The sequence below is a fragment of the Teleopsis dalmanni genome, chromosome X (genome assembly GCF_002237135.1).
Source record: "Teleopsis dalmanni isolate 2A chromosome X, ASM223713v2, whole genome shotgun sequence".
Taxonomy (NCBI): domain Eukaryota; kingdom Metazoa; phylum Arthropoda; class Insecta; order Diptera; family Diopsidae; genus Teleopsis; species Teleopsis dalmanni.
The window spans coordinates 29,959,436-30,103,614 of record NC_051848.1 but is presented as its reverse complement, the minus strand read 5'-3'; the positions used below and the strand labels follow the sequence as shown (position 1 = coordinate 30,103,614).

General features: G+C 28.2%; 13 protein-coding genes across 14 annotated transcripts; 7 read left to right on the top strand and 6 right to left on the bottom strand.

Annotated features, from left to right (window-relative positions):
- Positions 1 to 32,799: 32,799 nt before the first annotated feature.
- On the bottom strand, positions 32,800 to 38,259 carry LOC119687648 (syntaxin-5). Its single transcript, XM_038102053.1, has 2 exons — positions 37,041 to 38,259; positions 32,800 to 33,954 (listed from the first exon to the last, which is right to left on the bottom strand). Exons 1-2 carry the CDS (start codon positions 37,822 to 37,824, stop codon positions 33,209 to 33,211), a joined length of 1,530 nt encoding a protein of 509 aa, XP_037957981.1. The 5' UTR covers positions 37,825 to 38,259; the 3' UTR covers positions 32,800 to 33,208.
- A 142-nt stretch (positions 38,260 to 38,401) lies between these two features.
- LOC119687647 (transmembrane protein 147) lies at positions 38,402 to 40,871 on the top strand. Its single transcript, XM_038102052.1, has 4 exons — positions 38,402 to 38,696; positions 38,773 to 38,914; positions 38,979 to 39,200; positions 40,595 to 40,871. The coding sequence occupies exons 1-4, from the start codon at positions 38,620 to 38,622 to the stop codon at positions 40,841 to 40,843; spliced, it is 690 nt and encodes a 229-aa protein (XP_037957980.1). The 5' UTR covers positions 38,402 to 38,619; the 3' UTR covers positions 40,844 to 40,871.
- A 3,898-nt stretch (positions 40,872 to 44,769) lies between these two features.
- On the bottom strand, positions 44,770 to 73,334 carry LOC119687656. The gene is made up of 34 exons (XM_038102062.1): positions 73,160 to 73,334; positions 61,875 to 61,932; positions 61,723 to 61,798; positions 61,554 to 61,602; positions 60,442 to 60,539; positions 58,972 to 59,029; positions 58,829 to 58,886; positions 58,689 to 58,743; positions 58,580 to 58,616; positions 56,931 to 56,967; positions 56,773 to 56,785; positions 55,743 to 55,794; positions 55,603 to 55,636; positions 55,459 to 55,528; positions 55,118 to 55,169; positions 54,808 to 54,841; positions 54,654 to 54,723; positions 54,472 to 54,523; positions 54,113 to 54,146; positions 53,979 to 54,051; positions 53,776 to 53,827; positions 52,491 to 52,524; positions 52,332 to 52,404; positions 51,902 to 51,953; positions 51,212 to 51,245; positions 51,029 to 51,119; positions 49,922 to 49,973; positions 48,581 to 48,656; positions 48,376 to 48,490; positions 48,241 to 48,295; positions 48,035 to 48,171; positions 45,710 to 45,983; positions 45,481 to 45,649; positions 44,770 to 45,411 (listed from the first exon to the last, which is right to left on the bottom strand). The coding sequence occupies exons 3-34, from the start codon at positions 61,758 to 61,760 to the stop codon at positions 45,320 to 45,322; spliced, it is 2,220 nt and encodes a 739-aa protein (XP_037957990.1). The 5' UTR covers positions 61,761 to 61,798; positions 61,875 to 61,932; positions 73,160 to 73,334; the 3' UTR covers positions 44,770 to 45,319.
- On the bottom strand, positions 62,656 to 64,847 carry LOC119687657. Its single transcript, XM_038102063.1, has 6 exons — positions 64,460 to 64,847; positions 64,199 to 64,404; positions 64,071 to 64,140; positions 63,101 to 63,257; positions 62,861 to 63,017; positions 62,656 to 62,782 (listed from the first exon to the last, which is right to left on the bottom strand). Exons 1-6 carry the CDS (start codon positions 64,597 to 64,599, stop codon positions 62,751 to 62,753), a joined length of 762 nt encoding a protein of 253 aa, XP_037957991.1. The 5' UTR covers positions 64,600 to 64,847; the 3' UTR covers positions 62,656 to 62,750.
- On the top strand, positions 66,751 to 70,412 carry LOC119687658 (glia maturation factor beta). The gene is made up of 4 exons (XM_038102064.1): positions 66,751 to 66,867; positions 67,105 to 67,198; positions 69,691 to 69,881; positions 70,123 to 70,412. Exons 1-4 carry the CDS (start codon positions 66,865 to 66,867, stop codon positions 70,249 to 70,251), a joined length of 417 nt encoding a protein of 138 aa, XP_037957992.1. The 5' UTR covers positions 66,751 to 66,864; the 3' UTR covers positions 70,252 to 70,412.
- Positions 73,335 to 75,577: 2,243 nt separating the features above from the next.
- LOC119662273 (zinc finger protein 628) lies at positions 75,578 to 77,548 on the bottom strand. Its single transcript, XM_038071864.1, has 6 exons — positions 77,451 to 77,548; positions 77,174 to 77,328; positions 76,971 to 77,113; positions 76,778 to 76,903; positions 76,433 to 76,685; positions 75,578 to 76,367 (listed from the first exon to the last, which is right to left on the bottom strand). Exons 2-6 carry the CDS (start codon positions 77,294 to 77,296, stop codon positions 75,633 to 75,635), a joined length of 1,380 nt encoding a protein of 459 aa, XP_037927792.1. The 5' UTR covers positions 77,297 to 77,328; positions 77,451 to 77,548; the 3' UTR covers positions 75,578 to 75,632.
- Positions 77,549 to 79,330: 1,782 nt separating this feature from the next.
- LOC119662106 (ubiA prenyltransferase domain-containing protein 1 homolog) lies at positions 79,331 to 84,852 on the top strand. Its single transcript, XM_038071657.1, has 4 exons — positions 79,331 to 79,784; positions 79,845 to 79,930; positions 80,032 to 80,534; positions 84,146 to 84,852. The coding sequence occupies exons 3-4, from the start codon at positions 80,034 to 80,036 to the stop codon at positions 84,782 to 84,784; spliced, it is 1,140 nt and encodes a 379-aa protein (XP_037927585.1). The 5' UTR covers positions 79,331 to 79,784; positions 79,845 to 79,930; positions 80,032 to 80,033; the 3' UTR covers positions 84,785 to 84,852.
- A 12,397-nt stretch (positions 84,853 to 97,249) lies between these two features.
- On the top strand, positions 97,250 to 98,813 carry LOC119688286 (probable cytochrome P450 303a1). Its single transcript, XM_038102966.1, has one exon. It carries the CDS (start codon positions 97,302 to 97,304, stop codon positions 98,811 to 98,813), a length of 1,512 nt encoding a protein of 503 aa, XP_037958894.1. The 5' UTR covers positions 97,250 to 97,301.
- A 5,771-nt stretch (positions 98,814 to 104,584) lies between these two features.
- LOC119688285 (wnt inhibitor of Dorsal protein) lies at positions 104,585 to 105,600 on the top strand. Its single transcript, XM_038102965.1, has 2 exons — positions 104,585 to 104,656; positions 104,737 to 105,600. Exons 1-2 carry the CDS (start codon positions 104,585 to 104,587, stop codon positions 105,598 to 105,600), a joined length of 936 nt encoding a protein of 311 aa, XP_037958893.1.
- A 332-nt stretch (positions 105,601 to 105,932) lies between these two features.
- LOC119688284 lies at positions 105,933 to 112,040 on the top strand. The gene is made up of 3 exons (XM_038102964.1): positions 105,933 to 106,162; positions 111,464 to 111,638; positions 111,681 to 112,040. The coding sequence occupies exons 1-3, from the start codon at positions 105,933 to 105,935 to the stop codon at positions 112,038 to 112,040; spliced, it is 765 nt and encodes a 254-aa protein (XP_037958892.1).
- A 2,753-nt stretch (positions 112,041 to 114,793) lies between these two features.
- Positions 114,794 to 117,923, bottom strand: LOC119689350 (probable GPI-anchored adhesin-like protein PGA55). The gene is made up of 3 exons (XM_038104167.1): positions 117,378 to 117,923; positions 116,359 to 116,489; positions 114,794 to 116,292 (listed from the first exon to the last, which is right to left on the bottom strand). Exons 1-3 carry the CDS (start codon positions 117,760 to 117,762, stop codon positions 115,099 to 115,101), a joined length of 1,710 nt encoding a protein of 569 aa, XP_037960095.1. The 5' UTR covers positions 117,763 to 117,923; the 3' UTR covers positions 114,794 to 115,098.
- Positions 117,924 to 120,254: 2,331 nt separating this feature from the next.
- LOC119662740 (histone H1-like) lies at positions 120,255 to 122,321 on the top strand. Of its 2 annotated transcripts, XM_038072482.1 has the most exons (4): positions 120,255 to 120,616; positions 120,670 to 121,380; positions 121,461 to 121,654; positions 121,730 to 122,321. In XM_038072482.1, the coding sequence occupies exons 2-4, from the start codon at positions 120,915 to 120,917 to the stop codon at positions 122,303 to 122,305; spliced, it is 1,236 nt and encodes a 411-aa protein (XP_037928410.1). In that variant the 5' UTR covers positions 120,255 to 120,616; positions 120,670 to 120,914; the 3' UTR covers positions 122,306 to 122,321. The 2 variants fall into 2 exon arrangements, with proteins under 2 accessions (XP_037928410.1, XP_037928411.1); XM_038072483.1 differs by having other exon boundaries at positions 120,255 to 121,380.
- Positions 122,322 to 129,773: 7,452 nt separating this feature from the next.
- LOC119687832 (A-kinase anchor protein 10, mitochondrial) lies at positions 129,774 to 137,968 on the bottom strand. Its single transcript, XM_038102347.1, has 3 exons — positions 137,935 to 137,968; positions 137,447 to 137,707; positions 129,774 to 131,929 (listed from the first exon to the last, which is right to left on the bottom strand). Exons 1-3 carry the CDS (start codon positions 137,960 to 137,962, stop codon positions 129,990 to 129,992), a joined length of 2,229 nt encoding a protein of 742 aa, XP_037958275.1. The 5' UTR covers positions 137,963 to 137,968; the 3' UTR covers positions 129,774 to 129,989.
- Between the last annotated feature and the right edge of the window lie 6,211 nt (positions 137,969 to 144,179).

The window sequence follows — 144,179 nt, the reverse complement described above, 5'->3', positions numbered from 1 at the left end:
TTCACATTTTTTTTGTTTTTTTTTTTAGTTGTTATATTTTGTTTTGTTCTATTTTGTTTTGTTTTATTATGCTTTGTTTTCTCTTATTTTTTTATTATTAAATTTTTTTATGTATTAAAATTTTACTATGGGTATTGTGTATTGTGTAGATTATTGTTGAGTGGGTACTGCAGCCATTATGGAGATATCATAACAGAAGCTCTGAAGATAAATGTGGTATATATATCCAATAAGCAGTTTTATTGCAATGCCTTCCCACTGGAATGGAAGACTTTAAAATCCACATAAATCTTCTTGTAGTTAATTGCTTAAGGACTTTACATGATTTTATGGTCATAAGTTCTTATGCCTCCTTCGAGTTAAGTGAATTGTCAGTAATTTTGCAGAAGTTATGACAGTAGCATTTTTTATGATAAATTTCGCAAGATGCGGAAAATTTTGCTTAATATTTATTTTAGAGTACAATGAGTTTAATCATCACGAAATAAAGTTCATTTATCATTCTTATATATACTAACAAAATGTGTTTAGATTAGGAAATGAAAACAAATCTCTTTAAATTTTATCTAACAATTTCATTAGTTTTTTATAATTTTATTTAATATTCTTTTCATTAATTTTTAATATAAATCTTCCTAACTACATCGCTTTAATAAAACTTTCACAGCAAACTAACAGAACTCCAGAAAAATGTATGAGCTTCACTTACAGCTTTAGGTCAGTTGGTTAAGGTGCACTTACTCTGAGCTTTAAATTTAGCAGGGCACGAGTACGATTCCTGGTACTTGCAGTTTCAAAAAATTATTTACGAATAATTAAATACAAGAATAATTTCCAAGACCACTGATGATGAGTATTTGGCAATACTCAAAACAGCTGCATGGTCAGACAAAAATTCAATTAATTAAAATAATATAAAAATGAATTTTTGTTGTTATAGTTCACTACTTTTCGAAAAACTTCTTTATTAATTTTTAATTATATTTATATGTTATATGTTACTGTCAATTTAGATTTTAAGTAAAACTCTATTATTTTTGTTGTATGAATTTTTTAATCAATAATAAATAATAATAATAATATACAAACATTTTAAATATAGGATATTTTTTTTAGCTGCATGAGAACTTAAAATGATAATACGAAATATTGTTGGAGCGAAATTTTTTTTTATTATAATCTGGTAGATAATTTCATGCCATTTATTTATTGAATATGATTTCCGGCTACGACTATATCCGCCGCGGCTATGAGTTACATGGTCCTTTCGATCAGTCCAATTTGTAACTATTTTTTGCAAACGTGCTTTGAAACATAATATGATGCTATTATCGATTTAGGTTTTTTTTTAATAAGATAACTAACTAGTATTTATATATAACGACAGCTAGATCCCAATCAGCTATTGAAACAAATTTTCTTAACATTGTTGTAAAACTCCTTTTCATTAAGTTTAATACATCAATACATTATTATATTGCAAACATTTTTTAGAATTTAAATTAAATCTATTTTATCTTATCATATAATATTTACCGCCCAGAGAAGAACAGAAAGTGACCTTTAAACACTATACGAAAAAAGCATAATATGAATTCCCTTGTCTTTACAATACTGAACTTTCTAGTCTTTCTAGTATAATGGCCGATAACCATTTGAATGTGTAGCATGAAGCATCCACAGAACTTCTGTTTATTCAAATCTTTGGTCAAAACGCAATAATCTATGATGCCTATTTCAGTGTCCTCTTCGATGAGATCCACATATACACAGTCGTGAATTAACGTTACTGTGAAGTAGTCAAGTACCTTATATTTGAATACAACCGAGAATTTAAAAAATAAAACAAAAACAATTAATTTAATATACAAAATTTATTTAATCTACATCAAAAGATAATAAAATAACTTTAAAAAAATAAATTAATTGTTATTAAATTATTTTAACAACATTTTTGCCAGTCTTTAAAATACTTTTTATATGTCGACAAATGGTCTTTGGTATCATGTGCCTTTATATGATAGATGTTATTAGACTCTAATCAGTATTTAATTGTCGATAGTATATAACACTTTTTACCGGGACATACTGTCATACGCGAAAACGAATAAGCAAACAAACAAGCCAGGAAAGGAGCAGCCACACCGATAATGAAACCGAAACGTTTCTGTAAATTAGATCACAGTACCCTCCTTTCTCTCATTAAAATGAAGGAGAATCAGAACAGAAAAGATTACTGGGATTATCTACTAGGATTAACACAATCCAAATCACTTATTGGTACCTATAATCAGGAGATACCAGGATTGTATGGACTTATCAAAAGAAAAACTTATAATCATTACTGAAATTTTGATAGGACTCTGTAAACTAAAACTTTTGCTAATATCAGTTTAAATTTTATTAACACTTAAGAAATAATACATTCCTTTTTAAAACAAATAAATTTCATATATTAAACTATAAATAATAAAATATAGCCCTCCAGACTTTATTTCTGTATGAACACGTATAGAAAATACTGCGCTTGAAACCCATGATGTGAAAGAAAGAATTATTTCGGGGACTATAATGCAAATTAAGCGACTTCCAATATATATGAGTGTAGAAGAAAAAATAATTGCTATAACTTCGAAAAACATTCAATTTAAAATTAATGTGATATATATTAACATACATATATATTTCTGATATCATTTGTAATTTTTTAGAGTGAACATATAAAATACCTGGATATGTATTACATAGATTATGATGACATGTGAATATGTTCCAGTTAATGGTACTTACCTAAAAAAATAAAAAAATGTATTATTAGAAAATTAATAATTTTAATAATAATTAATTATATAGTAAAAAAAAGTTCATATATGTTTATGTATATCCATTATACTTCATCGAGTTGTCAGCGGGCAAAATTGTACTATAATTGTTTTTGATTTTTTTTGTTTAGAGTTTACTTATTTTTATTTATTTATCATTTAAAGGCTATTATTGTGTAGACTTTTGAAATAAAAAACTGTTTATATAGTTTTTGTGCATATTTTTATTTATATAGTACTTATCTATATATAAAATTCCCAACCTTTCGATGTTTTTTGACTAGTACTCCATAAACTCATTTGTATTATTATATGTATATTCATATAATTTTTGTTTCTTACCGTTTCCTTCAAAAAGGTTTAAATTAACCATTTCTCATTTTCACCCACCATCCACTATGATCTTGCAGGTAGGTTAGGTTCGGTTATACTGGTAGTCTTAAGGCTTATTGGCCAATTCTATTGCCGTATAAAAAAATCAGAGATTTAAAAACCACCTTAAACTTTGGATAAACCTTAAATGTTTCTAAATGTTCTTATTTATTTTAATGGAAAATATATTCGAAATTTTAAACTCCCAATAAATGAGTTCCCAAGATCTAATCTTGTTATATGACGATAGGCGTAATAACAAGAAGGACGAACCACTATTAACAATAGAAAAAATTTTACTTGGTTCAATCTAAGGCAATAAAAAGGTTCTAATTAAGAAGAAACATATTTTTCTTATTTAATATACATATAATATATTAATACGTTTTTGTATTTATTTTCATGGAAGATATACTGAAAATTCATAAACTCTATTTTTCGAAACAATATATTTTTAATTTAGAAAAACCAAATAAAGATATTATATTTAGCCGTATAATTCAAATTAAGTTCCTTTGGTGTACACAACCCGCGCTACCACTTGTATACGTCATAACTCCAACGCATATATCTTTCTAGTATTAAAGTAGCATCACTAAGTGTGTTAGGGAAGACAATACCGCAGTTATAGAGTAATTGGAAAGTGAGTTTATGAATGCAATCGCATCGTTTGTATACATTTTAGCTTTTATTAGCTAACAAAAGACAGCTTTCCGGGTCCTCTTTGATAAATGAATTATGCATGTAGAAATGCTTCTGTGCTTGCACAAGCATTTGTAGAGATTTCTGTATGTGCATATATGTGTGTAGGTGTGCATTACTACACAAGTAATGGTCATAGCATCTTTTGTCGTAATATTTTTATGTTTTGACCAAAACATACCATACTACGTTCACATCCTACATTCAACAGACACAGACACAGCGACATATACATATACAGACAACAAATGAATACGCCAGAGCGAATTTTTCTTTACAGTCTGCGTTTTTATTTTTTTCTTTTCATTTCTTTGCTGTTTTAACAATATTTTTACTTATTTCCCTTTTTACTTCTCAATTAAGTTCAATTCAGTTTCCCGTTGACCTGTTTTCTGACAGTTTTCTCTGCCCGGCTCAGTACTTTACTCGTAGCTTTACACTACTTCAGCCATTTAGTTTTTATACTTGCTTTTCTTATGCTTCTTCTGCTTTTACTACTTTTTCATAATTTTCTTGTAATATTTCTTTTGTATTTTTTTTTGTGCGCTTTTTTTTTGTATGTTGCTGGCATTGTTGTTGTAATTTTTGTTGCAACTGATTTTATATGTTAAATGTTTTTAATGCTACCATTCAGACTCCCGTTTTTTTTACTTTTATTTTTATTTTAATTTTGTTTTTGTTTTTGTTTTTTATTTTAGTACTCAATTTCTTGTTGTTGTTGCTTTCATTTCCATTGCTTAGTACTTAAAATGGCTGGCGAAGTGTTCGGTTAGTGTTCAGTTAGTGTTCGGGCACTGCTTTTACTCATGACGTGCACAAAATGGTAAAAATGGTAAATTGTGCTTCGCAAATGTTGAATGATGGATGTAGGCAAGTTTAACTTCGTAGATTCAAATGAATGGCAAAATAAGTTTCCTACTTTATTGTGATTAAATTAAAATTTAATTTTCATTTTAATTTAAATAAAAAAAGCAATATTTTTTTTTTTTGCTGCAATGCTCCTTTTCGAATGGGAAAGTGCAGCATAAACATCAAAATTAATATTTAAATTACCAACAAATGGTAATCCCGGTAATGTCGATCCATAAATTAGATTTTACTATTTTCTACTGTAAAATATTAAAAAAAATTTATAATATTGTTCATTCTCCTGATGAAGGCAAAAGCGAACTTGCCGAAATATGTATAGGAATATACAAAAAATATGATAGCAATAAAAGTTGAAATCCTAAAAAACGAAACCGACTTTAAAATATTTTCGACGTAAGAATTAAAAAAAAAAATTTTAAAAAAAAAATAACATTGAAAATGTGTTCAGGTTCAAGTAAATTGAGCCAAATTTATTAAAAAAATTTATGTAATTAAAAAATAATTAATTAATTAATTAGTTTTTAAAATTTTTTAATTATGAAAATTTAACTGCAATATAACAAATTTATTTCTAAACAAATTCGTTACTTTGAAACATTCATATAGGCGCATAAATGCATACATATATTATAAAAGCAATTACAATTTAAGGATCCATACTCATATAGGTTGACACATAACATGGCGAATCACACCCATTTCTTTTTTATCCACAATACCTATTTTATAACAATCTATTGACAAATAATAATTGTGTTTAACAACAATGAATTGATTGAAATAAATATTTAAATAAATACAATATATACATAACAAACGTGTCTTTTTATATATAACGAACAATACTATAAACTATACGTATAAAAATAACATAAGATCCTATATTACATAGCTTTAAGTAGGTATTTTTATTTATGCTAATTAAGTTAATAGAAAGAGAATATTTCAGGCATAAATTTTATTCAATTTGGTAAATAAAGAATTCTTTCATAAAGCAGTTGAAGCCATAACATAAATCTACCTTGTTGACACCTCGTCAGATAGACAGAAATCGGTATATTAGCTGTAGTTACATTATCAGATAGGCAAATTTCAACAATACATGCGATAAATGCTACCACCATTCAATAGATGTACCTGTGTATGGTAAAAGCTAAGATTAGCTTAGGCCTATTGAGTTACCGTATCAGAAACTCAGAAATTCCCTTGTACTTCTGGCGAAACTGAAAATGCTTTACAGGGCATCTTATTAAGAGGACTTTTTTCTTGACAGAACGCGGTCAACTTGTATACAAATGCTTGCATATCATTGACTCTTACCACCTTTTATTAAATTGCTTAGCACAAAAAAAATTCTACAAATGTTTGGATAGTGTCAACGATATGCTTCAATTATTTTGGAACTACCGAATAAATACCTGATGCAGCCAGTCTGGCCAGCTCCCCTACTTACAAAATATATTTATAGTGCGAAATTGTAGTCCTATAAAGAGAATAATGAAAAATCTGGATTTCAGTTTACTACGCAGCTATGAAGTTGGACAAGACCCCTTTCTCGACGGACAAAAGCGAGTATCTAAAGGTCGCTTATTCCAGCTTTGTTTTTGTATGGCGCAAAAGTTTAAACGCTATCAGGGAATCATGAAACAGCACTAGGAGTCTTTAAGTTTATAGACTCTTAAGATCTTTACTTCTGTTCTTTTTAGCAACAACTACGCTTTCAAATTAATCATGGTTTCTCTGTCTTGGTCATATCGTTATAATAGATAACGCATATACGCTTTCTTGATAAGAACTACTGCATGGAACCTAAACTTGATACTGAGTTATTATAGTCAAGCAAGTTAAGCAAGTGATCAAGTCATACTGTATGATATTGAATTTGAAAGCGAATAAAATAATTTATGAAAGTGCTATGATAAAGCACTTTAGTGCTATATTAAAGCAATTTAATTCTAATTTAAAGCCATGAAAGCTATATAAGATCTTATGTAAACTTATATGGTGTTAACTGTTTAATATAATTTATGTAAATATGACGAAAAATGTTTTATTTCCTTTTTCCGAAACTCTTTTGCTTTAACAAGTAGTACACCCTGCACATCTGCACGGTTTCATTACTGATAAACGTGTTAGAATGGTCAGACTTCGTGTCATATATCGTCTACCTTCCTGAAAATGTAATCATCTATATCTTACCAAATTTTTTTTTTTCTTATACAGTTTCACTTATTTCACTACATGACGCGCTACAATCGCTCAATTGAGATTAATAGGACAACAGATCATTGATTAATTAATAATTGATTCTCCAATAGGCAATGTCTACAAGTTTTACTGAAAAGCCAATTGTCTGATTTATAGCTTCAAAGGGGCATCAACCTTCAAAGACGAAAATAAATAAACATTTTACGGAAACATGAAGTGTACTGAAAATAACATTTTTGAAAGGAACATTTTTCTAAATTGATTTCTCGCTATGATCAATTATTTAATGCAAACCAAGAAAAAAGTTAAACTTTTTTTTTGAAGTGGTCATGTATTCTATTTATCTTGCACCGCCGTTGTTGTTAGTTACAACAAGACAGACATCCTTGTTGTTAGTTATGGCGAACAAATGTAGAACTATCTTGGCAATAGATGCTACTACAGCTTCAGTAGACACGTAGACGTAGACTTGCGCTAAGCATTGATGCTATCACAGAATGATAAAGAAGCAGTGGGAGTATTTGAAAAAAAAGCTCTTTGTAAGATCTTTGGTTTTCTATGATTTGGCGACTACTAACACATTATAGTAGACTACGAGTTGTACGAACTTTATCACGACATTGATGTAATTCAGCGAATTAACAGCTAACGACTTCGCTGGCTTGTTAGTGTCGCCAGAATGGAAAACGAGGCTCAAATGAAAAAGGTAGAGCGGCAGTTAGTGAAGGAAGACGTGAAGGTAGACAATGGCTCCGGTGAAGTGATGAAGTTGGGGAAGCACTTACCGTACTTAATGTACGAGACAGGAGATGAAGCGCATGCAACATGAGCACCTGGAAAGACATGCTGCGTGAAGCAGAAGTCCAACATTAAAAAAATTTTTTTTTTTAATGTTTTTGTGGTTTTATTATAAATTTTTATATTAAAGAAAATGATTTGTTTGCAATTAAACATTTTTTTTAATGCAAACCCAATACTAATAGCAAATGCGTATATAGACAAATTTGCGCCGATTTTTGCTGAAACGTATGGAATTGAAACAAATATTCCTAATGTCCTTAAAAATGTAAACAATTCATACGACTATTGGAATAAAAACTTGAATCTCAGGCAATTCTTGCATTTTGCAATATGAAAAGTAGGTGAGAAGTGGAACAGATTTAAATATACAATTTTTTTCAAATATTTTTTTCTGTTAATTAAGAAAATTTGATTTCAAACGAAAAATATTATGTTCAAATAAGTTGCAGCTTAATTGGTTCACACTGCATTCTTTAAACTTAATGTCTTAACATCCAGCAGCTTAGCTGTCTTGGTCATGTCATGGGAATGGATTATGATGCTCCAGTAAAAAAGGTTTTTAAAGTGGAGTTCGGAGGAAGAAGAAATGATAGTTGTGTAAAATATTTGAATTTTTTTAGTATTTTGAAGTATAAATTTAAATAAGAACTTTTATTATATCAAATTTTTTTTTATTATTTTCTTATCTCAAACGTATCTGCAAATCATATCTTAAAATTATTAGCAACATTTTTTAAGGATAATAAATTTTATACTCGTAAATGTAAGGACATTTTTAAAACCAATAAATGTAAAATAGTGACAACATAAATTTTGACGTTATTAGAAAGGAAAATTATGTTTGAAAATAAATATCAAGCCAATTTATAATAATTTAAAAAAAAAACATTTGCAAAAAAACTCCTGTGAATGTTGTTAATAGATGCGCATGCAATACACATGCAAAACAATTTGATACGCTTATGCAAATACACGGACACAAATCCCACTACAAACACTCGAACATAAACGACGGACTCGATTGTAAATGGCAAATATCGCATGAGAAAAAATAAACATGATAAATGGTTTTATAAATTTGCACATATTTTTCGTTGTCCACGATTACACAAATAATACACACAGCTGCACACACACACACACACATACTTATTATCATTCACACAATACAATACAAACACTAACACAACACCGCCATAGCACTCGCTTACTTTACAGTATAAGTACCAAGCGGAAGAATCTAACATAAAAAGGAGGCGCACAAAAAATTCCAATACACACGCAAACGCACTTAAATAAAAATTACCGCAATAAATTTTAGACGTATATTGCCACCACCCCCCGCAACCAAAGAACGAAGTTCAATTAGGGGAGCGTAATAATTCAATATACGAAATATTTTATATCAAAAACTGAAACTGTTTCATTTTACACGGTTCAGCAATTTTTAGCCAATTTAGTTGCGTTTTTTGTGTGCTTTTTGTTTTCACTGCAACGAAGTATGCCATCGGGCGATGGAGGAGTGCGGACCGAACCGTTATCAATATGCTTCCTTTTAGGTTAATTTTATAGCTTCTGTAATAATCTTCAAAATTCGGAGCATGCGGAGAATATGTAGGGACTGCAGGATAACTACTAGGAAAACGTACGTGTAGCACGATTTAGATATTAAACTATGAGTGGCAATCGGATGCAATAAATTTGAGTCTCAAATTTTACGCAAACTACCGGAAAAGAGTAAATACTTCCGCTTGGATCTGCTTAAGGATCCAAGTTTTCTTTACATTTCTTAATCACTTTTGAATTATTTTCTAATGATTTAATTTAAATTTAATTTTTAAATAAAACTCTACGTATTTCGAAATTAAAACACCAATCCTTGAAAAACACAATTTCGCAATCATAAATAATTAATCCATTTGTAGGGCATGAGTTAACTTACATTAACTGCTAATCTGGATTGAGCAATTGCTTTTGTCAGTTTTTCAAACTGATGTACATCAGTCAAAAGTCAATTTCAGTAAAAAACAGTTGTTTTACGCAAACTATCGGAAAAGTGTAAATACTTCCGCTTGGATCTGCTTAAGGATCCAAGTTTTCTTTACATTTCTTAACAGTTTTTGAAGTATTTTCTAATTTCCAATGATTCACGAATACAAGTTGAGAAATGAAAATTTAATTTTTAAATGAAACTTTTCGTATTTTAAAATGATAACACCAATCCTTGAAAAATACAATTTCTAAAAAAAAAAAAAAAAGTGATCCAAAAATATATCCAAAAATAAATATTCATATGGCATGAGTTAACTTACATTAACTGCTAATATGGATTGAGCACTTGCTATTATCTTCACCATTTTTTCAAATCGATGTACATCACATCATCATTACCAAGTTATTCCTATCAAAGTGCACATTTCCTTATTTTTACCTTACTCCTGAACTGTATAAACATAGATTTAAAATTGATCCAAGAAATGTGTTTAACTTTTACCATGTAAAAAAGGCTTAAAAATTAACGTGACATGATTTTACAATTCTTATGATTCTTACAAGAATAAATAGTTCTAAGACCATTATAAATTAAAAAGTTGAAATTTTACAATTTCTGAAAAGCTGGAACGAAATCTTTTCGTTTTTAGAGCGAATCATTATGAGCGAAGAAATTTATAAATATGAAAATATCCAACGCAAATGATCATGATCAAAGATCGGTGATACTCCACAAAAGACAGCAAAGCTTTGACTGATGGCAAACAACTCGAGTGTTTGGTAGAGATGAAAAGGAATTGATATGGCTATATATGGATGTATAGATATAAATATATCTATTGTATAGCCTGGAGCTTGCACGCTACTATTTAATTACTATTTTTTTCAATGTCTGCAAAACTCTCTTAATGCCCCGAAAATTGCCCAGCCAAAAAAAGTCGCTTAAAATCACTTGACTAAGTTTTTCGCCGATGAAATACACAAGTTCAATACAAGATGAATTATTATAAGCTTGGGGTAGCTAAAAGTAAAAGGTAAAAAGATCTTAAATAATAATGGCCAACATAAACTTTACTAAAATCATTTTTAAGAAAGAAAATTTTTATTCAAATATGTGCCAAAAAAAAAAGGCAGATACTTTTTGTATCACCTAATCTTATAAATAGAATTCATTTAAAAATTATCCAAAGTTCAGTTTACTCTTAAAATTCGACTATGAGTATATATCTTTAATTAGTTCTAGATCTTATTAGAATCTTTTGTAAAGAATCAAAAAGATTATATTTTTGGTCATAAAAATTACTTTAATCCTAGCTTAAATAAAGTTATTAAGAAGAATAAAAAAGTGAATGTATGTTAATTAGCTAATCACTTAATAACTTTCTCTATTATCCCTCCAGAGATCAGATTTGGGTAATATTCATAAAATCAGAGAAATCAAAAATTCCATTGATTAACTCTAATTACCTGAAGTACTTTATTGATGTATTCAGCATTTTTAATTTCTTTTCATCAAACTAAAAATAAATATAAAAATAAAAATCGAAGAATTCATAAAATTCTTTATGGGCTCAGCGCATTTTCGCCATTAACTGCGCTCCTTCACTGTAGTGGCCCTTCATAGTAGAAAGTTCCCAGCCACGTAAAACGCGTGTAATAAATTAAATTACAGCGAAGGAATCGTGTGTTCGCGAATATTCGTTAAAGGACATTAAAAATGAATTATCAGAATGAAATCATTATGAAAATGTGCGGTTTTAATGTGATTAAATTAGAAGCGATTTGAGTACCAAAGAGCAGCCCACCAAACAGTAATCACGATAATTAAGTGCATACCTGGCTGAAACGTTTAAAAACGAAATAATTACGAGGGCATTATAAATTGCAAGCCCGCCTCTATCCTTATAATGCACATTAATTAAAATAATAAAATACATGTACTTCATTTTCATAATTTACCCAAACTTACCACTGCTTATATGGGTATCCTTTATCGCAATCGTAATAAATATTTGACTGCTTCCAACTGAACTTTGAATTACTTACAAAATTTCGTTTTAATTATAATTGCAATGAAACTGCTTAAGTGAAACCTTCAAAAAATTTATATGCAAAAAAAAACAGTTTTACGTTTTTTATTAATAATGAGAAACTATATGTTCTAAGGGTACTTCTTTTGAATGTAAATACATACTTCGAAAGACTGTAAGACTACAAATTTGTGCACCTCTGTAACTCGTCTAGTACACTACAAACGAAAGTGTTTGCAGTTGGAAAGTTATATAGGAAACTTATCACATCCACATATTCAAAAATAATATTGCAAGCTATAATTCAGGCTTTGAATTCAGTTATTAAAACCTCGTATTAGTAGGACGAAGCAAAGAGAGCATAGTCAAGCTAAACAAAGGACACAACATTTCTTCAGCTTGAATTACGGGATACCGAAATAAAGACAGCATAACAGTTTTACAGGCTCGTGGTATAATAACCATATATATTTTTTCTTTATATTAAATCCTTTAACTCCTAAGAGGAGCATAGGATTAAACGAGCTTATAATACCAAATATATTCAAATAACCGTAATAAGGTAGTATGGGCTTTATAAGATTGATTTATCAACATTAGTCAGAATCATAGTCTAGACATCTTGATGAGGTTTTATTATCTTTTGTTTATATATATATATATATATATAAGGTTGATTTATCAACATTAGTCAGAACCATAGTCTGGACATCTTAATGAGGTTTTATTATCTTTTGTTTATATATATATATATATGTATATATTATATAATAATATATATATATATATGTATATATATATATTCATACTCAAGTTAAAAGTAATAACAACTACATTATTACAAAATACTGGTTATTACCTAAAATTTTAACATTAAAAATTCTTAACATTATTGACGAAGAAGTTAAAGCTGATATTGAAAATATCCTTATTTCCTATATAATTGACTTATTTACTTATGGATGCCTGTATGATATATATCATATAATATATATAGTTGTTCAATGCCAGTGACAGTATTGGCAGAGAAGGACTTTTTCTCAGCCAAAGTTAATCTTAATAACACATTAAACATAATTTATTTGAAAAGTTTGACATTTCCGCTTTACTCTCTGAGTACAAGGCATGTGATACGGATATATGATCCTCTATTCGGTTTAATGTATATATCTTTTGATTTATAGTATCCGAGTGACGATGGTGACGATTTTACAGATTGAACGGCAATTGAATGGTCAAATTTTAAAATTTTAGTGGACATTTATTTTGTCCGCTGTTTATATTTTATATATTTTTAGATATCTATTAGATATCTATTTATACGTTTTCTGTACTGTGATGTTAGTGAAGCATTTTAGATTCGAATTAGGAATAAAAAAATAGGTAGTCAATATCGCATCTACTTATTTAGTAGTTTTGAATTCAGTAAAAATTCAATTTTTAATGCTTCTTTAATAAAAAATTTCTAATTCTATAAACGGTGTCTGATTTCATAGTGTCAGGAAACTACATTCACTTCAATCATACATACACTCAGTGCTCACCGATCAATGCTGAAAACATAATAGAAAATAAGAAACAATCAAAATGCCAGCAAGCATAACTTAAATAACATAATAATTGAAAACTAAACCAAAACAAAATAAAAAATTTTGCCAGCTAATGGCACTAAGAAAATGAAAAAATAATTATACAAAAAATGTTCGTTACAAACCACTACATAAACATTTTTTATATTAAAATGTGAATAAATATTCAGAAGGCAAAAGAAATTTAACTCTATATTAACACAAGAAACAAATATCTGTCCCGCATACTTCCACAACTTTTGAAATAGTGGCAACACTAGGTATATCCACTTTTTATTCAATAAAACATAATTTTTTTTCAGATTGCTATAAAAAGTATCTATATCTCAGTTTCTGGTAAAAATTTTGTCCATAATTAAGCGGAATAAGTAGCGCTATAAGTAGCTTAATATCTTATCTCAATGTAAAAAAAAACGAAACGGATGTTAAAAAAATGGCTATAAAAATAAACTATAAAAAAACCAAATACATATTAATCTCAACCATAAAATCTACTCCAAATGTCCTAAACATTAACAACCATTTAATTGAAGGTGTCAGTAGCTATAAATGTCTAGGTGTTCTCTTTAGCGAGAACAATCTATCAATGACTACATTAGAAGATAGACTACAAGCTGGGAATAAAGCCTATTATGGATTAAAACGTCTAATTACAAGTAATAATATTTCGCAGAAAACAAAACTGAAAAGTTTTTTGAAAGAAAATGGGATGTATCGCATAAGATACAACAACGAGCAAGAACGGCTAGCTGAAGGTGATAAAGTCAACAAACTTATGAAAAAACAGCGATTAAGATGGGTTGGACATGTTATAAGAATACCGGATATAAGAGTAACTCTTAAGATTTATGAAAACGAAGTAGGAAGCAGCAGAAGAAAAGTGCTACCAAGAAAATGATGGAAAGACAGTGTGCAGCAGGATTTAGAAGAAATAAACTTAACAAATTGGAAAATAAAAGCAAAAAACAGAGAATAATGGAAGGATATTGTTAGACAGGCTTAGGTCCTACATGGACTGCATAGTCACGGATGATGATGAAAATAGCATCAATGTGTTTCATTTTAGAACAACACAAATTACAGGTTTATAAAAACAATATCTAAACTATTTATGATGTTAATCAGTTAATATAGTACTAAATAATAAACTTTTAAGGAAAAAAACTATATTGTATTAAAATGACTTAATTGATATATACATGAAAATATTACTATAGAAAGAAAATAATTCAAAAAAATAAATTATTAAGTAAAAAAAACTATTGAAAACTATTTATTTATAACCCCATCATAAATAAGTATGCAATTTATACAATAAAAGATGATAAACTAATACAATGTTCAAACACATCTTAATTTCGCAAAAATCATAATTTCAACTCCATTTCAGCGAAATTAAGTAGTTTTTCATATACAAATTTCAGTTTTAAGGTTAAAACAAAATTAAGGAAGATAGTCTTAATTTCGTAAGCCAAATTTTAAGCAAAAGATCAAATTGAGATAGCGAAAATATGATATTTTTTTTAAATAAATGTCAGTGATAGTTAACTTTAATAAAGCCGGGAAAATATTTTGAAAATAGTGCAAATTTTAAAATTTGAATATAGAAAAAAAACTGTAATTGTTATTAATTTAAAACAGATTGAAAAATAATAATTCACATAGCTAAAATTCACTAAAGCTAATAAAACTGCTGAATGCCATCATTAATAGTTATGATAATCAAGTTTTAAAATCTGGGATTTGGACCATGTAATTATTATCATTCGATTTATAAACAAAAAACATATGATTTCCTTAATTTGGGGCAGTATGCACACTTTCGAAATTAACTTAATTTAATTTTCACGAAATTAAGGAAATTTGACTGTCTGAACATTGTATAATGTATTGAGCTTTTGTGCACTACATAAATATTTTTAATATTAAAATAAAAATAAAATAAATGTTTTTTGAAAACAGAAAAATAATAGTGCCACTAGAACTGTTAATTTCAATGAAAACTCTTCTTATAAAGCATTTTTAATGTCTATACGCATGTTTATCTTGTATATATTTATGATATTGTCATGAAATCAATTACTTAAATATTAAAAAATGATATTACTGTATCTTATATACTTTTGGTACTGGTAATCGCTATAGAAGTGTTAGAGAAAAAATGAATAATTTGTGAAAAATAATAGTGCCACTAGAACTGTTAATTTCAATGAAAACTCTTCTTATAAAGCATTTTTAATGTCTATAAGCATTTTTATCTTGTATATATTTATGATATTGTCATGAAATCAATTACTTAAATATTAAAAAATGATATTACTGTATCTTATATACTTCTGGTACTGGTAATCGCTATAGAAGTGTTAGAGAAAAAATGAGTAATTTGTGAAATTTTGTGCACACACAAACAATTCCTTTTACTCGTATTTATTGTCTGTGCAAAACAGATAAGAAAATGTTTACGAAATTTATGACTGTGTCTTTCAATAGGTGCCCCATGCCAAAGTTCTGCATACCCATAAAAATAGTTGAAAACATCTGCACTTAACCCAAACTCTTACGCCGAACTGGCATTCCATCTCTGTGCACCCAGAAGTTTTAACTGCTCGTATAGGAATTTATTGGCATAGTTCAAAACTTTAATACTTAATTGATATGTGCAATCAAAAGTCTCATAGCAAACGGATGTTGTTGATAGCAGTTCTGGGGACCGAATTTTTTTGTTGACTGCATAAAAATTTATTTGCTTAAAGAATAATAAACAATTTGCAAAATCTACACTAAAAAATGGTAGTAACTATAGGCATATATTCCAACTGAATTAAATTAAAAATTGCATTTGTTTACTACCAAATATGCAGAAAAAAATTGATGAATGTACTAATTTATTGCTGGAAGATAAACATGGTATATGAAAAAATTCTATTCACATGATTCATAAGTATGTTCGTTAACGAATGGCAATGCTAATGAATCTGCTTTTACAATAATACGTATGATTCATGAATCATAGCATATACTCAGGTGAGCATGAATGACTCGATGACTCGCGTAAGTACTGTATGAAATTTGTGTAAGCGCTGTTGCTTGTTTTGCAAAGAATTTCTGTGTTTAGTTTTATGCTTTTGGTGTATGAACGCATTTCTTTTAAAAAATTATATTTTGTGCTCCAATATAGTCCACTTTTAGCACGATACAACGAGTTCAACAATCTTTCAACATTTGGATACCTTTTAAATAATACGATTTATCAAGTCCGCCAAAATATACCTCAGTTTTTTTATTCTACTTCATCATTTGTTACAAATCTCTTGCCTTGCAGCCATCTTTTCATTTTTGGAAACAGGTAATAGTCAATGGGAGCCAAATCTGGAGAATACGGTGGGTGAGGAAGCAATCCGTATTTCATTTAATTTGGCTATGGTTATCATCAACGTTATCAAATTTGGACTCATATCAAGTTCAGATAAATCTTCGTACATTTCATAATTATCATTAATCAAGCTATAGATCGACAATTCTTCTGTGCCAACCTATATGTGTCGAGAGATCAACCTAAAAAATTGTGAAATTTCTTCCTTCTAGAAGAGCAATATTTAATACTAACTTACAATGTGAGTCAAAATGAATAATACTAAACAAAAAATTCATAAAAGTTCAGTGTCAAAAGAAAGAAGTAATTCAATATTTTGGGTAATAGTGATATTACTGCAGATTCCATTTGTGAAACCTCTGCTATATTAGAATGATCTAATGATCATTATATTAGAATGATCTAATATAGCAGAGATCATATGAGACAAATTCACTTAATAAAACTAAGAAATGGGAACATAAGATATGTAAAAAGAATTTATGGTATTATTCAACAAAAAAGATAATAAAATAATATAACATATTATAAATATCATACAATAATTTATAAAATATAATTTATTGAAATTTACAAAGTTTTTCAGTGTAATCTGAATATTAATTAAAGTGTAGCAAATAAGTTAGTAGCTTTGGGGTGCAAACGGTTCATGTAATTAAATAATTTACCTAATATGTTGGTACTGTTTTTTATGAAAACTTAAAACACAGTTTCAATAACTTAAGATTTGCTTCTTGAAATGGTAACGAACGTTTTAACGAATTAAATAATTTACCTAATATGTTGGTACTGTTTTTTATGAAAACTTAAAACACAGTTTCAATAACTTAAGATTTGCTTCTTGAAATGGTAACGAACGTACAATGAACTTGAACGACTTAATTATTTTAAATCTCTTAAGTTATTCATATCCAAATAGGTCACTCAAAACAACAACAAAAAGATGGACTAGTTTTAAATAGATTAGACATCAAACTAATAATTTGGTTTACTTATTGGATGTGTTCTTGTTACCAACACTAGATAACATAAAAGCAATATCACAGAGAGATCTCAAAACCATATATAAAAAGGCAACTCAAACTGAAAATCAGGTTGTCATAATTGCATAATTTGAAAGACATACTATATTGTAAATTAAATAAGTACTTAATAATAATTTAGTATTTAAACAGACAACAATAAATTATAAGTACCTATTAAAAATATATAAAGTTGTAACTACTTTTTTATCCTATTACCTAGCATTTTATTTAAAGGTTGCTATTATAAACATTATATCTATATTGTAAATCCTATTAAAAAGCACTAATGGTAATATGAAAGATAATATTCCTTCCGAAATTTCTAGTCATTATATTAAAACATATTCAAGCGTATTTTTCCAATTCGAGAACTTAATTAACATATTCGTTTGTAATAGAAGAAACGTATTAATACTATATATACATTTTCCGGAAATTTAATATACATATAATAAAGTAGATACAATATAACATACATATAATTAAAAAAGTTTTAAAGAGTTTAAAATTGAAATAAAATTCTTATGGCACAAGTATTTAAAACATAAAATTTTCTACTTACATGAGATGTATAAATATTTATAGATATATGTATATTTTGTAGCAGTATTAGTTGGTTTATGGTTGTAACTGTTATTGTTGTTGTTGTTGTTGTTACTTTAGATGCTGTTTTTAGTGTTATTATGTAAGTAAATATTTGCAAAATTTAATTCAAAATTAATTTTAATACATTGCACTGGTACTCGTACTTGTATTTACACTGTTTGCAGCAACACCGAAAGCTACGAAAATAACGGTAACGGAAAAATTAATGTGTGATCAGCAAATATTTACAAAAGCTGCCTAAAGATAAAAGATACATTTCATGCGGGTAACTGGCGTATAGCAAAAACAAAATCCACACCAAAATAGGTACTCGTAAATCAGGAACAGAATAAAGCAACCTTTTAATGAAACATAAGCGATTTTAAAATCATTTTCATTTCGATTAAATGGTATGGAGAGAATTTCATGGATACATTTTGATAAGGCGTTAAATTAATGCAGATTTATTTGATTAATATTATGAATAATCATCTATGATAATTCAAGTGCAGTAAAATAATAATAATAATTGCGATTTGATATTTATATTGATAACATTTGATATGAACTTAAGTTCAAAAATAAAAGATTTCAAATGCACCGGTACAACAAAAAAAAAAAACATAGATAGATATATTCTAAACATTACATTATAAAGGACTATGTGTATGCTTTACACATACAATCAAAAAGAACCGTAATTTTTGCTTTCAGAGTAGCATAAAAATACTCACAACTTACCAAAGAAAACATGTGAAACAACAACAATACTCTTAAAATGTTCAGAGTTAGGTTTTAGTTGCAAAAAATTTTAAGTCTTAAGTTTCAGTGCGGCCAAATTTAAAAATCAGTCTATTGTATAATAAATGTTCATTGAAAATATGTTGCAGAATTCATATGATCATTTAACATTTAACATATTTTACAAATAAATACATAAATTAATTAATTAATTTAAATATATAAAATAAGACTGCTTCCCATTGCTCTTCTAATACTCATTTTGTTTTGTTTTTTTATTTAAATTAATTCATTTTCTGTATTAAAAATTTTTATATTTTATATTGTACACAACACAACAAAAAAAATATTTAAAAAAAAGCATTCAACATATTTTAAAAGTGATGTCAATTTTTTTTTAACCCGACTTAATGCTGTCTTTTTTCAACTCTGAAAGAAAAAATTATGACTAATGTGTTGAATCCAATAAATTTTTTTGTTTTGTTACGAAAGGTTGTAAATCTAAAAAGACTATTCTGCATGGCAATCATTAATAGATTTATTGTCTCCTCTATGAAAGGTAAATAATTTAGATTTATTTTATTAAAAAAAAACAGGTAAGCTTATTTTCTTCCTTTCTTGTTAGCTTCTACTTTTTCTTAGTTCCTATTTGTTTAATACTCATAAAAAGTAAAACTACCAAGGAGGCTCTAAAGTTTCTTTAATATAACAATTTCGTTGCAGTTATCATCGATAAATGACCACTCTATTAACACGATATATGTGTACTTCAAACTAACGTCTGGGTTTAAATCTTTGATTTAAAATGCTTTTTGACATCGTCTCCGTAACAGAGCTTCAAGCACTACTTAAATTTGCTGAAATATTTATTACAAAATTTATTCAAAGTTTATTTATATCTGGTATTGTTATGGAACAAGAGGTCCATATGTAGCTTACAGCCATCCATATTAACCCAACATAGCCTAACCTCAGTAACTACTCGTATCGCTTCGAAATACTAAATGAATTTAAAACAACAAATTTTTCTTATACAACCAGATAAGATGAACCCTTTTTCTTAACAGTTTCTAAAATACACGTAACGGCTCAACATCGTAAAAGGTTCATCTCGGTTCATACTAAATGAATTTAAAAGGACATATTTTCCTTATAAAGCTATACTGAGTTAACTCCAATTCTTAACAGATTTTACAATATACATTTCGATTCACGTCGTAAAAGGTACAGAAGCCACAATGGCTCGGAAGTATCACACAACACTGGTAAACTAATAATTCCAACACAAATTATGAAGCTCCGACAGATATAACTAACCACTGTTGCAAAATTTATTTTTTCCTTTAGAATTTCTTTATCCCTTTATAACTATAAGTACAATACCTTTTAAAAAATAAATTAACCTGGGTTCGATATCTAATTACTTAATCTAATATGTTTGTTGCTTATATATAATAATCTTTAATCAAACAGTAACACAGATATAACTGAGCCCAGTTCTGTCCTGGATTTGACTACTAATCATCGACGGTGTTAGAGAGTTTAGTTGGGAACTCTGAACCATAAAACTTTTTATGGTGTTTTTAAATAAATTTATTTTGCCTATTTTAAACATATTTAATGAAAAAGATGTCAATTGCTAAGTAAAATAAATACAGATATTATTGAGAAGACAAGTACCTCATGAATCACTTCATGTCCTGCTCTAGCTCTGCCCTAGATTTACCTTTTTATCATTGACTATTCATTAAAGTAACTAATTGGAAGGAATATGACATTTTAAAACAATTTTTTAAAATAATTGTCTGTAGTAATAATATTTAATGAAATTTTTGGGTTTTTAACATCCTTTATATATATATTGATTGATCATTGATGAATAATATTTCGAATGTCAGTTATTCAAATGTTATTGCATCTATTATATATAATATATACCTATTAATCAATAAAGATAACCTATATAATTTCTCGAGAATTTCTCATCATCACAAATTCCCGTCATTTAACATAATTTACAAATTCAAACAATTTTTGATCTGACTGTGCATTTTTTAATTTAAGAAATTAATACGGTTATATTCTATATATTCACTATCAGATGGATCCAACCGAAATTATATTTCACCATTAATAAAATTTTATTTTTTTTAAACTCTGAAAGAAAAAAAAACTCTGAGCTGAAAAGAAAGAAGAAAGTCCCCAAGGACTTTGGTTGTTTGTCAATAGTTAAAAGTATGAATTTCATATATTCAAATGTTATTGCATCTATCATATATATATTAAACAATAAAGATAATCTATATAATCTCACTAGAAACACAATATATTGACATAACAATTTCAGAAATTCAAGTAACGTAAATTACAAATTGATGATAGTATTCAGTCTAAAGATAAATTTTGAAACTAAAGAACTAAATTAAAATATATCTGCTTAACTATTAATATACCTATTAAATGTCTTTCTTAATGTGCATCCAACCACAATTATACTACACCTTTAAAAATAGTACAATTTTTTTTTGGAAAACCCTTATTCATGATCAAACAAATTTACCTAATTAAAAAATGTATCTATACGACAATATAGCTTGACCAATTCACTTTAAAGAAGTTTTGGTTTTTTGTAGAGAACAATTGAGAATATAACACACTTAGAGTCAGAAAAATCCTCAAAGGATGCAGTGACGTTGTGATATAGTTCCCAACTCTTTTAAAATCTAGGGTAACACTAAAAAAACTAATATATGGCTGTCATCCGTATAAGTAAAAGTCTTCAAATCTTTTCGAATAGTATACTCTTCTCAATACTAACTTCAATTTAAACCTACCTAACATAATACGTGTAGACGTTTGGGTATAATGAGTTTTTATAAAAACTAATGTTTTCGATTTCCAGTCTTTGAATACCTATATTATTAGGTAACAAAGCTTTTTACATGTTCGGGTCTTCCGGTAGTATTTCTAACACTATTTACTTATTCATTGAAAGATGTATTCTATTTAATACTTACAGTATCAACATTTTTTTTTATCAGTTTATTTAATTTAATTTTAAATGTGTATATTAGATGTATATTAACTAGACACATAAGATGACAACTGCTATCCCTTGTTATTTCCCTGCCTACCTTACTATATGTACTCTTCTCTGTTCACATAATATGTTACTAAAGCCGCTACAGATTTAGTGACTTCTTCAAAGCTTTTTAAGCTTTGCTTTAATTAAAATTAATGCTTTGCTTTATTAATTATTTGGCACTCTAACATCATCATCATTCACAACAACAGCAACAACAACAACAATACAACGACGATGACGACGATAGCGATAACAATAATAACAAAAACAACAACAGGCATAAAAGACTAATGAAGCAATGAGACAATGAGACAATCTCAACGTTGATAGTTTAAGCTGACAATGTGCAAAATTTAAAAAAAAGAAAACGTTTTTTTTGTTTTCTTCTTTCGTTAGTGATAATCTTTTTTGTTATTTTGCTTCATTTTTTGTAAAAATGTTGATAACTTTATTTTTAAACAATGGACGAAACGCACTGACACTTCGCGATCGCGCAAAACTGATACATTTGAAAATAGTCAAAATAAAAAAAAATAATAAATTCACACACTTTTTACAAAGCTTATTAAATTTACTACATATTTCTATTATTGTTATAATTATTTTTTGTTTGTTTTAATTTTACTAACAAAAAAAACTTCCCCGCAGTTAATTTTATGCATGCGAAATATTTTCCCGGCAGAAAATTCAAATTTACCAGGAATAAATTTAACTCAAAAATTCACAAAAAAATTATTGCGAAATACAAAAATAAATCAACACAAAAAAAACTTAAAACTTCTACATATAATTTAAATAAAGAAGTGCAATTTTTTTGGTTCTTTAAAAAATCGGTTTTTGTTAAACAACTTCCGTTTAGAATAATAAATTTCATTTATGAGAAAAAGAATTTTCCCACGCGTACAAGAATTTGCAAACAAAACAAATTTTATTTAAAAGAAAAAAATAAAAAAGATAAAAAAAAAATTAAATAAAATTGCGAAAAAAATTTACTAAAAAAATAAATTTATTTAAATCAAACTAAATTATTTCATTAAATAATTCTAATTACTAATTTAGAGGTGAACAATATTTATTATTTAAAAAAAAAAAACAAAAATTTTAAATAATTCTAATTAATAATTTAAAGGTAAATAATATTTATTATTAAAAAAAGAACAAAAATTTTTAGACAAAAAAAAATTATTTAAATAAAACTATATTATTTTTAATAATTAATTTTAATTTAATATTTAATAATGAATAATATTCTTTATTTGATAATATTTATAACACGCACATGAAAGAAAAAACCGTTTTAATAATTTTTTCAAACAAAATATTTCAAATGTAACGGTCGACAGTGTTGCTTACTTCAAACTAAAACAGAAAACTCAGACGCGCTTTTTTAAATAATAAAATTCTTGCTGTTACCGTGCACAGCAACTCCACACCGAACGACACGGAATACAAAATTGTACTAAATTCACAAAAAAAATGAAAATTGTCTTAACAGCAGCAACAGCAGCACCAGCAACAGCACCAGCAACAGCAATAGCAACAACAACAGCAGCCGCAGCAGTAGCAGAAGACTCAACAGCAATAATAGAAACGGAAACAGAAATGCCAACAACACCAACAACACCAACTATTATTGCAATAAACACAACAATAACATTAACAATAACAACAGTAACAGCAGCAGCAAAAACATCAAAACGCAGCTACACAAATAGTAAGAAGCATAACAGCAGCCGCAATAGCAATAGCAACAATACTAGCTAGCACTTTTCAAAAATTTGCACAATACAAAATCAAAATCAAAATCAAAATCAAAAATAAAAATTGAAATAAAATAATAACAAAAAAAAATACAAACAAAAACAAAGAAAACAGATATGAAAAATAAAAAGCGACAATAAATAAATAAAACAGAACTGTAACTATTACTCATTGATAGAACGAATATATAAACAGCAACAAGATTAAGTACAATATAATTTACACATTATACTTAACAAACATATATACATATATATATACATACAAATACAGAAGCTACAGCAAAAACAATAGCGGCAGCAATAACAACAACACAACAAACTGCAAAATATAAATTAATAAAATATAACATGTAAAATAATGCAAATATACATTAAACTGTAGCGCCACACTCAATAGCAGAGAATTAAAGTAGCATGTCAAACACTATAAAGAACAGAGTAACGTCAATAAACTGTTATATTGGCAGCATACTTAACATTTCCAACCTCATCTCATGCACCTCCCACATAGTGATAACAGTATAATGTTAACGATTTTAAAGTTTACTCAAAAATTAACATAACATTTGAGTGTGAAATAATTTAGTGCAATTTGAAAATACAATATGATTGTTTGCTTTGGTGTATTTTTTTTTTATGTCGGCGCATTTTTCACTTAACTCATTTACGTTTTAACTCAACTTACATTTGAGTGCATTTATAGTGCACACTACAAATACAAGACGATAACTTTATTTCAGGAGAGCTCTTATTTTTAGTAGAAGACAATATACTACACTGCGACTAGATAGAATTTATTTTTAAGTTTTTGTTGAATTTAAGCACAGTTTGGAATTTGTTGTTGCAGATTACAGAATTATAAAGTTTGCCCAGTCTGTGGATCTGCCCACACCTAAGTGGTAAAGTCTTTTTACAATAATATTTTAATTTTACAATAATACAATAAACAGAATAGTATTGAAATTTAACAATTAAAAAAATATTTTTTTTAATTTTAAAAACATCCTTTATTCGATATAAGTAGTATAATCTTCACTACTTGGTAATTTATTACTATTGTTGAAGTGTACTTAATAGATATTAAGTAATACGTGTGCGGGTTTATTGAACCAGTGTTTAGCTCCTATAATATTATAATTTTAATTAATCCAATCCAATTATTCTACAGCTTGTTTGTAATTTCGTTCTAATATAAACACAGCAAATTACAAATTAACCAAACTCCAGAAAAATATAAAAGTTAATTGAGGCTTTGGGTCAGTTAACTAATAAATGCTGACTCTGAGCTTTAAATTTGGCAGGGCACGAGTTCAATCCCTGGTACTAGGAGTCTCAAAAAACTATTTACGAATAATTAAATACAAGAAATAATTACAAGACCACTGATGATGGATATTTGACAATATAGGAGTCTCAAAAAACTATTTACGAATAATTAAATACAAGAAATAATTACAAGACCACTGATGATGGGTATTTGACAATACTCGAAATATGTTATCTGTATGGTCAGCCAAAAATTCAATTAATTAAAATAATAAAAAATAAAATAATAAAGAGTTTTTGTTGTTGTAGTTCACAACTTTGTGAAACCTCACTATAATGCAATAAATAAATTTTATAAAATCGAAGGACTTCAATATCAGAAGCACCCAAATGAATTAAGTGAAATTTAAGTACTTTTAAAAAACACACCAATTACTTTTTTTTTTAATATTTACAAAAATGCGTAAAGAATAAACCCTTCTGTTGCATCTGAACTAACTTGGAAACTAACAAAAAAAAAGAAAGAAATAATATTTATGCAATAAATAATAGTTCACAATAGTACATAATTAAGCAAAAAAAAAATTAATTTAATTAAAAATAACAATTTTGAATAAAGAATTTAGAATAGACAATTAAATATGGCAAACAAACACAGATATCAAAGAGAAGCGGCAGAACGAATGATGTCAAGATAATTCATTAATTAGCTGTTTTTCGAAAGCTCTTACTCTACTTATGTTTCTGGTCACACATGAGATGGAAGTGCAATTATTTATAAGATCTCAGATCATTTACAAATAATAATTTTTCATGCTTAACGAAAGCACTTTATTTGATATGCCTTGACGAAAATAAAAAATTGTTTTCCTTGAAGTTGGTCTATGAGAATAAGCCAGATTTCTAAAAACTTATTTTCCTTTCCGATATTGGCCGAAACTTCATTCAAGTGACTTTTTGTTAGTCAACAGAAAGGCTCAAAACTAATTAAGTGAGCATATTTGCCCTCCCCCCTTTTTGTATTTTATACTTTATATTTATTTTAGCATATACTTTATGCATCGTCAAACCGACGAGTCCGAGAAAGATATGAAGTGACAGTGTTCCACAAGATCTGAGAGATATGAATGTCATTAACTGAAAGATATATTATATCCATACTCCATTAGCAACTTAAGGGGTCTATTAAAGTTTTCCACTGGTTTCTATTTTGTGCTATTGCTTTCAACTCGTTAAACGATTTGCCCATCTCCTGCTGAACTCTCTTTCTCCAGGCCGTTGCTGGTCTGCCTCTGCGCCTAGTCCCTTGAAGGTTCCAAGTAAGTGCACCATGCGCAATATCTTCATAAGGCTTACGCAATGTGTGTCCAATACAATCATACTTCTTTCTTCTTCTCTCTTTGTTTACGTTTATTTGGTATATTATTCTTCATAACTCTTTATTTGAAATCGTTCTAAGCCATCATATGACTAATATGTTGCGCAGGCATGTGTTGATAACTGGAAGATAAAAGCCAAACTAGAGAAGAATGGAGAAATGTCGTAAAACACGCTTAGATTCTACATAGACTGTATATCATAACTATGGATGATGATGTATGTATTGCAATATATATACGTATAAATATATATACATAACTTGATATTATATAGGGTATTTATAATGTCGCCCATTCTGACCATTTTAGCTATTGTTTACCATTAAGTGCTCAAAATGCAGGCGTAGTACTCAGAATTAAATGAGTTCACAATTTTTTACTCGATTTGCAAATAGGGAAGTTGAGTTTATTTTCATTCAATACCGGCACGCGGCACAAATCCCCCTGCGTATTTGTACCATATAAATTTTGAGTGTATTTGTATCTCTCAGATAAGCTAGGAGTCTAACGTATAATTTAAATTTAACGGTCTAATTAAAACTTATTAGTTTCTGATATATACGCAAAGAATATTATACATTAAGACTGAAAAGTTTTCGGAAATTCTCATTTAAAATTCGCGCGCTGTATATTTTTCGATATTTTAAGTTTATGTAGTTTGGCAGCACTGTCCTTACTTACTATGCCAAAAATGAGCGCGATCTGTCAGACAGTTCGTTTACGGCAGCTGTTGAAACCAGTTCACCTCAGTAGTGCGTTGCGAAATGTCTTCGACGGTCGTACGACCGTCCTGAAAGGCTTTGTACCACTCATAAACTTGAGTTTTCGATAAAACTGATTCCCCATAAGCCTTTTGTAGCATTCGCAACGATTCTGCACACGAAATTTCGTTCGAAACACAAAATTTGATGCAAACTCTTTGTTCAATATTTTTTTCCATTGTTTTTTTCGCAACGCACTACTGAGGTGAACTGGTTTCAACAGCTGCCGTAAACGAACTGTCTGACAGATCGCGCTCATTTTTTGCATAGTAATTTTCCTTAATTGCTGCCAAACTACATAAACTTAAAATATCGAAAAATATACAGCGCGCGAATTTTAAATGAGAATTTCCGAAAACTTTTCGGTCTTAATGTAAGATATTAAAATTTTAAGGACATTTTAAAAATTTGAAATTATATGTTTACAAAATGTTGCTTCAGAAAATTATTATTAAAAACAAATAGTGATGAAAAAAATAAAATTAAAGATTAAGCTCACGAGTACTTAAATGGAATTTACTGATATACCGCACAACTTTATATTACAAACTATCCTAGATCCAATAAAGCTAACTACAAAAAAATATACAAAGAGTTTCTTACATTGATCCTTTATTTAAGTTTATTTAATACAGTCTTCTTATAAGTATCCCAGATCCAATAAAGCTAACTACAAAACAAATACAAAGAGTTTCTTACATTGATACCTTATTTTAGTTTATTTAGAACAGTCTTCTTATAAGTATCCCAGATCCAATAAGGCTAACTACAAAAAAATGTACAAAGAGGTTCTTACAGTGATCCTTTATTTTAGTTTATTTAAAACAGTTTTCTTATAAGTATCCCAGATCCAATAAAGCTAACTACAAAAAATTTACAAAGAGTTTCTTACATTGATCCTTTATTTTAGTTTATTTAAAACAACCCTCTTATAAGTAACCCAGATCCAATAGAGCTAACTCTAAAAAAAAAAAATACAAAGAGTTTCTTACATTGATCCTTAATTTTAGTTTATTTAAAACAGTCTTCTTATAAGTATCCCAGATCCAATAAGGCTAACTACAAAAAAATATACAAAGAGGTTCTTACATTGATTCCTTATTTTAGTTTATTTAGAACAGTCTTCTTATAAGTATCCCAGATCCAATAAGGCTAACTACAAAAAAATATACAAAGAGGTTCTTACATTGATCCTTTATTTTAGTTTATTTAGAACAGTCTTCTTATAAGTATCCCAGATCCAATAAAGCTAACTACAAAAAATATGCAAAGAGTTTCTTACATTGATCCTTTATTTTAGTTTATTTAGAACAGTTTTCTTATAAGTATCCCAGATCCAATAAAGCTAACTACAATAAAATACAAAGAGTTTCTTACATTGATTCTTTATTTTAGTTTATTTAGAACAGTCTTCTTATAAGTCAACACCGCACTTAAACCGTTTAACGATATTTTCAAAAGGTTTTTTATCGCATTGAGCCAAATTAAGTGAATACACACAACACTGTTCAATGGTACTCACGCACTATGAAGGATTTGTGTGAAGGCGCAGTATTATGTAATTAAAATTAACTGACTATCTCTAGATATTTCGATTCAAAATCATTACAGAACGTCAATTTGATATTCTGCAATCACCTTCTAATCATTTGGATCGAAACCACGTTTAACAATATCCTTTAAATCGGTTAGAATCAAAGAAAACTATTAGCGTTGTCTTGATTTCTCTCTTGTGAAAGTATACTTTTATCTCTTTTGACTCTTCTGGTAGCTTTCATATTCTGCACTCTAAAGTACTTTTCGGCACATATTAGAAACACCAACATCATTTATAATAAGTAACGCTTACAGATAAGTAACTGTAACTGGACTGCTTCGGAGTGAGTGCCAAAAAGCTTTACAGGCTTTATATTTACTCATATCTTCGGTCGAAATTCGATAAATTTTACTTTTTGGTATTTCAGTTTCCTCTCCGAAATTTGCTGAATTTGATATTGAAAGAAACGCATATCACGCGCACAATTTTTCATTGATTTGGTCTACTCCGTTGATATAAACGGTCGTAAGAACAGGACCTTAAAGACGACAACTTGCTTTAAAGTCCTCATGGTGGCTTTATTCACGAGTTTGCGTGTCTATCTCCGATCACTCAACAAGAAATTAGATTGATCACATCGTGATTGATGGAAAATACACTTCAAATGTATGAAGAAACATTTCTCCAAACTGTTATATGACGATGGTACCTAATCAAAAAAGATGGTAATGTGATTTCATCACGTAACCATAACAAAATGCGTGTTAGCATATAGCGACTATTAAAAACTTCTCTAACGATTAGAATCACAGTAATCTCTGTTCTATTTTATAAAAAGTAGACTCGAGCATTTCCTCAGCCTAATACCAATTTCGTACAAAGTACTTTCAAGCGTACCACACCAACTTAATGATTGGTTCTAATAGGACAGTTTTTCACCTGATCACGCCATCATTGGCTAGATATTTATACTGCAACAAATCCTAAATTAAGCCAATGAGACCATAATTTTTATGCCGATTAGAAAGCAACTTCAGAAAGCCACATAAGATATTGTATTCATGCCGCAATGTTTACGTTTGCTATCCGTGCAAAGGACGTTGAACAGTATGCGTAGTTCCATTAAGATGGCTTATAACACTTATTAAGGTTGTTATAGTCAAGCAAGTTAAGCAAGTGATTAGGTCATATTGTATGTCATTGAATTTCAAAGCGAATAAAATAATTTATGAAAGTGCTATGATAAAGCACTTTAGTGCTATATTAAAGCAATTTAATTCTAATTTGAAGCCATGAAAGCTATATAAGATCTTATGTAAACTTATATGGTGTTAACTGTTTAATATAATTTATGTAAATATGACGAAGAATGTTTTATTTCCTTTTTCCGAAACTCTTTTGCTTTAACAAGTAGTACACCCTGCGCATCTGTACGGTTTCATTATTGATGAACATTTTATCAAACTTTTAGAAACATTTGTATAATTCTTAGTTCGTGCCTGTAGTTGTCTGAATTGCACTATTTTGTAACCAAAATTTATATTTCATAAAAGTAAAAATTATATTAAAAATTTTTTTTTGGATTGGATTATAAAGTATTGAAGTACCTCTTTTTGTTTTTTTTCGAATGTAGCTTCATACACTATATTGCACTATATCTCAAATTACAAGCATAATGGATGCATAGAGTGTATAACATATGATATTAGATCAATTAGAGTTCTAATTTCAGATTTTTATATGAGTAGCTTATCAACAAAATAAAAAGTATATCCAATATTTCGTCCCTACGTAATGATATCGTTATTTAAAAATTAATATCTAGGTCTTATTGTAAATATACAAAATTATAAAAAAATTTTTATGTAATTTAATTTTTTGTGAGAAATAAAATATCTAGAAAAGAGAACATTTCGAACGCCAGAATTACCCGAAAAATATGTGTTACAGTCTACTGTAACTCAAAAACTAAAAGCCGGAGCAACCCCAATTTTTACACAAGACTATAGTCATATATGTGTAAAAATATAGATAACATAATATAATATATGTAAGTAAAAATAGTTTTTTTAAATATAATACAATTTTAGTACAAAAATTATGTAAGAGAGGTAGAGAAAGCAATAGACGGGATGTAACGAATTCCTTTAGCAAAAATAGTAGACTATATATACCACTTTGAGTATCCTATTGAGATATTTAAAAAGATAGAAAACTTAACTATGCTTGGGTTCAATGGTTGAGAGGTTCCGATGGGCGCCTACAATAAGTATTTATATCATTTGATTATCTCTACTAGTTCATAAAATATCAATGTTTGCTAACAAGCTCTATTTCTGCCATATTGTGACATAAATCTGATCAATTGGTGTACATGACATTAAGCCTATAAAACATTCAATAAAATATTTAAACATTTAAACCTTTTAATGTATAGTATAAATTATATTTATAGAGAAGTCTTACTAATTTGTTCTATCATTGAATATATGTCTGTCTAGTGTGAAGGCTGGTTCTTACTCCAAAATTCTAAACACCATTAGAAAGAATCAGTAAAAAATATTTATAAATTTGTGCATTATATATATATTAAGACTCGTTGTGGGTCTTAATATATATACGTCTATTCTGCGTTGGCACATGAACACATTCAATCACTTTTGACATTTAACGTCCCATTTTTCATTATTGGTTTGGTTTTTGCTGTTGATTTGGTCATCCATCTATGAACATCTATTAGGAATCTCTCTAATTTTTTAATCGCATATTATAACAAGTAGCTTATTTTATTTCAATTTTAGCATATGACCATATATGTATATAAAATTGCCTCCTAGAAGTATATTCTTTCAAAGTTATATATAATAAGATAGATACATTTTTTAATATATTGTTTTTTGCTGGCAACTCTTTTACGTTATGGATGCCGTTATGGTTTCAAAGCTGTAATGCAATGCTATTTCAGGTTGTTAGTAAGTTATCCAATTAAACTGATCCTTGCAATTTATATCTCCAGCTATGTTAAATTTGTTTGAATATTTCGTTATGTTAAATAAATAAATCTCTCTGGAAAAATGACGTCGTGCAGCAAAAAATGTCCTATCTCAATTGAGATCAAGATATAGCTTAGTGTTAAACAGTTACTTATCATGCATTAACACGTCTATTCCCAATGTGTGCCCAAACTCCTGCTCTACTCTCAAAGACATCGTCCATCTGCTCTCCTATTTTACAACGCACACAAACCTCCGTCCTATTGACCTTTGGACCCACTCCATTGAAGTGGCCAGATTTCTCCGTCTGGACACAGGTTAATGTTCTATCAAATCCCACCCATCTAAACCACCCCTTTTCCTCATTCCGCCTCTCCAACACCCCCAATAACTACCCATCGATGTAATCGTATTATCTATCCTTTCATATTATCTGCTTACAAGTCCCAGCGGGTTACAACAATAACAACAACGATATGGAAATAAATTGCGCCTTTCGTTCAACACTTTTTGTAGAAGTTGCGAAAAATTGGACGAAAAAGAAACAAACACGCATTCTCTCTGTGATTGCTAAGATTTGGCTAACAGAAGGAACGTACTTTTAGAAAATATAAATTGAACTGGATGAATTTAGTTTTTTTTTTCAACGTCAATTACTTGATTACTTGATAAATAAAAAATAATCAAATTTGAAGAACAAAAATAAAATTAGAATATATTTTTAAATATATTTATTAGATAACAGACCCCCATGTATATTTTAGAATAATAAAGAATATATAAAAGCATCAATAAATTGCTATATATTATAATTTTTATTATACATATTAACGAAACACTTTCGAATATAGAGCTATAAAATGCACTGCATCAATTCTAGTAGATTCTACAATTAAATACAGTTATATATACAATTTATTTTTTATTTCATTAATAATAAATATTATAGTTACATTTTTACTTTTGAAAAAATCACATAAGTAGTCCTTAATAATTTAAAAACAATTTTATATATGAATTTTATTTTACAATAGGGTTTTTTATTAATTTTTTATTTTGAATTCATTCGCGTGTGGAAAATTTTGTAGAATTACAGATAAATATCAAAATAAGCTTAGTTGGAAATTTTAAATTTTGCGGACATGAATTTTTCAATAACAAAAAGGATTGTACTAATTTTGTAGACAAAAATAAAATTAATAAAATTAAAATATCTATGCGAATAGTTAGGTATTAATGTTAAAATGCAACTAAGTGTGTATGTGTGTATGTGTTTGTGGTGTATTTGTATACCAGGGTTTGACAAATTTGTTATTATGTCAAGAAGACAACAAAAAATATAAAGAAAAATATTAAAACACCAAAAATTTTAATCATTAGCCAACGATTTTTTGATACCGATTGGAAGTACTTCAATATCTCACTATGTGCAGCATCAATATTCATTTCGGCGTCCTGTATATTCGTATCGATCCGTTCTACAATCTCTTCTTGCTCTTTAACCATATGCGCCAATTGTTGGAAAATACCACCCAACTCAACAATAGTGGATTCAATGTTTTGCATAGTTTCGGCGCGCTGTTGGACATAATTATCGGATTCATCGTATAGTGCAATCTGTTGTTGTGTTTGTATACGTGCGGGCGGTCCAAGTAATGGCGTTGTATCGCTAGCTGACATATCAATGCTAACTGCCTGATTCTCTTCGCTAAGCAGTAATGATCCTTGTTTCGCTGTCGTTGATGAGACGGAATTAACTGGTACTGGTCCCTGACTGAATTGATCTCTTCGATTTTTTTGTTGCTTGAGATTTTCGGTACGCACTTCAAGTATTTGCTTAAAATCAGTGCTCATGCTTGCTAATTTTGATTGTAAAGCTAAAACCATATTTGAGGAATGTGAGACGAGATGTTTGCCATTATTAGTACGCTTCTGGTCCTTGGAGATATCTTGTAGACGAGCAATTTGTTGATTCAGTGCACTCAGATCACCTTTGATTATATAAGTCAATTCCTGGATTTCTTGTGATCTATCATCGAACAAGCTCTTCTTTTTGGCCACTAAAATAAATAAAAGTCAATTAATTTATATTGTACAGAAAAATTTTTCTATATATAAAAATTATTCATTAAATCTTTTCTCTTACAATAAATTAAAAATATATATAATTTATTGTAAACATACAATAAATAAAATTATTTTTTTATATCAAGTAGTTTTATGTAACACACTATAGACTGGTTTTTTATAATTTTTTTGCTACTAGGGTAGCATTGACTCCAATTCAAGATGTTATTTAAAAACAAATTCTAACTGTTCTATAAAAAAGAAATAAATAAAATATTTCATAAAAAAAATTACAACTCAACTTTAATAAGTAATTTTCTTTTAATTGATCATTTTAAGATTTAAAGTACCTGTTCTATGAATAGAATGTTTTGGGATTAAGATTAAAAGCAAACGATTGACATATGGTCATTAGAACGACTTATGGTTTTACCTGAACTTACACTACCATCTTCCATATATATTAAAATATAGTCCTAATGACATATTAAAATACATCAAGAAAATGTAATAACAATTTCAACCTTATTTGGGATAATACTTCTAAGTGGTATAGGAATTTCAATATATCTTCTTTAGCGTCTTCTTAAAGCAAATTTCACGATTCAGCTTCTTCGTCGCAGTATCTACACCTTAGAATTGAAGCTCAGGCATCCCTTTATAGTGACTGGCATAACTTAATATATGTATTTAATTTATGATATTGTTGAGTAAGTGCATAAACCAAAATTAAGTCTTGCTATTATAGTTACCGAATAGTAATTTAGTTTGTTTCAAACCTTTAAAGATTGCGAAGAGTTTCTGCCTCTCTTGACTTTCTTGCTACCTAAGCACTCGCCCTTATACTCATTTTGGTTTGTAATTTTATGTTGCAGTTTAGTTGACGCTCGATTATCACCATAGAGACCGACAACAAGTTAATCAGCTGTCTTATTTTTATGGATAACTGCATGTCCAAGAATCGAGTGAAAGCTCACTTTTCTTGCTGTCTAGCTAATTTAATTTCTGAAGATACCCCAATAATAAGTTAGGATCAACTTCATAGGAGCTTAATGCTCAAATCGCTACTGAACTGACGGATATTATGGTTATGTTTCTCTGATAGCTTTGTAAAGAAAAATCTGTGCATATCCTTCGATGGCGAATACTTCTGTTTAGAAAATCTTTTAGCTTTCACTAAAAAAATTAACAGATAGAGAAAAATGATAACATAATCAAACGTGACAAAGTCAGAACTATATGACTGATACATTGGATTCAAATTTTGCCGGAGTATAAAAGATGTATGTTCACACAATTTATATTGAAACAATATTTTTTATTTTCAACTAATTCTGATCTTCAATGATTAGGGTCTAACAATGACAATAACGACAGTTCCATTTTTTACAAAATTGCATTATGTCGATAGATTTGATATAAAGTCATGTTGAAGTTATTAGAAATATACGAGTATATACACCCAAAGAAAATATCGTTAAAACAGTACTAAATTAGTTCTCATTATGGTTCTAGTGATACCAGACGATCCCAGAGAGGTTCTACGCACCCCTTCCAATAAATATTGAAAAACCAATTTTTAGTTTGTTTACAATAGCATGTTTTTGCTATTAACTATTGAAAATCGTTTCAATAAATTGTCTGAAACAATGAAACGGTAAATAATTATTTAAAAAAATATCAAAACTTATGTTCTATAACGAACTATTAAAATTTACCATTATTCATCATTTTGACTATCTAAAAAAAAACACTTGTCATTGTACTGAGAATAAAAAATTTATTATAACAGAACTGTCCAGATGTTATTACTAATTTGTACCTACAAAAACCAGATTTAATCATAACTAAAAAATTCGTTTTCTCAATAAAATTTGAATAAAATTAATTACAAAAACTATTAACAAATCTTTAAAAAAAAATCAATTAATTAAATAATATAAAAATGAATTTTTATTGTGGTAGTACACTACTTTACGAAACCTCTTTAATTAACAAATTTGTCTAATAATAAAAAATAAAACTAGCCATCTTAATGTCACGTTTAATAGAAGGAAGATAAAATAATTGGATAATAATAGAAAGTATAAATGTACGCGTGGACCCAGTTTAAATTCAGTATCCCTACCTGTTCCATCTTCCTTACTCCATCCTTACTTCATATTAATTTTCTCATCCCAACCAATTATACAGTATTTTATCAACCTTTTATGTGCTTGCTTTCAGGTGAGCGTTTGAATACAACAACAACAAAGAAGGCGCAACGAAATGGAGATGTTGAACCCCTATCTAAACTTAGAGATACGACGGATCTAAAAATCAAAACAGATGAGTAAAAGCATAAAATGATATATAAATAACTGTCTGCCATGAGTATAGCCGAAAATCAATTCAGACGTCTTGGAAACTTTTTGCAATACAACCATAGTCTAGAAGAAGTTATTCGACCTCACTGGTACAAAGAAGAAAAGCAACGTATGCAACTTGGAAGAAGGTCTCTATTCACACTATTCACTGTTGCGTCATTTAGATGTCTATTTGTTTGGCCCGTATGAAGATATGGTTTTGGAACCAGCCGGTTATGTTCATTTGTATAGAGCATTTAAAACACTGCGTAAAGATGAGGAATATGCGACATACGTTGGTAATCGGTTGAAGTGCATAGTGCTGAGCTATGACATACTAAAGCAGTATAAGCCGTAATAGATTACTCTATTGCCTGGTATGTGTGTAGTAGGATTTCTTTAACTTTATTCTTTTATTGCTTTCAGCACGTTGTTGCGACTCTTCAACCAAGTATTGCGTACGACACCCAAGATTTCGGGTTTGGTAATAGTAGGTATCCTGGATTCATCGATGGAAATGTGCAGAATCAGAGAAATAAAAAAGTGACTAACCATTTATACCATTTAGACGTATTGGTTAAAACACTTATTTAGTACCTAAAAACGATCACCGATCAAGATTTAAATATGCAATCATGTACATACATTAGTACATTCATAATTATTCTTTAGTTGCCTGAAAAATTTGCATATCTACATAATAAGCATAGAATTAAAATAGTTAACACACTTACATAAAGTTAGTTTTTCCAATTTGGCATATGTGCTGGCAATGTTCTTTCCAATGTATTTGGCGATATTCATAAACTCCGAATAGCTTTGCACTTGTTTCGCTTTGCGTGGATCGCGTATGGAAACAGCGCGCGATATATTACGAGACTGCAGTGAACGTATAGCACTCGTAAATTCACCTGTACGATCTCTTGCGGCCATAACGTAGACAATTTCCTTCGAACTACTCGACTCTGAATCTGAATCGTCTAAATCGTTTTGTAATTTATTTGTCTGCTGTTCGGCTTTGTATGCGTTGTATGTTCCTGATATATCCTGATTAAAATCGTGATTTTCAATGGGAGAATGATTGCCAGTCACAACGGCCGCAGCTGCACTTAGGGGCTGTTGTATAAATGTACGCAATGCTTGTCCAGAAGTGGCCTGTATACGTGTAGAAAGCGCACGTAAGTTCCACTGACGACTAGCTTTCGAATACTTGTCGTCAGCGTCTTCGATTGGCAGATTCTTCGCCGCAGTATTATTATTGTTATTATATTGCGTATGCGCTTCTGGTGACTGGTGTAAACGATGTCCGTCACCTATCAGTAAAGCAGTGTCGTTGTTATTAGCTGTGGAGTAATTTGTATGTGGTGCGGCTGTAACACCAGCTCCAACTAGTAGTGGATTTTGATATTGTTGTTGTACTGTCTGGTATTGTTGTGCTGGTAATAAAATATATCCCTCGTCCTGACCTCCCGTGTGTAGTATTGTTTCTGTTTGATGTAAGCGACGTCGTGTTTGCATTTCATTATCTAAGGCCGCTGTTAACGCCTAAAATATTTTGCTAAATTGCTAACTTATAAAAAATATTAACTTTAAAATATTTTATAACTTTCGCTTAATTAATGAATGTTCATTTTACACTTCTGTAGCTCTCATTCCTTGAAATTACTATACAAGGTTATTTGTCTTTTGCACTGCAAAACTATTTTGTTATTACTATATGCAAGTAAAGTAAACAAACATCTCAAATTAACTAAAAATTTTTTTACACAATATTGTACCAAATTTCTGCATATAATAATTAATGGCTTTTGCTTTTGCTTTTGTCATACAAAACCCCACAAACTTCATTGAAAGACAGATGATACGTGTCTAAAGACTTAGTGTTGCCAACTTCGCGTTTTTTCTTTATAAAACAATCATCAAAAATATATTAAAATTTTAAAAATTTCATATGAATTTTGAACATCACACTCAAAATTTTAATTTTTAATATAAAAACTTATTTTTTACATGGTATTCATATTAAAATTTATTTGTTAAGAGTATAATATAAAAAATAATAAGGAATTTTTTCACGGAATTTTAAAAATTTATTACTCATCTATGCAAATCGTACTGTCAAGGCAACAGCTGTCAAATGGTATACGTCAGACATTTCAACACAAATTGGTCGCATGCACTTTGACACTTTTCGTAGAATTTTGTGCTTAGCTCAGTAGTTGAACGAATGCTTATAAATTCTAAATTATTTATATAGATGATAGTATTAAAATAATAAGGTATTAAAATTTCAAATTATATCAAGCATTAAAGATGACGTTGTACCATTTTGGTAATTGTGTTGCGCTCGTTTATGTGCCATACTACATGACCTACAAATACTCTGGCCTGTAAGTGAATTTAGACATTAATTCAATTAGTTATTAATGTAATGTGAGAAATAATCAATTAAAAAAATTTTTATAGTTCTGAATATGGCGCATTTTGGAAGTGTATACAAGCTGGTGGCATTTATATATTTACACAGCTTTGTAAAATGCTTGTGTTAGCAACTTTTTTCGATTCTGATACTTTAAGTAGTTCGTCGGACGGATTTAATTTTATTGCTGTAATAAAATTCAATCAATGTTTACTTAACCTAGATGTTTAATGGTTATTATTTCTTTTTATAGGAATTTTTGCGATCAAGTGTCGATGTTGCTGATTTACTCGGTTTTGCTATAATTCTATCAAGAATACCCGGCAAGGGACATAGTAAACTGATTACTGCCGGCATTGGCTGGGCAGCAGCTGAAGTAATTTTATCACGAGGCATTATGCTCTGGGTGGGTGCGCGTGGTACAGAATTCAGTTGGGTGTATATACTTAAATGTGTGGAGTCAAATGTTTTATTGGTATGCATAAATTATATTAATATTTAAAAATTTAATTTTATTATTAGAAATAGTTGTATAGTCTTATCTTATATCTTATGTTGAGGTTTTTCCGTGTTAGCGCAACTGCGCAATTTTACTCTTTTTTAGCTGGGAGGTTTCTACAGAGTCCCTTCCTTATCTTTGTCTAATTTATGTATTCCCTATAAGCTTCGCTGAATATTTGATGATTGAACTAAGATCTGTATACCGCCCCGTACGGCTAATGACTAGTCTGAGATTAAATAGTACTATGTAGAGCAGTCTGTCCGTTTTTCGCGTATAGCTTTAGCGCTCTGTCCCTTAAGTATTTCTTTGACCGGATCTATAATGATTTGTCTTAACGTGTCTTTAAACATGCTAAAACGTTTAAAGTTTTTAAACTTTTGTCTGCAGTAGTGTTTGAAGTGGGTAATGAAATCTGCCAATGATTCCACAATGGGCCGCAGACTTCTGTAAGTTCTAATGGGCCCAAACTTCTGTAAGTTCTAATGGGCCCCAGACTTCTGTAAGTTCTAATATAATCTATTACGGACATACAAAACTCTATTAAACAAGTCTAGTGTAATGTCCTTAATCAATAATTAGTCATTGTGAGAAGTATAGACTCTCTATAGTGTGTAAAGCTAACGACCGATTATCATTGCAAATATACTTCCAACACTATTGTAAATTATTATTTAAAATACAGTTTTTTAAAATATAGTTGGGATAATGTAATTTTCAAAATTTAAACCAGTTTAATTTAATTTAAAAGCATACATACCATATGTCATAAAAACTCAGGACTTCGCATAGAAAATGTTTTTTTTTTCTTTTCGATGTATCGATTTTTACTTTATTGTTGAGTAAAACTTTATCTATGGTCGAATTAAATATTATGCATTCTTAGCAGAGACGATGATGCTCGATAATAATGGCTATCACATTAGCTTCCATAACAAAATAAAATATTCTCGAATGCTTTATAGATTTTTATAATGATATTCCTAGTAATATCAGTACTTTTTTCAGCAATAACTAATAGTATCTGTTAAAGATTTCTGAAGCAGTTATGGGTTGTGATTAAAATTTTTCTACAATTTATTTAAATGTGCATATAAGATCTATTGGTATTCGTAAGTTATATCTTTGAAAAAAAAAACGCTTATTATTTTTATTTCACTAGTATATAGTATTTTAAGTATTTTCGACTAAAAATACTAGCCGTAATCTTCTCTCTATCTTCTTCTCAGCTTATTTTTTTTTTCAAACATCAGCTTATCTTCTTGTATTTTGAAATGTTTTAGTAATTTTCGTTATTGCTTAATAATATAGCAAATAATATCGAATCCAAAATAAAATTTCTTAATAAAAATGTTCTTCTATCCTTACAGATCCAACATATTACAACGGCGACATTAATTTGGCTATTTACCCGCCACGATTTAAATAAGTCACTAAAGCCATTAGTGACAGTACTGCTTGCAATTACCATATTCAAAGGAGTTTGGCTAGAGGGTATTCTAGCAGTGCTGGCATTTGGACCATGGGCCTCCATTGCCATGAAATTGTTAGTCGCTGCTTTAATGGGATTTGTTTCTCTACATATTTATACAAATTTAGCCCAAAAAATTGGACTTTAAATTTTATTTTATTTCAATTTAACATTTCTTAATAGTTTTATATTTATTCTGTGAAAAAGTATTTAAACTATTATTAACTAAAAATAGTCATTAATTAATTTTGTGGAAGTTTTCTTTTAGTATGAATTTTACTATATCAATAAGAGATGTGGTTGAACATTCTTTGTAAGTAGCCAATTGATTATTTTTAAAGAATGGAGGTTTCTTTGAGATTGTTTTTTTTTTATGTAAATTTAATACAAATAATAGTAGTGTTATTGAACAATAAATAATAATTTTCTAAAACTATATACCTAATACGAGTAGCCATATTTTTTTACAATAGAGATTTTTTTTTAAATATTGGAAATCAAATTTTTGCATAGCTATAATATTAATCACTGAAAATGAAATGATTATGTGTCTTAGTCACAAAAAACACTTGACTGTGAGAAAATGAACCATTTTTTAAACAAAATGGTTCAACCAGAATATTATACAACATTTCGAACCATTAATTACACTTTTGTGGTTATAACCTACTATCTCGATATTATCTCTCTTGGAGTAATGATTGACTTGTCTAGGTAAACGAACAACTTCCTTATTTAAATGCTTCTACGTAGATTATATGCAATGAATTTATTAGTGTTTCAAATATATGAAAGCATATTATGGGTAGATTCGCTGAGAGTAGAGTAGAAACGTCATATATTGACATCAGTACATTCAGCATACCGTACGAGATCTAAGACCGTTGTGCTGGTTATCAGTGACACCTTACACAGACTAACAAAGAACACAGACTAACAAAGAAAATTATCAATGAATAACCAATATATGAACCCTACCTTGAAGCATTCATGATAATGTTCTCGCGTAAAAACCGTGTGGTATATGGTATGTTTTTAGTCCATGCAAATCGGGCATACCACTATTGCATTGATATAGTGACAGTGCGTTAGCTTTTTTTAAATTACCTCTCCGCACAAAAGAAAAAAAATTAAAAATAAAATGCTGCTTGTTTTAGTTAAGTAATAATATTAACTGAGAAAGTACTGATTTTGTGTTATATATTAAAAAGTAGAAACTATTAAATACTAACCTAAATTAGTTCTATGAATCATTGGTATTCAATTAACTTATTAGCTTTTTTTGATAAGAGACTTGGATCCTCAAATGCATCACAACACAATTCCAGTAATGATTCCAGAACCACTCATTTTCTATAACCAAGTTCCCTACGGCAATTGAACAAGTTAAGTAAGATAAACCCAAAATGAGCAAAACTAACGACGCTACAGCAACTGCAGTCATACACTTTAGTTATATATGACACTGGTGTGGATCATAAGCGTTTAACGTTCACTTCCAGATCCAGTTGATCAAGGCATTCTAGTAAAAAAATATGACTTTAACTTAAGTATATTCATTTTCATTTAATATTATAAAATGAAGAAATATACCAGAGAATAATATTCCACATACGTTATCTTTCACATACGTCTATCACAATGGGCCTATAGACCTACCATAAGTGGATCCCCCTGGGATCACCAGCACAACCTACGTTATCTTGATCATTTTAATCAATTCGATTTGTAAATGATTTCTTCGGGAACTAAATGACAATGGAAAATTAAGGTGTATACCACAGAATATTACTCCAGTTCTACTTATACCATTTCCATCAATGCGAGTTGCAAGATATATTGTGAGATGTAATGAAACTTTGTTTATAGCGGAATTGCTTTGTAATATTTAATATGGTTTAAAAGACAATCATAGAGATCGAAGTCTAAAGCATCTAGCGTATAAATAGCTTTCCTTTAAAAAAACACGACTTCTCTATTCAATTCAAATGGAATCAACCTAATAAATCTAAAAACTTTGCTATGTCCCTAATTTAAAAGGATTACAACCATCTAAGTTTTAAATATTCTTCTTGCTTATGACGGAGTACATTTGCCTCCTAATCCGGTGAATATTAATGCCAACAGAAGTCGTTAGAAAGGAGATCCCAATACGTTGTGACCATTCAAGTAAGCACCGATACGGTTGTATCGAGTAGTTAGTTTTTGTTAAAGCAGCTGATTGGTATGAATTTTGGCCAATTTAATTTGGATGAGTTTTGTAAAGTGATGAAAATCTTTAATTAGTCAAGCTTTCCTTAGTAAACCTAGGTATTTAGGCTTAATAATTATTTAAGCCATTACAGGAGGGATACGATTATCTAAAAACAGAATTTTGAAGAGCAGTGTAATTGCTTTGCCAAGTTGGTCTGCTTGACAGTTTCCCGAGATGAATCTGTATCTGTACGCCCATATGAGTTAAATACTCACAATCCCAGACCACTCGTGAAAAGGAGCAGACCATTTTCGAACTCTAAGAGAAACAACTGTAACGTCCATTGAAGAGTTAATAGTAGCTTGGTTGTCCGAGAAAATTGCAATACTCAAGTCAAACATCGTATGTCTCAGGGCCAACTTTGCTGTATACTGAATTGCATTCACCTCTGCTTGGAAGACATCGCAAAAGTTGAACAGTCGAAGCCAAATGCCAAGAACCACAACCTCTCGAACATCGACCCTGCTCTATTTTATAACGATATATTGGTTTGTAGTACCTATAGAAGTAAAGCAACTAAACGAGTATGTCTAACACTAATAATATTTATTATGCATATAATTATAACTTCAAATACTTGCTGTAATATTATTTTGAAATATTTGAATTTTAATAAAATTACTTTTAAAATAATGCGCAACTTTACTTTTAATTGTATTAATTTACATTTTTGAATAAATTTGTGTACATCTACTGCAACGCATTATATGATAAAACAAAAATTGAATTTGTGTTTAGATATTTTATTGATTAACATTAGTTAGACATTTTAAATATATAACAAATAAAAACAATTTATATTTAAGATAAATAAAAAAGATGAAATCTCAATTTAAAAAACAAAGCAACTTATAATTATATAATTATATATATGTTAAAGGATATAGTTTTACATAGTAAATACATAATATTTAAACAAATTAATTATTAAGATGTAAAAATAAAATAATACTTTAATGTATAATGTTAAAATAATTATTTTGTAATGGTTTGAGATCAGTTATGTTATTTGATATATTATTAAATTTAATTCGAAAAACGGAAAAACGGACATTATTATAGAAAATAAATTACATATCTACGTAATATATTTTTATTTGTCCTTTTGTATATTTATGGAAAGGAAACGTTTTTTACAAGCAGAAAATTCTGCTAAAACTTTTTTTTTAAAGGCTACAGACTAAAAATCTTAACCAGATATATTTTATGTTGACTTATAATGTTAAAGGAATTCATTTTTAATGGTTTGAGATCAGTTATTTAATTTTATGTATTATTAAATATATCTACATATACATAGAAAAAAAATTACATGTCTGCGTAATATATTTTTATTTGTCCTTTGTATATATTTATGGAAAGAAAACGTTTGTATGACTAAATATTTTTCACAAGCAGAAAATTCTACTACAATTTTTTTTTAAAGGCTACAGACTAAAAATCTTGACCCGATATATATTTTATGTTGATTTATAATGTTAAAGGAATTCATTTTTAATGGTTTGAAATCAGTTATGTTATTTGATATATTAAACACATCAAAAACTTTAAATCGAAAAACAGACATTATTAAATTATTATTTGTCCTTTTATATATTTATGAAAAGGAAACGTTTGTATGACTAAGCATTTTTCAAAGCAGAAAATTCTACTAAAATTTTTTTTTTAAAAGCTACAGACTAAAAATCTTGACCAGATATATTTTATGTTAATTTATAATGTTAAAGGAATTCATTTTTAATGGTTTGAGATCAGTTATGTTATTTGATATATTATTAAATACATCAAAAACTTTAAATCGAAAAACAGACATTATTAAATTATAATTTGTCCTTTTATATATTTATGAAAAGGAAACGTTTGTATGACTAAGCATTTTTCACAAGCAGAAACTTCTACTAAAAATATCTGTAAAGGTAAAGGTTACAGACTAAAAATGTTAACCAAACATATTTTAAGTGACAGAGTTGCTTTCTTCCACTGTGCTCTTAAATCACTTAATAGACTATACAATTTTCTTAGTTATGCAAATACATCTATTCTAGTAGACGTATACCATAATAATTATAGTAGTCATAAATTACAATTAACATAGATAATATTTTGAATCAATCAATACATCTATAAATGTAGATCGGTCACATAATCCGTATTTACTAGATATTGACTAGATGTATGATGTATATTATCTTTACTTATTTCGTTTGAATTTTAGGGTAATGCTAGTCGAAAGCCTACATCGTTTATAAGTTATGTTAAGAAAATAAAATAGTGTAAATAACAAAAAATTAAAAAAATGAAATAAATGTAAGGGGAGAAGGAAAAGGAAAAGAATAAGAAAATATAATATGCATTAATGAATTGTCCCGTTTAGTTGAGAAATTTCGGTCCACGCCGTATGTATCCTATATCATTAGTATTCATTTGCTTATCTAACTGTATATAGTTATGCGCGGAAAGCACTAAAGTATAAAGAAATAAAATAAGTATGTTATATTTATATTTTTATAAGCATAAGAAAACTATATTACCTAAAAGCGAAGCGAATGCCAGAGCCCGATCAATACGATTATCTGCGGAAATGCAAAATTCTATAGCATTGATGATATATTTTGCATCTCCTTTACGTAGCCAAATGTTAAGTAATTGCATAGCCACTCCGTATGTATTCCATTTCTTCACGTGTACTGACGGCATGTTCTAGTAAAATAAAATATAATTGGTTTAAAGAATTAAAGAAAAAACAAATAGTATTCTTACATCTACGGGCACTAAAACGTTTTCCTTAAACTTATCGTTATTAATCTCATCAGACTTATTGAACGGTGCTTTATTCTCTTTTCTTTTGCCATTGACGGCAAGCTTACGCATTTTTGTAGGAGGCTCTCTTGCTTCATTTATGTCAGTCTTACGGTTTATGGTAATACGTTTTTGTCTTAATGTTTTATCGTTATATAATTCCTTCATCACTGACATCATTTCATATTTTTCGGTAACGTGTGACGATGAGGGTCCTTTTTTTCTGTTTGACTTTCTAATAAAATAAAAATTAATGCAATCAATGATAGTTATAAGCTCATAAATAAACTAGTGTCAATCTGTTTTAAATTATGAACCCTATGCAAAAAAACTATGAGTATATGAATATCACATCTAACAAATTTAGTGATATGTTACCAGTCATGTTGTTACATTTCTATTAGGAGAACGAGAATACCATTTTAAAATCCTTTAGACACACTAAATTGTCAACGTTTTGGAAAAAATGTTTAGATGCTCATACTCGTATTTAAGATACTACATATAAACTAACATCACAACAACGTTCCCAACTTCTAATAAAAATAAACAAAACCACATATGTTTCATTATTTTACAAACGGAATTGACTTAATCATCTCCGATTTGCATAAAATTGTGATGTGTGTTTCGGTTTAAAAATAAAAATACCCATATATTAATTAATTATTTAAAAATACTTCTAAAAAATAATAAAACTCGTAGGAAAAAATATATACATTTTACCGGAATACTAATAAAAAAAATTTTATTAATACCAATGAAGCCGTTACACTTATACAAAACTGATCCATATGCGGTACAACATTTAAACAGCTCATTCATTTCAACAACAAAATCGACTAATTTGTCAGTGTCAATAAATCTACCCTCAGATTATTCACTGAGATCTTAACTAGCTCTACCTTAACTAATAACTATCTTAATAGTATCAAAGATATGATTAAAGGATAATAACATTTTTTTAAAAACGGAGTAAAATTTGAATCAAATGAGATCCGAAAATTCAAACCAAGAGATATTTATTTATGGATTATTTAAAAACTTTTTATTGTCTGGGGTGTCTCTCTGCAGAGATGGTACAATAAATTGCAGGTTCAAGAACTCTAGGAGTTTTAAGAAATGCATACTCTACAACAAAGTTTCCACTACTAGATTTGCAGAACTAAAAATAGTTCCAAATCCATTTAAAAGCTATAGATACCTATATAAATTCACTACGGAACTCCGATTTTACAGGTACACTATAATCAATTATTTTCACTATGCTAAATGCCGATACAGCTTACTTCTCGAGTTATCCATGTTCAAAGTGTTTAAATATTTGCATTGATTACGCCATTTTGGTAAATTTTCTACGCTGTATGTCGATAGAGTTTACTTCTCGAAATATCTAGGTTTGCCTAATCATATATTCATTACACAAACAATGATTAACATCTCCAAATTGTTATTAGTAGTTTTCATGTAAAAATATCTAACATTGACGTTGTCCGTTGTCTTAAACATTGAGCTACACAGCGTAGTGGAAAATGTTGTTTAAATTAACTGTTTCCCCTAAATTACTTCATCAAATGGGCAGACACGGGAAATCGGAATTCTTCTAACTATACATATCACACCAAAATAATCACTAAAACAAAACAGCTCTAAAACTAAAGTCATTTTTCAGAATTATAAGTATACTTAAAAGTTCTAGGAGTTCGAGTAATTGCTATTATATTGTTTATGCTTATATAAAAAAAAGACATGTATATAGAATAATATATAGAGCAGATCAGCTGTTCGAACAGTTTCGACATTTTTTAGAGCACATAAAATATTTCATCAAAATATTCCAATTTGAGTATACTCGAGCATTCGAGAACTAACAATGTCTCTAAAAAATGAAACAGAACTTTCGATCTGAATGACATATCGACTATATATATATATATATATATATATATATATATATATATATATATATCAAACATGAATATAACATCCTATATGCGACTTTATTATTTGAATTTGCAAACCTTATATAATAAACATGAAATGTATGTTTGCATGTTTGTATTTTGAGTGGACTGAGACCGTAAGTATCTACAAATTCTACTAACCGAATAAGGACCTATTGCTAGAAATTTAATTAAGAAGTAGAGTTGGTTCATAATCACTAGATTATCACGCATTGGTTATTGAACCAATAACGTCTGATTTTTTAAAATTATTTACCACAATAATATATGTCTTTATACGATATACTGTATATAATTATAGCAGTCGTATTTCAATTCTTACCTTTTTGCCACAGTTACATCAGATGATTTTTTTAGTCCTAAGTAATTTAAAAATTTTTCCTGAGCCTCTTTTGTTGCGTTTTCTTCAGATACACTATTTTGTTCACTTGGTTCCAACTGTTCCACAACAATGTCATTCTAAGAAGACAAGAAACACTTTTATAGCAGAAATGAATTTTGAATGTTTTTAAATATTGTATAATTTACCATTATGTGAAAAGCATATGGAGAAACAAGTTCCTCTATTATATAGTTTTTACATCTAAAAATATTATACTCATATTATATATTACAATATATCATATTATATTACTACATTCAAAGTGTTATAATTATATATACCTGTTTTCATCCATTAACGGGTCGCTAATAATCATTTCCATGTTTTTTGCGAACTCCTCTGAATGTGCACGAAGCAACTTTAAATAAACTTGACTTTTGCTTTTGCGATCTGGATCTACAGTAAGTAAAGTAGAAATAAGGAGTATTGCATAATATTATATATTTGTAAATGCATTTTTGTAAATATATATTTATGTATATTTACCTTTCACATCTTTTTTGATAGTCTTTTTTCGACCTCGCTTTGCTGCGGTGGCTTTTTCATCGGTTAGAGGTTGAACCTAAAAAAAAATATTCTTAGATCTAATTATTGTTTTATACAGAAAATTTGTCTTTTAATATAAATTTTATTTAATAATATTTATTATTATAATAATTTTTTTACTAAATTAATATTAATTACTTTTATAATAATTAATTAGTTATAATTGTTAGTAATGATTTTTTTATCACATTCTAATTATAATCATCATTATCAACAATTCCTATCATATTAGTAATAATTATTATTATATAATAACATAAAAGAATTTAATTTAATTATAAAAGATAATATAATTATTTAATATAACTATATAATATAATATGTCGTATTTATATAATAATAATTATTGTTAATATTGTTCTAAAATGTATTAATTGTTATTATGAAATAATTGTTGTTATTATATTAACATTACATATAATATATAATCACAATATAATATTAATAATAATCATTTTTTTTAATATTATAATAATAATAATTTTTATTAATATAATACCATTTTTATTTAAATATAATATATTTATAATAATATAAAGTTTAATATAATATTATTATTAATATAAGCAGAATATTAGCAATTATTATTTTAATAATATCATGAATAATATTTGTTATTTAGAATTGCATTATTAATTATTAATATTATACTATCAAGCATTATTAATGTAATATTTTAATTTAATATATAATTTATATTAATATGGAGGTGGAATGCTTTATGCGCCGTCAGATCGACCGTCGTCGGTATGGTGTGCCGACTCTCCAGCATTAATATGTAGTACACGGACTAAAATATGCCCTCCTTGACGTAACTTATTCTCCCTCGGAACCGCCCAGTTTTTTCAGATATATAATCGTGTACGAATCATTTCTTCATCCATCCTTGCATATCTATCACTTTAAGACTGAAGTTGCTCCACTAAGTTATCGTTCTCATAATCATATCTTCAAATCAAAAAAAACCTATGATAACAATAATATATATACTGTTAAGAATTGTTCCGACTCAATAGACCTCTGCGTACAATAGGGTACAAGTCATGTTACACATATTTTTAATATCGACTCTATAACATTGCACTGAAAAGCTTTCATACCGATGTGAAATTTTTACTTTTTACAAACTAACTTCTATTCTGATTAAAGACATGACATGACATATATTTATGGATATAGAACTGCTCTCAGCGATTAATCTCATATAATATAATCAATTTTAGTATTATAATAAGAATAACACAAATATAAGTTTTTTAAAAATTATATGGTAATACTCACCGCCAAATTTGGCATACCGATATTCTCATGATTGTTAACCGAATCCCGTAATCTGAAATTAGAAAGAATAATTAAAACATATACACAATTCCAATTCCCTGAGCACTTCGATTTCCGTACGAATTTTAGCAGAGTCTGCTATATCGGGTACGCTATAGTCCGATATAAAGTACTTCTATATATCGAGGTTTGAAGTTGAAAACATTTCATATTAGTTACAGTAGTACTTGCATGTGTAACGATTATGTAACGATTACCATATTTATATGTTAGAGAAGCAATAAAAAACATCGCTAGATGGTGCATATGGCGGTATAAAGAGATATATAGCATGGCATATAACCGTTCCATAAAGAAATATTATATGAACAATATGTTTGATCCAAAATATATAATTAATAAAACAACAAAAATCATTTTAGTAGTTTTTTAGTTCTTAAATAGTATAATCATTTATAGGTTATTGTCAAACCGATATTACTTTACGGTACATTCAATTTGTGGGTATCGATCAAAGTAAAGTCTTCTAAAACCTGTCTTCTAATCACACGATGCCTGATGGCTGTGTCGTTTGTAGAAAGTCAGCTAAATCCAACCTCAACAGCATAATTTTGAAGACATCATCTTTAGAAAGATAATAAATTGCCCTGGTATGTCAAAAACTCTGTATTCATGAAGATTATTCTATTAAAACCATCACCAAGTATATAAAATCTATGAAACTCGGTACAATGGTTTATTACTTCGGTGTTGCAGTTGCACATATTAAAGATATACGGAAAATTATTGCAAAACACAACTTCCCTATTAAATTAATAAACAATAAAATTTTAATATTGTTGTCTTACTCAAGCAAGTTGATTATATAAATTTTAACCTTTTTTATTTGGTGTCCAAACCTCCAGTGATCAACTTACTGGAGCTTCGTCACCATCATGGCTCCATAACCATTTTCATAGTTACAAACCCATGCGCTTAGTATATTGTACATTGACAATATCCGGACACAGTGGTGTCTATATGTTCCAGTCAAATATTGTAGTTATGTGGTTTTAGAAACAATTGAAGCTCTTATAAATTTAATAGATCCACATACACAATACTTACAAATTCTGATTCACAGCTTCAACATCGCGATTTCTTGGTGAATAGGTAGGTAGTTCCTGAGGATTTATTACCATAGATTGCTCCTCTGATGCTACAATTGTAAAACAGAAAAAATTAAATAAAATTAACATCAAACAATTAAATTATTTAATTATTTTCAAAAATTTATTTCTATTTACTAACCAAGAACTGATGATATAATTCGTGCCGAAGACGTCTAAAAATATATGTAATTTATATTAATATCACACATAAATTTCATATTTTAAATTTCTTGTAATAATTGAGCTATAATTTAACTATATAGTATTATTTATCATAAATTTATGTCATAAACAGAGTTTTAGACTACCAAAAGTCTCATGTATTAAATTACATCTACCTTCTGCTCAAAAAGTATTCGGATTTTGTAAATAAAACACACAAATTTATATTTTTTTCCCAATTTTTTTTTATCTCCTTCAAAATATGCTCCTGAAGTTCCTTCAGTGAATTCTCTTTTACCGATTCAATTGACTCAAAACGCTTATTACGCAGGGTCAATTTGAGTTTCGGGAACAGGAAAAAGTCGCACGTATCCAGATCTGGCGAATATGGTGCCTGAGCGATGACAGTGATGCCGTGTTTGGTCAAAAAATCGCTTACAACAAGAATTTTCCATAGTAAAAATCGCCAAATGCACTTGAGACAGATGGCGCTCAAATTTGTACTATATGTCAAGAAAAGGTCTATTACTTAAGGAGTAGTTAACAAACAACCAAATCCGGAAACTTTTTGAGCAGAAGGTATTGCTTATAAAAGAAAATAACGACAAATGCAATTCCAGTATAAATCTTACAAAAGGTTATAAAGTTGTTAATAACATAGACTTACCGGCTTATCAGTGCTAGCTATGGTATCACCAACCTTAACTTTATCTGATGATCTGAAATGAAGAAAAACTTGATTAGAAAGTAATTATAAATTAATTACATTGACGATATATAATAAAAAATAGTTACAAAAAAAAAACAAAGTGTTCTAGTATAAATTTTATATATATATATATATATTTATACTATATTTATACTATAAAACCATCATTATTACAATGAATGATCGAATTCTAATTTTTTAGAATTGCTTTTAAAGCTTACAACTTTTGTAACTATTTGTGAACATAATATATATGAATAAAATAAATTAAAAATAACTACTATTTAACTATTTAATTAAAAAATCTTAAGTAGTACACAACTAAAAAATAAAAACTGAAATTTAGTGAAATAATAAATAATCACATTTATCGATACATATTATTTACTTATTAAAATGCACGTCAATCACTTTCTCTATATGTTGTTTTGGTGGCATTAAGGTAGATAATTTCTTTATACCTATATTGTTAAAATAAAATAAATTTAATTAAATTTTTAAAAGACAACTTTTATTTATTACTACAAATTTATTTCTATTTACTAACCTACTTTTGACTTCATCAAAGTAGCCGAAACCATCTGAAAGTATATTTAAAATTATTTTATATTGTTTTAAACTTTTTTTTTTTAATTAATATATATGACTATAAATTAATATAACAATATATAACATTATATAATAATATATATTGAATTATATGTGTAAATCAATAATTAATAATAATAAATAAAAATATATAAATATGTAACATATATAAATATTATATATAATACTTATATGAATATATGAATATATATATATATATATATATATATATATATATATATATATATATGAATATAAAAAAAATGTGTCCAGCTCCTTGCTTACGGCGATGACATTGACATCATTGGGCGTAGCAAGCGTGATGTTACAGCTGCTTTTGCTGCTATCGAAAAGGAATCTGCAAGAATGGGTTTAGCGTTGAATGAGGGAAAAACGAAGTATATGTCGGCTACTGGTAGAAATGTGCGTCGCTCGAACACCGGGCTAGTGGCTGGCGACTATACTTTCGAATCTGTCAAGGATTTCATCTACCTTGGCACCGCCGTAACGAATACAAATGATGTCAGTCTGGAGATCAGATGAAGAATCACCATTGCTAATAGATACTACTATGGGCTCAGTAGGCAATTGGGATGTAGAGCTCTCTCTCGACAAACGAAACTTACCCTCTATAGGTCGCTCATCCTTCCTGTGCTTCTGTATGACGCAGAAGCATGCACGTTATCACAGAATGATGAAGCAGCACTGGGAGTGTTCGAGAGAAAAGTTCTTCGTAAGATCTTTGGTCCTCTACGAGTTGACGACGACTACCGCATTAGAATGAACCACGAGCTGTACGAGCTTTATCACGACATTGATATAATTCAGCGCATTAACATCCAGCGGCTTCGCTGGCATGGTCATGTCGTGAGAATGGATGAAGACGCTCCGGCGAAAAAGGTGTTTGAAGCAGTAGTTGGCGGAAGAAGACGTAGAGGTAGAGCGTGTCTCCGGTGGAGTGATCAAGTTGAGGGAGCATTAACTGGACTTGATATACGAGACTGGAGAAGGCGCGCACGCCTGGGGAGACATGCTGCGTCAGGCCGAAACTCGGCAACGGGTTGTTATAGCCACATAAGTAATTAAGTAAGAATATAAAAAAAATTATAACCATGCCATAAATCTTTGTAATGAAAAAATTTTAAAAACGGTCAAAAATTCTAATAAAATTATAACTATTGTGATAAATAACCGATTAATGTTGCAAACCTTTAAAAGTAAAGTTTTTAGTAATATGGACTTACCGGCTTATCAATGCTAGCTATAGGATCACCAACCTTAACTTTATCAGAAGATCTGAAATGGAGAAAAACTTGGTTAGAAAGTAATAATATTTAAATTACATTGACGATATAATAAAAAATAGTTACAAAAATAAAAAAAAAACAAGGTGTTTTATATATAAAACCATCATTATTACAATGAATGAGTGAATTCCATTACTTACTGGTATGGATTGACACCAATAACACTGTGTGCATTCTGGTTCGATGGCATTAAGTTAGATGATTTCATCTGACCTATATTTTTAAAATAGTCATTTTTTTATTTATTACAAAATATTTATTTCTATGTACTAACCTGGGATTAATGGTACGAAAGTAGACGAATCCAACTGAAAAAGTATGTTATTTAATTCACATCACTTATCAATTTTATATTATTAATTTTTTTTTATTTGAAATTTTTTCTTTTAAATAATACCTAAGATTATGATTTAATATAATAATATATAAAATTAAAATCATATCATACGTCTTTATAATAGAAACATTTTAAAAAAGATCAAAACCTCTAATAGAAATAGAATGTAACTATTGTGCTAATAAAAAAAAACCAAGACGAATAATGGGATTCTACTGAAAGACCGTCAAAAGTTATAAATATCCAATTAATGTTGGAAGCCTTTAAAAGTAAAGTTTTTAGTTATATAAACTTACCAGCTTATCAGTGCTTACTAAAGCATTGTCATACTCGTCTTCACCAGATGAACTAAAGAAAGGAAAAAGGTTTAAGCTCTAATTTTTTTGGTTACCTTTGAAACGTAAAACTTTTATAACTATAAGTATGTTACTATATATGATAAAATAAAATAAAACTAAGACTATATATCATTACTTACTCATTTGGATTAACATCAATAACGCGTATATAACTCATTCCTGGTATTAGGTTAGATGAGTTCTTAAGATCTATGTTTTTATAACAAAATAAGTTAAATAAAATTTTCATGTGTAATTTTATATTTTATATTATATTTATATTTCTTCACTCACCTACGGTTGACGGTATCAAAGTACCAGAAACCGTCTGAAAATATATGTAATTAAATTAAAAACGCAGATAAATACTCATAGCTCATATTCATAGATTTTTATATAGTTTTAAATTAATTCTTTTAAATAATACTTAAGACTATATAATAATCTACAGAAGAAATTATAAACATGTTATAAATTTTTTTAATAAAAAAATTTTGAAAAAGTTCTAAAACTCTAATTGACAAGACTCTAAAAACTATGGCGGGAAATATCCCATAAATGCTGAAATCCTATAAAAATAAAGTTTTTAGTTTAATGAACTTACCCGCTTATAAGCGGTAGCTGGAACATCTATGTGTTCGTCTTCACCGGATGACCTAAAATAAAGGAAATCTTTTTTATTAAAAAATAATAATATTTAAATTATATTTTTTACTTCAACAACATAATTAAGAAATAGTTATAAAAAAAAAATAAAAATACCATCATTATTACAATGGTTGAACTGATTTAAGTGAATTTGGAACGTAAAATTTTTGATAAGTAAACATACAATGTATGAATAAAATAAAATAAAATCAAGACTATATTTAATCAGGTTAAGTTTAATATATAATTAATGTAAATCTTTAGTAATCTTCACATCTATCGATGTTTATTACTTACTCATTGTCATGCTCATCAATAACGCGTATATACTGCAGCGGTGCTATTGCGTTAGTTGATATCTTCAGACCTATGTTTTTAAAATTAAAAAGGTAAATACCATTTATTTTATTTATTTCAAAATGTTTATTTTTATTTACTAACCTGGTATTGATGGCACCAAAGTAGCCGAAACCATCTGAAAATGTATGTCATTAATCTTATATCTTTTTTCGTATTATTTAAATATAAATTATAAGCCTTTATAAGCCTTTAAAAATAAAGTTTTAGGAACGTGGACTTACTGGCTTATCAGTGCTGGCTGAAGGACCTTCAACCTCGCTCACATCTGCCAATCTAAAATAGAAGAAAATTTTTGCATTAAAACTAAATAATATTGATATTACTTCATAGACGTAATATGTATTAAATATGGTTAAAACTATCATTATTACAATGAGCCAATCAGTTAAAATAAATTCCAATGTCTTAGGACACTTTCAGAACGAAAAACTTTCATTATTATATATGTACGCAATATGTAAATAAAATGGAAAAATGAAGATAATAACTAATAAAATAATATAGAATATTAATTAAAAATAAAAATCAATAATGAAAAAACTAAAAAACTCTGTTTATAACGCGTAAGTGGAGACAGAATCCGTCAAGAGTGAGAGCTCGGTATCACGCGGGACAAACGATTCACATAGCTTAAACATGTTCAACTGAAAAGAATTAGCTGTGCTAAAATTCTTCATCACCTCCAACCGCTATTTAACTGATATATAACCAAATAATTCGTACGTCACTTCTATATGGTTCTGTAGCGTTTAGTAAAGCTTAAAATACTACTATTCGCCAGCTAGAAACTGCACAAAGCCAGGCTCTGAGAAGACTTTTTAAAGTACCATGGTACATTAGGACGTATGACATCCTCAGGGACTTCAAGATTGATCCCATCAAAAAATATATAAAGGATAGAGCCCTGAAATTATTTGCGAAAACTGACAGACTTATCAACACCGCGTTATCAAATATCAGAATCTCAGAATGGTTACAGGCTCCTCGGGGAGGTATGCAGATCTGAGGTGAATAATTGTTTAGTCTGATGAAGTGATAAACAATAATCCAGTCAAGGCGTAAAGCGGGGTTTTAAAAATACCTCGATTTAAGAAAGAGTAAAAGTGCTCAAGTGCACTGGCTCAAATAGCTTTAACATAATTATATTAAATAATTAAATAATTATATTAAATAAAATAAAATATTAAATAAAATAAGAAAAGAAAATAATTTCAAATAATATAAATGAATAGAAACAAAGATATTACTCACAATTGATTTTGATCTAGAAGGATATCATTAGTATCAAAAATATGAAATTCATCTTGTATTATCTTGAATTATCTTCGGTGATAAAACTATTAAGTCTTATCAAGCGGATGAAGTAATAAAAATGGAATTATTTTTGAAATTAATTTTTGCATACTTACCGTCATCAAAGACTGGCAAACATCGCTCTAAATCAAGCTTAAACCAAATATCAAATATTATTATTGTCATACTTTAATATATTTAAATGTTTTTAAAAGCAAATCCTAAAAAATGTTCCCCCAATAAATCTTAAAATTTTAAATTAAATTTTTGTACACTTGCTGAGTGTAACATTTTTAATGTCTAATTTAATTATTTTATAAATAATGTTAAAGATAGTTTTTTATTTAAATATTATATTACATTTGATTTTGATACATTAATTGTTAAAAGAAAGGAACATTTCTTAAGTAACTTTAGTATTTATTTGTGTGTACATGAATCAGTATTGTGCCATATTAACTCGCACACTTCGACTAAATAAGTGCATACGAGTATCAATTCCTTGAGATGTTTAATTTAGTTTAGTCAAATTTAGTCAATCTCGCACAAAAGCATAGACAACGTATATGTCAAGTGTCAACATATACATTGTTTGTGTTTTTGTCAAAAGCTCCACAACTCTTGGTCTAGCTAAGTTTGGCGATTTTTTGACGGAAAATGGAATTAGTGATAATGATTAAAATGAGGTAACTAAATCGAATAGTTGAATTTAATTTAATTTAGTTTAATTTATATAATGCTTTTACAGGGTGGATGACGAAAATTGCAACAAACTCCGTCACCGATCTAGCTGTGAAACCAATAATGACAGAGCGCAAAATTAAATCATTTAATAGTTCAGTGTTAAGTGATGGAGTTCTATCACTGGCTATCCTTGGAGCGCTCTCTATCCAACATCTAAATGTGAACAAACCATTTGTATCTCGTACTAAAGCTCGATACTATGTTACTTGTAGTGTTGCCCGACGTCCAGGAAGTCTAACAAAAAAAAACAGTAACAACACCAGAAATGATTTGTAAAGTGAAGAATCGAATTGAGCGAAACCCATGCTGTAGTAGCTGCAATCAAATGGCAAAGGAGCTGAACATATCGCGAGAAAGAATTCTATATATTTTAAAAAATGAGCTCGAACTTAAGCGATTAAAGTTGAACAAAGTGCATGTTCTCAGCAATGAAGAAAAAAAGTTATAGTCGAAAGAGTCAAAGTTTTGGTTCCTTTGGCCAAAGGTGGTAGGTTGCCAAATTTGGTTTTTTAGTAATAAATTACCATTCCTAATTGAGCAGTACGTAAACAAGCAAAATAATAGAATTTGCCAGAAAGCAGACCACCAGAAACAGGTGATAGTGTGAACCGCCGTAACGGTCTCTCTTCGCTCTATCGGGAAATTTATTTCCTTTGTTGCTATTTTCGCGAGCCACCCTGTATGTTCACTGCTGTTATTATTATTTGAATTAATTATTCTATCCAAACTACAGGGAATTTGTCATGTCAACTAATAGTTTTATTTTTATCGCTATATGTGCATTTGTATGTAGTATGGAAATATGATAGAGTACTAATTTAAAAAAGTATCAGACATAGGATCCCCATAGAAACAAGTTTTATTAAATATAACAATTTAATTGAACTTTTAAAGAATATAATATGATAAATGATATATCTTTAAAACATCGGATAATTGTTACGTTATGTGTCTTGTATTGTGTTGTTGCGTTATGTTCTGATGTTATGTTTACTATACAAAATAAAAAAGGAACATTTACCAGAATGGGCCATAATTCCTCGAAACAATTATTACAACTATTTAAACATTAAAATTAATTAATTAATTTAATTAATCAAATATTAGGTAATTATTATTTTTTTACTTACATGTTTGTATAATTTGTATTGTATTCACGAGTTGAAGAAACCTTTGCGCCACAGACTTTTTTGCAAGAATTATAAATAAAAATTATATTAAATATTAAATTAAATATTTATAATAGACTATAGAGACTATATTTGCTTACAGTGCACATATGATGAAGAGCTTGATGACAAGGGTTCGGTAGAAATTTGCTCCAATATCTTTATACAAAAATGTTAATATAAGCAATAATTAAATCATTAAAATCCACTGTCATAATTAAATTAATTTTTAATTAATACTCACAGGTGGTTCAAATTCCTCCTCATCTTTCTTAAAACACTTCAATGGTCTGTCACTAACACTGAAAAGAAGAGCAAAATAATATTTTAAATCTTTAAAATGCATAAAACCTGTAGACTAACAGAAAAAGCATTGAACATATGGTATATTACTCTTGGTGTAGTGAACGATCTTAAACGGTAACCAACGGATCTAATAATTTTATTCACTCAAAGGAACAACATACAGTGAGCAAAGTTTTCACTGTATACAATTTCTGAACTTTGTTTTAAATTGGAGAGTGGGGACTAATAGTATTGTACAGTTAAGAGCAGTATATATCCGTTTTTAAGCAGACCAGTTTAACAGAGTTTTCACTGTATAAACATTTTTAACTATTATACATATTAGATTTTTAGTAGTTTATGTCAATGGCAGTTTCGAAAATTAAAACAGCAGATAAAATCATAATTTAGACTTTTGAAACCCGATAAAAAAAGTAAATGTTGTCTCTTATTTAATTTCAGTTGTCATTTATTATTATTGTTTATAAAATTTCTATGATAAATCATCGTCTACACCGCAAATGAAAAAAGCACTTTAGTTCTGTACTAGCGCTATCACAAAAATTTGCAGAACTGTTATAGGAATGCTAATGAGCCATTATCAATTAGAAACGTAAGCATATAATATAAGAATCACGAATAAGTACAAATGCAAGAAACATAGAGAACTGTATGAGACTAAGAACATCCTACATTATCATGAACTCGTTTAAAATATTTGTTGGCTCTACACAAATTAGTAAGTTGTAAGAAGTTTCAGGAATGCAGTTTCTTAAATTAACAAAGAGAAGCAATATAACCACAATGTATAACCACAAATCCAAGTATAATATCTCAAACTTCCAGTTTTCTCAACCAAACTGGAGCTTTGTCAATGTCATGAACAATATAGATTAATATATTACAGCTCTAACGGATATTATAATACGTCTTTGTCAGTAAGTTTAGCTTACAGGTCAGTGAGTTTAGCATAAATTAACCTTGGACCTCAGAATGCAAGAAGCATTCTTTTGGAAAAGAGTATTGTATAGTCGTATAGTTGTAGAGTTATAAATTTGGACAGATAATTTGAACTGTTACTAATAACTATTCCAAAACAAAACTCATATATTGATTTAAAACGGTGAAAGCAAGTTCTAAGCAAGCAGGTGGAATACATTTTTATCTCACAGTGAGATTAATAACCACGGAAACTTTAAGAACCACGTATATTTTAAACAAAATCTTAAAAAGTCTACGTTACTTCTATGCAATATTTTAGCTACAAGCTCGGGTTTATTGATTTAATGATTTTTTTATAAGATAACAGTAAAAAATACACACATTAATCGATCACACTTCAATCTTTATTCCGCCCCATATTATTTAAATCATTAATGTATTTATATTTATGTAATAAATCGAATATTGACGACATTATTGAACTTACCTTATTTCCTCCAAAGAGTCAAGTTGATTAGCTGCTCTCTTCAGAGCTTGAATGGGTTGTGGATCAATTTGTGAACCAGGCACTTCAACTTTAATCTCCTTAAAAATTATTGAAATTATTAAAATATATATGTTATGTAAAATTTAATTGTATAAATTTTAAAAAAATATCAGGAGTATTCAGATTAAACTAGGTAACTTGAACATATAATTTGTAATTGTAAAAAAGTACTTAATAACCATTTACTTGGTTTAATCTGAATGCTCTTGTTTGTTTAGTCAAATTGTTCATACGGATTTCGTATATATGTATGTTAAATTCTTGATACACATATTTTATCAACTTCTAATTTTCCTTGTACAGTTTTCGATAATTTACTATAACAAAGCCATACACCCTCTCTTTTTTGCATATATAAACATTAATTTTTTCTTTGACTACATGAATCTTACGCGGAATATATTATTAAACCAGAATGGTATCTGACGATCAATCTCTGCAACCAACCAATCATACATAATTGAAGTCTTAAAAACTCTCAGGAAGTAACAAAATAACGACAAAAAGTTTTATGGTAATTGTGGAGAATGTATTTAATGTATTTGTGGGAGTATGGAAGAACGTTTCGGGCAGTTTTGACTCGTTCGGTTAAAATATGCGAAATCATTGCTTTTAATTTAGCAGGTTTAAAGTTTTAGGTACAACACTTGTAGTCAAACATATAGTAATATACATAATTATACAAACAGCTAATATTTTCAGAGGGCATTGATGGTAAATAGTTGACAACAATTAAAACAGCTCTATGGTGAACCAAAAAAAAATCAATTAATAAAAATAAAGTTCAAAAATCCTTTTAGTCAAAAATATTTTTTTTAAGACGGTCCCAGTAATTAAACAAAAATAAAATTTTGTTGTTGTAAGTCACTACTATTTAAAAATTCTTCTATTTAAAAATATTCTTCAACGGAAGGCCCTGTAGTTAATGTAATTTTAAAAATATCACAAGAATTCCCATAATAGATATTTCAATAGAACTTATATAAAATTTATTTTATTAAAAATCATGCATAATACTGTATTTAATAGATATATGTGAATAGTCGTCGTACCTCAAGAACATGATTCGATTCAGAAGTGCGCTCCATTCCAACTTCAATACTAGAAAATATACAAATAAACACATTTTAAATAAATAATATAAATAATAAAATGAATAATAATATAATTACTAATATAATTAATTACTTAGGTAAAAACTAAATAATTTATAATACATACTTCTCAGTTAAGTTTTCTTTTGCACCTTCACTGGACATACTTGAATTATATTTGTTTTCCGATAAAATTTTACCAGCTTTATTTGGTTAAAATCAAATTATTTGAAAATATAAAAATTGACATAACGAAATAAATTTCAAAAAAATATTTACATAAACGTATGTTCCTTTGTTTTTTAAAATCGTTAACTTCAGCAACGTAAGATTCAACCTAATAGAAACAATTATATTAAAATATTTAAGCGTATTAATGACTTTTAATGAAAATATCAAAAAATATATAATAAAAACTTATTATACATGTAATCATTGCAACCGGTAATTAAAAGCATTATTTTTATTATTAAAAACCAATAAAAGTTTATATAAATGTACACACACATACTTATATTATAATTTTAATTGTTCCGTACCACATATGGTATAGGACGAGATCAGTTGTATACGATGGCCGTGAGTGCTTATGCTAATGATTCAAGTTTTTTTTTGTGTTACAATGTATTAAGCAATACAAATGAGTTTACATCTAATAAACAATCACAGATAAACATAATTTTTTATATATAAATATATTGAATATCTATAACTTTGCTTGTTTAGAAACTAAGATAATACATTTTTGGTTGAAGATACATGTATATATATCTTATTTAACACCAGTGCAAACGAGCACCAAAAATGCGTGTTATTCTAAATCTGCAACGTATGAAATTGTGCAATACATTGCACAGTGCTCACGCACCAACGGTGCTGGCACATCCCACTTTAAGCGCTCGGTTGCATCAGGACTTTTCAGCAAGTTAATAATCGCTTATGCAGGCACACAAATTTATAAACTAGAAATATAATAACATTCCATATATTTTCAATTCATACAAACTGTTGGGCATGTTAAAAAATTTTATTAATATGATATGATAAGTGATAAATTTAAATATTGTAAATAAGCCACTAAAAGCTCCCCATCTCCACTTCTGAAACATGCTTTGAGTATTATGACATATACGAATATTTATTCGTACTCGTATTTTATGAAAATACCTTTCGTTTGCGAGTGTTAACTGTAATTGGTACAAAATTATAAAAATCATTATAAAGTACAAAAAATGATAGTTATTATATATGAATCATTTCATTACCCATAATGATTTCTTCGAATTCTTTCATATCTTCTAATGTCATATCTCCAAATCCATCATCATCTAACTCAGCTTCAACAAGGCTTAAAGCATCTTTTAGGGGCTCTTCGCGTAATTGTATTTTGTTAATATGCTTAACTGTGTGCTTATTATGTGTCTTTAATTTTTTTTTTATTGCAGTATAGAAAACAAATTTATATATGAGCAATACATATAATGTATATAAAATTATTAAATTACTTTGATTAGATAGTCCATTGCTTCGTCACCTAAATGAGCTAATTTTTCAGCTTCTTCAAGTAGGTCTACATAAGTAGAACTGTTTAAAGAACTATCTGTTTCAGTTTTCTTCTCCATAAGAACCTTTTTAGCTTTTTTAATCGTTTTCTTTTTGGACCTTTTATAAAAATCATTTAGATGAAACATTTTTTTTAGAATTATAAATAAAATGACTAAGTTACATGATTTTGATTTAAACTAATTAAGTTAATTAAGTAATTAATTAAACGGACACGCATGGAAGTAGCAATTTTGTATAATTAAAAGAACTGTCGATAATTAATAATTTAATAATAATATTAATAATTTAATAATAATGTTAATAATTTAATAATAATAACGTTAATAATTTAATAATAATAATGTTAATAATTTAATAATAATAATGTTAACAATTTAATAATAGTAATGTTAATAATTTAATAATAATATTATTAATTTAATAATAATAATGTTAACAATTTAATAATAATGTTAATCATTTAATAATAATATTGTTAATTATTTAATAATAATGTTAATCATTTAATAATAATAACGTTAATAATTTAATAATAATAATGTTAATAATTTAATAATAATAATGTTAATCATTTAATAATAATAATGTTAACAATTTAATAATAATAATGTTTATAATTTAATAATTATAATGTTAACAATTTAATAATATTAATAATTTAGTAATAATGTTAATAATTTAATAATAATAATGTTAATAAATTAATAATATTAATAATTTAATAATAATATTGTTAATAATTTAATAATATTGTTAATCATTTAATAATAATAATAATGTTAATAATTCAATAATAATGATAATAATGTTAATAATAATAATAATAATAACGTTAATAATTTAATGATAATAGTGTTAATAACATAATAATAATAATGTTAATAATAATAATGCGTGTTAATGCCACACCTCTTTGACGCTTGTTTTTTACCAATATTAATTATTAAACCAGTTTCAGTTAACAAATCATTAGTCGATTCTGTAATGAAATAGGAAATTTGCATTTAATTTGGTGTTGAAATATTTTAATAACTTACTAAGCAAATTCTTAACCTGCACGCGGTAAATACGCAAAGTTCCCCAATATAATTTGTAGGCCATACAAAATGGCAACTGCGGCTTTGCGACTTTAGCGACCTTTGAAAATTCTTCAATATTGCGTTTAGACGGAGCGAATCCTTCTTCACTGTAAGCGAGCTGGTTTTGTTCAGAACTTTGAATTATTAACTCATTTATGTAAGCACTATATTAAATTTAATTTTAATTAAAAAAAGCAAGGCTAATTATTTGAATATTACCATATTTTTGGCACATTTATTATATCAATTTCCGCTTTCGCATAAACTGAGTGCCAATTTTTGCTATATACACTTATTATCCAACATTTTTCCAATATGCCATCCTTGTACTTTGATATATTTGCACCGTTTAACTTCATTTTTATAACTTTAAGCTTAAAATTGATTAATTCAATTTTAAGTTCAACTAACTTTGACGAAAACTTCAAAAATAGCGGGACAAACCACAAAAATCGGCGATATTTACACTCAATGACGTAAAATTCTATCTTAAATGATCTTTTTAACTTTATGCAATAATTAACCAAGTTATTAATGAAACATATCACATTTATATTTTATTAACAACACTTTGGTACATTGCACTTTAAACAAACTTCTTATTTGACTTGCACATTTAAAATCTTCTTTCTAACGACGATGAAAAGAAAACGCAAACCAGCATTGCCAACATAGAATCAAGCAAATCAGACATAAATAAATCTTACATCCAATCATTCATTATTTTCAGTGCTTAATTTATTAAAAATACTTACAGTAATAAAATTAATATTTATTCATTATTTTCAGTGCTTAATTTATTAAAAATACTTACATTAATTAAATTAATATTCATTATTTAATATTATTAAATGTTATATATAATATTATATTCATTATTATAATATTAATATTCATTATTAATTATTTTCAGTACTTAATTTATTAAAAATACTTACAATAATATATTTACAATAATTAATATATAATAAATAGTAAGTATAAGCAAATTAATATTAAATAAAAGCAAATAAAATAAATGAAAAATAGAATAAGAAACAAATCCAAAATTACTTATTATATCTGAATATATAAACAGCGAGGTAAAATTTTATTAAAATGTTATTAGTATAAAATAACAAACACTACGTTACCGGTTGTCCCAAAATTTTTGAATGTACCATACTTTAATAAAGTAGTTCCACGAGCTACTCGTAGTAAAACTCAAGTAAAACACAAGTAAAATTTACTCGAAAATTTGCTGGTGGAACTTATCTATACACAGTGTTACTTAAAGTTACTACAAGTAGCTCGTGGAAGAGACCTTATATTAAAATTACGAGTAATTTTCATAAAATCAATAATATTGCCATTGACACTATTTTGAACAGATACAATTTAGATTTAAATAGACGAAAATTTCTTAAATTTATATATTATTAAGTTTTATAAGAAAATATGGTGGTAGTCATATTAAAAAGAAAATTTCAATATCACAAATTTTTTCATTTCTCTTTGTTTCGTTGCTCGCCGAACTTTTACAGTATAAATGTAAACACTTAACTTTTTAAATAGAAAATAACTAATTTAATTAACCTTAAGTATAAACATGATATTGAATCTAATTGGAAAATATTCAATACTCATCCATGATTATTATAATTCTAATTGGAATGCACTGATGATGAATATTTGGCGACATCCCAAATTGCTGATAAGTAAAACAAAGAAGTTACTTGATTAAAAATATTTTTTAGATTTGAGAATAAATTTTCTTCATAACATTGTTTCACATGAAAATTGTACAAAATTTTTGGTATATATAGTACAAAATTTAAGTGTTTATCTGTAAATATACTTTTACTGTCTTGAAATGTCGTTAAAACTCGACATTTTTAGCATTTTCAGTTTTGAATGAAAGAGAAGGAAGAATGTTTAATTAAAATATTTATGGAAAAAGAAATAGTTAAATTGTTGGACGATAAAAAATATAGAAAGGACACAATTTGTGAAATAGTTCGCCAAGAAATGTAAGTTATTCTTTTTTAAAAGTAAAACAATTTGTAGTTTTTATATATGTAGTCTTTATAAAAATTGATATTTTATAATGTTTAAAATCAACATTTTTGTTTACCGCTTAACAGCTGACTGATTGACAACCATCTTAAAAGTGCTTTTAATTCTGGTGCGTAAACGCTCTAACAACAAATTTTAAAATCAGTTTTAAAAGTGTTGTTAAGACTCGCATAAACATAGTGATAAAAAACATTCTACGTTTTTATATTAATATATGTATTAGTGTGTTCAAACTGAAACATGATTTGCATTGCATCTATCATAAATTACATCATAATATATGTGTAATTTGCAACTATAAATGACATTTCGTTTTAGTTTGAATTCACTATTAGTGTACTTTTCCTGTATAATTAATTTACATAAAATAACATAGAATTTCAAAACAAAGAAAAAAGCAAACTTGTCAACCCTGTTTATTTGCAACAAACCAGCCACACAATTCGCTCTGCACTGTTTCTGTTCAGTGTTAAATTGTAAGCGGAGGAGTTTTGTTTTCGTTTGCTTCGCGTGTTGTTGTTATTATAAAAAATACATATTTTAAATATTATTTAGGAAATAATTAAAAAATGGTAAAAATTATAAACAAAATTGCACACGATTATATTGAATGATAGAAATATTTCGCATACGTGTAGGAATTTGAACTGATTAAATTAAATCGAATAGAAAATTGATTGCAATGACTAATTGCGGATAACAATAAATTAATTGATAAAGTAACAAATGTTTTTGCAAAAGATATCGAAAATGAATGAAAGGTTTCCATATAATGAAAGCTATAATGTATATGAATTTTATCTTAACAGGGCGACAGTAATATATGTGATATTAGCGATGAAGTGCGTGATGAATTGAAAAAGTTTCGTTTCCGTAAAAGTACAACGAATTCCGCGCTTATATGTAAGTACCACACAACAAAAAAAAAAAATAAATAAATAAAAAAATCAATGTTAAGAGTCAAGTCAGGCAAGTAAATGACCTCATCAAATTGACCTGATGAATCTGACTAGATTATTTTCTCTTAAAAAATGTTTACAAATTCAAATCAAAACTGACTAATAAAGGCGTGTGCTATGCGTGTCCAAGACTGTGATAACTAAAGCCGTCGAAGCAGTAGACATGGAAAAAGACCTCTTCACTCGAAAAAAATATTATGCATAAGGAAATGTTGAAGCACTACACTGCTAAAAATAAATGAAGGTTTCGAAAGGAAACATATTTATTCTTAACCGAATTTTTTAATAAGAATATTTGTTATAAATAAGGAAAAACAAAATCAGAATGAATTAGTGCCCGGTCAAGCCTTCCATTAGTCAATTAAATGAATCATCTCAACGAAAAAAATATTTTCGTTAACAATATTATCGTTATTATAAAGAAAAATCACAAAAGAAATCAGAAACGTTTCAGAAAGCTTATCAGAAAGCTTATTTAATATTAAAAGACTCAAGCGTACAGATTAAGTACTAAAAATATCAGACCCCAAGACGTAAATCATACTAAAACCAATCTGTTTTATAGTAATATAACAAAATATACTAATTATAATTTGTAATAAAATTATAATTATAATATTAAAATAAAAAACATATTACATTATATTATACATATAAATTATATTTTTATACATATAGAAAAAAAAATAGGGTTTAACCTTTTTAGAGTAAAAAATGTTAAACGCAAAAAATTTACATAATTATTATCATAGGTATAGACTCTCTAGTACCAGAAAATTGGTTAGTCTTAGATTCCAAATGTTGTTTTATAACTTACACTTAGAGTATAGTTATGCATAATATACGCTAATACTAAACATTATATTAATTATTATTATTGAAAAGAAGGCATAGTGCACTGCGACTTAAAAGATCTAGTCGGATTAGAGTGTTTTTCCAAGTCCGATTTCTTTAATGAAAGGCAATATAGAGCCTTTCTTTCCTAGGTGTTTTTTCCGCTTGTGCATCAGTGCCGGGCACAGCTTTTCTCATTTCTCTACATTATTTGCAGTATCAGTTGGATTGAATTCCTAACTTCAATAGGTGATAATTTAATTTGCAATGGCCGGTCAATAATCCCGCAATAAATCTTAGGTTATTTTTTAATTGTGCTATGCAATCTTTGAAGCATTTTAGGTTGTAAGTCCCTAAAAGCATTTTAGATTATGAGAGTCTTGGTAGCCTGCCCCAATAGAGTTCTTTTTCTTTTTTCTCTGCGCCATTCATAAGAATGGATAGAGTTCCTTTGCCTAGACCAGAGAATAGTTCTGATCCTATCATTCTTGAAGCCGCGCCTTTTCTTGCAAGTTTGTCTGCTAAGTTGTAAGTTTGTATTAAGTACACCTCCCAAGTATTTTTAATTTGTCAATGCACTCCCATACCAGTTTGGATGTTATCTGATAGGATATAAGTCATATTATAGCTGTCTGGTTGTTAGTCAGTCATTATATTAATAATAATACAGTAGAGGCTCACAAATTAGAACTACTTGGTTTTTCGGGTAGTTCGAATTTTCGAAGAATTCTATGTATTTCTATGTGTATTCTATGCGTATTTAACAGTATAAAATATTCAGTAATGTTTGTTTGTTTTTTAAGTTTAGGAGAAATTCGGTCCACAAGATCTTTGTGCATGATAACTACAGAAAGGTATATTCCATTCTCTATAAACCTTACGGCTTTCGTAAGTTGAATTTCATTCTTTCCATTTATAATTGCTCTACTCACGCTATCATCGTTCTAAAAAACTAAAACAGGTGTGTTCGTATTTGTAATTCTTCTCATATATAGATCTACTATATAGATGGTTACCAAAAATGGCCGGGTCTACGTCCTGGACCCACTCGTCAATCACGACGACCAAGTGCCGTTTTCCACCCACAAGCCAAGTGCCGTATTGTACGCACAAGCAAGTTCCAGCTTGTTACTACAACAACAACTATACAGGTCTCTGCAGACTACAAACACAACAAACAATTGAATTCTCTAATATTCTATTTTTGTTAATTCTTATATATCAATCACCAATTATCGAGCTTAAGATAAAGCTGTATTTTTAGTCTTTAAATGCTCCATTGTCTTTCCATTGTCTGTCCATTAGCCATTATGGCTATAAAAAAACTGTTTGCAAAAAAGTGTTTGCATTCCAATGTTAATCGTTTATGACCGATTAGATTCTTGTATATATTATCTTAATGCTCGAACTATTCAAATAAACTAATGTAATACGAGCGAACCACAGTAATGTAATGAGGTTAATCATGTATTTAAAAAAATAAATAAATAAAATAAAAAATAAAACCTGCTTAATTTATGTGCATAATATTTAAATTAACATCATTAACCTGATTTTGTTTAATTTCCTCTAATTCTCGTTTTCTTGTGTTTTTTGTTTCAGTGAAAGTTGATCGAGAAAAGCAACTTGTTATTTTAGATGAAATTTTAGATGATATATCAGTTGATGAATTACAAGAATCACTGCCAGGACATCAACCAAGATACGTGATATACACATATAAAATGATACATGACGATCAAAGAATATCCTATCCAATGTGTTTTATATTTTATACCCCGCGTGATAGTCAGGTTAATTACATATTTATATTTATGGATTGAAATATGTATGTACGTACAGTGAAAGCTCACTTAAACGAATGTTCGGAAAGCGAATATCGCTTTAACCACGCAATGTGTCCAGTAGACACAGTAGTTTGACTTGTTGATATTAGTTTAAGAGACTTTCCCTGTATATTTACATATTTATATAGCTTATATCAAAAATATATCATATATATATAAATATACTATATATATATATATATTATAGATTGAATTGCAAATGATGTATGCTTGCACAAAGAGTGCCCTGCAACGAGAAGTTGACTTGACACGCGTCTATGAGGTACGTGAACTAGATGAATTGACCGAAGAATGGCTGAAGGAAAAGCTTCGATAAATTACAAAAAATAATTCATTTATAAAGAATAATAATAGGACATGCGAAACAATGTTAACAAAACTTTAAATACATATATATGTGTATACCGTAGTTTAATTTTTTTTTTTTTTTTTTTTTTGATTTGATTTGTTTTTTGATAATGCTACTCATTTAATTGTAAATTTTTTAACTTTAATTGCAATATTTTTTACTTTATTGAAAGTATACAAAAGCGTACAATAGATTTAATATTTTATTAAAAAAATGTTTATACAAAGTAATTAAGATTTTTGGTTCAAACTTTGCTTTATAATATAATTTATAATATACATCTAATAATTTTTTGACAAATAACTTATCTCCAATTTTACTAAAGGAAACTTATCTTCTCACTTGCTATTAAAATTAAGATGTAGTATACGTTCAATCTTTTCAAATAACAATATAAGATAATTTAAATAATTATAATTAATTTTAATACTAAGTGACATATTCTAATATTCTTTAATACGTATACAGATGATGTATGCATATATAATTTTTTTAATACATAATAATTTATGTACAAAGTTTAAACATGATTTATCTCATAAGAAGATAACACAGTCACATCATTATAAAACAAAGCTGCGAACGTGCTTTGAACCGACCGATTTGCTCACACCCACAAATCAAACCATTATGGTTTTGCTAATTTAGTCTGGAACCTCAAAAATTGATTGAGTTCACAGACTATTTGTATTTAACGTAAAATTTAGATCATTTATATTAGAGAGCACAAGATGATCATGTACATAATTATATCAGAAAGATACATTTTTTCAAAAACCTGTCATATAAAAAATTATTGGATGTGTATTTGCTATAATAGAGCCAATAGTGTTAAATATATCTATAACCGCATTTTTAATTATCAAAATAAATATTTGATTGTAAATTATGTTAAAGCAAACAAAAAATATAGAGATAAATTAAACTACTAAATACTAGGTTCAATATTTTAGGATACCTACAAATAGACAGAATTTTTTCTACTATTTAAAAATACTGTAAAGTTAAAAAGTGTTAACTATATTGTTTTGTGATATTCATTTAAGCAAGTTTTGTTGTTTTTTTTGTTACATTATAAAAAACTTTATTTTTTATAATGTTCACTTAACAGAATTTAAATTATATTTTATATATATAAATTTAAATTGCCTTTATATTCAATTTTTATACAATTTAGTTTACTTTTTAACCATACTCTCTTTATTTTTATTTTTGTAATACAGTAATTCCCCGTATAACACGGGCATTCCCCCATATAGGGTGGGGATTTGTTCAAAATTAGCTTCCTTACTTTTGCACGTGTATATACGGGGTATACGGGAATACTCCTATATAGCGGAACCAATCTACCGCGTTATTGGAGGGATTACTGTATATTCAAAAAATTCAAACTAAGAACGATAAATAATTTTTATACAAACTTATAATTTTTTGTTGTAACTCATGTTCATAGTTCATAGTTCAGGAACATAGACTGGACCTCTGCTAAAACCAGCATATTTTATATTTCGTACTTGTTTTTTTTTTTTAATATGTTTTAAGAAGAAAATAATTTAAATTTACATGTTGATCATTTAAATTTATCACTTAAACTTATCCCTTAAATTTATTTACAAAAAATAGTTTAATTTATCTCTATTTACAAGTAAAAGCTTTCTTAAACGTATACTTTCAATCTGTCCTATTCGACTGATTTTGTCAGTATCGGGTTTAAGTGATCTTCCACTAAAATTTTCTTAAATAAATGAACCAAAAGTTAATATTTTAACTAGTTTATATAGTATATCTTTACTTTTTATATATGTAGCTAATATTCACAATTTTCAAATTTAAATTATATGTAGATCATATTTTTTAACTATAATTTTTGCATTCAATTTAAAAAATAACTCAGCATAAAATGACAACAAAAAATAATATATATACACATATATAAATATATTATATTACAATAAGCAAGTTTTATAAAATTATACAACTTATATATATACGTATATTATATAGGATACTTTAAATGGTAAAATGACAAACTTACACATACCAACGATTATATAAACCAAATAATATGAATATTTTTAAACATAATTAAAAAAAAAATTATTAAATAAGCATTTATACTTAAGTGATTATTTGAGAAGTTTGATGTCCTCCGAAATTTTGCATGTAAATCATGACAAAAACGCGCGTTGATATGCGTATATTTGCTTATAAGTATATATATATAAATATATATACAGTCAAACTTCCATAAATCGAAGTACCATTCGACTGTGCAAAGCAACAGTTTGACTTATGGAGACTTTAAAGAATTAAAGAATTTTTCATAATTGTATGTAATTTGCTCTCTGAACCCTGTTGCACTCTATTTAGTTTGAATTATAGAAAATTCGAATTATGGAAGTTTGACTGTATATATTTCTATATATATATTTATAAAATTTTAATAATTTTCGCTTATATAAATATTATATTCACAATAATAAAAAGCATAAAAAATATTAATCGTAAATATTAAAGCCTAGTACTGACTGAACTATCAAAATTTTGCAGAAAACTTTTTTAATGGATGTTAGTACTAGGCTTACGACAACAAAAAAAAAACTTTTAAGATAAGTTTGCAGCATATAAAAAGATTACACCATTTGGTATTGTAAAATGGCGGCATTTCCATTTTATATTAAATAATTCCAATTTGTCATAAGATTTTTTTTTATAATATATTTAATATATAATTTAAGTATTTTATTTAAAATGAGATTTTATATTAAAAAAAGAAAATATCAAAGATGCTGTACTTGCCAAATTTTAATATGTATTTTTAATATATACGTACGTACCAATTAAATAAATAAATATATATAAAAATTTTACATACCTTAAGCGACTTCTTATTATTGATGCCTTGTAAATTTATTATTATAAACAAAGTTAATGTTAATGTATTCACAACACAATACAAATATTTGTAAAAACTGTTAAAATAATTTCTCCGTTTGAAAAATGGTATCCGTATAATCGTTATCTAGAACCGAATTCCTGTAACTCTTATGACAGCAGAATATTTCTTATTCAAATATTTTACAAGAATTGACATTAGCTTATCGAAAATATCAAAAAAGCTAAGCCAACTAAGAAAATTACTTTGTTGACAATTAAGACAGATGAATGACGTTTGGTAAGTATAAAAAAAATGTATAATGTATAATGTATGACATTTAAGCCCCCCAGCCATTATAGAGTAAAAGTATATAATAGCACTAACTCAAGAAGAATCAAGATGAAGATGATGAAGAAAAAAATGACATAGAATATTTTCTTAAAAAAAAAAAAATAATTAATTTTGGCATCAGAAGCACCTTTGAGTCTAGTTTTATAGATATCAGCTTAGTTGATTAGACATGTAAATTGTGGAACCTCAAAAAAGTAGTGAACCTTGCTCACTGGTTAATTAAACTGATTAATTAATCACTGGTTTATTAAACGAATTTGAATTAGACCTAATGCTAATGGCAATCTTTTAACACGTTAACTAACCACGATGATTTTCAACTTTTATCACCTCTACGATCACACTTTTATAACAGTTCTCAGACCTCTTTGTCAATAGTTTTGATACTATAAAAATGACTGCTAGGATATCAAAAAAAGTTCTTAGTAAACTAAGAACAAGGTGTAATCACTTGCATTTATTTATCATATATAAATTAGAACATTCATATTGTAGACCTAATCTGCAACATCACACCTTTTGACGTGTAGACAATTTTCCAACAGGAATTGTTTACAATCGTAAACATTTTACAATTGTATATATTAGTATAGTAATTAGACAAGCACTACTGTACGGATATGATACATATAGCAAAGCCTCAAATACTACCTTAAAGCAATTACAGATAGCTCAAAACCTGGCTTTAAGAAGACTGTTTAAGATTCCATGGTATATTATATCAACAGACATACATAGAAATCTTAGGATTAACTCAGTGAAAAAATATATCAGAGACAGAGCTCTAAAATTATTCACTAAAGTTGATACGCTACTTAACCCCGCCCTAACAATTCTCAAGTCCACTTCTGGATTCTCAGGAAGATATGCTGATTTAAGGTCCGTCATCAACTAAAAGACAAATAAATGATATGATATCTTAGTCTAGTTAAAGCCTAGTTTGGGGTAGTGATAATCCCCCCAGCCATTATAGAGTAAAAATGCATAATAGCACTAACTCAAGAACAAGAAGAAGAAGAATTGTAATAATATAATTCTTTATTAAAACTTTTTTTTATTAATTAGTAAACCGTCAAACAAAACATTTATTTATTCTTTTTAAATCTCACGCCTAGCAAATATGGCATACATTATTATATGGCAAAATTAAGTGTAAACATTACTTTATTCACTTAAGAAACAACAGCACTAAGTGAACCGCCGGTATAATGTAACCTAACCTAAAAAACAGTGAAAATTGGAATCTATTATTGGTACCAATAATATTAATTATAATTATTTCTTAAAATTGTCACTAGACATATAGTCATCATATGAACTGTATAGTTAAAACTTAGTGTGGGGCAGGGATAAGCCCCCCAGCCACAAAAGAGTAAAAGTCCGCAATAGCACTAATTCAAATCACAACAACAACATTATTTTAAAACGTAACAGTTATTTACATGCTTAGTAAGTCGAAAATTATAAAAGTTGAACCTAATTGAAAGCAAATAAGACGGGTACCCGAGTACATCTTAGCTAAATCATTAACCAAAATTTTTTTATTGAAAATATGAATGATTAATGCTCCTCCTCTTAATAATGCTTCTAAATAATAAATATGTTTAGTATTATGTTGTATACCGATAAGAAGGCCGGATTATTCAATCCTATTGCAAACTTTGCATTAATTTCAGAGTCACAGATACTTAAATAATATAATTTAATTATTATATCGGTAACCTGCTTGGTATAGCAATATCTTGTAGCCCGGAGAGACGATAAATCGGGCACATAATAGCTTCTTTATCTACAACTTTTTTATACATTACATATATGTAAGTTTTTTTAAATTATGTTATATTTGTGTACTTTCTAGAAAGATTGCAATTATAATGTTATTTATTATAGATTTATATAGTCCTTAACATCAACGAAATCCATTTGTAAAATTATATTTTTTCTTTGTTTTTTCTAGAAAAATACCAATAAATTAAAGCCTAACTAAATATACACAAGCGTAGTCTAGAACTTTTAGCTCAAAAAATATTATGATCTGTGTTAATTGTACAAATAGACTATATATACATATATATATAAGTTAGTCTTTATTTTTTAATTTTATAAATAATTTCAGACTTTAATAAGGATGCAACCTTTGTGCAGCATGCATCATACTAAGTGTACTTTGTCCTGATGGCGTTGGCGGCGGTGGTGGTGGTGGTACATGCGTTGCATGTGGCGGTGGTGGGGGTAACATGTGGGTCATTGTGGCATGTGCCATGGCCATTCCAGTTGTTGGATTTGTTTGTATTGTAGGCGTATTTAAAGTTAAATGATGTGCATGCGTATGTAAGGTTTCGTGTGGATGCGGTGGTGGTGGTGGCGGGACAGCTGCAGTATGATGATGATAATGATGCGGATGTGTATGTGGATGCGTGTGTGTATGCGCATGCGTATGCATTTGACCAACCAAAGGCAAATTGAGTAAATTATTGGTACCGTGCGTACGAAAATGCACACTTAAACTACCAGCCGATGCAAATTCCTTATCACAATCAGGGCATTTGAAACTATCGTTGACTACACCGCTCACGGCATCGACAGGTTCGTCATCATCTTCACTACGATCATGTAAGGCATGCATTTTACGCTTATGTGCTTGCATGTCACGTTGTCGACCAAAGGCTTTGCCACACACATCGCAATGATGATTTTTAAGACCAGTATGTATAACCATATGTTTAGATAAATCGCCATTCGTGTAAAAAGATTTCTGGCACACAGGGCACAATTGATCACGTACACCAGTATGAATTTTTTGATGTGCTTGAAAATTACCAAGCGCAGAAAATTGTTTTGAACAGATTTCACACTAAAAAGAAATGAAAAAACTTTAAAAATAAAAATTTAAATGTTTGACAAATTATAATCTTATACCTGAAAGGGTTTCTCGCCTGTGTGGGTACGTTCGTGAATTTGTAAATTGTATTTCTGCGCAAATCTACGTGGACAATAGTTACACTGATAGGGTTTTTCACCAGTATGTGTGCGAATATGCATCTGCAATTGTGCAGCACATTTAAAAGTCTTATTACAATCATAGCAGGTTTGTGGTAATTTTGGTAGTGGCTTAGGACCACGCTTTTTATGTTCCTCTGGCGGTTTGCGTTCATAACGTGAACGACGTTTACTAAATTTATTAAACAATATACGTTTTTATTATATATATTTTTTATGTATTTAACAAAAAAATCTTATGAAGCTATTATAAAATATTCTTACGCTTTTTTGGTTATATTAATATTCTGCTCCTCATCGTCAGAGTTATCAATATCTTGCGTCAAATACTGATGGCACTTATTATTCAATCCCACTGTGGATTCTGTGTTAGTTTCTGCATCACAAATACTGAAAAAAATACAATTCCGTTATAACATCGCTGCCAGCCTTTTTAACATTTCAATCTCTAACTAACCCATATCCTCTATCTGGTAGACCCAAGTATTGCCGTAGCCTGATGTCGGAATTTTCACACTCCTGCTTAAAGTGATATGCAACACCAAGTCTATATATACAGTTATTGCATATAACAGCTGGAAGTCCATCTGTTTTATATACCTATATATACACATACAGTTTATAATTTATTCTTTATTAAAATTATTTGAATTTGCCTACCCTAATTTTGGCACACATCATCATCATTGTAGACGGAGTCATTGCGAATTCAGTACTATAAATGGATGTCAAAGCACCTTCCTCTAAGCACACACGACATATTTTATGTATATTGTAATCCATGTTAAAATTTTTAAAAAACTCAAGTTATTATGCTATAAATAAAAACACACTAATAGTACACTAAAATTTGTTTACAAAATATTATAGAATCATCTGATTTTTGACAGCAGAGCGTAAAAAAATATGTTGTTATGGATTTGACAATTTGTCTTACCACAAATACTGGATGTGACAGTTTTTTTGAATTATTTTTTTTCTTATATTATCGCGTATTCACGCGAAAAAAGGAAAATATTTCTTTGCTAATTAAAACACAATGAAAGGTTCTTTAAAAATTACCTTCTTAAAAACGTAAAACAATACGATAATTATTAGTCAAATTTTTAATTAAACAAACTATGCATCAAATTTTGATATCCTATTCATCAATTATTAAAATTTATCCAGCCTACTTATAGGCAGACGGTTTTATTCATGGAACCAAAAAATAATATGATTACATATAATATTCTTGTGATATAATAATTTTTTCTTAAATAAAGATATTACATATCGTATAAATAAATACAGATTTATAAATTTATCATAAAGCCATATTGCATATTATTAGATGTTAATATGTCACAGTTGTGAATTTATGATTTTGTTTTTGAATTGTATGTAAATAACTCTTCGTATAAACTGGCTAGAATTTGTCAAAATTTTTACCTACATTCTCTTTTTTTCACTAATAAGTACATATGTTTGTAACAAGACAAAATTGTAAAATAATATTTATTTGCATTTAAATATAAAAATCCTGCCAAAGTATAGCCAGTATAGACGCCCAATAAAACTATTTACTTCATTTACTCTGCGCCTACACTGTCTTGACTATTGGCAAATTTTTGTACACACTCACACCTTTTTACTAACGCAACTAACAGTAAGCCACATTTTCATTGCGCGTTAAATTTAACAGTGGAGAATTGTGGATTTGAAGTTTATACTTAAATTTTATAAATTAAATAAATTTATAATTTTTTAAAAAGCGTTCTTTATACCTTTACGATTTTTATATATTAATATATACAAATACAGTTTGTAAAAAAATTTTTAAAAGTAATAAAATGTATTTTTCAAATTTATTTGCTAACAAAATACCAGTTTTTTATTGTTTTCATTATGTTTCTGTGTATTGCGATTACTAATATATTTATTATTGACTTATATATTTGTTTTATATTTATAAAATTTAGAAATAAAATAACGAAAATAAAAAGGGTATATATATAAATTTATAAATACTAAATATGTAAATTTAAAATAACTAATAGATTGTTAAATGTCTTTTAGAACCTATTATGCCTTATTATATTAGTTAAATTTATGGGCTTAAGTACATTATGATCTGCGTGGAAACATTTGTAAACCAAAAGCTTTTTCCTTGTTTCAATTATACCAATTTAAAAGTTGCTTGAAAATGAACTATAAATACAAAATAAATAACTAAAATGTTAGTAAAATATTAACATTTTTCATTTATATTAAAATTTTGTAACGCCGATAGCTGTTTATCACTCATGATGTGACTGCAATCATAACAAGCAAAACCATCACTTAATGGAGATTGAAAAAAGAGTGTGATTGTGAGTGCAATCATAACATGGGCCTACGTTCGCTATGTCTACGACTAGACATGATTCACACCTTAATTTATGATTTAAGTCAATATTGAGATTTCATTTCTGATATGTGGAGTTGGTCTTTAATATTTGGTTATCGAAGATTACTTTGAAAATCTCTTTTATATAGAACTAAACAAATAAAAATAAATTGATTATTTGTTTTATTCATTCTATTGCTATATTATCTATTCAAAATTTTGCTACTATACACAGTTATTTTGCTAATATAAGAATAATTGTTTTTTTTCTCGCTATTTAATGCAGCTCTGCGTTGGTCTTTTTGACAGTTGGGTGAAAGCGAAATAGTTTCGCTGACGTGACGTACTAAGAGAAATAAAAGAGAAAGAGTGGTTAAGTGAAAATTTTGAATAAAAAGTATAATATTATAATTTAAAGTTATAATTATTAAATATATACTCTATTAAAATAATAGGTAATCAAGTTAATTATGCCTTAGAACAGAAATTGATAATGACACACTAATTATTAGATCACTACGCTATATGTAAGGGAAAATAAATAATATAATTCTATATTAGATTGTTCAACAAATATCCAAATACGGGAAACTTAGTTTATTTGCTCTAACAAATAAAATGTATTGGATACGTTAACGTTAGCCAATTAGCATTTTAAAAGAGAACTCTTTCAAAACAAACGGACGATTTTTATAAACAAAAGCAAGCAGCAGCGGTGGCAGTAGATCAGTTGCTGTGGCATAGGTGGCAGATGTGGGATAAAGAAATTAGCTGATTGCATCGCTTCATTTAAAAAGGAACGATAGCCAGCCACTACGCCAGATTTCACATTGTACAATATAGCACACAAACTCCCCTCAATGCGTCGCTATAAGCGAACACAAAATAACTAAACAAACCATTGTAAAAATAAACAAAAGTAATTTTTAGCTATTTGAAATGAAAGAATATTTTAAATTCAAGGTAAACGGAATAGAAACTCACACAACAAAACACCTGAACTGGCAACAGCGAAATCAGTAATACATAGACTCTGAGTTGAATTATAGGTACGTATACACCTTATATGTTAAGTGATTGACAAATGCGTATTTTATTAAATTTCTCATGTTCTTCAAATGTAATTTATTCATTTTTTTATCTTGAATAGAAATGTCTACAACTGTTATTAAAAAGAATCAGTCTAGAGCGCATACAGATGACAAAAATGATATGTCACAAAGCTCACCGTTTCTATATCATCATAACAATAAAACAGCACATAGAGAGGATGAAGACTCATTCAACAATTTAACAACGAACGGTGCTCAAAATACTACCGTCAGCAATGGTAATGTACCTAAAACAACATATGTCACAAATACGTCATTATCATCTGGAACTTTTATGAAACTTAAAACATATTTACTCGCGCTACGCCCATGGTCGCTGTCGGGTAGTTTGGTGCCTACGTTAATGGGATCCGCACTAGCATATCGTTCTCAATGGTCAGAGAACTTTAGCCTTATTATATTCTTCCTAACTGCGTTTACGGTAGTCACTGTACATTGTGCCGGTAATGTGGTTAATACATATTTTGATTTCATCAAGGGCATTGACAAGCAAAAAGCGGATGATCGTACACTAGTAGATCATATACTTACAAAGGATGAGGTAAGCTGCATATTTTTCTTTTGTTTAAATGTTCCCAAGCACTTTGTAAATCTGTTTTGTTTATATATTTTATGTTTTTTTTTTATGTATTAAAATTATTTTTCTCCGAATATTAGAATATATAAACTAACTTATAGATTTTGATGGTATTGTGAAAAATGTTAATATGTGCGTATAAATTATTTTTCTGAGTATAATGATTTTTCTTCCATTATTTATGAAATTAATTTTAATTTGAATTCTCTTTGATAAATATGTGTTTGTATAAATTAATTACGGTCAAGCAGCTGGATATAAATCATTTATCATTTATATTTTCCATATTCATAAATTGTGTATAAAACAGAATTTTTTTATTAGATTAAGGCGGTTGTATATAGTTAGTTTAGGTATATAAACATATTATAATTTATTTATTTAGTTCATTAAAAATATATTAAGTATAATATTTATAAATTATTTTGTATAATAAAAATTACAAAGTTCTTTATATGAACTGTTATAAGGTTATAATGTCTAACAATATATTACAAAAACCAATATAAGCGGCATGAGAGTTGTCATTTCATTAATCATTATTATCATTATTAATCATTATTATGTACAGACGATTAAAAATCGTTCACCACACCCGGCAGCGATACAAAAAAATGTTATATTTCTCACCTTTGTAACAGCAACATTCTGGTTTCCATTACTACGAATGTATTAAATACTTGATTTTAATTTCACTGACCATTTTAGTGCTATGCATTTAGTATTTATTTCTGTTTTATATATTTTCTATAATATTGCTGTTTTATTTCCGCTTTAATGTTCTACCAGGCAGTTCCTACGACTTCTATATGTTCGTTAGCCTTCCTGCCAATTATTAAAGCTGCAACGGAGGTGGTAAACTATACGTGGTTATCTATGTTCATTCTTTTTTTTAGGTTCTAGACCAAGCCGCTCATTAAAACGATAAGCTTAATTATGTCATTAACAATCATTATTACCAATTCTCCTCCTTGACCCAGATTGAATTCAATTCAAATCCCACTCACTCCTAATACTTTTTTGATCCTAAATAATCTCATCACCTACCTACATCTTAAGCCATGTATATGTATTTGTAATATCTTTCATGTTATCAGTTTGATAGATCTCTACGGGTTACCATAGAAACAACATTATCGCCAATAGTTGACCGCATTAACGTAGTCTTTAAACAATTTACCGCTTGTATATTTTTTATAAAACCGTCATTAAATAGATCCCAGTTCACCTTATTAAATTTGTTATAAGCTTTCATATCACCATCAAAATTATAATGAGATTGTAATCTGAGCATAAAATATTTGTTCTTCGCATTAGTGAACATTTGCCAACGCAGTAAAATTTCATCCACAATGTGGTAACAAATCCGTATTAAATCTTAAGATGTCATTAGTCTATATAACTTTATTTCATATTAAGCAAATATGCTTAGTATTAAGTATAAGATAGGTCGTCAACATCGATAGATTTCGGTCTATAATACTTGACTGTATGGAGAATATGAGTCTGACAAGAAACTTTATTGGCAAGTAAACGGAGACCTGTCCGATTTTGAAAGCTACTGATCTAATTTATAATAGTATAAATTTATATAGATTATAATATTATATTTTATATGCAAAATATATAAATATACGTTAACACTTCTATAAATGTCAACTATAATAGAAAATCAAGCACTTTTAAATAAATTAATTATGTTTGCCTTACTAATTAAAAAATTTCTATTTAATTAAAGAATAATTTTATAATTATATTATTAATTTAGTTTTTACATTTTAATAATAGTTTCATAATATTATTACATAGTAATTGCTATACTATGGTATTGCTGTGGAAAGAAAAATTTTTTTTTGTATGATTTTTATTATATAGTAATTACTAGAGGAATTATTTACATAATTATCATAGCTTAGTAGACACATTATAAAGCAGATACTTCAAGGTTAAATTATTATTTATTCAGATATCTAATAAGATATTTCCGAGTGAAATTATTATTTATATTTTATTATCAAGTGCAACAATCCAGCTGAAAATCAACAGCTGTTTTTATTGTGTTAATATTTTTCAAGATAACTTTACAGCCGACTTCAAGATAATGTTTAATTGAACCCTGCGTCATTATATATAACAGTCTACGATAAAACCTAAATGGTGACTAAACATGAAGTTCAGTTAGTCAGTGTTTCTAATCAATGAACACCTTTCTGGATTGAAAGGTGCCGTCATATATCACAACATCGAAAAAGTCCATCAAATGCGATTAAATAATCTTAAAACAACTCATGCTTGGCCACATTTAAAAAACATTGCCTAAACATTTAGACATGAGAAAGTGTGTCTTTAATGTGGTGACAACCCAGTTCACTGAGCAATTATTGTTTCAACAAAACAATTTAATATATTGTCCCACACTATGATAGTCATCATAGTCAAATCATGGTCATGAGTTTGTCAAATATAGTCATGTTAAGCTGTTTTATAACTATGGTTGCTTTTTTTATTCAAATAATCTTCCCATTCTTGTAGAGGCCTATTAGAACCACCTTTTTTGAAAAACGGTGGTACTTTGACGTTCTTAGCATTCGTCCAGTCAGTACTGAAACCTTTGATTAATTCTAATACGTTTATTATGCTCTCATCGCTTTGCATTTTTTTAAAGACATCAATTAAATCGTGTGGTCAAAGGCGATTCAATGCTTGTATATAGGAAAAATATCTAAAAATATTTAACATGTACATAAATGTCTATCAAATAAGATTTAATCTTTGTACTTCTAAAGAAATCTATAATAAGTAATATTGATTATGTTCTCTTCAGAGCAATCCTCTAAAATATAATATATTTGTTCGCAAGCGTTTTTTAATTTCGAAAGCATTTTATAAACTCTATTTTCGATCTCATTTAGTGTCTACAGCGAAACGAAATAATAAATAATAAGTTTCCTTTAGCTTCATAAGAAGAAAGTACAAATAATATGTGACAAAATAACGATTTTTTTTTTATCAAGAAATCAAGAATAAGCAGTAAAGTCTGAGCGGAAACACTATTTTGTTGAAATTACCACAAGTAGGTGTGGTGACTCATGATGCACTACATCAATGAAACCCAAAGAAATAGTCAGAGCTGCCTTTGGATAAAAGATTGGGGAATATTGGGGTATTTGTACATGCAAAATAACTATTTAATACATGACTATATACAGACCTAAATTGAGTCAGAGGAAGTTTTGATTCCAACATTAGTTGGGAATGTGTTCCTGATGCTTCGTCTTTTAAGATACCCAAGTGGTCCTTTCTTTGTGTAACAAGCACAGAAAAAGCGGGTATATGTGTTTTTTTTTGTCATTAATTCCTCTTGGCTCTTGCTATTATTTACTACCGTAAAGAAGTACTGAGACATTGAAAATATATATATTTCTATTGTGCGAATAATATAGAGTAACAATAGTTGCAATTGAACTATATTTATTTTATTGTTTTAATTTGTTAAAATCTACATTATTATTTATATATTTGTATTTAATAAATATTATAAACAAAACTATTTTAACTGTTTATGTTTATTTTAGGTTGTGTCATTGGGTGCAATACTATATATGGCAGGATGTGTTGGCTTTATTTGTCTGGCCATTTTAAGTTCTGCCAAAATGGAACACTTAGCGCTCATATATTTTGGTGGATTATCATCAAGTTTTCTTTACACAGGAGGCATTGGCTTTAAATATATTGCATTGGGTGATCTTGTTATACTAATATTATTTGGACCACTTTCGGTACTGTTTGCTTTTATGTCACAAACTGGACACGTTGATTGGTCAACAATATACTATGCCATACCATTGGCACTAAATACAGAAGCGATATTGCATAGTAATAATACACGCGATGCTGAGAATGATCGTAAGGCTGGCATTGTGACGCTTGCCATACTCATTGGACGTACTGCTTCACATGTATTATACGCATTATTGCTATTCACACCATACAGCATATTCTTCGTTTATGGACTTAAATACTCATATTGGTTTCTACTGCCGCTTATAACAGTACCGAGGGCATTTAAAATTGAAAAACTATTTCGGAATGAGCAGACGATGACAGTGGTGCCACGACAAACCGCTAAACTAAATTTCTTCTTTGGCATTTTGTATGTGGTGGCATGTTGCTGTGCAACACAGTTACCAACATTCAGTTTTCGTCGGCACTGAGATTAAGGCAACAGATCACACAGGCATAATACGTTATGCTTAAGTCTAAATTTGTTATGGCATTAAGGACACAAACATTATTAATGTTATTAAGTTATTTATCTTTATCTTATTAAGTTATTAATGTTGTTAAGTTATTTGTGTTATTAAATTATTCAAGTTGTCACAAGACTTAATAACATACGTTTGCAATATTCAAATATAGTTGTTCTGAGGATTTATTTCGTGAAAATATTTCAATAAAATTACAAAGACATTCTGAGGACCTTCTGAGAATAGTGAAAATATTTAGTGATGATAAACAAATCAATAAAAATCTACAAATATTTTTGTATTGTTGTATTGTAAAATGTCAGTATGTACAATCGCATGGAATTATATTACGGAGAAATTTGAAGAAGAAGTATTAAAATATTCTGTTGTTGTTGTAATCCATTGAATCATGTCAGTTTGGGCAATACCATCAAACAGAAACTACTCTTAGTCTCTGTTATAAAATATTAATTGTTTTAATTATTTAATTAATAATTAATTATTTTAATATTAATTAATATTTTTCTTTTCAAATCAATAAACACAAAACAACAGCATTTTATTAAATACTTCTTAAAAATTTTATGGAGTTTCTTAAAAACTCCGAAAAATATTTGTTAAGTGCAATGGAACTAGTTTTGTACATACTCGGGAGATGCTTCTAAAATTTCAAATAAATATTTGAATCATAATACAAAAAATATTAATATTCAATTAAGAAAAATGTTTTTTTAAATCTACTAAATAAAATATTAATATTACTGAGACATAAATATTAATAAAACATTAATATTAACAAAACATTAATATTAACAAAAATTTAATATTAACAAAACATCAAATTTAATATAAAATTAATATTAATAAAATATTAATATTTAAATAATATTAACACTAAACAAATATTAATAAAAAATTGTTAATTTCATATTATTATTAATAATATATTATTATTAATAATATATTATTATTAATAATATATTATTATTAATAATATATTATTATTAATAATATATTATATATATTATTATATTATTATATTATAAATATTATTATTATTAATAATATATTATTATTAATGAAATATTAATATTAATGAGAAGTTATTATTATCGAAATATTAATATAATATTAATATTAATTAAATTTTAATTTTAATGAAATATTAATATTAATGAAATATTAATATCCAGGAAATTTTAATAAATATTAATATTAATGATAAATTAATATTAATAAAATTTTAATATTAATAAAATGTTAATATTAAAAAATAGTAAAATTGATCAAATATTAATAAAAAATTATTATTAATATTATGTTAATATTTACAAATGTTTACAAATTATTAATATATTTAAAAAAAGGTTGATATATTAAAGAAATTATACTAATAAAATATTGGCATTAATAAAATGTTAATATATCAATAAAATTTGAATGTATTGATAAAATATTAGTATTAGTAACACAATAGTGTTACTGAAATTTTTATTAAAAGTCGTAAGATATTAATATATTCATAAAATATTAATTATAATATTAATGTATTAATAACACATTAATATTAATATTAATGTAACAGTAATATTAACAAAACATTGATATTAATAAAACAGCAATACTTATAAAGCATTAATATTGATAAAAAATTAAAACTTAATAAAATATTATTATTAATAAAGTTAATAGAATAATAATATTATATTAAGGTATATATAACACTGAGAATTCGAATCTGACTCGAATTGGTGTTACTATACAATTGCAAAACGCACACACAAATATATAATTAATAATTATATATATTATTATAATATATAATATAATATATATATTGTTATAATATATAATGTATATAATTATAAAATATATAATTTTTTAATATTATATTTAAATAAATTATTTTCTATTTATTAATGTTTATGAGGAGTAGTAAATTATAGCAACAAAATTTTATTTTTAATTAATTATATTATGGACTGTTTTGGATATTGTCAAGTATTTTGAGTCTAAAAACTATTTATGAATATTTAAATCAAACAAATATTTCCAAAGGCCATTGATGAATGATATTTGGCAGTGCCTGAAACAGCTATATAGTTAGTAAAAAATTTAGTTAATAAAAAATAAAATTTTGTTGTAATTCAAGTGTTTAAAAACATTAATTATTTTTTGTTTTAAAAACTTATATTTTAAATAAATTTTTTTATTTTATTAATTTAAAAATTTTAATGAATTTATTTTATTTAAAAATTTAATGAATTTTTTTTTTTAATATTTATTTTAGATATATTTTTTATTTTATTTATTTAAAAATATTCTTTAATATTTATAATATTTTTTTAGTTTAATTGTTTTTAACTTTAAACAATTTCGTTTCTTTTTAATTTTTTTTTATATTTAAATTTTTTTGTTTTAAATTTTTTTGTTTTAAATTTTTTTTGTTTAAAATATTTTTTTTAAATATTTTCACTTTGTGAGGGAATCTTTGGTACAACCTTTGTACATTGCAAACAAAATATGTAATTACTTGAATAAATTTTAGATTTTATATTTTGCTTAAATTTTTATTTTAGACTGAAACACTTTAAAAAATACTGATATTGATTTCTTTTTTGTGACACTAGTGCAAATATATAATAACTTTTTTAAATTGATGTTATACTAATATTAGGAAAATTTGTGAGAAAAAAAATGCAAATAAAATGCATGCAATTTTAAGTAGAAATCTGTAGCTTTTTTAGTTGCAAATTTAAAATATATATAGTATATGTAATGTTCATGAACTATTCTAATGGTAAAATCTCATTATATGAATTATATGAATAGCTCATTTCATTCAATTAATCACATTACATATATGCGCATTAATTATTATTGCATTACAATTACAATACTTTAGAGCAAAAATTAGGGAATTTTTTTAAAGAAAAGTGAATTTCATATATAAAAATTATTATAAATTCATTCACATTTTTAAAACTCATAGCATCGCCAAAAGTAACAAAAGTAAACAAATTTATAGCTTAATTAATTCTCAAATATAATACGGGAATAATAATGTTTGTACGAGCTTTAAAAATTATAGAATCTTTACTTTAGCATATCATTGACTAATATACATTTTGATGTATTTAAAAATATATTTATTTATTTAGAAATGATAAATATTATAGTTTATGCTTTCAGTGCTAATTGCTAAAAACATATTTATTAGGAAATTTGTATTGGCTTCATTACATTACGTTTAGATTGAACACTTTAGACGAATACTTTTAACAATCGAAACTCAATTAAATTTTTTACATAGAATTCTATTAATTTAAAATTTGTAGAAATTGTGACAAATAATTTAGCATATTTTTGAAACAAAACTATATTATATTAGAATGAAAATATTTACATATAAACAATACAATTAGAAGAAGTAACTATATTTATTTATCGCTATGGGTCATAGTATCCCTGTGTGCACCTCGCTTAATGGGGTTGTCATTCTGTTTTAATTAATTTACTATAATTTAATTTTAACCGGTTGTTATTTTATTTTAATTAAATTAATATAAGATTTAACCGGACTTAAGGTCGTTTAGTTCTGAATACAATTAATAATAATTAAAATAATGTTTTTAAAATTGTTTGATTTAAATTAACGAATTATAAATGATTTATTATAAAAAATTAATTAAAATTTTTAATAAATTTTAAATTGAATAATTTTAATTAGATATTTTATTATTATTTTTTTTTGTATTAAAGTCTTGCGATCTGTATAATATGAAAATAAAAAGGACGATAATAATTTTTAGTTAAATTACTCAATTAAAAAAAGAAATTTTAATTTTATTAATTAAATTATATTAAATGTTAGTTAATTATATTATTTAAAATAAATTTTTAAAAAGTCTTTAATTTTTATTAAACAATCAATCTTACGTATGTTATACAAATTATAAAAATAATATACTTGCATTAAGTTTAATGATTTATTGCTTAAAAATTGCTGAAATTATATAAGATCTATACAATATTTTGAATTATTTTCAATTAAAACATAAAATTTAATAACTTTAGTAAAGAATTTGAAACTTTTAAAATAACTCTTGCATGTAATTTATATTTTAAATAAAAATTTTTAATTGAAATTATTTATATACTTAATTATGATTTAAAATACGAACAAAAATGAAATTAAATACATATATGTAATATAGTACCAAATGGAATATATATATATTTTTTTTTTTAAATAAAATTAAAAACGCCAATAGTACTTTATTTTTATTTTTAAATTTTTAAAATACAAAATGAAAAATTGTTTTTAACCCAACGTGTCACGACTTTTTTAAATATTTACAAAACAAAAAAAAATAAAAGAAAAAGTACCATTAACCTTTTTAAATTAATTTTAAAAAAGTTTAAATAAATTCCATTAATTTCACGCTCCATTTTCATAACCTTACAGTCAGCCAACATAGTTTATATTAAAATACATTAATAGTTTTGTGCAATTAATTTTAAGTACATACATAAATATATTTATTAATTTAGAATATAAAAAATATGTTGTTTTATAAACAAGAAAAGATTTTTATCTATTTGCAATCAAAATGCACAACAACAAAACAAAACCTAAACAAAAAAACCGAAAAACAGAAACTAAAGTAATGAATTTTATTTATATATAATGATTTTAATACAAGATATAATATATTATAAGATTTTTATAAATTTTTTTATAAATAGTGTCGAACAAAAACTTTAACTACATATAAAAAAGTACTTAAAATCATATAGATATAACTTGATGATTAGATACATTAATGAAAAAAAAACAATACCCTATTAACATTCAAATATACTAATATGCCTGCATGTACTGTTGACTAGTAATTATTCTAAATACTAGTTACTAAATTGAATTAAATCGATATTTCCATACTAACGTAGTAACAAATAATAATAACAGCTAGAAAGATGTATTATATGTATTCCTCATATCAAAAATACATACTAACATTACTAAGCACAACTCTAAACATACATTGACATATCCTTACATGAAACACTATTATTATTATTATTATTATTATTATTATCATTAAAAATCACTTAATTTTTTTAATGTGTAAGCAATTTTATGTATGTTTTATTTATTAAGTATGAAATTTTAATTATTGTTAAATTTAAGTTTAAAACCAAATGAAACAATCAATTGATGATACGAATATATATTTCTTTGTAAAACTGAAAACCACTTTTTTTCCTTAAGCATTTGGATTTTATATTTGCAAAGGGTTTACTTACATACATAAGACTACAATTTTAGGATTGTTCAATCAATTATATTAGATCATATATATATAAGACTATGGTAATTATATAGTAGGCGTGGGCTTAAAAAAACCCAAACTAACATAGCAAAGACAACATTTAACGAGAATAAAGATCTTTCTAGACAAAGCTGAATAATAAACACTAACATCGATAAGTTAGTTAGTTGGAGTTAGGGGAAACGACTAAAAAAGTCGTTTTGAATCCACAATTCTACGTAATAGTGGGTACAAGAAGGTCAAACTAGAACCAGCCAGAAGCATTTATAAAGGCGAGAGTCTGGCACTGGAGATATCTAATACTGGAGATATCGCTGAGTGTGTTAAAGAAGGGGCCTCCAACATCGATAAACTCGTTATCCTTTTAACTATAATTGTAGAAGCTGCAGAGATAGTAAAGAAACCACTAAACACTTCCAATGTAAATGACGAAGTCTGACAAAATTAATATACTTCACTATAAAAAACTATTAACAAATGATTAAATTGGCGGACATTCCAGCTATAGGTATTAAAAAATGTTCTAAGCCTAGCACTAATAAAACCAACTAAACCAAATATTATTAAAGACCACTGAGAATGGGTTTCAAACCCAATTTGGCAATTGTAGTTTAATAATAATATACAAACTAATCAAAGCAACAAATATTTCCAAAGAGCATTGATATTGAATTTAAACTTCTAAGTCTGACACTAACGGTCAGTCCAATAATTATATGAAACCAATTAATATTTCCAAAAAGCACTGATGATGGATATTTGACAATATTCAAAACAACCAAATATTTCAATTAATGAAGAATACAATTTTAGTTGTAATTCATTACTGTTTAAACCTTTGTTATTTTAATTATAGAATTTTACTCTGGGTGTGTGGTAAGAATACTGCACTTACATCCTATTTAAAGAGAAGTTTAAACTCTTGTGCTTCTGAAACCAACCAATCATTCAGGATTTTATAAAGTTATTATTGTTGCTGGGACATTCTCCACGCAGACCTTCAACAGACACTTTGAGCGATTCTTAGATGCTCCACTGTGGTAACCCACTCGAGGAGGATATGACGCAGATAATACAATTACTTGGATGATAATTTAAGGTATATATTTTATATTGTGTAAGGGAAACAATCCTCAAAAGTACTGGTTACGAATATGGGGAACATTAAATAACACAGAAAATGTATAAGTAATCTAAACGATATAAAATATTTCTGTGATAATTTAGAATATAGGTATCACTGAAATTCGATTGATGTCCACACAAATCATAAAGTGCGAATGATAATTGCTCTTTGATTATCTGCATAAATAGGGATAGAGATCTATAATCAACAAAGAATTTTTTATTATCCGTTAGATGACAATAAAGGCTGTGTTGTAACATCATTTTTTGAAGAAATATATGTCAACAAACAAGGATAGGACATGTTATAAGAAATAATATTAAATCAATTAAATGTTGATGGAATCTTTAACCTATTGATCAATTTTATCTAAAATTAAACAATGTGATAGACATTATTTATCTAATGTTCTAATTACTCGAAGTGCAAAAATTGTAAAAAACCCACAAATCCTGTCATCCTAAAAATATATTATATACATATTACACCGATTTGGTCAAAAATCGATGTCCTTTTTATCCGTCTGTCCGTCCTTTCAGAGAAACTGTTAAAAAAAATTGCCACTTTCTTTCCCATAGTAAGTAATAATTTTAATGACAATAATTTCGGAATTATTAAATTTTGATTAACAATTCCCGTCTGAGTAGGACATTCACAAAGCATCTTACATACTTACATAGAAAATACACATATACATAGAAATTACGGCATATTCTAGATAGAGACAGCATTCACCTGACAAAGAGACCAATCTAGTTGAGATGGTGCCGCAGGTTATGGCACTAACCTACATTGTTAATGGAAGTCTTAATACTGAATTTAGTCTCCTCCTTCTGGTCTAGAGTACAGCTTGGTAATCACAAAAAATTTGATAAGAAATGACACCATAAATAGACTAATCTTATTGAAGTGGTATCATAGCTTCGTCAGATAACCAGCCAGTAACGTCAATCGTTAGTCAGACTAATGGTTGTTAATGAACTAATTTTACAACATTATCTATATTATCAATATCGTCACTATCCCTATGATGAAGTACCCAGAAAATCATTAACCGTATTTGGTTTTGGGACGATATTTCTGTTTTCCATAAAGTCTCTGCCATCAATATAAATCTGAATTTTTACTTGAATACTTCGCATTTCCAAACTTGCATTCTATTACTTAGTTACTAATTATTTAGTTGGACGTGAGTCGTCCTTGGCCGCATCTAGTGGCCTCCGCTAGCCAGCCCGATCAGTAGCTTGCTATCGCCAGTTGGTAGTACCGAACGTCCTCAAATCGTTGATTCCCTGGTTCTTTTACTGAAGATGCGAACGTCCTCTACTGTGTTTTTCATCTGCGAGTATCGATTCAAACACCTTTCTAGTCAAAACACTTTCTTCCATTCGCACAACATGAGTAAGCAAGTGAAGCCGTTGAATTTTTATGCGCTGAACTATGTCAATGTCGCGATATAGCTCATAGAGCTCATCGTGCCATTTAATTCGTTACTCGAAGATATTCGATACTACATAGATTTCAAATCTCAAAGATCTCAATGAATTTTTCTCTCGAATACTCTTAACGCCTTCTGATCACATAAACAGGTTTAAGTCAAAAGTTCTTATGTAAAATTTTAATGAATTTTTCTCTCGAATACTCTTAACGCCTTCTGATCACATAAACAGGCTTAAGTCAAAAGTTCTTATGTAAAATTTTGATCATAAAATCCATGTTAGATTGTTCCAATTTAACTTTCTTTATTTCTTCTTTTCTCCACAGAATCTAAATTCATAAAAGTAACTTTCACTAGTTTTATTGATCTCATCCTTCACAGTTACCTAGGTGCCTATGTGCTTATTAGTAATTTTATACTAATTCTTTATTTGGTGACAAATCATGGAACTTTACATATCACCCGAAGTATCTTTGCCTGATACATTCGCAGAATTTCAATATTTGAATTATTGGTGTTACCTTGTACCTTGTATGTGATGTCCAAACTATTGCTTTCTGAAGCATTATTTCATTCTTTATGCTGAGGAAGGATTAGAATTTTAACATAAACCAAGGTATTTAACACTGCTGCTTTGATATCTCAAATTTTTAACCAATTTTCTATTTTGTGTCATTTAACTAGTCACACCTAAGTTTTGATTTGACATTAAAGAGAAATTCATATAAATTTCTATAAGTGTTGACTTAATACCCAATATTATCCGAGTATTTAACATAAGTGTACATTTTAATTGACATTTTAATTTCCAATACGAAATTATCGTATCCAACATTTAACATAAGTGTTACTTAACTTAATTATGCATTGTATAACTGTTCTTTAATCTAAGATATATGTAGCTATCAGAACATTATTTACTTTATGTTGTATATATTTCCTATATAAATTGTTTACGTTTCAATTTCTAACATTTATATTCCAAAAATCACATACAGACAACTAAAACAATAGATCTTTTTAGAGACCACTTATGATGGATATTTTATGTTATCCAAAATAACTGTATGGTCAACTGAACTATATGTTATATTTAGAAATAGGATAGTGAACCTTATAAATAGAGACGCTAAAGCTATATTTTAAACATTTAAGTCACGTCATGGATCTGAGTGACAATAGACTCCCTAAAATTCTGGCATGTTTCCTCTTAAATACGAAGAGAGGTCTTTTCGAAAAGTGGCAATCTATAGCTAATGTAGATTGCTGCTCGAAAAAGAGAAGTATATGGTACTTTGCAATAAAATATAGTGATAAAAATATGGTGAATGAAAGAGAAAAATTTATAATGGCAGCAAGAGCAAATAATTATAGACATACAGACGGTTGGGATATAAATCACGTGACCAGACTTATTTTATGGATGATATACCATTGAAACTATCAGCCAGATTTTTGAAACTCGGAGTGAACTCCTTACATTAAATTATAGAATACATGTACAAATCAATTCAACACATTGATCATTGTATGATCTAGAGCAGGCTAAGGACATAATACACTTTATTGGGTTATATCCAATTCTGAAAGAAACGCGCCACAAATTCTATAGGAAACTCACTCTTACAGAAGAAAAAATAATGGATGTATTAAACCGGGAAAAGTGGGCCGCACTTTCTGACTTTGTAAAAGATGCAACTAGTTACAGGCAAAGAATAATAGATGAAAACTTTTAGATTTAAATAAAATAGAATAAGAATAGGAAGAATAATTACAATTCCTTACGTACTTAGTTTGTTGGCAGACGGCATTTAAGCCATATTGCCATTAGTTTAATAATTAACAATTTATTTATACATATCATAAATGAACGTGTAAGGTTAGTTTTAAAATTGAAATATTATATTGATTTTGCACTAAAATAAAAATCCTATACTACTACAACTGATCAACTGAATTGACCATACTACTTACTATTCACTAGAATTCACTAGATTGAAAATTCAAAATTTTTTTTCAATTTCAAAAATTTCCTTACTGTTAACTCCTTTGCTATTCGAAATAGATTCCTTGTCGTGGGACAGAAATAAATTCTTTTACTCTGTATTAACTCTGTATTATATATAGTATTTCTTCTATATAAATTGTTTAAGATTAAATTCCTGACGTTTGTAGTCCAAAAATAACATACAGGCAATTAAACCAATAAATCATTTTAGAGACCACTAATGATGGATATTTTATGTTTTCCGCAATAGCTGTATTGACCTTATTACTATTTACTGGATTGTACATTCAAACATTTTTTTGAATTTAAAAATTTCCTTACTATTACCCCTTTTGCTATTCAAAATAGATTTCTTGTCGTGGGACAGAAATAAATTCTTTTACTATGTATTAACTATATATATATATTATAGTATATAGTATTTCTTCTATTGTTTAAGATTCAATTCTTGACGTTTGTAGTCCAAAAATTACATACAGGCAATTAAACCAATAAATCTTTTTAGAGACCACTAATGATGGATATTTTATGTTTTCCGCAATAGCTGTATTGACCTTATTACTATTTACTGGATTGTACATTCAAAAATTTTTTTGTATTTAAAAATTTCCTTACTATTACCCCTTTTGCTATTCAAAATAGATTTCTTGTCGTGGGAATGAAATAATTATTTTTACCAGAACATTATAAACTCTGTACTATATATAGTATGTCTTCTATATAAACTGTTTACGGTTGAATTCCTAGCATTTGTAGTCCAAAAATCACATAGGTATAGGTATAGGTTGGAGTGGCGGCCTTGTATCCCAAAAAGCCCACTTAAGCACAAATAAAGGCCCGTTGTGGTACCACAGGAGTTACGTTATTTGTATATAGATTTTAATCAGTATACATTTAACGCCGAAAGAAAGGTAACGACTCCCCCATTATGCAAAGGAAAACCAACCTGACAGTTCTATGAACTTGGCTAGGTCCCTAACATTACAGGATGACAACTCAGTCAGGTCAGTTAGAAAAGGAGATCCAAGGATTTTTAATCTTCTTCTGGCTAGGGAAGGGCACTGACACATGAGATGGAGTACAGTCTCCTCCTCATCCTCAGAGCCACAGCCTCTACAAAAGTCATTAAAGGGGAGACCCAGTCTCATAGCATGCCTTCCTATTACGCAGTGTCCCGTCAGCACAGATACCGTAGTGCTGAGCAGGTTCCGTCTTAGTTGAAGTAGCTGACGGGTTCTTTTCTTGTCAAAGTTCGGCCAAGTCAACCTAGAAATCTGACATTGAGGTTCGTCAGCCCAGTATTGCTTGGCTATACTCAGGTATTTTTGTATGATTGCCAGTTTAGCTGTAGCAAGAGGGACGCCTATATCAGAGAGAAAAAAAAAAAAAAAAAAAAATCACATACAAAACAATAGATCTTTGTAGATGGGTATTTTGAGATATCCAAAATAGCTGTATTGACCATACTACTATTTACTGGATTGAATATTCAAAGATTTTTTTGAATTTAAAAATTTCCTTACTTGTCATGGAACAGATATAATTGTTTAATATAAAATGTCTATAGAATCAGATCTAACCAGATTACTATTTGTTAGCCTTGCTCTAATTTCAGATATGTTCAACGCTTCAGCATTAACATTTATCTATCCAAAATATTATGACTTCAAAGGTGACTTCAAAGATTAAAGTCTTTAAACGAAAATTGTTGATTTTTTCCATGAATCTCTTTAAGGAAGTGTTAAGGTCTCGATGTTATGTGTTAAGAGTTTTCGTTGTCTCGCTAGTCGGTGTAATTTTTACCCGCTGATCTAGTGACTAGCTAACATCTTAGTGGCTTTTAGGTAACATATCATTGGTCATCTTATGCATTTAAAAGTGTACAAATTTTAATGGAACATAAAAATCTAAATAAAATACTTATTCCGTTTTCATTTAAATATTCAAATAAAATCGAAGTCGTGAGCAACGAAACACTTTTGCTTTCCTCTGCATGCAAATTGTGATGTAACATATATCCATCGTACAATCGGTTATCGCACAGTAAACAAAGTCTAGTGTCCAATCGTCGGAGAAGAAAGAAAGCTATAAAATGGCATTAGCAGCATTAGCTGCATTTGGCACAAGTTGCCTTGTTTAATGATTCCAACCTGACCACCTATAAAATATGATGCAACACTTGTTGAAGCTTCAGTCAGTTCGTATTCGTTGACGAAGGTGCATTTTCAGTTGCATTGCGGATTCATTGACGTCATTTGCCTGTAAATAGAGAAACAACCAAGACGCGAACTGAAAAGTGGAAACGAGTTGGGTGTGCGCACTAATTCGAAAATACATAAAAAAGTCCAAGAAAAATTATAGTGAACTAAAAATAAAGTAAATTAAGACGTACGTTATTTACTAGTTTTTCCACAACACAACAAAAACAGCATCAACTGGAAAATTAACACAAGCGATAAAGACAAGGAAGACACATGCATTTATTAGCTTAAAGTGCCATGATTTCTAGAAAGTGAAAGTGGCTGTTACATTTTCCGCAAGTGTGAAGTATTTCCATTGACCACAGCAACGGAAAAATGTTTTACGCGGCAATATTCTTCACAACACTTATACTAATTTTCCTCTTGTGGGGTGTGAGAAAACCTCCAAAGTTTCCGCCCGGTCCTAAATGGTATCCAATCGTTGGTTGTGCGTTGCAGATATCGCAGCTGCGTGTGCGTTATGGCACATTCTGCAAAGTGATCGATGAGTTGGCCAAGTATTATGTAAATCCCTATGGCTTATATGGCTTGAAGATAGGCAAAGATAAACTAGTGATTGCCTACTACAATGACACCATTAACGAAATGATGACTAATGAAGATATGGATGGGAAGCCGGATGGCATTTTTTACCGTACACGTACTTTCAATTCCAAAAAGGGTATCCTAGTAACTGACGAAGAGTTTTGGGTTGAGCAGCGACGTTTTATATTACGTCACTTGAAGGATTTCGGTTTCGCACGAAACGCAATGGTTAATAATATACAGAATGAGGCTGGTTATCTAGTGGATGATCTGAAGCAACGTATACGCGATCACGGCGGTAAAAAAGCGCGTGTAACAATGAAAGATTTGTTTACAGTGTATGTGCTGAACACGTTGTGGACGATGTTGGCAAGTAAGCGTTATGATCGCAATAGTCATGAAGTGGCGGAATTGTTGAATATGTTTTTCGAATTGATGCAGAATGTGGATATGATTGGTGCACTTTTTAGTCATTTTCCATTTATGCGTTTTATAGCACCAAATTATTCGGGTTATAATCGATTTGTAGAAACCCATCAACGCTTCTATGCTTTCATACAGAAGGAAGTTGATAATCATAGAAAAACATTTATGAATAACGCCATTCCGCGTGATTTGATGGATACCTACTTACGTGAGCTGGCCGATCCAAATCATAAGGACTCTTTCAGTGAAGAACAATTAATGGCTGTATGTTTAGATATGTTTTTGGTCGGTTCGGAAACGACAAATAAAAGTATTGGCTTTGCTTTCTTACACTTAGTACGCAATCCAGAAATACAAGAAAAAGCATTTGCAGAAATAAAAGAAGTTGTGGGGCTTGAGCGTTTGCCAGAGTGGAAAGATCGTCCTAAATTAATATATTGTGAAGCGATTGTTTTAGAAGCACTGCGCATGTTTATGGGGAATACTTTTGGTATACCACATCGTGCGTTACGCGACACTCGCTTGAGCGGCTATGAAATACCAAAAGATACTATGGTTGTGGGATGTTTTCGTGGTATGTTAATGAATGCACATGACTTTCCCAATCCCAGCAAATTTCAACCTGAACGGTACATTGTTGATGGCAAGCTTAAAGTTCCAGAAGCACACAATCCATTCGGTTTTGGTCGGCATCGTTGTATGGGCGATATTATGGGGCGACAGAATTTATTTTTATTTACAACTGCAGTTCTACAAAATTTTAAAATTTTACCATTACCTGGTGAATTGCCTGATGATGAACCCTTGGATGGTGCTACAGCTGCTGTGAAACCTTATGAAGCTATACTAGTTCCCCGTTGTGGTGTTATGGATTAATTGGTAAAGCTTAAAACATTTGATTAATAAAAAAAAATAAATAAATTGTTTGCTATTTGTTGTTTAAAAAATTGTTAATTTTACTAATATATACTAAAGGACTTGTAAGAGAAAATATGAAATTAGAGTAAACAGGAAACGAGCTTGTAAAAAAAATCCAATTCAATTCGAACGTTGTGTCAGACCCAGAAAGCGGGACAGCAAAGAGACATATTATGAAATTTGTCTATAAGCAAAGAGATAGCATAAACCCAAGCAAAAAAAGGGTATTTAAAAAAAAAGTAATAAATTGCTATTTTAATAAACCTCTGGACTGGAATAAATAACATTGCAACATTGTTAACGACAGCAAGAGATAGAGAAATATATCATGAAATTGCAACAAATTAATATTAAATGGAACGTAAAATCAAAAAAAAAAGAATTAATGTGATTCTTATTGTAATTATTTAACAAAGTATTCGTTAAATCATCATCATGATCATCCATAACTATACAGTCCATGTAAGAACTAAGCTCGTCCTCCATACTTTTCTGTTTTTGGCTTTTATCCTCCAGTTGATAACATTCATATCTGTCAGATCTTGTCGTACAGTGCAACTCCATATTTTTCTCGATCTTCCTTTATTTCTTGTTATTCTAATTTCTTTTTCGAAGATTCTGGTTGCATCCGCCCAACGTGCCCTACCGACTTCAAACGTTGCTGTTTTATATGCTTGATTATTGTGTCACCTCCCATCAGTAGATCGGGGTCAGATATAATGATATTTTATGCGATATTCTTTGCTTTCTTGTACTGGTCCAAATACTTTTCACCAATAACATAGAAAAAATTTTCAAAAAAAATCAATAAGTAGATAAGAAAATTTAATATGCAATAATAGTGCTTGGAGTAGTTTATCTACAAAATACACAAAACTAACTATTAAAACATTATGAAGACAGATTGTCAGTTTATGTGCAGTAAAAATTCCAATCTGTTTTAAAAACTCCCAAACTAAATAGTGTATAAATATTCTCATATGATGATATCTCTTCATTTATTTTCTACACATTCTCCATATGTTAATATATTAAAAATAAATTTAATTGCCTTTCACCCACTTACCGAGCCGAAATGCTCAAACTTACGGATAGATGCATATCAGTCGATGCATCTATCTACCTGCGTATAGTGCTGGAAAAGATCCGGGTACGTGCTTATGTCTTGTGTTCGCACTCATATGGCGCTTGGCTGTTGTCTTCGCACACAGCACACGCATGTGTGTACGTACGTACGACAATTGTGTGAAACCCTTTTCCGGTTTTCTTTTTCCCGCCCTAATTAAAGATTTGGTATTTTGAAGAGGATGTTAAAACCCAAACAAAAAAATTTCCCTCATAAATTAATAACATAATGTGTATTCCCAGTTTTCTTATTTTTTGTTTTGTTTTTGAAATTTTTGCATATGAACTCTCATTATATATGGTCAATATTGTATCATTAAAATCTTGATATATAATCTGGAAAACATCTTAACAACATAACACGGAATTCGAGCTATGATATAGCAATAACGATACAAAATAAACTTAGAGGAAGTTTATATTTTTTTTTTGTATTGTAAGATATGTTTAACAGGTTCGCAATTATATTTTCAATTTAAAAAAATTGTTAATAATTTAATAGTTTGTTAATAAAACAATGTTTAATATAGCATTAGTATCTCTGTTTTGATCAATAACCACTAAAGGAACTAAACATTGCTTGAAGAAAGTTTAGAGGTTATCATTTAGACCAGGGCTGTCCAAAGCACGGCCCACTGGAATTATGTGACCCGTGGCTTATATATATGCGGCCAGTGACATGCTTCTAATCCGCCACAATTAGGTTAAATTTTCTTTATTATATTTTGATAACTTCACATTATTTTATTTTTATGGTAATTCAAACAAAATAAAGTAAATATTGACAATAACTTTGGTACAACGTATGACAACAACTAATTTTAATAATGTAGATATTGATAGAATTATGAAAGATAAATTAATGAAGAATTATTAAAACTAATTTTAACATTATCACCGACTTTTTATATTTCTCCGGCAAAATAATGAACGTATGTATTTATTTCTGCGGCCCTCCAACCTATTCAGTGATTTAAATACGCCCGCGATCATATCTGGTCTGGACAGTCCTGATCTAGACGAACTTATTTTACTCAAACACAAACTCTTTAAGAAATTCAGGAACTGGATTAAAAGAATTCAACGTTGCTAAATAATTAGTAAAGTGTAAAGAAGCTGAGACACATCAAGAAAACAACACATTTTAATGACTCCAAATAGTGTTTCTTTGTCCACCAACTGTTTTTAATGGATCTCAACATTGTTGAAAATAAGTTTAGAAGCTCTCACCAATTATTAACCTCAAGTCCATTCGCCAAGTATGGAATAGATTTGGGTGTTTCGGGTTAGGCTAAGGCCCCTATGCACTGCAACCAGTTTGATCTATTGTGTACCCCTTTGTATTTAGTTATTTAATATCTCGAGGAATCGAACCAGCTCCTTTGGTGGGAAGACTTTCGAAAGTCTTCATTAATTACAAATGGTTTCAATCATCCTAGAAGTATTAGGTATAATCCATTTTTAACATTTTTATTTAACACGCATTATAAATCATTATATTTTCTATTTTAATTAGATTTCTTAATAAAATCGAATCTGTCATTGCACCCATACTCATTTCTTAGTTTATCTTATGTCTTTGTTTCTGGAGAAGAGCTGTTAGTCACTATTTATTTATGTTGTTTTTGTCTGACTATAATTAATATATGGATTAATCTTAGCTTGAAATCTTTTGTGTCCAACTTCACCTCTTTGGACACCTCTTTGGGTGATTTTGAGTTTGAGTCATACTAATTTTACATACCATATTTTCTCAAGATTTTTCTAAATATTGCTATTAATTCCATATAATTCTAACTATCATTAAGAACTTTATTTTTTATGCTGTTCTTATAGATTTTCACTTTGAAAATTGACACAATACTAAAAAGATTGATATTGTCAATAACATTGACAGTACTGTGGTTCAATATTAACTATGAACCGGATAAATTTCTATAATGATTCGGTTGAGTGTAGTTCCATAGTATTCTGAAATATTGTTATCATTGATCAACCATTTTTTTCATGCAAAGGTGTAATAGTTGAATGAGTGGTTACTAGTATTATACTGAAAAGTCAAATAGACCGATTTAAAAAAAATGAAGATCACATAGTTGTTTTGAATATTAATAAATATTAATATTAAATATTATTTTCAATTATTTTCTTATTTTATTTTTAATTATATTTTATTTTAATGAATATTTTCAATTTTTAATATATAATATTAACTATTAAAACCATCAATAGTCCTTGAAAATATTTAGTAGTTTAAGAGTTCATATATAATTTTTAGACTACAGAGACCATAATTTAATCTGCTATAATAAGTTTTGTCAATTTTTGTTGTTTATTCATAAACTGACTATATATGGTAATTATTATTTTATTAAGTCAAACTAACGCATAAACCACAGTTATATAAATTTACTTTATTGCTAATAAAGTTTTTATAAATAAATTTTATAAAGAGGCTTTCTCGAAAAGTAGTGAACTACAACAACAAAAATTCTTTTTTATATTATTTTAATTAATTGAATTTATGACTGACCATACAGCTGTTTCGAGTATTGTCAAATATCCATCATCAGTGGTCTTGATAATAATTCTTGTATTTGATTATTCGTAAATAATTTTTCAAGACTGCAAGTACCAGGAATCGAATGCGTGTCCTACCAAATTTGAAGCTCAGAGCCAGCGCTCCTTAACCAACTGACCCAAAGCCGTACTTGACTTTTATATTCGCACATTTTTCTGGTTTTGGCTAATTTACTGTGAAAGTTTTATTAATATATTCAATAGCTTTGTTTATATTAGAACGAAATTATAAACCAGCTACAGATTAATTGAATTATTTAATTATATTTTTTATTTTTAATTATTAAATTTCAATAGTATTCTGTTTGTAGAGGCATTATTTGTTGCATGATTTATATATTCTTTAATATGCGAATTTTATCTATAAAATTTTACTAATAATTTATAAATTTATAATTAAAATTATTGTCGTTGTCAAATTTGCGAATGAATGTTTCTTCATATTGTACTTTCATTAGATTACTTACATCGTCTAAGCCTGTTTATAGAGTTTTTGCTTGAAGTCGAGTTCTATAGTCGCTTTCAAATTATAAAGATATTTAAAGTGTTTGGGATCAAGCGATTCCAGCATCTCAACCATATGTACTTAATCAAAAGAAGATTAGCTCTCTTCTTCTATAACATATCTGTATAACGTGTAGATGATAAATTTATGGGTACCTTCCAGATTCTATTATTCTATTCTTTAAATTAATGGGTAGTCTCCAAAATATAAATTAATTATAAAAAACAAGTATTGAAATCTTTCACTTCTGTTTGTTGACAATTCACAAAAGACTGTCCTATTAAATATACATAAGAATGTATTATTTAGTAGATAAAACTTTACAAATTTTTAATACAAACGGGTTATTACCGTTTAAGGGAGTATCATAAACCTTTTGGTTGCATAATATTTATATGATATGAACTAAAATTGACAATAATCAATGCCACGTAATTATTTCCTTTTACAATGCCCGAAGTGATGAGCACAAATCTTAAGATCAAGAAAGACAAGCGTGAAAAGATATTACCTGACACAGAATTTCTTAAGTAATCCATGGTTTCCTTATAATTATAAGTAAATTGATAGTGCAATGACATCAAATACTTATGTTAACATATATCGCGACTTTCACTTTCAATAATTCCATAAAAGTCCACGCATATTGCATAATATTTCCCAATTCCGCCAGGTTGCAGATGTGGTATGGGCTTTCCTTAATGCCGATTTGTGCCATTTGAAGTGCCATTTGAAGTGCACATTATCTGGCATTATATTGGCTTTGGAAATGTTTAAAAACAAACTCGCACATTATGACTATTGTTCATTAATTGAACTCAATTGTATTACATACAAAAACATCAAAACACTATAAAAGGATTAGCCGCAGAGAAAGCGAAAAATTTTGGAATATTGTCTTTTAAGTGGCAAATTAATATCCCTCTTAACTGTTCGCTCTTCCAGTTTTCCACAATAACAATAAGGGAAAACCGCAATTTGTGAATGAAATAATGCGTCAATTCATTAAGAAATTCCGTAATAAGCCTATCCCTATACGTGGGAAAATTTAAATTTAAGGATTTTTACCTACCGCGGTAATGACCTGATATTGCGCTCATGTACGTATGGGTTTTTATGCACCAGAGGGGATTCGTACTCGGATTGGATTTAAAGCAAAAAAGAAAACCAAATAAACGATCGAAAAAAAATACGAAAATTTCAATATGAAGGGAAATTCGGAAAGATCAAAATTCCAGATTTTATCGTAAGTAATTTTTTCATTTTTCGAACATATGAGGCAAATCAGTCAGTTATATATGCATATGGCAGGCACTTGAGCGCAAACTACCTAAGCGGTATTTTGCTACAAATAGCATAGCTATGAGCTGGGATCACTCATTCTTTGAGCACACTTTAAACTGAACGGATAGTCAAGAACTGCGTATTGATAACAGAAAACCGAAAACTGAAAACCGATAATATGTCATACTTCTATTCTATTCTGTACTCTGTCTTTGTCTGTATTCTAACAGTGACAATGGTGGAGACGGCTACGCTTATGAAGCACTTAAATTACTTCAACAATCAAAATCCTTATAGCACAGAAATTGTAAGTCAAAATTTTTAAAGAAAAATTCACAGACAATAAAATACTTATACCATTTTTTATTATCTTTCATTTTTTTATAGTTTCAAGCTTCATTTTCATTGGAAAATGTCATGGGTAACAGTATTGAGTTGGCGTTACAAAGTTGTCAGCAGAGTTTCAAGTGGTCGCGTTGGAATTGTCCAAGTACCGATTTCTTCATGCGTCGCACCTCTAAGCCACTACAACTGGATCGTGAGGATGCTTATGTTACAGCCATTGCAATGTCTGCGATACTATATACCATCACAAAGGATTGTGCAAGTGGGCTTATCAATGATTGCCGCGTTAGTAAGGAAAACTCCATAGTCACGCAGTGTGCAGAGGATCCAAAAAAAGCATTGCAAATTTATGAGCAACACATTGGAGCTATAACGTTTAACAGTGATTTCCATGGTTCTGTGTTAAAACATAACCACAAAGTAATAACGAATTTATTGAGTAAATCTCTAGTGCAGCAATGCGGTTGTGCTTCTATGGGTGTAACAGGCTGTACCAACGAGATCTGCATAAATGTGCTGAAGCCTTTTGCGGAAATTGCCGCTGATATATATCAAATGTATGAAAACGCTATAGAACTGAATAATAATTTTATAAATTCCCGTGTTATTTGGGAAAATGTGCCATTGGATTCATTAGTATTTATGAAGGAATCACCGAACTATTGCGAACCCGATGCAGTGCTCAATTGGAATGGTGTACGCGGACGTCAGTGTTCGACAGCAAATGAAGAGTATGTGTCAACACAAGAACGTGAGTCTTGTCAAACTCTCTGCCATGGATGCGGATTTAAAGTTGTCGCCCAAAATCAGGTTACCGAACGACGTTGTAACTGCAAACTAACCTGGGGTTTCCAAGTACAATGCGATACGTGCGTGAATGTGGAACGACAATATTATTGCTATTAACTATTCTGTTATAATTATGGATAATTATTTTTTATAACTACTTAACAATATGTACAAATTATTATATTTTAAAATTAATTAATGTAATTAATTTTTTACTGCGCGCTTGCTAAATAAGCCTCATATTTTTAAAAACTCACCTGATAGTGTTTATTATGTTAAAAAAAACAAATTTACTTTATAATGTTACTTAATACTTAATTATAATTAATTCATTTTATATAAGTTTAGTTTAGTTGTAGTGTACTGTATTAAATACAAATAAATTACAAAACAATTACCATATAAAAACAATTATTTTTATAATTTTTCAACAACAAATAAACTAATCTATGTTAATTACAATTAATTGGAATTGGACTGGAAGAAGTGCTCCAGCTAGCAAGGTCCTTAATTTGATATCCGTAGGTGGAAAACGCGGTAGAGGAAGCCCGCATCTTCGACGGAAGAACCAGGTTACAAACGATTTTGGTGCGCTTGGTACTACCAACTCGATACAACAAGTCATTGATCGAGCTGGTTGTCGGAAGCTACTTGACACGGCCAAGGATGACTCACGTCTGTAATGGCGAACTAAGTAAATAAGTAATAAATTAGTATAATTAAATAAAATTATTAGAATTAATTAACTAATTCGTTAATTAACAAACAACTAATTGTACTTGTACCACATTTTGTAACAGGTCCATAATACTCTTTGTTTCTATATAATCGCAATGCATATTTATAACTTTTCTTTTTGTCTCTTTTCTTCTTCTTATTCCAACATTAATATGGTACGCTATATAAATTTTGATAATTGTACGTTGACCTACCACAAATTATAATCTATAATCAATCCCAATTTAAATATACCGTACAGTGATTGGACCGATATTTAAAAATTGATGCAATACATAAATCCTAATGGGTCACAAAAAAGAAATCACCAAGAATACATAGTTATAGATATGTAAAGTTTTTAAAGCTTCAATCAAAGGAACTGATAGAAGAACACATTATCGAAAACAATGTAAGCAAGATATAAAACATAATATTGGTATCGGAATCGTCAAAATTATGAACAATGAAAAAACAAAGGATATAATAGAAAAAAAACAAATAAGGTAAGATATAGCATACGGTATTGGAACCTTAGTGGTGACGGTTAGAGAAAGGTGGAAGTAAAACATTGTGGCGATTAAAGAAAGAAACAATGATTAGCACCAAACCGCGATAAGCAATCAATGGCAGTAATAAAGATTTTAAAAAAAAACCAACAAACCCATGTCTGAGGTGGACATCCTTTAAATTAACATTATTAGAGCACCAAACTAAGTCAATCATGGATCTAGTGTAAAACAGATTTAGATTGCATATAAATTTAGAAACCAGATTAGATAGTTGTAACAAAAATCCTACGAATTCGTTTTTGAGGCTCACATTCTTAATATTTATATTATCAGAAGATCGAACTACATAATTAACTACATATGTAATTAATCGAACAGAATTAGATATCATCTAAATTTAGAAATTAGATTAGATGGTATCTAAAATATCAAGAAAGATTTAGTGAATTATTAACGGTTAATATAAGCATACCTATTTAATATAAGATCACTTAACTTAGAAATTGTGACAAAGTATTCTTATATCTTATAGATTTGTAGGGCACAGAAGTATATGGTTAAGTCACTGTGCATTGTGAGTATTAGTTAACTTAACATAGTAAGAATGTCAATAGAAATGAAATAAAAGATATAGAATTTCATGGATATTAGTTATAGACTAATTTTGTATCCTTTTTCAGTGTTAATGGCTAACTTAAAAGCTTTTAGGATTCATTTATATATATATATTATTTTTCTCAGGTCGTTCACTTATCGGTAAAACAAATTGTTGAGAACTTTTATTGCCTTAATAGTTAGAGATAGGAATACTATGTATTTTAAGCAAGTGTCGTAACTGTAATAATATACATATATTATCGGTGGATTGATTTTATCCGTTATTTGGGAGTGTCAAAAACAGGTCCTTAATATAGTCGTTTCTTTGCTAAGCATGCTGGCTACACACAATTGCATAGATGAATGTGATGAAAATAAATAGTCGCGGATAGTTGGTCTTTTATATGGATTTTAGACACCTGAAGACTTCTAATTGAATCTCATAAAATTCTTAAAGATTACTAGCCTAACAAGAGAGTAAATAGATTTCAAATGAATGAAAACAGTTCTCTAATCACTTATGGCAATATGAACAAAACGACTTTTAACACAGGCGAGGAAGAATATGTTTCATAATGCAAAGATAGTAGACAGAATACTTGAAACGAGTTAAACTTAATGGGTTTTCGTTTGGCTATTGCAATAAATATACCCCAGACTCAACAAAGTTCATGAGCGAAAGCTTGGTCTGCGCCTAGTGATTTAAGTATCTTAAATATAGAGCATCATAAATTGGATGGATGGTCAGTTTATTAACGTTTTTTTTACTTATTATCACTGAAATCTGATTTCCAGCATTCTAGGCGTGAAGGTTCAATGGCTGGAATCAGTGGCATAACTACATTTTTTAGGCCCATAAACGAATTCTAACTAAGGGGATCCTACTAACATCTTTTTATACCGTTTACACGAAAAAGTGTAAAAAGGGTATATTAGGATTTTCGTAACGTCTGTTTGAAGTCTCTTTCAGTATTTGAACAATGTGTCAATTTATTCTGTGTATCACAATTAGCAAAGGCTATGTTTCGTCCCACTTTTGAGAATTTATTAAAAATAAATATAATGAATACATAAATTTATAATGGGGCCCCCTAAGTTCGGGGGCCCGAAAGCGTTGCCTCCAGTCGCTTCACTGTAATTACGCCACTGGCTGGAATCTTAATTACTTATTCCCAGAAAATGATTTACATTCTTTTCAGTAGTAATTATTATTAGACTGTTAATAATAATAGTAATAACCATAGTAATAGTAGTCGCATACTTTTGGCTTCTAAATATATTAATATCAACGGTTTCAACCCATTATGTCGACTTTAATAGAAACTAGGTTAATACTTTTATACATATTTTAATCAGTTTCTACTCTTAGTTCAATAATGAAGCACAATGAAGCACTAAAAATACATATATTTTATCGAATTTTTTTTTTTTTTTGAAAAATTAGATACATTTACATATATACTTAATATACATATATTATAAAAATATATATCCATATAATTATTTTATTTTATTTTTTTTTATTTATTCATCATTAAACATTAATTATAATTTTTCATATATTTTTTTTATTATTTTATTTTTTTACATTTTATATTATTTATTTGTTTTTTTTTTTAATAATTTATTATCGTATATAAATTAAAATCTTTTATTTATGTTTTTTTTTTATTTATTTTTTTTTTGCGTTTGATTTCATTTATTTGAATTTTTTTTATATAGTTATTATTTTATATAAACTATGATTTTGTATATATGTTATTTTTTATTTTATTTTTTTTTATTTTATATTATTTATTTATATTTTCTTTTATTCATTTTTTATTGTATATAAATTATAATTTTTTATTTTTCTATTACATTATATTTAATTTATTTGTATATTTTTTATTTAATTATTATCATATATAAATTATGATTTTGTATTTATGTTATTTTTTTTATTTTATATTATTTATCAACATAAATATCCGCAAGAGAAAATTTGGCTGGATTGGTCACACCTTACGAAAGCCGTCAAGTGAAGTTTGTTTTCAATTCCTTATGTATAATAAATTATGTATAATATATTATGTATAATAGAAAACGAGGAAGGTCTAAGATTCCCTGGCGCAGATCAACACTATATGAAATCAACAGCTAAACTACACACCTTGGCAGATCATACACCAATATTGATGAGCTCAGAGAAGTGACAGTAAGAAGACAAAGATGGAGGCAATTTGTAGATAGCCCAGTATAAGCATAAGCCCAGTATAGAGGCAGTTTGGAATCATGTGTTGCAAAGCAAGGCTTAATAATAATAATTATTTATTTGTATTTATTTATTATAGTATATAACATATATATATATATATGCACATAATATACATATACATAATATTATAAAAATATATATCCATATAATAATTTTATTTTATTTATTTGTATTTTTTTATTATAGTATATAATATATGTATATATATATGTACATAATATACATATATTATAAAAATATATATCCATATAATAATTTTATTTTATTTATTTGTATTTATTTATTATAGTATATAATATATGTATATGTACATAATATACATTATCATAAAAATATATATTTTTGTATTTTTTATATATTTATTATTATATCTGTTTTATATAATTAATTTATTAAATAAGAAACTGAGAAAGTTTTAAAGATTTTTAATATATAAATAATACAAATAAAAAATTATTATTATTATTTGTATAATTAGTTAAGTTTTAATTAAATGACTCACTTATTAAATAAAACTAATAGTCTATTTTATATATAAAATAATAGTCGCAAGATTGAGCAGGCCTCACAGGCTGATATTATATAATTGTGTTGTTGTGCGAAATAAATGTGGACGAACCAACATGGTAACTCCCACAGCTAGAGAGGAACTGAGAGGGGAGGACATATTTAGCCTAACCGAACCTTGTACTAAACTTTTTAAATTTAACAAGACATTGACCAGACTGACCAGTTTTTAAAGCAGCGCAGACAAGCAGGCCTAGACTGAGATATGCAGCGCATGTGAAGCGCATGCGCCGCGCTGGAAAACTCATAATCTTATTGACGCACAAATTTTCTTACGACTCCAAATGGAGTTGTTGTGTCGCTTATTACTGTTGATATTATGTCACGGCAAATAGTAAAAGAAAAATAGTAAAAGATAGTAGCGCATAATTGGTAACAAATATTTACTATCGCTTGACTTTGACCAAATCCGGAAAATCATTATATCGTGAAACAGGCACTTGAGTTCCGGTTGACTTTGTTGTATTATGGTGAACCCGCGATTATTCGGTTGCGCATTAATTTCAGTATTTTTATGGTTTGAATCACAATTTGATCGATGGAATATAGAGCTTGGAATTGAAGCAGGCATGTGTATTTATGATGTGGACTCATGTCGTTTTCGACACAATTTCGTGAAGTAACTTATGGATGTAGTCAATGTAGCCGATGATGTCAATGCTTTCCATGCAGTCGGCAGCGTACTACTTGCCATCCACTGATATGGTGAAGTGGATGCCTCAACTTTTTGCTCTTGAGTGGATATATTTTATAAAATGTTTTTTATTTTTATTTTTATTTTCTTGCCACGAAATAAGATTGTCAACGCCATCGCAGAGAGGTGACTGTATTTAATGTTGATTTTCAATTTAAAATAATTTTGTTTTTATTTTTTTCATTTTAATTTTTTTTTCCTTCTTCAAATTTTTTTGGTGAAAATTTTTGCAATAGTTAGTGGAGTTTGAGCCTATTTTTGCCACCATTTGTGAAACAAACGTTCGCGCAATCAGTTGCAATATTTAAAAACTCATATAATTCAACACGATAATCGAAGTTTTTCTAGTCGTCGGTATAAAATGGCCTTTAGGTAATAAAACTGATTAGTACCAATTAAAGTACCTAGTGAAAATTAGATAAGAGATAGAGATAATAAATATGTTCTAAGAAATTAAGATACTAAGAACCACTCTTCCAAATTATTACAAGCTTTGATTCATCTCTAAAAATATAATTGATGTTTTTATTGAGAAGAAAAAAATAATTTTTAATTTATAAAAAAAAAGTGTTTGTGTTTTAAATCAAAAAATATATTCAACATGCATCCAACTTATTTAATGTTACATTTCCCCAGATTAATAATACTTATGGCGATGGGTCTTGGCGCTCTATACATGTTACACATGCTTGCGGAGGACTACAATAAAATACGCCAGCCTATAGCTGCTGCTCGTGCCGCAACGCAAGCGCTAATGACGGCAAGTGCCACATTGGCACGCGGTAAACGTGGACTGCCTACCAGTGATAATGTCAGCAGCCCAAGGAGAAATCTTAACGAAACTGAGCTCCAGCAAACAAATCTAGATTTAACGACAAGCACTAATAACTTAAATAGTTCAAATAATGTTAAGCTAAATATCGACTGGAAGCGCATACTTTCGCGAGATCCGTTTCACTGTCTGCTTTCCTTAATATGTCAGCTTGTGTCAGGTGCTGAGCAAGATTCCAAAGATGCGACACAGATATTGAAATTTCTAGAATCGTCATTGAGTGATGTGCCGACAAAAATAAGTCGTGCCTTTAGTTGTGGGCTTGTTTTTCGCGGAGCAACGGAGCGGTGCTATAATGAATATCCATTTTGTATATATTCAGCAAAAACAATGCTAAGAATCCTCAAGTGGTTTTTAAGTTCTTCTACAGATCCAGAATAATAATATTTTTAAACATTTTATTTAAATAACATATTTTTAATAAAATAAAAAGACTTTATTTATCAATTTATATGTATGTACATATTTTTATTTATATATAAATTCATATCAATCAAATTTTATGTAAATAATCAAACTATTCGTATAAAAAATAGTTCATAATAATATTATATTATTATTATAGCAACACTATTTTTAAAGTTTGTAAAAATTATAATTTAAAATATAAATAATTATAATAAAAACATGCATTACATATAATAATTTCAATTCTTCCTGCGTAACTAGCGCCATCTATTGACGCAACATGTGAAATTAAGAAAGTGTATATGTTCCTGATAAACTGACTTTATAAACATTAATCACTTTTAATAAAGTTATGTGTAAGACTTATATAGCTTGTAGAGGAACTGAAGTAGTAAAGATAATTTATTTAAAAGAACTCCTTCCATAAGTTATGTAGATGAAGACGTAGAGAAAGCCATTGAAAACTACTTAGTTACCTATTCAATTATAGATTACAAATTTCTATATAAATAAAGAAAGAAATTCTCATGTTTCGCAGTTGTATAACAATGGATATGTGACGTCTAAATGAGCTGGTAAACTAGACTAAGTATCACATGAATTTTACCTAGCCTGAAAGACCTCTAGCACTAATTGATTAATTAATGATTTAAAACTAAAAATAAAGGTTTCTAAAAAAATACAAAATGGATCTGTGAGTTCTAAGTTAGTTGATCTACCAGACTGACTGTCACATAACCTTAACCTAACCTAGAAGAGCTCTAGAACTAATTGATTAATTAATGATCTAGAACTAGATATAGTTCATTATATTAATGTTCAAGCTCAGCTTATTTGTTTTTTAAAAACAACAAAAATTGGAATATATACGAAAATATTTACAATAATTTTTTCACAATAAAATATTTCGTTATCTTCAATATATTTAGGTATCCAAAATTAATCAGTACTCCATAATCAATCTAGGATGTGTCAAAATTGTATACCAAGTAAAAATGAATTAAATCTGCATATATAGTCAAAATACTTTATATTCAGTTACCTATATGAAGCAGTTAAGTGCAACGGACTAGAAATTAACATTCAAACAGCAAATCATATAGTTCAATAAATAGTTAGGATTGTTCCAGCCCTCATCGATTTCATAGATGCTCTATTATATTAATGAAGCTCCCAGTTACAAATGATTTGGCATGACATTTCGTTGCAATAAAGTTATGTACAATACAATACCATATAATGCATTTATAACTGCAGTTGCAAAAATAGTGTGGTGTCAATATATTCGCTTAATGATTTATCACCGTAGTTCCAAAAACCTGAATTATATATGGATATGTCAGTTAAAAGTAATATTTTATAGTACTACACAGCTACACATTTGGGTTTTTAAAAGCTTAGATATAACCAAATGCTAATTTTCGAGATGAGCCTATATTAAGTTCAAGTGGAAGTAGATGAAGTTTTATAGAACTCGTTATAATGATGAGATAAAGACTTACAATGAGTCTATAAATAACATAAGATACGTAACAGCACAGCAATTATGTTAGTTGAGGTACTTTATTATAATAAGTAGCAGTCTAAGCGAATCTGATTATAAAGATTTCATTGAAGAATAGAAGACGATATAGACTGGGAAAACGATGGATGGATAAACGATGTTCTTTTTAATCTGATATAAAAAGGTGTAAATGACTGTTGTACCCCAGTCAGTGTTCAATATCGACGTTTGAATAAGTGAATATTGTTGCAGAAACAATGATACATTAACGACAGTAAGCTAAAATATAAGAAGTTAAAACTTGCGGACTAACGCTTACTTTTAATATAGGGAAATAGAAGAAAATAAATCCATAACAAAGATATTGAAACGAAGATGTAAGGATTTTTAAACATTGGTACAATGGACTAAGAACAATGAAAAATTGCAAATTGTTGCAAAAATAGTTATCCAGTAAGCATGGAGCTTGAACTGGATTCTGTTTTCTGGATTCTGTTACTGTCTAAAAAACTTAAGAGGTGAAATTTAGTATTGAAGCATTTCATTTACTAAATTCATAGGATTTATAAAGTGCATTACAAAAGAAATGCGCAAAAAGTGGTACTCGCTTACAGCCTTGGTCGAGACCCTAATCGGAATATATAAGGAACCGAAGAAGAATATAATGTGCTTTATTATGGAGTCGCAGAAATGACAGCATAAATAAATACAAGCTATATATATAGTTTTTCTTTAATTTATTTTTTAATATAAGCAGTTAGATTAATTAATTTTAAAAGCATCTAACTTACTTACTCATTTGTACTCATACATACAGTTGTCTTATTTTTTTCTTCTTCTTTTTTGATTTTCGTACAAATTCTTTTTGTTATTTTTTTAATTTTTTTTTAAATTTTTTGTATAGATTTATATTATATACTTTTTTCTAAAATATTTTTAAATATTTAAAACAACACAATCACGACGTGAAATATAACGAAACATATATTAACGTGCAATGACGTCCGATGACCAACCTGTAGCATATATAGGATTCATTGCTCAGTTTTCCAATTTTTACAGTGGTTAACCGTTGTCATTTCATTGTATTTGAGTTGGACATTTCTAACTTCTTCTAGAAGTAAACAGTCTATTTTGTACTCATATTTTTGATAAGTGAACTTTTCCAGTTACACTTCGTCATTCCATTTAAAATGCAAGAGCATTCAATGCATCGTTGGCGTGGATATGTAAGCTTGATTTCAGGATGTGAGCAACCTGCGCCCCAATGTATTCAATAGATCTACTCGACTTTGTCAATGTTAGTTCTTCTACATCATCCCATTTCAAAGACTTTTCGGTACTCATGAATATAACAACCTGCGCTTCATCCTCCACAAATAACCTCTATGAATTTAAATATCTCTAACTAGAGATCTCTCTGTAGATTCAACAATAATAAACATATCTTCTTTTAAAAGTAAACAGTCTATTTTGTACTCGTATTTTTAATAAGTGAACTTTTCTAGTCACACTTCGTCGTTTTATTTAAAATGCTAGAGCGTTCAGTGCATCGTCGTCGTCAATATGTAAGCTTGATTTTAGAATGTGAGCAACCTGCGCCCCAATGTATTCAATAGATCCACTCGATTTTGTCAATGCTAATTCTTCTGCATTATCCCATTTCAAAGATTTTTCGGTACTCATGAGTATATCAGCCTGAGTTTCATCCTCATCAAATAAACTCTGTGAACTAGAATATTCGGAAATATCTGTCGTTGTTTGATTAGCTGTGCTAATTACTGTTTCATCAAAATCAGCAGATGTAGATTGCTGTGTTTCAGTTATTGCGGCAGCTTGTACTTTATTCGCAGAAATGGATTTTTCAGTTTGACTAACTGTGGCAACCTGTGCTTCATTCCAAGAAATGGATTTTTCAGTTTGACTAACTGTGGCAACCTGTGCTTTATTTGCAGAAGTCGATTTCATAGTCTGACTAACTGTGGCAACCTGTGCTTTATTAGCAGAATTAGATTTTTCAATTTGACTCACTATGGCAACCTGTGCTTTAGCATCAGTAGTAGCTTTTTTTGATTTGGACGCTGTTGCAACTTGTGCTTTAGACTCTTTACTTTTAGTGGATGTGACAACTTCTGTCTCGTCAATAGAAACTTTCTTTCCTGATTTTCTAGTTGTGGCAACCTGTGCCTCAGTAGTAGAAGTGTTTTTTTTAGATTTTCTAGATTTGGCATCCTGTACCTGAGTAGAAGTTGTATTTTTTTTTGTTTTTCTAGATGTGGCAATCTTTGATTTATCAGCTGATTTAGATTCTTCATTTTTTATATCAGTGCCAACATCAGTGGCTGCATCAACCGATAGAGAATTTGTGGATCGCTTGTTTGTTGTGGGAGCTTTTTTTGCATTAGATTTTCTGGTTTTTGCAACTGTAGTAGTTTTTTTATTATCAGCCGAAGTAGATTTCCTAGTCTTAGAGGGTAACGCATGTTGTACTCCAATATTATCATGAGAATTTTGCATTTCAAGAGAATCCGCAACCGGCATATTATTTTCCTTCAATGACTTCCGATTTTTTTTAACTTGAGAAACTGTAATAACTGTGTCTTCACTATTAGTTGAGGTTTTTTTGGGAATATTTGGAAGAGAAATTCTTCTCCGACCCATGGTAGGTTTTGGAGACTGTACAGCTTTAGCATTTGCCAGTGATTTTCTTTTAATTGTATTCTGTGGAAATTTTTTTTCGTTATATTATTTTTTTTTTTTAGTTTTATATAAATTTATTTTAATTACCAATTTAATTTTTACTTTGAATTGATTCGGTAATCTGTAAGACCTTTTATTTTGTTCAAGTTTTCCCTCTGATACGGAAGTAGTTATATACTTCTTAACTTGTTTGTGTAGCCGCTTAGAATCCAAAATATCTGAAAATATATAAAATATATATAGTATTTAATTAAAAATAATAAAATTTTAATGTTAATTTTAATGACAAAAAAATATATAATAGGTTAATCTTATCTTGAAAAATTGTTTAGTTTAATTTAATCCAAACCCATTGATAATATTAAAATTTAAATATAGAATATTATAGAAAACAACAATTTTATACAAATAAATATTAAAAAAGACAAATATAATAAAATAGTTCCAGATATAACAAAAGTTGAATAAGTTTTAGAGAAAATTATTACATTTTAATGCAAAAATGTTTATAAGACTTTATATAAACACATTTTTAGAAATAAAAACTAATTTAAAAAAATATACAAAAAATCTAAACAATTTTAATAAATTTTAAGAAATCTTAATTAATTTTAATAAATTTTAAGAAATTTAAAAAACTGAAAGACTAATTCATTTTTAAAAATTACATAAGTAAAATAATTTCATATATAAAAAATTTTAATGAATTAAAAAAAATTGTAAAAAATATATTTATTATATTAAACTTATATTTAATAAATTTTTAAAAGTGCACAAAAAAATGTAAAAGACTACATAAAAATATATTTCTATAAAATTTTTTAAAAATAATTTTAAAAAATATAAAAAAAATCTTATGAATTTTATATGAGTTTTAAAAACTCTTAATTAATTTTAACAGTTTTAAAAAATGTAACAAATGAAAGAATTGAATAATTTTCAAAAATTAAATAAATAAAATAATTTTCAACAAACTTAACAAAAAAATAAAAAAATTAATAAATAATATTAGAAAAATTTAATATATTTAAAAAAATGCAAAAAGTCTTAAAAGACTTTTGAAATTTAATTTTGAATAAATTTTAAATTATTTAATAAATACTTGCCATATTTTAAAAGTATTTGCTTCTCAATTGCAATAATAGATGAACCGCTCATTTTATTTAAATTCAAAATGGCTTCGTTCACCATCTTACGAGTTGATTTTCGTTTGAGTTTACCTAACGGCACGGGCTCAGAGGCAAGAACCGTAAGTAATTCAGTACCGTCAGCAACAGTTCCTAACTTTGACCCCTCATCAGATTTCTCACTGTCGTCGTCATCCAAATCAAGTATTTCAATTATTTCTGGATTCACTATAACCACATCGTCCTCTGGTTCGTTTTTCAATAAAAAAGCTCCAACATTTACAGAAACAGTGGCAATGTCACTTCGTTCCTGATCTTGGGAAAATAAAAAGGGATCGAATTCTCGCGCAAATGCCTCCTCCATATTTTTATTTAATTTTTATATAAACCACAATTTTAAATGATCAAACAATTAAAATTATTTGTAATAAAAAACTAATTTTTATTTTAATTTTGAAATCAAGAATTCTTTCATCAAGCGTTAGACTCTATTTATTTTAAGGGCAACTTCTATACGATCCACTGGTTTTAAATAGACTAAAGTTTTTAATTCTCAAATGAACTAAAACATGTTCGAAAATAATCAGTGGAATGGTTACAGTTTTAATACGGTTTTCATGTTTATAATTGAAACTGTTGTATTTATACAGGGTGATTTAATTATATGACAAAAAAAAGCTTATTATATATTAAAAGTTTAGTAATTATTTATATATAAATAATGAGGTTTTTAGAACAGTAGTGAACTACAACAACAAAAATTCATTTTATATTATTTTAATTAATTGAACTTTTGGCTGACCATATAGCTTTTTAGAATATTGCTAAATACCCATCATCAGTGGTCTTGATTTATATAAATACTATATATACAAAACATGCAACAAATAATGCCTCTACTATCAGAATAGTATTGAAATTTAACAATTAAAAATAAAATATATAATTAATTAATTCAATTATTCTACAGCTGGTTTATGGTTTCGTTCTAATATAAACACAGCAATTGAATTTGTTAAAACTTTCATAACAAGGTAACAAAACTACAAAAAATGTGCGAACATAAAAGTCAAGTACGGCTTTGGGTCAATTGGTTAAGGTGCACTGACTCTCAGCTTCAAATTTGACAGGGCACGAGTACGATTCCTGGTACTTGCAGTCTCAAAAAATTATTTACAAATAATTAAATACAAGAATTATTATCAAAACCACTGATGATGGATATTTGACAATACTCAAAACAGCTGTATGGTCAGCAAAAAATTCAATTAATTAAAATAATATAAAATAAATTTTTGTTGTTGTAATTCACTACGGTTCGAAAAGCGAGCGATAAGCGAGGCTTATTTATACCTCTACTGTTCTTTCAATTATAACACTCGGTTAAAAAATTAACTACACATCAAATGAAATTAAATGAATGCAGTCACCCTGTATATTTAGGTTTAGACCATAACCATCCCGACACTTTCTTTAAAGAGTCAACCTCTATTAGTCTAGACAATCTGAAGTTGCGGGGTATCATATTCACACCTCAGGTGAAAACAAATTCAGTATCAGTTATACTCCAAACAGTATCGAATGGTGCCTACTAGAGGTCCACTCGGTACAAGCTGGTACTAGCTGTGAGGTCAATACCATGTTTTTATATTACAATATTTTTTTGTACAATATTAAGAATATAAAACTAATGAATATGAAACCTTCAACTAAATTATAGTTAACTGCTAGCTAGAGTGTCTTGATCAGTTATAAAGAATGAAATATAATTTCTGACAAGTTATTAATTCATTAATAGCGCGAAAAGTTTTCAATTAAATGCGTTATCCAATAGAAATTGATGAATAGATCCTCTTTAACAATATAATCTATATATAATACATTACAAAAAAATAATATTTTCTATGATATCTTCCCGCAAACCTGGCTACACCACTGATTATATAGCAACTTTAATGGTATCTCTTATGTCGACTTTTCTTATTTTTTCTTTTCGTGTATTGTCTAATAAAGACTATGATATATATTAGTTATGTTGACTATGTAAAAGAATATCAAATAATTTCAAATATGTAGCCCCCAACGGAGCGGAACACTGCGGCCATGGTTGATCTTTGGTGTTGCAACAGACTCTAACCGAACAGAAGACTTTACGTCTTGCAAATGAAAGCCAGAATGTCAGCCGTTGAGGACCTCCTAATGTCAGAATGAGAGACTAGTTCTCCGCCCAGTGACCTTTTGCTGGCCCAGATCAAGGCTGACAATCTATCTCTTCGAACAAGCCCATTTTGTTAAGGTGATAACGCACTCAATGGTGACCCGTTAAATATCCCACCAGCAAACTCAACTCTGTTCTGCTGAAGAAGGATACCTTACCATAACTGTTGAGTTGAACTAGCGCTTTAGCCTGACGGTTCTCTGAAATGTCGCGCCAGTAGCGACTTCTCTCGGCTAAAAACCATTTATCAATCAGAGACACAGATTTAAATGTGTTATATTATAAAGAATAAAAATTAATTTCTAATATAGAAGACTATACTCCAGAAAATTATAGAATGATTTATTTAGAATTTTTTTATATTATTAAATTAAATAAATAAAAATATTAAATTTATAACTTTTTATACTACAAAATGTTCGCCTTAAAGCTGTATTAGTCGTATACTTTTATACAAATGTACGACCCTGTATTCAAACAGTCAACTTAATTCCAATATACAAAAACTATTTTTCTCATTTAATACAAGCTTTTTTTGATTATATGATAAAATGATTGGAAATGATACTTTTGCGATAACTGTTTAATAATAATTTTTTTTCCTTCAATTTTGTTTAATTTGTTGTTATTGTTTCAAAAATTTTTTATTATTTAATAATTATTGTAGTATCAATTATTTAAAAAAGAATTATAAAAAATTGAAGCCATGAGCATAGACACAGAGGTTGATCTATTTAAAATTGACGAATAAACACCAAATTATGAGGCAGAGTACACCAACGGTGAAGCTAATGATGATTATAAAGTTGATACTGAAACTGCAGCTAGTGTCCATAAAGTTAAGACGGAACCTGAACCTTATAAAATCGATTCTGAAGAAAACATAACTGAAAAATCAACACATTTGCCAACAAGAATATAAACAAATCAAAAGAGAGTATCTTTAACGACAGACACCGCAGAGGAGAACGATCATCTTCTAATAACATTGATTTTAAAGGTGAGACTGAAGATGAAGTTAGTAAAAATGTAGTTAATACAAATTCTCCTAAGGTTAATTCCGTAGAAAATCTAACAAAATCTAAAAAGTCTTTGCAATATCTTCAACCGTAAACGTCGCTGACCTAACATCATCCCCTGTTAGTAATATTTCTGAAGATGAGAGCGAAAGTGCAGCTACTATAAATGAAGTGATTTCAAAGTCCCCTAAGTTTGATTCTATAGCAAATTTCACTGAACTTAAGAACTCAAAACATACGTCATTGAAAAAACAAACAAATCTGTATGCAATATCTTCAATGGCAACTGCCACAGGAAGTTTATCCACTGATCATAATGATTTCGAAGATGAGACTCAAAGTGGAACTAATAAAAAGGAAGTGAATTTAAAATCTTCTAAATTTGATTCTAAAAGAAATTCAACTGAAACTAAAAACTCTACACATTTTCCATCAAGAAAACGAACAAATCAAAAGGCAATATCTTCAACAACCGACTCCGGCGAGAATTCATCATCCTCTAATGGTGGTAAATCTGAAGTTAAGAGTGAAGGTGCAACTACTAAGCATAAATTGAATTCAAAATCTTCTAAAGTCGATTCTAAAAGAATTATAAATAAAAGTAAAAACTCTGAACTTTTACTATTAAAAGCACTTAAAAATCGTAAGGCAATATCAGTTATGGTAGACGCCGCCATTTATGGATTGAATGAACGCGGAGGATCATCCACAGTTGCAATCAAGAAGTTTATTATGGGCAGATACGGTAACTACACTCAAAGAATATTATGAATATCCTTTCTTTCTGTTGTGTATAATAGTAAAATTTTTTATTCTTCCTCAAAGAAATCGGCAACTCAACAGATTTATTAAAACAAATCCTTAAATATGCTAAAATGTCGGTGATCGAGGGCAAATATGTGCCTGTTAAGAAATCATATAAATTTTCAGCCAAATATATGAGATTGTATATGAAGAATGTCGTGAGCGTTAAAGAGAAACGGAATAGTGGAAAAAATGAAACTGGTCCTTTAAAAAATGTTAGAAAATTATATATGTTAATAACATTGAGTTATTTAGAATATTGTGAAAATAAGAAATTTTTTTTAATTTAGACAACTAATTCAATTGGTTCAGGAATAACAACTAAAGGAAAAACAGCTAAAAGGAAAAAATTGGTTAATAGAGATGAAGAAAACACTAAAGAAAAACCAAAACGTCAACGACATAATGCGAAGGGTAATATGGCACATACATCTAAAGGATTAGTAGAATCTAGAAAAATGAATGTGACATCTGGTAATAAGATCGTTCATACATCTAAAGAATTAGTAGAATCTAGGAAAATGAATGTGATATCTGGTAGAGTTACTACCAAAAAAAGAAGACCAAATCTATTTGAAAAAATACAGATACTCACAAGTGATCGACGAAAAAAATATTTAGAAATAATTGATGCCTATCCTACTGTTTCAAACGCATCACAAAACGATGATATAATAAATGCGTCGTTCATCGAAAATCATGATATATCTCTAACGAGTATCGCTAATTTAGGCAGACCCCCAAGGTGGTCTGATATTCCTGAACTTACGCGTAATCACAGTAAAATATCTAGTAAATATGTAGAACAAGAATATAGAAAACGAACTAATATATTTTATACATCGACACCCATAGCAAATAAATAATATTTAGACATGCTACTCGTACTAAAACAAAAATGTTGTTAAATGTTATAATACATTTTTTGTTACTTATAAATAAATATTAAAAAAATAATTGTAATACAAATAAATTTTCTTTGTTAATTATGTTATAACACAATTTGTTAGAAACAATAACTAATAAAAAAGAAAATAGCACTACTTACTACACCTTACCATATATGTGCTTTATATAGACAAGACAGATGCCCGCCCTATGTTCCACAAGGAAATAAAGAATTAAGATGAATATAGACAAAACCCTCTTTTAGATCAGTATTTTTACAAACAATACTGATCTGTTAATCAGTATTTAGTTTTTAAACTATTTTTACTATATCCAGTGTTTCTGAGAAAATCGAATGAAACTTGTGTCTTTAAAAAATGGAGAACTATGTTACTTGGGTTATTATATTAATAAAAACATGTCTGTGGTTCTTATTTATATGTTATGACTACTAAAATAACAATGACTATAACTCAGTAGGTACATAAAATTACAGTATCAAACTAATGTTATCACTATCAGCGCCTGATATATGTAGATATACTTAATCCAAAATAATTAAAATAGTTTAATATCATACTAATGTTGATGCAACCCAAATTAGCTTTAGCACCTTTGAACAAACTATGAAACACAGAGGTATTATATTATTATAAAAAGAGGAAAAGTTCGAAGGGAATTAGTAATAGGAAAATATTATCTGCTTTGTGGTTCTGGAACATTTTCACCTCAATATGACGAAGTGCATAATCAGTAATGGTAAAAAAATTATTGGCGTTATTATTATTCTCTTGAAAAAATTGTGAATATAAATGGTAATAACGTTTGTGGATCTTATACAGAACATAGGGCAAAAATAATTTTATAGGAATATACGAGCTTATACATTATAAATGACTGTTTATTCCCTGACTACACTATGACATAAGTTGGGTTAAAACAATTCGATGAAGAGATCGAAAAAGTTTTCTTTATTCTTTTGAGTATTCAGGTATACGGTCCTTCGGTATTTAAGGCTAAAAATCCTAGCTGATATAGGACACTGTAGATATTTCCTTCCCTGAAATACAATGATCGAGGATTAGCTTAACAATATAACTGTGCAGAATAAATCTAAACAATTATCAAAAACCGGATATACATTGAATTGATACAAAAATTGAAACAAAGTAAGCAATTATAACATCAACATTATTGATTTTATTAGGGAACGTCAGCTATATGCAAATGAAAACATTTTTTATGACGATCATGTATATAAACAAATTTTTCGCAAATGAAAAAAAAATAATGCTTTAAAAAACACAAAACTTAAATTTTTCAAAAGGTATCATTGCAAATCGTTTGAATGCAGTGAAGTCTATAAATATTATATACTTCTGATGGTCTTTTTATAATATTTTGTATTCTTACTTAATTGTAAAAAATTTTTTTTTCTGATATTATTGTGATGAATTCCCACGTTATAAGTGTTGAGTGTCTTCACTTACAGCCCTTATTTATGTGCTCTCATCAAGTATTTCTTCGGATCCATACTGTTAATGCACGTCTGAACTTGATTGCATTTAAAAGTGGATTCAATCAATTTTAATTTACATTCGAAATGCTGTACACATCTCTCCCATTTCCCACACAACTTGCCTTTTCTCTTTTATTCCTTACTTATGTCGCGTACCCCATATAGGCTTGCTGTAATCCTTTCACATTTCCTGTTATATAGGTCCATGTGTATTATACCAATAACAAATAGTTTTCTTCGGGAACAAATTGTTAATTTAAATATAATAAAAAACACAACTCTTATTGGTTATAATTTTTTCTTTTTACGTTTATTAATAACAATTTTTAAAAACTACAAAACACATTTAAATATAAATTTTTAAACTTTTGTTCTTGGTATACAAATTACAAATTTTTTATAAGTGATTTGTTTTTGTTTTTTACTATTAATAACAATTATTTACACATGTATATAAATTTTATAGATATATAAAGTATATTATCGAAATTATAATTTCAAAAAAAAATATATACTTATTTTTAGAGCACACTTAATTGGAATGTTAGTTATTATAAAAGAATTAGAAGTTAAATTTTTCATTATGTGTATATATATCTTACATAAATATATATATATATATATATATATATATATATATATATTCCGATTCAAAGCAGGAATTTACAAAGGAAAAAGAAAAATATTAATTCAATTGCTTTTACAAATTTTCTGTCATTTATATTATATTATATTATATTATATTATATTATATTATATTATATATATTATATTATATTATTTATAAATATTAAAAAATATTTTAATACAATGTGTTATGTATTGAAAAAATAAAACTTTTCAAAAGAAAAAATAATTAGAACTGAATTAATTTTAATTAATTAATTACTTTTTACAAATTTTCTGACATTTATATTATATTTATATTATTTATAAATATTAAAAAATTTCTCAAATTTTAATACAATGTGATATGTATTAAAAAAATAAAACTTTTCAAAAGAAAAAATAATTAGAACTGAAATAATTTTAATTAATTATATAATAACAATTATATATATTATGTATAATATATAAAATGTTTATATTAGAAATAAACTGTGCAAAAAATTAAAATAAATAATATATTTTATTCAACTGATAGAGAAGTTATAAAATATATTTTTATTTTTATAATGCTCAATACAATATATATAAATATATATATTACACATATATGATTGATTAAATAATATAATACAAATAAAATTGAAATAATAAAATCAAAATAATATACAAATACAGTTGGACCGTTAAGCGAGTTTGTCATCGTACGAGGCGGGGTATAGGTGTAATAATAATTATATATAAATATAATTTATTGCTTTAATGACTAACAATTGTATTAATAATTTTGTTTTTAAAACTGGCAATTATTTAAACAATACACTTTTTAAAATAAGTTTTTAAAAAAATTGTGCAGGGTACCCTGAATTCGACTATGGAATATAGTCGAAATATTGATGTACAGAAAAAAATTATTTTAAAATATTATTTTATAATATTTATAATAATAATATTTGGATTAGCCTGTTTCAAAAAATAAAAAAGTATTTTTAATTATAATTGAAAAAATTGGTAATTTTCTTTTATAAATTTGGTTTGCAGTATAAATGATCAAAACTACTTTTAAATTCGAATTTAAGTAAATTTTGAAATCACTCATATACTTTATATAGCATATAGTATAACATTACCAATTTTATTTAATATAATAAATAAATAATTACAATATAATAATAAAAAATTCATTTTAATTGTATATTAAATGCTTTGCAATAATAATTAAATAATAAAGTTTAATTCTTGTAAAAATAAAAATTACTTTTCATAAAAAACTTTCTATAAAACTGAATCAGAATATATATATGTACATATATAAAAACACATATATATGGAAAATAGACAAAGAAGAATACGGTATATTCCTCTCTGGCAGTTTTGTTTAATTTCAATTATTTATATAATATAAAATAAATATTAGTTATAATGTCAGTTAAATTAATTTACATGGTTTATCTATCATTATGAAAATAATTCAACTTTTATATAAATTCAAATTTCTATATCTAAAATATATATATGTATATATGTATATATAATTCATGATTTACATTTCTTATACTTCATTGACTAAAAAATTAATTTTTTGTGCTATTGCAAAGCGTAGTTTTATTATTATTTTTTTTTTGTGCATTTTAAAGTTAATTTATTGCGTTTATAACATATAGCAATTTCATACATACATTTCTAAAAGTGCTAGACATCACTTTAGCATATAACAACTTAGCTGATAAATACTTTATAAATACAACATTCTGATATTGATGAGTAATATATATATATAATAAAAATTAAAATAAACAAAATTATTATATTAAAAAAAATGTATAGGAAAAAAGAGAGATTAGCAGTTAAAATAATAATTATAATTATATATATAGATATACATATTCCTTTACATAGAACTGTAGTTGAGAGCGGTATTCAGAATTAAGAGAGCATCATTTTTGCTTTTAATTATATATCATTTATATTTATTATATTTATTATAATAATTTTAAATATAACATTAAGTATCTTATAAAGATTTATTATATATAATGTGTAGTCAGAAAAGTAATGAGTATTTTAAAGTTAAAATAGCGGAACAGTTATAGTGTTAGAAGATATAATAATGAATATCTAAATTCATTAATAACAAAAATACATCACTATATAGTGATGCATATAGTTATATGCGCTATCTCTCCAGAAACTCATATAGGAGAAGATATATGTGTGGATTTGTGGACTCATCAGTTTTTATATGAACGATAGCGCATTTAGAAAAATACAAATTTATATAATATTGACTTAAAAGTGTTGCCACAATATTCAACAAAATAAAATGCGAGTTTTATTTGTAGCACTGCCTCTGATATATATGGGTTAAAAATTAGAACCTACTATTATAATAAATGTTCTTTCTGCACTCGATGTTTACAATTGGATAAAGTAAACTCTATTCATTGGACATTTTTAGTTTATTTTATTTTGGATATCAGAAACGTAAATCCTTTTTTCATTTTGCCAATAATTGTTTTAAAACAAAAAAAAATGTTATAATTCTTGAATAATATAATGTACATTTTCCGAGTTTTGAATAGATTAGTCCAAATTTAAATCAATATAATACTTGCTCAAATAAATTGGTATCATGCAAAATCATAAATTAAATATAATATGCTTAATACCCTTTTAAAATTAAAAAAAAAAACATCATAAAAAACCGATTTGATGGGGCAGTTTTTCATATTAAAACTCCATGAGTTCTTCTTAATTGCTTAATATAAATCTAATTAGCTTAAATGCAATGGACTATGTATGGTTCAAGTTAACAATATTTAATAATATTTAACATTATTTAAAAAATAAAAATCTCTTAATCGGTAAAGAAAGGTTAATTAGTATTTGTCGTGAAAGCCTAAAATATATAGGCGAACTGAAGTAGTAATAGTAAGATACAGAGGTTTAATACTTTTTCGACTACACATTATTTTCTTTGAGTCATATAGGAAATTTTTTTAAAAAAAAGTACATTTGTTCAGTATAAATATAATTGCAAATTATTAAAAATTATATTTATTAAAAGTTAATACGTTGACAGAGTCAAAAAAACAGATTATCATTGAAATAGAGTATTTAAATGTAAGCAAATATAAAAAAAAATAATAAAAAATATTTAATAAATAAATATATTCAATAATAATATAAATTTAGGTGTTCTAACAACACACACAGACAATAAATATGAAACTAAAATGCAAACAATAAAAACATCCACAGTACATTTTCTTCAAACGTATTCAGAAATATTTTAGAATATAAAATATAGAAGTTGCACTTTCTATATATTTTGAGATAATAGCAAAACAAGAGCCCAAAAACGATCATAGGGACGAGACCATCTAATTCTACTGAATGGTAAAAAATACAACTCTGCTCATTTAGAAAAGCATAAATAAGAAATCCATGAAATTTAAGAACCTAAATAGCTTACAATTAACGTATATGTCTTCTTACCAATGAAAATTTAAATGTTGTATAAATATATAGGTCATGTAAGCGTGGTATAACTCATATATTACCTTAGTGTCTTCTATGTAAACATTGATAAATTCACTTAAAAGATAGTAAGTCAATAGAAGTACGGGTTTTTGGCAAGGCAAATTAACGAGAGGCCACTATTTCTCACTGAACCAAAACTTTCAGAAATTTCAATATCGCCAGATCTCACTCATAAGAAATATTTTATATAGAGTAATTGTTAAATTTGCTAAAGGACTTATATATTGAAAAAACACGATACCCACATCCACAAATTAATAAAACATCAATACTTCACACTAACCCAAAGTTTTGAAAAATTCAGATATATACATAAGATATCCACTGATTTAATCGAATCTATATTTATACATAATAATACCCGTTTAACAGTAACTTTCAGACTAAAGCCATATTTTATAATCAGAATCAGAAAGAAGTGTTCGAAGATCATTGTTTGAATCTGTTACAATCCGTTTAAATCTGTTAACACTCTATATGTATAATAAAAGATCGAATTAAAGCAAGAAATAAATGCTTTTCCCTCATCAATCTATATCAATCTATTCCGTTCTAAACTATGATTGCTAGAATTTTATAAACTTCTTAGTAAAAGACTTAGTCTAATTCAGAGAAAATATATGGTCGGATCATATTAGAACTATATATAGGTTCATGAAGAATCTACTTTACGCTCGTAGAACTAGTTAACCACAAAGAGTTATACATCCATCCCATGCTGGCCATTGCAACTTTTGTTAACCTTTAAGAAAAAGATTAATAGAAATATATTTGATTCGTTATTATATGGAGGTGTATACAGAAAAAAATTCCCTGTTGAGCTTGTAAAACTGGTCAACCAAAAGACAGGTGTAAACCCATCCAATTCTTAACTATTTTTGTAAGTTGTGGATTCTATGTGTTGCAGATTGCAAACTCTTATTAACCTTTAAGAAAACAATTAAGAAAAAATATTTGATCGGATATTATATGGAGGTGTATACAGAAAAAAATTCCCTGTTGAGCTTATAAAACTGGTCAACCAAAAGGCAGGTGTAAACCCATCCAATTCTTAACTATGGTTGTAAGTTGTGGATTATATGTTCTGCAGGTTGCAAACTTTTACTAACCTTTAAGAAAAAGATTATGAAAAAAATATTTAATCCGTTATAACATGGAGATTAATAAAAACCTTCCTTCAAGCATAAGACGGTTATACGTTGTATGAGATCCTAATATTTAAGATGGGTTAAAAACATTATACGTGTGATAATGACAATGTGGTGTCGTAAAAAATGCCTATACGGGTTTGAAGCAAGAAATTACCCCAATAACCACTGGTTAGACGTAGTAGAAAATAACTTGAAACAGAAGATCGCTAAATACTATGATTTCAAAACAAAGGATTGATCAGTATGGAGAGAAATTATACAGAGGGCTTTGACCCAACAATAGTTTTAATGGTATGAAATTAATATTAGAAGATTATTTCTGATTGTCATGAGTCGAATAACTTCTTATAACCGGGCAATCGTTAATATGTTCAGCATTTTAGTCAATGTATTGTCTTATCCAAATAGCTTTAATTGCACACTTTTATATATTATAATTGTGCAATTCTAATTAAATCATATATATAAATTTTTTATATAAATACTTTAATAAATAAAATTAATAAATTCAAATAAATTACACAAAATATATGAGCTTCGTTTCAAGATTGAGATTAAAAAAAGTTAATAACTTTATGAACATTTAATATTCAGAATTTTCATTTTTTTTTTGTTGTATATTAAGAATCACTTTATGTATGAGAAACAATTTAGTAAATTAGGAATTACTAAAAATAAAAATTGCTTATGTTGAAAAAGCAACATAAATAATCTGTACTTAATGGTTCAGAGATTATAAGTAAAATAAAAAATAAAATTCCTTGAAAGAGAAGGTCTTTGTTCACGTTTTTCACTTACAGTTCAAATTTTGCACAACCAAATTAAATTACATGAGGAAACATACTACGGCCATATTTTGGTTGCATTTTCTTTGCTAAGCGTCACACTTGTCACATCTTTTACAATCATCTCAGCGACTTGCCATGCTATCTCCTCCTGCACCTTTTCCTCTGGCAGATTGACCAATTTGCGCATTGCGTTTTTTATTTTAGTACCACCTTTCGCCAAAGACCAATTATACTTGTTATTGCTGCCATATGGCTCCTCGAAATCCCGCTCATAGCGTCCCAACGCATTGACGCTACCAAATTTAAGGCCACCTTCTTGAGCTGTACTACGATGCCATAGAAGATTCGGATTCGTCAAATGGCGTGCATCGATACTTAAGTTCGTACCAGTTGCTTGCAGATGCTTTAGATGTGTGGAGTCCATCGCCAGGAGTGTATTCTGTTGTGAAATATGTTTAAATAATTCGCGTGTACTTTCATTTGTGCAATCCGACAATGCTTTACGATGACAATTTTGGGTCTTGCTATTCGTACGACGTAAACTTAATTTGTGAAGTAATATCGCACCGGCACCAGAATTTACACTTGCACTCGCACTTGCAACAGTTTCAGAAACAGAGTCCAACGTACTATTTGCCAAACCATTTGCTAAATTGCCTGTGGTTGAGTCTTCGTGTATTTTAGTTTTAAGTTCGTTAACATAATTTTCGAAAAGCTGCGAGTTTAAAAAATCACTGAAATACTTCTGTTCCAAATACCTCGCTGTAATTTGCAAAGGTAGATCAAAGCAGTAAGCCACATAACCCTCCGCACATATACGCTCTTCAACCCAGCTACGCAACTTATCTGATAGCCAGAGACGGCATTCAGACTGTAACGAGAAGAACCTCTCGTAGATAATCATAGCATCTGCTTGTATTTCACTTTCATTTTTTGTTCCCACTGCAGTTATTATCGTTGGATTACTGTAACTTTTGCGAAAATTTATGGCCGTTGTCCAAAAGTCCAGACAATCACGTTCACCACGCTGTTCCAAATACTCCATAAAAAAGAAGAGCGCCACTTCACTGTAGAGTATATCATATATTGTCAACTTTCCATCATACTTATCTATAGTTGTGCCCTCAATTAGTTCAATACAATATTTACAATAAAAAGTGCTTTGCAGAAAGTCATTGGAGTAGTCACGGTCCAATTGGTGCAGCACGTACTGTTGTGCTTCATCGAAGCAACAGGTTGATATCGCCGCTGCTGTTTCGCTTGTGTTAGCATCGATTTCATCTGTGCTAACAGTGGCTTTATCGTCGGGTCGTTTGCATAAGAGCAATGATATTTGCGACAGTAACGCCACTGGAAGACTAACAAATAGCACTGCGTTCGCGATTAAATATTTTTGATAAATTACTATTGCATCTTTAGTGCTAGCTGCGCTTATCCTTGAAGTTGCTAAGCTAGTACTGAGATCTGGTTCCGTTGTAGTTGTACTTTCACTGCAAAGTGATAATTCCGAAGTGGAATTAAATTTTTGATTTGTGCTTTTCGAGATTTGTTTGTTTGTCTCAGCGTAGATCTGACTCTTCTCGTCATCTGTTAAAGGTTTACGCATCGACAAATCATAAAGCGTTTTCAATTCAGGTACATTATTTTGCTCCTCCTCCTCCTGCTCAGTATCCTCCGTTTCGTCAGTATTCTTTAACGTACTGCATACACAGGTCACATTGTCATGGTCACAGTTTGTGTATACTTTAGTTGGCGTATGTTCCAATGATGAACTCGGTTCGTCCTGTTGTTGGCATTTGTGTTTTTCGCTGTTGTCTTGTGACTTCTCCAACTGTGCTAAGGCGGCTGTTTTGAAATTCTCAGTGTCCAAATAGAATTTTATCAATGATAATGCGTTTTTAGTTTCTAAATATTGGACAAAATAACTAAGACATTTTTGATCATTGACTATAGATTCCAGAGATATCGATAAGCGAGACTGATATTTGAAAATATCTGAAAATGAGAGAAAAGAAAGGATTATTAATATGAAAATGATTAAGAAATAAAAAATTTTGAATTGTACTGGATAGAAAGAAGAGAACCGAAATACTTTTAATATCAATAAAACCCGGATACAAGTGAAGACATCCAGCTCCCCCTAAATACGAAATCAAATAGGCTAATTCAGTATAAAAAGCGAACAGTTCTTGTCGATATCCAAACCTCACTAAAATTATTTTTAGAAGACCCCGAGTCTACATACCTAAACAATTTTGCTATGAAAGACGGATAGTTATTGTCGATATCCAACCTCACTATGATTTTTTATAGAAGATCATGAGCCGACATAACTACATACCTCAGCAACTTTGATATGAAAGGCGGATAGTTGTTGTATATATTTTACCTCATTATGATTCATTCCAAAAGTGCAAGTTATATAGTTGATTTTCGCGAGTGTGTATTTAATAAAAGAGCAGAGTAGTAAAGTAAAGTAGTGAAAATAGAATAACATTTGACAACAATTGTGAATGGCATTTACACGAATTAATGAGCACTCTGTCAAAATGTCGACTGATAGCTAATGCATAAAACCCATCCTACGCATTACATATGTTAATCCTTTTGTGTCCCCTTCATATATGCTGATACCTTTGTGATGAATCGAAATTCAATCTGGTTCGTTTAGATGAAAAAAGTTTTATACCTAGACAAAGAGGTCTCAATCTCTTAATCACAAACTTACAAATGACTCGGTTAAAAATAGTGGAGGCGACCGATATTTGGCTTTAATGGCAAGTAAATCAGCTATGAAAGCAAGTGACTATAAAGAGTTTATCACGTTATGCTCTAATAACCGTCCATCCTACACTTTGCAAATGTCGATGCCTTTGTATTCTGATGAATTCAATATCAATCTGGTTGGTTTATATAAGCCAACCAGATTGAATTTCAAAGAAAGCCAAGAGGCGAATATCTTTATTCTTAATTTACAAAAGGTTCGAGCAAGCATTATGATAGGAGTACCATAGTATAGGAATGATTTTCTGGATAAGAACTTGAACCGATTTATAGCATAAATAACACTTTAAAAACAAATGTTTTTTCTTTCTGTCGTTATGTTTTTATTCATTCCATAAAAAATGCCTCCTTTTTGGATGTTTCAATATGAAAATTATCTTAATCGCTCACCCAAGGTATTTAAAAGGCGGATAAAAAGATCAGATAAAAAGATTTTTGTATATATACATATACTAGTATAAATTAATTTATTTCTGGACTGCTAGAACGGAATATCCGGTACTAAATAAAATATTTTCTATATAAAATGTTAGGAAGCAGTTATTTTTTTTAACTATTTCAAATATTTAATTTTTAATTAAGAATAATATTTTGTAATAATTTCCATGAAAAATGGCATATTTAATATGATAACAAAAGTCGAATGACACATTTAAAATTATTCTTGATGTTCCCTACACTTGATACAATTTAAACTTTTTAAATATAATAAATGGCAAAATAATATTTCTAAAAATAATATCTAATATAAATAATAAAATACATTAAAACAAATCTTTAAAAAAAAATCATTTCTATATCTTTCCAATCAATATAGCAATTGAAATATTCAATATTATGAATCCAAAAAAATTTTAAAAATTAAAAGTCATAAATATATATAGAATTATTAGTTTAAACGTAAGCCCAATTAAAGCATCCGCTAATTCAAAGTAACATCTACTGCTATTCGGTTGTCAATCGGTTGTCAAATTGACAAAGACACAACGTTATTGAGATATTTGACCAGCAGTCACAATAAATAATATTATCATTGCCAAATTGAATGAGGTCTTATATGTGATCAATCGCGCTGAAACTGTCCAAGACCGTGTCATCATTCTAACTTAATTTATATGGCACTCAAATAAAGTTAAAGTATATATTGATATACGGTTGAAACGTTAAAAGTAATAGCACTCAGATGAATTTCTGTTTAGGACTTTCAGTCCTGTAATAGCTCAATTTCATCAGTGATTTCTTAAGTAATTCAGAAGCAGATTTATCTAGTTAATTTGATAAGTTCAATGATACGATTTAGATTTGAGAAAATCTAACTGATTTTGCACTGGTTCGGAGGTGGGAAAGTACAAACAGTTTTGCACTGGTTCAAAGATGGGTAAATCGATATAGTTATATCGAATATCCGGATATAGTTCAGAGTTGGGAAACTCGAACTGATTTAGCACTGGTTCGGATACAGTTCGGAGATGAGAAATTCAAATCGGTTTTATACCGATTAATTGTGCAATTAAATGTCACAATTGTTAAGTCAACTTCTCTACTGAACATACTAATCACTTTGTGTTTTTAAAGATATGAACTGCACTTTTTCTAATTAAATTTTTTCAACTTATTGTTAAATTTTTAAAGATTATACTCAATTTACGGGGGTATGAAAGTAACAATATCTTCTCTTTCTTTTCAAGAAGGCAATATGAGGCTGCATGTATGATATATAACTTTATCTGTTAACACAGCATATATCAGCGCTTTTCCCCATAATTTCACATCTGGGTACGTACATGATTCATTAAATAAATAAGCAATTAAACAATAAGCAATTAAACAATAAACAAAAAAAAATCTACGTATGACTTTGATTAATTATAGGGCATATTAAAGTCGACTTATTTTAACTACATTTATTTAGTTTGTTTTGTGTTCATTTAACAATTCACGTTTTGTGCACGATTTTTTTCTAAATGTATTAGTCATAAGCACCAATAAAAAATTGAATCATTTAATATTATTAATAAAATGTTTCGTAAACAACAATTTTACTACAGCAAGAAAATAAACAAACCTCAGTCCACATTTTATTCAATAGAATTAAAGAAGAATAATAAAGTCTAAAGGTAAGGTAAGCTAAGCTTTCTTCTTAAAGTTGATTGAACTTCATTAGGTTTTAATAGACAATCTTTTTCATTATAATTTTTACCTTTTCATAACCTGAAGAATGTTGAAATTTGTGCTAAAGAATATCGAAGAAAGAGTTAATTGGTTTTGTTGAAAATAAAATATTTAAAAAAGAATTAATTGATCGCTTTAAAAATTATTAACAGTCTGCAGAAGAATGGAATATGTATACCATGCCGGCTAAGGTAATGACTGCGAGAAAGCTATTATTATGAACTATGAATATATTGAACTTTGAATTCTTTTGTAGAAATTCATTAGATGTGACAATAATAATAAGAGTATATGTATAAAGCATAAATAAATATACTTAATCAATGTACTGAGACTTTATAATATATATTACTGTAAATCCGCATTTTCAGATTTTAAATTCTTTATATAAATGGTTCTCAATCTTTTCTTCATCAAGGTCCACTACGATCTTTTTGTTTTTAGTAGGGGCCACAAACTTCAGTGGACAAACTACAAGCTATGTATCCATAGCTATTAAATTTCATTCACTGACCATTTTTAACTATCTCGCCGTACACCGTGAGATAGTTTATATTATATAGATCACTATATATCAAAGTAAGCTTTATTATTCTTCTTATCTCTTTTATCTTTTTATTTTTGTTTTTTTAGTATTATTTCATATATTCATAATTTAAACTTCTGTTGAGTTTTGACATTGTTTGGGGTTGCAGTACCAAGTAAATATAGAAGATTAAGCTAGATGAAGATTTAATAAGATCAAACTTCTTCTTCATTCGTTTCTCTTAAAAAGACCAGTTTTTAGAATGATTTTTCTTCAATTTCCACTACACACAAAGTGCCATATTTTCAATAATTTCGTAAACTATATCTTTATGTTCACTTACTCACAGAGATCCTGTTGGAGAAGACTTCTTTAATAGGATACACATACAATGTATATATCCTGACTACTGTCGACTACGAAACTTTTAACATCTAACCAGGTGGTTATATTAACTAGCCTTAACTGAATAGTAGTCTCAACACCCCACGTACATCTTGTGAACCACTTCTGTTTCTGATTTTAATAATTAGGATATGGGTAATTAATGATATGTAAGAGGAAAGGGAAACACAGATTGTAGATGGATTCGATTTTAATTGAAATCAACATGGGTCAAAACAATTTAATGAGATGAAACTACATTTCGTGTGTGCATTGAGACATACAAACAAATAAGCGACATCATAGAGGGTAGAGCTGCAGTTAGAACACACATTGGCAATTAAGGTCGTTCTTTCCAAGGCCTATTAAGAACTTTGTAGTAGTGCGACCCTTGTCAAGAAGAGGATACTGTATCTGTGGGAAAGGCTATTAGTGCATGTTTGTATTTGACCTCACTAATGTGGGCTTCATTGCAATAGGAATGCAATGTTATTGGTCATTGTTTCTTTCAGCTAATATAACACCTCCTATATTTATATCACACCAAAACTCAATTCGTTTTTACGTTTCCCTTATTTCTACTTTAGCACGAATAAACGAATATAGTGATTTTTATGGGGTCCAAGAACAGCTGGGTCTCCGTCCGGGTGACACTTGTAGTTACACCACCTTCAAAGGCAATCTGCAAGTATTTTCCAGCGGGTTCCGACAACAACAATATAGTGTTTTCCACAAAGTGTAACGGATCAGCTGATTTCTTACATCACAATAAGAAAACGTAAATGCGTTAAAAATAAATCAGAACTATTGGCCTTAACTCAGGGATGAAGATATTGCTATATTCTTCAAAGCTTTGATATTGAAATGAATCGGCCATGTTTTAAATTTCAGAGGAGAAAAACAGAACAGAAAATAATTATAGCCTACATACCACTAATATCAGAAAAATAGAGGATGTCTAGGTAAAAGGTTATAAAAGGGGATCAACCAGTGTTTAAATTGGAAAACTGCAAGAGAAAAGAACACAAAATAATAGGGAATAGAGCTAACTAAGCAAAAGTTGATGTTAATGATGAAATTCATAACCAGCGCTCGTCCTTCCTTGACAGGACACTTCCCTTGCGTTCACTGATATCATTAACAGTCGTTCATATTGTAAATAAGTTGCAGCAAAAGTTAATATTTTTTGTTGTTGTTAAAACAACAAAAGAAAATACATTAATATAAGTATTCTTAGCAATTAACGTTAAACTTTAGAACTGAATCTGAGACTTCCAGTTAAAAAGTAGTTCCATTGCGTATCTAATTTACATAAATGAAACGTGTTCGAAATGTTCTAAAACAAACTACGCACTTTTAATAAAATTTGCATTCCCCCCGCCACATCCACTGAACTGCATTTATACTATTTAAATGCACTTCACATTTCAGCAAACGGAAAATTCCCAAAATTATTAAATTTAGAATTTCAATCACATTCAAGTGATATGTTCACCATTCACTGTCGACGTCGGCGTCTCATAACCATTTAACCACCTGTGGGAATTTTTTGCTGTTTCCGTTCCATACAATTGTTTTTCCCTCATGAATTGCGTTTAATTGAGTTTAATTAACAATAATCGAATTTAAGTAAAATTAAACCTTACCTTCATCCGCATTGCAGTGGTTCGTGCAAATGCTGCCACTGCCCAAACTCAGCCCACCACCGATGCTCGCCACATCCTCATCACAGGTTTGCTGTTGTTCATCGGCTGCATGTCCAGCTAACTCCTCCAGCACTTCATCACAGAAACTTGATGTCGAGCGTAAAGAATGTCGTTTGTTGTTGTTTGTGCAGTTGTCATTGTTATTGTAGCCAACGTCGCAGTTTGTGCCATCGATGCTGCTGCTGCTGCTTATACGACGACCTAAAATAAATTGTTCAAATAATGTTGTATACACAAATAGTCGTTCAAAAATATACTATAATTTACACTAATTTTTTGTGATTATTTATTTTTTATTGACACCAATTTAGCTGACAATCGTGGCACTATTTTTTTTTTTGTGTTATTTTCTTGCTGTCGTTTGCGCTGCCACTTCTTTCACCAAAATTTGTTTTTTTTTTACCAAAGAATTATTTTCTGTTACTTACTTTTTTGTCTTTTAAATAATTTTAACATTGCCGCGTTGCATTAGCTGTGTTTTTTTATTTATTTATTTTTATTCACGCATTTATAGTTAATATTGCTATTTTATTGAACAGTGCGAAATTAACGTACACTTTCTCACCATAGCGACAACGACACCACTCGCCGCTTCCGTAGTCTTTTCATTTATAATCTGTTGTTAGCTTTTGTTGACTGTCAAGTTGCAAATCGTCATAGTGGTGATAATAAATCGATAACATGCAATCGATTGTAATATGTTCAGTCAAGCAACATGTTCCCAACATTTGTGTTAAATGACAGCGTGTTCCCATTGAAACTAAAACAAGTTATTAATATTAATTTTTTTTGTCGAAAATGACGCGTCTTATAAAGAAAAGAAACTACTTAAAAGTTAGAAGGGTTCGAAAAGAAATGAAAATGTAACAATAACAATAATATTGATCAACTATTCCCAATTGAAATTAGCAAATTTGTAGAACAACAATTGCATCGCTTCCTTATAAAATTGCACCCATAAAAGAAGCCTTACTTACTATATGAAGTAAAAATATGCATAATAGATGTCTTTGCAGAAAGAATAGCTTTGAAATAAAAATTGGCAATCTCAAGCGTTTACTTTCAATTCGTTGAACTTGTGTTTCCAAATAAAACTGTAGTTTATAAGTTTGTCCTAGTCACTTAAAAAAAAAATAAAAAAATGTGACAAACCTGGAACTTGAGCATTGAAAGTTTGTGCAGTCTTATATGGCGTTTACACTGGCCGATAATGGTTTATTTTGAATGAGCCATTTAAAAGTGTTTACATTTCTTGTAATTCATTTGTTCTTATTTCAAACAGTTGATTTTTCAACTTCCCTGTTGATTTGAATCCACTTCAAACCTTACAATATAAACTGAAAACTTATTTTTAAGAAGTTCCAAAAAGAGTAGCATCGTTTTCAAGGAAATGCAACCACCAAGCATTTGTTTGCCTTTTTTTGTAAATATGTCAAAAAACAGCTTTCTCAAACTGTAAAAATGCTATGAAAAGCTTTTATTTAGGGTATGTTGGATCTCATTTGCGCTTGAGATTTTGTATATAAAAATGAGTCATTTGCTTTTAATTTTTGATTTTTGACCAAAATGACCCTTTTGAAGCAGTGGCGTAACTACAGGGAAGCAACTGGAAGCAACGCTTTCGGGCCCCCGAATTTAGGGGGCCCCACTATTAATTTTTGTATTCATTGTATTTCTTTTTAATAAATTCTCAAAAGTGGGACGAAACGTTTTTTGTTGGAATAACTTCATATTGCATTTTATAAAAGATACGTAAATTTTAAATTTAAAGTACATAATATGTATGTACTTCAAATAAAATATTAAACCTATTTATGAAATAAAAAAGTTTTTCTAAGAAAAATATGTGTCTTGATCGAGAGTTTATATGGAAGCTATATCTAAATTTAAACCCATTTGAAAATAATTTTGTACGTTGTCTTTTGCAAATATCAGTACTGTATACACTAAATTCCATTTGAATACCTTTATTAAAAACGGAGAAACCTCATATCCGATTGTTAAGTTTATATCACAGCTACAAGAAATAGACGTCCAATTTCAATCAAATCAAATGGTGAACAGGGTGCGCTCCCTGTGTATAAAGTTTCATTCGAAGAGTTCAAAAGCTGAGAGAGTAGTTTGAACTGTAAAAGTATACTGATATATACTTAATGGTATTTCCGAAGTTTCCTTTAATGCTTTACGAAAATCTTGACAAACCTTATATACCCTTTTTACATTTTTTCGTGTAAAGAGTATAAAAAGAGGGGCCCCTTAGTATGTTGGTAGGGGCCCCTTAGTTAGAATTTGCTTACAGGCCTAAAAAATGTAGTTACGCCACTGTTTTGAAGCCAGTGTAAATGCCGTAATAGTTTCATCTGGAAAAACACGATTAGTCATCGCTTCTAATTTGACAGGCACGAGTTCTAAGCCAAACACTTGTATTCTAACAAATTATTTACGAACTATAAACTAATTAAAAAATTCAAATAAATCCTAAGGCCATTAATGATGAGTACTTGACAATACTCGAAACAGCATTGTATGGTCAACCAAACTTCAATAAATTGAATAAAATTATTGTTGTGGTTTTTTCGTTTCTATTAAAACAATTTATATTAATCAAATTAAAATTTGGTCGTTTACATTGGCACAAGTTGATTTATGCATGTGAAAGTGGTTTTATATGTCAAAAAGTTCTGTAAAAGTTTTAAGAGAGCTTTTATTTGCTTACATTTGAATTGTTAGCAGATAATAGGTCTGTTCCACGAGCTACTCGTAGTAACTTCGAGTAACTCTGTGTATATGTAAGTGCGTTCCGGCAGTAAATTTTCGAATAAATAAGAGCATCTGAGAGAGCTTAACGTATCTGTTGAGATTTGAAAATGTTACACAGACTTTACTCGATGTGTGAATCAGTTGTTTTGGTTTGAATTTAAATTTTCGAATTGTTTATTTATGCGAAATGGATCTAAAAACATAATAAATATTTTGTTAAATGAACTAAGTATTAACTAAGTAATACACCCAGCACATAAAGTAATTAATATTCTTCGAAATAGTAACATTAATGTAACTTTAGAATTACTAAATTTATTATTATATAAAGGGAAAGAAAACGAGTGTGTTAAAAATGACATACAAGAAGTTGTTTCGAAATATAACGATAATGTATTCAAGAGTCTTTTCCGCATTGCGCGGAGCCTATTTAATTCTTAAGTTATAAAATTACCCCGCTTTAGCAACAAACTGTTGCGATACCTCACTCACAAATTCATCATCTATTAAAAAACGCACTAAATAATTGCGATTTACAATGTCTGTTGGTGAATATACCATAACATTTTTTCTTTTCGACATTGTCTGCAATAATAACATAAAATAAAATTTTATGAATTCTAACTCATTCTAACTCTAACTGAAAACAGAAATATGACTCACTTTAATATAATAAAAACAAGTATTTAAAAATATTTGCACTTCTTATTACAAAACTTTCTTTGTTTGTTATTCAAAAAACAGCTGCTCTTACCAGACTTTACAAAAATCTGTTCCTTGAAAATCTGTGTAAAGAGCGCAATTTGGCACTTTACTCTCAGTTTGTACTTTACTTGTGTTTTACTCGAGTTTTACTACGAGTCGCATGTGGAACAGACCTAATATTTAGTTTTGTGTTGTTAGCAGAAATTATTTTAATTGATCATGGACAACACATTAATTGCAAAAAATGTTGTGTATGTTTTTTTGTATAATTTTGTTTACATTTAAACTTTGAATTTATTTATCGATCTGTATTTTTTTTATAATGATTTATTGTTTATTTTTTAACTGACTATAGGTCACTTTTTTTCAATAAAAATTAAATTGCCTTTGTTTGATGTTTTTTAATTGGTACTATATTTCGACTCTCTTTGAGAGTCATCTTCAGGATCATGTTCTACAAAGATAATAATGACAAATTTAATTACAATATTGAAAAAGCAAAATTATTATTCTGATTATTATTAAAAAAATGCAATTAGCATAACATACGTCAACAATTTCGAGAAAATGGATGAATTGCTGGACTCTTGTTAATATGAGTAGTGAATATTATTATTATTCAATGAAATGTAAAATTTAAACCATAAAAGCATAAAGCATAAAAAACGCCATCAATTTGTTATAAAAAACATTTCTGTATTTTAAAAAATTCTTATATTCCTGTCAAATATATTAAATTTTTATAATTTTCTTTTTGGGAAATATATTTTACAATGCTGCATTTGACATTTTTGGTGCTATTTCACTTAATTTATTTTTAACTTAGTTGATTTTAATGAAGTTGCAATTTCATTAGCAACCTAATACCACGTTTCCACTGCAGCTAAAAAAGACTTTCGTTAATCAAATTAAGATTTAATTAAATCACAAATCTATTTTTAAATATCTATTGCAAATTTAATTTATAAAAAGAAAATGCTTTATTAGATACTAATATCTACAAAAAATAATATATATAAATTGATATATAAAATAATTTATATATATATTCATTTTATACATATCTTACATATTTAATTAATGTTTCCTTGTGGCCCTATGCTTCATAAGGAGAAGAAGACTACAATAAGTAAGTAAAATTCATAAAAACAGAGATTTTATTAAATACTTACTTTTTCAGTACGTTTGTTTATAGCTCAACTTCTGTTTGTTTACATTTTACATATAAAATGAATTTTTTTCCTTAAATGAGTTGATTTATTTATAATGAGCTTAATTTTATAAAAGCTGTTTGTAAAAGCTCTTTGAGCAAAACTGTCTAAATGAAACCAGTGGAAACATAAACTGGCCTAACGAAGGCAGTGGTTTTCTTTATTAATAAAAACCTTAACGTTTCATTATTGACGATAAATTTTTACACATGTTGACTATCAAACGGACTTTTATATGTGCCAAATTCTTCAAATTCATTCAAAACGTAAATTTGTGAATTGAATAAAATATTTTAAGATTTTAGTATTTAAAAAAAGGTGGCTGACGAAAAAATGTTTTATTAGTTTGAATCATGGCGCAAAGCTCTATATCAAAGAATAAGTGAAGAAAAATCTCCATTTCCAATTGAAATATTTATTCGTGGAAAAAGGGAAAGAATAAGTCTGGAGGATCAAGTCAAGCAATGCCTAAAAAATGCTAAAGCCATGCTTCTCCCTGTTGATACTGAGTTTCCGCTATCCGGCAAATATTTGTTGAAAACACAAAGCGTTTCATATTCTTTAGACGAATTTAGAATACTTGTTGATTTGTTGTCAAGAAACGAAGAGATGTTTTGTCAATTTGAATCATCGCACAAGGTTAAAGATTAAAAAGTAAGTAAGGAGAGATTGATGGAAAAAAGGAAAGAAAGTGGATCAGATCAACCAATGCCTAAAAAAATGCTAAAACCATGCTCTGTTGATTCTGAGTTTCCGCTATCCGACAAATATGTGTCGAAAACACCAAGCGCAAAAGAAAAATGATCCAAACTACGATTTACCACATCGTTTGGACGTGGGAAATTCTTGATAAGCAAGCACTACATTATAAATTATAATATAATTTTAATAAACACAATTTCGCTTTTCTTCTTTTATTTTAAACGCATAAATGGCGGATTTTATTTAAATTTATAATTAATTTACTTTTAACTTTTTTTTATTTTATTCTCTCTTATGATGTATGTATATATAAACTAATGTAAATATATTATTTTTGTAATAAATTTTAATAACGTTTAATGACTAACTCTATTGTGAATAGTGTATATAATTTATATATATGAATATATATATATATATTTATATAATACACATTTATATAAATTTATGTATACATATACATATATATATATATATATATTTATATATACTTTAATTATGCTTAATAAACAATTAATCTTAGTAAATAAAAACTCTAAACATTGCCAATTATATTACATTGCCCACTATATTTTTAATTTAAATATTTATATTATTAATTATACATATATGTATATATATATATAAACTTGTGTGTTAAGATATATATAAGTTTATTTTTAATTCCTTTCATGTTTATATTATAAAAACAAACTCTTAAATATTTAATACAAAATTTTCTTTTTGTTTTTCTTTTTTTTTTCAATTCTGCGTTGCAGTCTTTTTGATCAATTTTATTTTGTTATTTTTAATATATATATATATATATATTTTCTTTTTTTTGAAATTTTTTTTATATATTGCATGTAATTATATACAAATGTCTCAATGGGTATGAAATATTATTTTAGATATTTAAATATCAAATATTAAAAAAAAAGTTATTTCTCTGTATTAAAAAAACAAAGTCTTTGAATTCCACAATTTTAGGATACTTAGTTCATTTATTTTATTTTTATTTATCTGTTAGATATATTTATATATTTTTTATATTTATTCAATATTTAATTTTTCTATTTATAATTGAAATACGCAGTATTCTATTATGTATCTTTATAAACCAACTAAACTATATTATACAAGTATATTAATAAATTAAGCACTTCTTCTATTTGATAATAATTATTTTTTATAATTTCGATTAACTTTTGATAATATTACATAATATTTCTCTTTATTTATTTTTTACGTTCACTTTTTTTTATTAATTATATGTGTATATACATTTTTTTTTTCATTTATATTAATCATTAATA

Coding starts and splice junctions, on each gene's coding strand:
- LOC119662106 (XM_038071657.1), top strand. CDS start 80,034: ATGTCTACAACTGTTATTAAAAAGAATCAGTCTAGAGCGCATACAGAT. Junction 80,535..84,145: donor ATATACTTACAAAGGATGAG/GTAAGCTGCATA, acceptor TGTTTATTTTAG/GTTGTGTCATTGGGTGCAAT.
- LOC119689350 (XM_038104167.1), bottom strand. CDS start 117,762: ATGGAGGAGGCATTTGCGCGAGAATTCGATCCCTTTTTATTTTCCCAA. Junction 116,490..117,377: donor GCAAATACTTTTAAAATATG/GCAAGTATTTAT, acceptor ATATATTTTCAG/ATATTTTGGATTCTAAGCGG. Junction 116,293..116,358: donor TCAAAGTAAAAATTAAATTG/GTAATTAAAATA, acceptor AAATTTCCACAG/AATACAATTAAAAGAAAATC.
- LOC119662273 (XM_038071864.1), bottom strand. CDS start 77,296: ATGGATTACAATATACATAAAATATGTCGTGTGTGCTTAGAGGAAGGT. Junction 77,114..77,173: donor TGATGTGTGCCAAAATTAGG/GTAGGCAAATTC, acceptor GTGTATATATAG/GTATATAAAACAGATGGACT. Junction 76,904..76,970: donor CTACCAGATAGAGGATATGG/GTTAGTTAGAGA, acceptor TATTTTTTTCAG/TATTTGTGATGCAGAAACTA.
- LOC119687658 (XM_038102064.1), top strand. Junction 67,199..69,690: donor AACGAATTCCGCGCTTATAT/GTAAGTACCACA, acceptor TTTTTGTTTCAG/TGAAAGTTGATCGAGAAAAG. Junction 69,882..70,122: donor ATACCCCGCGTGATAGTCAG/GTTAATTACATA, acceptor TATATATTATAG/ATTGAATTGCAAATGATGTA.
- LOC119687648 (XM_038102053.1), bottom strand. CDS start 37,824: ATGCAAACACGACGTCGCTTACATCAAACAGAAACAATACTACACACG. Junction 33,955..37,040: donor ATTGGAAAAACTAACTTTAT/GTAAGTGTGTTA, acceptor TATTTATTTTAG/TGGCCAAAAAGAAGAGCTTG.
- LOC119662740 (XM_038072482.1), top strand. CDS start 120,915: ATGGCAACTGCCACAGGAAGTTTATCCACTGATCATAATGATTTCGAA. Junction 121,381..121,460: donor GTTTATTATGGGCAGATACG/GTAACTACACTC, acceptor TCTTCCTCAAAG/AAATCGGCAACTCAACAGAT. Junction 121,655..121,729: donor AAACTGGTCCTTTAAAAAAT/GTTAGAAAATTA, acceptor TTTTTAATTTAG/ACAACTAATTCAATTGGTTC.
- LOC119688284 (XM_038102964.1), top strand. CDS start 105,933: ATGTTAATTACAATTAATTGGAATTGGACTGGAAGAAGTGCTCCAGCT. Junction 106,163..111,463: donor GCCAAGGATGACTCACGTCT/GTAATGGCGAAC, acceptor ACATTTCCCCAG/ATTAATAATACTTATGGCGA. Junction 111,639..111,680: donor GACTGCCTACCAGTGATAAT/GTCAGCAGCCCA, acceptor ACTGAGCTCCAG/CAAACAAATCTAGATTTAAC.
- LOC119687656 (XM_038102062.1), bottom strand. CDS start 61,760: ATGTCCAGTGAAGGTGCAAAAGAAAACTTAACTGAGAA. Junction 58,744..58,828: donor CTCTTCATCATATGTGCACT/GTAAGCAAATAT, acceptor CTTGCAAAAAAG/TCTGTGGCGCAAAGGTTTCT. Junction 51,954..52,331: donor ATTGACGTGCATTTTAATAA/GTAAATAATATG, acceptor TCTTCATTTCAG/ATCATCAGATAAAGTTAAGG.
- LOC119687657 (XM_038102063.1), bottom strand. CDS start 64,599: ATGAAGTTAAACGGTGCAAATATATCAAAGTACAAGGATGGCATATTG. Junction 64,141..64,198: donor GCAGGTTAAGAATTTGCTTA/GTAAGTTATTAA, acceptor ATTTCATTACAG/AATCGACTAATGATTTGTTA. Junction 62,783..62,860: donor ATTCGAAGAAATCATTATGG/GTAATGAAATGA, acceptor TACCAATTACAG/TTAACACTCGCAAACGAAAG.
- LOC119687832 (XM_038102347.1), bottom strand. CDS start 137,962: ATGTTAAAATTATTTAAAAGACAAAAAA. Junction 137,708..137,934: donor ATTATTTAAAAGACAAAAAA/GTAAGTAACAGA, acceptor AATTTATTTTAG/GTCGTCGTATAAGCAGCAGC. Junction 131,930..137,446: donor CCACTGCAATGCGGATGAAG/GTAAGGTTTAAT, acceptor TCTCATTTTCAG/ATATTTTCAAATATCAGTCT.
- LOC119687647 (XM_038102052.1), top strand. CDS start 38,620: ATGACGTTGTACCATTTTGGTAATTGTGTTGCGCTCGTTTATGTGCCA. Junction 38,697..38,772: donor ACCTACAAATACTCTGGCCT/GTAAGTGAATTT, acceptor AAATTTTTATAG/TTCTGAATATGGCGCATTTT. Junction 38,915..38,978: donor ACGGATTTAATTTTATTGCT/GTAATAAAATTC, acceptor TTCTTTTTATAG/GAATTTTTGCGATCAAGTGT.
- LOC119688286 (XM_038102966.1), top strand. CDS start 97,302: ATGTTTTACGCGGCAATATTCTTCACAACACTTATACTAATTTTCCTC.
- LOC119688285 (XM_038102965.1), top strand. CDS start 104,585: ATGGTGGAGACGGCTACGCTTATGAAGCACTTAAATTACTTCAACAAT. Junction 104,657..104,736: donor ATCCTTATAGCACAGAAATT/GTAAGTCAAAAT, acceptor ATTTTTTTATAG/TTTCAAGCTTCATTTTCATT.